The sequence below is a fragment of the Saccostrea echinata genome, unplaced genomic scaffold (genome assembly GCF_033153115.1).
Source record: "Saccostrea echinata isolate AGI-Se365-2 ecotype Australia unplaced genomic scaffold, CSIRO_AGI_Sech_v1 ptg000062l, whole genome shotgun sequence".
In the NCBI taxonomy this organism is placed as follows: Eukaryota; Metazoa; Mollusca; class Bivalvia; order Ostreida; family Ostreidae; genus Saccostrea; species Saccostrea echinata.
Genome location: NW_026889811.1, coordinates 7,426,219 through 7,570,397, shown reverse-complemented (window position 1 = coordinate 7,570,397; position 144,179 = coordinate 7,426,219). Strand labels below are relative to the sequence as shown.

Sequence of the window (144,179 nt, the reverse complement as noted above, 5' to 3'; positions counted from 1 at the left end):
TCGTCACTTCTATTCTGTGTTTTAGCTAAACAATTACAGAAACTTGAAATTAAATAAAAACAAAACTGATGACATACAGGACTGACAGACAGGAATATTATGTTTACGTCACTGTCAGATCAAGAGTGTGAATTTTAAATCTCTGAAGTCATATTCTCGACGTTCCGAATACGCCTACAAAACAAATCAGCTCAGTTCTCGGTAGCGCTGTGATAGGAAAAAGAAACGTACCTTAGACTCTTGCCTTATTAGCATCAAATTCATTTTTCTACATCCTACAGTGGCTGCAACATTATTGTTGACAAACCAATTGTGTAGAATCGTTTGTGTAACGTGCGTGATCATTCAAGTAACGTGAGAGATCGTGCGTGTATCAGGCTCAATCGTTGGCGGTTTTAATCGTGCGGATCGTGCGGTAAGGAACGTGAAAATTTCGTTTTGTAAGTTTTTATCGGAATGTAATTTGTTAAACAAGCATTTCGATTGTCTGTTTTAATTGAAATAAGAAAAAAATTGGAGCACAGTTTACAATATTGAATGAACTAACTATCGCTAGTAAGTAAGCAATATAGTAAGTTGCACAATATTGTATTCTCTTAAAATAGTGTAACTTAAATAATAAATTTAATGATTTTTTTTTTCTCTGATGTTAGTTATGTTTACTGGTAATTGTGGTCCAAGACATATTTTGTATCAATGCATTTAAAATGTATATCTTTACAAAAAAAATAATTAATAATTCCCAATGCTTAAATAAATATTAAGTCGGCGAATGTACACGACATGATTGTCGGGGTTACTTTAAACAGTGTTTATCCCTGATACTTTATTTCTATAATTTCTGCAATAAATGAATTGTAAAATAACTGCTTATTTTAGAGATTCACCAATGCAAAGAAGGATGTAGTTTTAATTCATATTATGCCATTTTTAAAAATCTTATCCACCCTAGCTTACTGCATATAAAAAATTCAATAGAATCAAAACTCACCATGCTCATGGCCCACCTTTATCACTTAATAGAATATGCAGCAATCGATCATAAATTACATCCGTACGTATCGAAAAGCTTAATAAAATCACTTCTCCTATGTCGGAGAATTACATAAATAATTATTTGTAAATAAATTAATGATTTAATCTTATTTAGTTTTAAAAATATCCATTCTAAATAGTTTTTTCCAGTTTTCCAAAGTCGATAAATTGCACCAATAATTATTCGTAATATAAAATAACAATACTAAGTCTTAATATTTCGTTTTGAAAATATCCACTCCTAAATATTTTTAACTATTTTGCGTGAGGAATCCTGCATTTGCGTTAGGAATCGTGAAAGATCGTGTATCGTGTAGAATCGTGTACCTAAAGGATCGTTCGTGTAACAGGTCTAATCACGCATTTATCGAGTGGAATCATTCATGTAACATGATCGTTTGTGTAAGTTGTTAACAATTACGTTGCAGCCACTGTATATTCTGTCCCGTCTTTGAACAAACCAGAGCAAATCAAGGATGTCGTCGGTCTGCTACTTTCGTTTTAGAGTGTCTGTCAAACATTATATTGTCAACACGTTCAAGGACGAATTCTTTAGAAGTCTACTTGTATTTAGGGTATTTGTTGACTTAAACATAAATATTCAAAGAGTTTTTATAAGCTTATTTTATTAAATGTTTTGACAATTAAAGTTGAACTTTATTGACCTTCATCTTGATTGCGATGAATTCATTTCCACATCGCGGCATAAAGTATTCCTACGCTGTACAGAAATAAAACATTGTATGGAGGCTTCAAAGAGAAATAATTTTAAAACTTCGTAATTGGAATTATAAGAAGTAAACATTCTTTTTTCCAGAATTTGTATTTTACATAAAAGTGCTTTGCACTTTTATTCCATTTGTGAGTACAAAGGCATGAGTTTACACATCAATAAATTCTGATAAAAGAATGTTTAATCCTAGTATATTAATCTTTTCTGACCTGTTCTGGTTCTTGATAAATAAAACGATCTGAAAGATCTTTCCTATATATTTTAATGTAAAACTATGATTCCCTATTGTGACTCACCCCAGCTTACCCCTGGGTTCCTTAAATTGAACAGTTTTGAATCAACACTCTCTCTGTAAGCTTCCAAACGAGTTTAATAAGCTTTTTGGGTAGAGTGGTTCTCGAGGAGAAGATTTTTAGAGATTTTTTCTAAAATATTTCAATGTTAAACTTTTATTCCCTACTGTGGTCCCACCATAACCCCAGGCCATGATTTGATTGATTGATTGTGTATTGTTTAACTTCTATTCGAAAATTTTTCACTCATATAGACACGTCACCATATACCGGTGAAGGGCTTCAAATTTAGACCAATGCTTGGCACTCAGGGCCATTGAGCATGAGGTTTATTTATCACGCCAACGCATGCCGTGAGACACGGGACCTACGTTTTTAAGGTCATATCCGAAAGACCCGTGACTTTCACTTCCAATGTTGGGTGCTTGGCAAAGGAACAGTCACTACCTATGTTTATGTCTTCGGTTTGATGTGGCGCGGCAAACGAGAATCGAACCCTGGCCTCCTGATCACAAAGCGAATGTCCTACCACTAGGCTACTGTGACTGGTGCCATGATTTGAACAATTTGGAATCTACACTTTCTCAGGAAGCTTCCATATAAGTTTCACCATTTTTCGCCCCCTGTTTCATGAGAAAAAAAATTATTAGACCCCACCCTACTTTTGTCTTTTCTCTCCTTGAAAGGGGCTTGGTTCTTCACTTTATTTAAACTTCCTTTACCCAAAGATGCTTTGTACTTGAACTTGCGTTAAAATTGGTCCAGTAGTTCTTGAAAATATGTTGAAAATGTGAAAAAGTTTACAGATGGATGGACAAACAGACAAAAGCTGATCAGAAAAGCCCACTTGAGCTTTCAGCTCAGGTGAGCTAAAAAGACTGATTACTTGCAATTTTCAAACAGTTGATGCATTGACATTTCAGCATCTTTTATTCTTTATTAATTAATTAATTACAATAAGACCCTTGCAATGTCTGTAGGGTTTTATATCATTCATAGTACATGTATAATACTACAATTGCAGGGCTTAACTGCATTACCATTTTTGGATGAGAATCTAAACATTTTTTACATTGGCTGTAAAAGTCTTTAAAAACATTACCTTGGGCAGAACAGGAGGAAAAGGGGCAGATGATATGCTGGGCTCAATGTTTTTGCATCTCTCATCTACTGAAAGAATTTTCGAAAAATGACTATCAATTCATCATATGGCCACACCAATAAAATTTCCTGTTCTTCGGACAACTGACCCCCAAAAATAGGGGCAAGCAAGCCATCTGATAATTATAATGTTAATATTTTTTATTAAGTCAACATAATGTCCTGGCAGTGAAGTAGAATAATTGCATACTGACTTTACTCCATATGTAAACATAGGTAATCAGAGATTACAGAGCTCACCTCAATGAATGTTGTCTTTAAGTAAGGCAAAGTCCTAAACTAATAATCAAGTAGTGTGCATCCCTAGATGTAACAGTTATGCAATTTTGGTCCGATAGGGCTTGCAGTTACTTGGGAATGGACTTACCTAAAAACTTTAAACTAGTCACTCATCCAGAAAATGTAAGTCATATCCAGCATCTGAAGCAAGTTTGAGAGTGTTCATCATGTGATGCATGACTTGTGCAAGTTTGGTTAATATAACCCTTAAAGTTTACTTTCACCTGGTCACTCATCTGGAAAATGTCAGTCAGATACAGCATCCGAAGCAGGCCTGGTAGTGTGCATCTTTAGATGTATCATTCATGCAAGTTTGGTCAACATAGGGCTTAAAGTTACTTGGAAATGAGACCTGCTCTAAAAACTTTAACCTGGTCACTCATGCGGATAATGTGGGTCAGATCCAGCATATGAAGCAAGTCCAGTAGTGTGCATCCTTAGATGTATCATCCATGCAAGTTTGGTCAACATAGGGCTTATACAGGTAGTTACTTGGAAATGAGACCTGCTCTGAAAACTTTAACCTGGTCACTCATCCGGAAAATGTAGGTCAGATCCAGCATCCGAAGCAAGCCTGGTAGTGTGCATCTTTCAATGTATCATCCAGGCAAGTTTGGTCAATATAGGGCTGATAGTTACCTGGAAATGAGACCTGCTCCAAAACTTTAACCTGCTCTAAGAAGTTTAACCTGCTCCAAAAACATTAACCTGATCATTCTTCAGCTGAAATTGCAGCATCTGAAACCTTGACTGGTACAATAAAACATATTAGAAGCATCCTCCATGCATCTCTGATTAATATAGGGCACAGATGTACTTGAAAAGAAAACTGCACAAAAAACTTTAACCTGGGATGCCGACACCAAGGGTATTACATAAGCTACCCCAACTTCATTGATGTGAGCTAATAAAAAACAATTAAAAAAAAATATATACAAATATATATATATATATTGATTCCTTTACATGTTTAAAATATTATAGTCTTGGTTTTTGCTGACGCTCAACATCTACTATTTAATTCTAAACCCAGACATGACCGACTTGTAAAACAAAACAAAAAGGGGGAGGAAATGGAACAGAAAATTCCAAAGTGGGAAATTTAAAATATTATTTTTTATATTTCTTTAAAATATGAGTGCACCAATTTTATTGGTGTGGCCTAACTGTAATATTTACAATAAATCATCGAGTTCTTATCTTTTATTGGCATCTGATTTTTTTTACCTCTTTCTGTCCTTTGCATTTCCCTAGAATCCTCAGGGGGAGGAGATGAACAGGAAGTCTGCTGCCAAACCAAACTCCTTTCAATTTTCTCAACAAAAACAACAGGGGGTCTCTCAATCTGTTAAAAATAGAAATACTATACTTTAGTTTTTATATTTTAAAAAACATTTGATCAGTCAATGAAATGACAACAATTACAAATGAACCTATTATGATCCATATCTGATATGAAAATTTACTTTAACAAAAAGCATATACAGTAAACTGATTATTATTCACAACTTTTATTCACAATCCATTAGTTTGAAATTCTTCAGACAATTTAAATTTGCGGCTATGGAAATTTTTGCATACATACAAAATTAATAATATTTTATAGCAAATAGTATGAGGAGTGATCATCGCCCATGTGGCGCAGTGGTTAGAGAGTTCGCTCTAGAGTCACGGAGTAAGGAGTTGATCCTTACGTTGTGGGTTCGAATCCCACAGGTCAAAATTTGTAGCCCTCCACCGGCAAGTGGTGGTGTCTCCATATGAGTGAAAAATTCTCAAAAGGGACGTTAAACAACAAACAAACAAACAAAAACAAGGAGTGATAATTATATAAAAATGTTAGTGAGCTATCTTTATATCTGAATAATCACAACTCCTATTAGAATGAAATTTGGCATACATGTTCTATAAATAGTATGTGCTACAAAATACCCTCCTCTGTGTTTGTGACGTCACAATGTGAAAATGACTTCACTGTGTTTTTGACTTTCGACAGAAAATTTAAGAAATGGGTGTCTCAGTCATACTTGACCAAGGCAAGGATTATGGAGTTTTATGCAGATCTTGGACAACCCTCTGCAGTATATGGTTTATGATGACAAAGGATTTTCAAAAGTTCAGTTAGTAATCATGGTAATTGGATTGATTGTTTTAGTTAAAGAAGGGAGATTATTAAAATCAATGTCTATTCTGGGTACCCACTGAAAGTAGGTAAAAAAGAGATGGCATTAGAGCCAGCATTTTTTTTTTATTTTTAGGTTTACAAACACCTATAGGAGGAGGAAATAAACAAATATATATATATTTTTTTTTTATAAAAATTATCAACTTTTGTACTTTCATATTTGTTTCTTTTTTTATTCTCTCCTTAAAACAGGGAATTATTTAATCTTAGACTAATTATAAATCCTGGATTTTCAGAAAATTCTGAAATCAGGTGTAGTGCCCGAAAACTAACTTAGTTTTGCTTGAAATTATCAGTTTTCACTGTAGTAGATACTGTCTAAATGGGTAAGTGTGTATATAAGAAGCTAACATAATTGAATTATTGTTTATTTTTATTCATTCATGATTTTTGTTGTGTTCCAATTTCATATTTTTATTGTTTATTTTCAGTCATAATTATTATTTCTAGGGTAAATGTCTTTCATGCAGTGTATCTGGTGTTCTACTGTTGTAGCTGTAGAAGAAAATGACGCATGCGCAGATGGGGGTTAGTCGATGCCTGGCATCAAAAAACGACTAACCCCCATTTGCGCATGCGTCATTATTTTCTCGCTAAATTCTGCAGTTTTCTGCAATCAAACGGCGATATTAAAATAATCCATCGAATTTCCGTCATTAAATTATGCTACGACTCCACTGTTATCGCAAAACGTTCCTTCCGAGTTGTAGATATCCGTTAAACATTGCCAACAACGCATGGCTTCATAGTCCCCATGAATGAAGACCCGACTGAAGAAATGACTCGCAGCAAACGAAAATACATACCGATGCGTATTCCGCACGACAACTGCAAACACTTACATATGTTTTCACAATCGTAACAACTTTTAAATCCAACGAAATGGTCAGAAAAACGCAGCGATGTAAACACTACCAAATTTACAGCAGCTTCCTTATGCAGACAACCACTCCTCGACGTCACAGTCGTAAAATACGACGTCACAGGTACACTCTTTTCCCGAACTTTTCTAAAGCAAAATGGCGATTAAGCATTGTACGTAATATAAGGTATACTGTCTTTGTTGTTCAGCACAAGTACTTTTAATTGTTTGCAAAAAGTTCTCCTTTAACCAGGTAATTGAATATCACAAGAGGAAAGGAAACTGGAATGTCTTCAGTACAGAAATCGGTCTTTGAAAATTGAAGATCCAAGATCCGCCCACTTGTTTCACCTCCAGCTAAGAGGTGCATATTTAGTGTGCAAATCGAGAGTTTTCAAGCCATTGTGACGTCACCCTCAATAATTTGTAACAGATCAGTGAAATCTTACAATAAAAAAAAAGTAATAAAGAGTTAAACTGTGGAAATCATTAGTTTTCAAGTCTTGTGTACTATAAACAAATTATTACTGATTAATCAGGTGTAAGGCACAACGATTCTCCACAAGGCAGCATTGATATAGTAGTACTTGATGTACATGTAATACAATGTGATAGTTAGTACTTGATGTACATGTAAATATACTGTAGATAATCCGTTTATTTGAGATACCCCACCTGCCCCCGAAATGAATTTGTATTGAACCCTTTTATCGATTGATTTGTGTATGATCAAGAGCTAACGAGAATGGGGTTGACTGGAACGGGGGGAGGGGGGGGTGATTGGAACAGGGGGGTCGACTTCTTATCGTTTATACAGGTGCCTTAGGAAATAGCAAATGGATTTCAGTTAAAATATCTATAAATCCCCAGCGATTTTATATGATATTGGATAAAGATCCCCTTTTTTATATTAAATATTAAAAAAAAACAATTCTAGATACCTACCCCCACCAGGAAAAATGCTCCCCTATACTCGGTGAAATTCGTAAGTTTCTCTATTAAAATATCGAAAGCCACACATGCTTTTGTTCACACTTTATTTATATTATAGAGTCTTATACAAACAAAATTAAGATGTATTATAAGAATTTTTGGTGTGTTTCTGTGTGTATTTGTGGGGGGGGGGGGGGGGGGGTAGGGGTGTTTGCGGACATCCTCCCCAACATCCCCTTTAAATCCTCCATTGAGCACAGGTGCAAGAGACATTTCTATATATATTTACCGTTGGTTCAGCCGAGATATATGGATATAAAACCGCTTTTTATAATTTTTAACTAGTCTTTATAGATTATAAGTTCGACTAAAATCTTAGCTATATTGTCACTTGCCGAAAAATCGAAGTATATGGAATGAGTAAGATATATGTTACTGTCGACGTATTTTAAATACTTGTATGATATCCCCCGAATATACTATTAGTCGCTCCATTCTTTCCCTATAATTTCTAGTAGATCTGTCATTAACGGGGGAAAATTCTTCAAATATACAGATTCGGTGTAATACATGTAGCACATTTCCATCAAAACTCTTTTGCTACAATTATCTATTTCATTATGAATAGCAATATAGAGATATAACATGCTCATCAGTTTTACTAGAGCTATTACTAGTATCCCTGCCAGGCCACCTGTGAAGGAAATGTCACTCAGAATTGCCGAGGAAAAGAAGGGCGAGGGGGGGGGGGGTACCAAACATGCTCAAGGAAGTGCTGCGCTTTTATTTCCGTTAAATGACTCATGACTTAGATGACTTCCATTGCTCAATTTCTATCGTCTAAGAGAGCAGTTCTTCTACATTAAAAAATAACATTAAAAACATTTTGAAGTTTAAATCTTTGTTTACGATTTTTGTTTCAGAAAAGCTTATATATATATTTTATCAAGTGAAAACTCGATCACTAAAAGATACTTTCATAAATTAAATCTATTAGTATGTCAAACGGTCTGTCTAGGTGCTGGCCGCGAGTGTTTTATTTTGTTCTTCGCAAGTTAGATTCCTTCAAGAGTCGTTTTAATATTTATCAAAAACACCATGAGAATATTTTGTCGACCTATACTGAATAACCCATTCAACAAAAAAAAAAAAAAAAAAAAGGGAAGGGGGGGGGGTACAGTACTTGTATTTCCAGAAGTTCCATGTTAAGTTATTTATTATTATTCTAATAACTGTCATCCTCATCGGAAAGTCTAAAACGAATTAAATAAAAGTAATTACATAACATGTCTTTGCCTCCTGAATTTTGTAAAGACAAAAAATTAAGAGATTACACACACATTTCGTCCTCCTTTGAGTCTGAGACTCGCGCATCAAACCTTGGCTTTCGGTTAAATGCAATATAGTGATACTGTGTTTTGTATATTTTTATATGATACTATTTTAATTTACTGAGTGTGTAAAATTATAGAGGTGAAAATCATGTTACAGAAATCTATGGTTACGTATTATGTATGCATCTCAATACATGTACCTGCAATTCCATCTGTATTTTTAAAAGAAATGAAGTGTCTGATGAGACTGCAGCTTTACTGTTTTGTACTTAAGGGCATTAGCAAGGTTCCTGGCTATTGTATAGAAGTCTCTTCAGCAGATTTAATGGCACTAAATTGGACCCCCCCCGAAATAAGTTTTGCAAGTTTTGGTATTTTTCTTTTATTTCTTTTCTTTTTTCGGGGAAGGTGGTATGCTTGTCAAAATTTTTCAGACGTCATCAATTATCCCCCCCCCCCATTTCTTGAAAAACGATGCTTCGTGCTTGGTTTATTCCTCATGATGCCAGTAAATCATCTGTGAATTCTTTTGAATGAATTTGTTTTCTTTGTGCAATCCAGATAAAAAGTTTTGAAGTCATGGATTTTGTGGCCACAAACATGAATTAATGCTTTACCCTTTGTTTGTAAGGATAAACATATACTCGGACGATCGTCCCTCTCCCCCTTTTTTTAAACACATGATCAATCCACTCTGTAAAGTATGCTTGATAATATTTTCACACAAAACGTCATATATCTAATATACTTTAATTTCATTTTTAAGTGATTATGCTAAATGCCCTTCATTTTCAAGCCCCATAAATAAATACACAAATAAAGCAGCTGAGGTTTTTTTTTTCTTTTTAAAGTAAAGATAATATTTGAATATCCTGTGAACTCCAGTTTAATGAATTACAAACACAAATATTAGCATTTGTTTATTATTTTAACTAGTGATTAGATACATGTACTTCATTTTGAGTTAGTCGTTAGAGTGTCACAGTGGTCAGAACGTCTGCTCTAGGGTTGCGGAGTATGTAGTTGATCCTTACGTCGCGGGTTCGAATCCACTACGGGACGTGGAGACCAGTCCTTCGAATAAGATTATATAAACCGAGGTCCCTTGTCGCAGTAGGTGCTGGCACGAAAAAGATCTTTTACTGCTCAATGGCCCTAAGTGCCTAGTATAGATCAAAATTTGCAGCTCTCCACCGGCAAGTGGTGGCGTCTCCATACGAGTGAAAAATTCTTGAGAGGGACGTGAAACAACATACAAACAAACATACAGACAGACATTTTGAGTTATGTATCCAAACTATTTAGATTTGAATGCATGCTTGTTAAATGAGATTGAATGTGCCAACAATCCTAACTATGAAACTCAGAAGAATTTGCTAGAGGAATATCCCCCCCCCCCCGACGAACTGACATGTAGATGGTGGCATAATGCTTTTGTACCGTCTGTCCTTCTATCTGTCTCTATCTGCAAAAACTTCAATTGAAATTTGAAATGCTTAGTTAAGCTCTCCGTTTTTCACATATTGATGCCGTTTTAAGTGCTGTTACCTTACCTCTCCTGGATTAGCCCAATGTTTGTGTTTACATTAAAGTACTGAATGTATGCATTTATTTATTAAAATAATTTGAAGTGTACTTTGCGTTCTCACCATCGGTAACGTTTGAGGAAAATACAGCGAAAATACAACACCATCAAAGTGCAAGTGTGTTCATTTTAGGCATTACCGTGAATTTTAGAATATCTTTTTCTTTGTGTATTATGAAAAACACTTAGTCTTCCTTTTGTTGATCCATTATCGCTTTTAAAATAGTAAGAACTATATAGATGGGTAGATTTTTGAAAGATGAATGGACGCTAAACAGAAAAAAAATTAATTAAAATGTTCTTGCTGCCATTTTGCCAATTACAGTTGGAGAAGGAAACAAAGAAAGAAATCGGCAGCAATCTTTCAACGTGTGATCATCATACTACCCTGGATCTATGTTAGGTGGTGATACCAATATTAATGATTACTACTGAAATGTGATGTATCAAAAATAAATTATCGTGGTTTAACAACAAATTTTACTACATATTTTCTCTATTATTTTTTTGGGATCGGTTCGCTAGCAACTACGTTACTCTTTTTTTTCTGGAATACGCATGCTCGACCTCACGGTAGGGCCTCCTGGGAATACAACTGTAGATAAACTGTACCATGACAATTTCGTTTCATTATCTGTAAAAGATTCGTGCTTTGTTGTTTAACTTGTACATACATGTAAATGTACGAAATGTAACAGTTACTTAGGTCTTATAATGCAAAGACTGAAGATATCAGTTAATTCTAAAATTATGATAAATATATAGCTTTTCTTAACTACTTTACGACACGCTCGAATAACAACCTCGGATATGCATGCTTGCCGGAAAGACCAGAGAAGATGCGATTGCTACAAAATAGTACCACACTGCATGGAATATTTTAAACTAGGTGCTCATTGGTTCTACTGATCTCTTATTTTTCACCTTAAAATTTAAAATACAGTAAACTATAATAGAATGCTTATAAAATGACTAATGAGTAATGCTATTGCCGATGTGAAGCCCACTCTAGATTCACCTTTCTGAATTGACACCCCCCTCCCCCCCCCCCCCCCCGTTCATTACTATGCCTTTTTTATTTACAATTAATGGATTCAGCAACTTAAACCAATGGTTCAGATATCTACTTGTGTGTTTTATGATGGCCACAGCGCTAGGTCAACTTTCTTTTTAAAGGATTTGCTTGTAGCTGATTCTATGTTACGGCAAATATAAACAATAACGCTTACATTATACGACGAACTACTTTATTTGATATTATGCACTGACAGCTTAATTATAAATCTATCATTAGCATTTACTGAGATTTTTTTCGGCAATTACTTTGAGATGCAATATTTATCATGTCTATGCAGTAAAAAAAGCTAAAGTCTCCAAACTCAAAATACCTATTTCGAAGGGGGGGGGGGGGGGGTGTTGTACATTAGTATATTTCTTTTTCAACTGCAGGAGTTTGCGAGTGCTCGATCTTAATGCTGCAACAAAACTGGGGAGACTACAGGAAGCATTTAAATAAAGATTTACAACAGTGAAAAACTATACTTACCCCCCCCCCCCAGGTATTCTACGGGGCTGTATTGTCAATAAAAAGAAATCTCTCTTTTTATGCATCAGCTGAAACGAGACATTTAAAAATAGCATATAAAGACAAAAGGTTTACATTATCGATAATATTTAATCTACATTAGTATCAACAAAATTAAGGAATTGTAAACCTCCATGTAAAGTGTTAACTGTTGTTCGAAGAAGAAATAATACTGTGCATATTATAAAAGCATCACTCCAGTCTAACAATTTTCCTAGCAAAAAAAGAACAATTATATGATTTTGCTTACATAATGTTACCTTCACTATCATTATTTATTTTATTTTTTCCAAAATATTTTATCAAAATGTGACGTGATCTGTTTCCTATACAATATTGCCACGCGATTTTTACCAAGTGTCCTAAGTGTCTGAGTTTTTTTAAACGGGGGGGGGGGGGTCATTTTGGTTTACTTTGCTATTTAAATTTTATATCTCAGAAAATATCCGAGGGTGGAGTTGGACACTCCAGATATCCCTCTAAATCTGCGCAATAATAGTTTGTCCGAAAAGAGTCCTTGTATGGACAATTTCATTCAAAGGCTTACAGCCCCTTTCCATTCCCATGTTGTTGAAATATGATATATAATAGTATGTTTATTCACCAATCAAGGGCCCTCAGAGGGCAAATACAATTATTACAATAAGATCACATTTAAATAAATAATATTAAAATATCGTAATATGGTAGAATATTAACCATGTTATATTTAACATGTAGGTATAAATGGAAGATTTACAATACCACAAATAAGATACTCGTGAAAATGCAAGATTTGTAACATACCCACAATTGTCTGAAACGGGGACAAAAATATTGAGAAGGTAGAAAACCACATGACGCTAAAGAAAATGATAATAATAATAGATTAGCAGCATACTATTATATAGTGATCGAGCTGCGCAATTTATTATCCATAAGCTAAGGCAGCATCCGACATCGATTCCAATGCAAATTACGTCACTTCCGTTTCGCACAGAATTATCTCACTCACCCACAAACAAACACGCAACTCCGTTGCGAGGGGATAAAACACACACAGAAAAGTCGAACAAGTGTAAAAGTCTATCATAAAGATGCACTTTTCTACATGGGAAGAAATTATGTGGATTTTCTCTGGTGTAGCTGCATGTAGACTGAATTCAATCAAAGCGCAATTAACGCTGGCTTACGCTTATCTTTATGTTATCCGAGACAAATGATGTCAACAGTGTTGAGGGAAGGATCCAAAACTTTTACAGATATAAGATTAAAGCTTTAAATTTTATTTTTAAAGAATAATATGACGCCTTTAATTTTTTTTTTTCGGGGGGGGGGGGGTGGCATAATTTCAATATTTTATGTGCTCAATAATAATAATAATACATTTAAAATGAAACATATAATTATAGAAAATAAAAGAGTAAACAATAAACAAAGTTAAATAAAAGGAAATTAAATTAAATGTTGGAATTTGTATGTAACCCTTAATTTGATTTTAGAAAGTATAAGTATGCCACAGGTTACTAATTTACCCCATTTCATTGACCACGCAAAGCGCAGGGTTTTTTCCCGTAAATATGTCTTAGGATTCGCACGGAGTGGGATGGACAGATTTTAGGGCATAGATAGGAAGGAGAGTGTCTGGGGAAAAGAATTAAAATTTCAAATATTGAGAAATGTTGCCTTTGAACGTATGAAGGGTGTAAATAGGCCATGTTTACCTTTTTCTCAATGGGTAAGTGAAATATGCAGGGTATTGGGGTAACTCACAGTGTCTTAGAAAGACTTGCACACTGTGGATTCTCCCTAGATTCAGAAATATTTTAAGGCTATAATAAAAAATTAAAAAAACACTAAATTCCAAGGTGCATTAGACATGCCACTGAAGAAAATATTTATTATTTTTCTTAGAACCACCTCTCCTAGATTCTGCCATAAATTCATTTTTTTGGAGGGGGGAGGGGGTGCTCTTTCTTTTGGAAATACTTCAGAATGCTCTATATATTTTTGCTTTATATATTTTTGAGGTCTATATGATGCTTTGCATCAATTTAACTTGTTCAATTCTTTTTTTTTTTTGAGCCAATACAAATATATATATATTTTGATAATGAAAATAATAAAAATTAAAATATTTGAACTGAGTACTCGATCCGTTTTTCGCCAAGGGGGGGGGGGGTATTCTGTCTAAAAAAAAAATACGTTTGTAAAGTACAAGAAAAGAGGACACGGGGTGGTTTAATCTGACTGGTGTATTCAAATACTATTATTATTATATTTATGACGCAGTATTTTTCTCTGTTCCCCGTCATTGCAAGTTTAGGAGTAATGTCACAAAGGCTTGGGAATTTGTTTATGGTACACAAGAATTCAAACTAACGTTTTCCACAGTTTAACTATATTATTATTATTATTTTTTATTGATTCATGTGTAAGATTTCACTGATCTGTTACAAATTATTGAGGGTGACGTCACAATGGCTTTAAAACTCTCGATTTCCACACTAAATATGCACCTCTTAGCTGGAGGTGAAACAAGTGGGCGGATCATGGATCTTCAAATTTCAAAGACCGATTTCTGTACTGAAGACATTCCAGTTTCCTTTCCTCTTGTGATATTCAATTACCTGGTTAAAGGAGAACTTTTTACAAACAATTAAAAATACGTGTGCTGAACAACAAAGACAGTATACCTTATATTACGTACAATGCTTAATCGCCATTTTGCATTAGAAAAGTTCGGGAAAAGAGTGTACCTGTGACGTCGTATTTTACGACTGTGACGTCGAGGAGTGGTTGTCTGCATAAGGAAGCTGCTGTAAATTTGGTAGTGTTTACATCGCTGCGGTTTTCTGACCATTTCGTTGGATTTAAAAGTTGTTACGGTTGTGAAAACATATGTAAGTGTTTGCAGTTGTCGTGCGGAATAAGCATCGGTATGTATTTTCGTTTGCTGCGAGTCATTTCTTCAGTCGGGTCTTCATTCATGGGGACTATGAAGCCGTGCGTTGTTGGCAATGTTTAACGGATATCTACAACTCGGAAGGAACGTTTTGCAATAACAGTGGAGTCGTAGCATAATTTAATGACGGAAATTCGATGGATTATTTTAATATCGCCGTTTGATTGCAGAAAACTGCAGAATTTAGCGAGAAAATAATGACGCATGCGCAAATGGGGGTTAGTCGTTTTTTGATGCCAGGCATCGACTAACCCCCATCTGCGCATGCTTCATTATTTTCTACATGTACAACAGTAGAACACCAGATACACTGCATAAAAGACATTTACCCTAGAAATAATAATTATGACTGAAAATAAACAATAAAAATATGAAATTGGAACACAACAAAATCATGAATGAATAAAAATAAACAATAATTCAATTATATTAGCTTCTTATATACACACTTACCCATTTAGACAGTATCTACTACAGTGAAAACTGATAATTTCAAGCAAAACTAAGTTAGTTTTCGGGCACTACACCTAATTTCAGAATTTTCTGAAAATCCAGGATTTATAATTAGTCTAAGATTAAATAATTCCCTGTTCCTAACAGATTCCTTGTCACTGGCCACACAATGGTTACAAATAGGACACAAGATAAAACCTTAAATTATTAATTTTTTCATTGTCTGCCAGCTTGGGGCAGTGATATAAATTTTGAGATGTTGGTTATAATACAGGATTTAAAATGAAACAAGAGGCCCCTGGGCCACAATGTTCACCTGAGTCACTTTGGCCCTTCTGTTCTGCATCAAAAAACTCCATCAGAAAACATTGATTCCCTAATGTGGCCCTACCCTACCCCAGGGGGCCATAATTTGAACAATTTAGAATCTACACTACTCAGAAAGCTACTCAGAAAGATTCAGCTTTCCTAGTCCAGTGGCTCTAGGAAAGAGATTTTTCAAGATTTTTCCCTATATTTTTATGTAAAACTACGATTCCCTATTGTGGCCCCACCCTTCCCTCAAGGGCCCTGATTTGAACAATTTATAATCTACACTACCTCAGGAAGCTTCCACATAAGTTTCAGCTTTTCTGGTCCAGTGGTTCTTCAAAAGAAGATTTTTCTAGATTTTTCCTATGTATTTCAATGAAAAACTTTTGACTTCCTATTGTGGCCCCATCCTACACAGAGGGGCCCAGATTTGAACAATTTAGAATCTACAATACATAAGGAAGCTTTCACATAAATTTTAGCTTTTCTGATCCAGTGGTTCTTCAAAAAAAGATTTTTTCAATGACTCTCACCCTATTTTTGCTTTTTCTTAATTATCTCCCCTTGGAAGGGGGCTTGGCCCTTCATTTTAATAATTTAAAATCTCCTTAATCCAAGGATACTTTACACTAAAAAAAAGCTACAATGCTGCTGGCAGATCTACCTTTATTTACCTCCCATGTTTATTATAAACCAGAAGTATGAGTTTGTAAATTCAAAATCTTGACCCCGATACAAATTCAACAAGAAAGAAAAAATTCCATTTTTCTCAATTTTATTTTTTTTCTTTCAAATTAAAAAACTGGAGCGGCAGGATTGTAAACCTAAACATAAAAAATGCTGGCCTAATTGAACAATTTGTAAAGACACCGAGTCACAGTTTAAAAAATAGATAAATAACTTATAATAAGATAATTCATAATCCTCTAAACTTTTAATTACTTTTTAGATTGTAAACATTACAGCACAAATTAAAAAGCACTGAAACCGCACATGGGCAGTACAATCTCAAGTGGTCTCGTAATTGATATTTAAGAAATAGAATCCCCTAAATTTTCAATTACTGTAGATTGTAAACATTATAGACATAAAAAAGAGAAAGCAATGATTAGGGATCAACACAACAATTTATTTAGTAGTCAATACTAATTCTTGAACTAGATTTATTTTACTTGCCTATGCTTGCCCCTATTTGTCATTATCACAATGCAGACTAAACAATATAATAATGTTTGTGCACTGTAAGTAGACCTATTTCATTCACTCTCACAATGGCCTCTCTTGATCTCAGAAAAATATTTAATACACAAGGGTAATATTTTTGGTCTCATTTTTAATCACCCATTATTTACAAGTATACCCAACCAGCAAAAAATATCAAAAACTCTTATATATAATTCTTTAACTCAATTGACTTTTCAATAACATTATTTACAGTGATTATCATAGGTGTATATTGTTCATAGCAAATGGAAATAAGTTCCCTGAGTCAGTATAATACAAATTAATAGACACCTGATTAGCACCAGAACACCGACTAGGAGGTCTGGAATTTTAAAAATCTGGTTAAAACACCCTTGCTTTTTGCAACGTTGTACTCTGATTGCCTCCTAGATGCCTAAGAGCAGAGAAGATTTTCAAAGAAATTAAACACAACCTAACACCAAATAACCTTACCCAGGAGTACGGATGGGTATCGCCAAAAATTTCGTATCGCGATATATCACGATTTTTTCAAAAAATATCACAATAATATCATGATATTTTTAGAAGCAATTTTTACGATGATTTCAAATGAATATTCATAATTTTTCCAAAATTATGCTGGAAAAACATAACTTCATTTTTTTCATTTTTTTTTTACATTATATGAAGCAATTGTGGATGCTAGAATGCCATTCTTTTTAAGGTTTTCAACATTTTTTACACTTCCTGTCATTGTAATTTGAAAGAATGAACAAATAAATGAATAATTTCTGTAATTTATAACAATGTACCTAAATACCGATATTTTACTCTCCGTATCACAATTATTACATATCACGCAATTAAAAATCACGATATACCGGTATACCGATAAAATCACACATCCCTACCCAGGAATCATGAAATTCACAATTTTGGAAGAGGTATACTATACACTTGCTCATAATATCTGTACACTTAGTTTATCTGTTAAATTCACAGGAGCAAAGAAAGAGATTTTTAAAGAAATAATGCATTTCACTTTTAAATAGACCCCCACCATAACCTTTGACCCTTGGGCCACATACTTTTCAATATTGAAAAGGGCACCCTTGCTTGTCATAATTGTGCACTTACTTTATCTGCTTAATACCCAGAGGAAAAAAATTAAAGAATTAATGCAATTTCACTATATAATCAATAGAGTAATGCCTAACACCTTAACCCCTGACCCAGGGGCCATGAAATTTAAAATTTGGGTAGAGGCAACCTTGCTCATCGTATTCATGCACTTAGTTTATGTGCTTAATACCCAGGAGCAGAGAAGAAAATTTTGAAAGAATTACTGCATTTTTACTATATAATCATAAGAGATTCACCCTTACACCAGAACCCTTGACCCTGGGGTTGTGAAATTCACAATTTTGAATGAAGCACCTTTTTTCATCATATCTATGAATTTATTTTGTTTGCTAAATACTTAAAAACAAATAAGAAAATTTTCAAAGAAATACTGTATTTTTTTACTATGTAAACAATAGATCTCCTCCCACCCCCTCTCCCACTACAATCTCTGACCCTAAGGCCACACTTATCACATAAAAGTCTATTCCATGATATATGTTTTCTTAAGATAAGCTTTATGAGTTCTAATTGACAACTATGACGTACCACACGACCACTATCTAATTAGTGGAGATTTTTACTCCAAAGACCCTACATTATGGGTGATATGTCAATTACAACTGTTTTTAAAATTATTCAATAATTAAACAATATAAATTTACATCTTTCATAGAATATAATAGTGTTTTATTTTAAAGAAATTAAGATAGTTGGACCCTCAAGCTCTGAAAATGTAGAGTTGAGTAATTGAAAATTCTCATAAAAATGTCTCTGAATTTCTCAAATAAATGTGTATTTACCCATGGTATTTCTTTAATATTCATCGTTATAGTTAATCATGTTATATAAGAAAACAAGATGTGTTTGTGAAACACTGATGCCCCATATGGTTTCTTAGGGTTTCTCAAATGCTTATTTAACTCTAATAGATCAAAAATGTTGCTTCCCAAAGAAATGACTTGTCTCAAAGAATATACCTGTGAAATATTAAAGCCCAAGCACCAAGTGTTCAAAAGTTATGGTCAAGGTTAGTGTTTTTCAAATATTGGTCCAACTCCAAGGTCAAGGTCAAAGGGTCAAAATCAATGAGACCCAGGGGAAGAACTTGTCATGAGACATGTGAAATATAAAAGTCCTCAGTAGTTGCTGAGAAAACTGCATCAAAAATTTATTACAGACAGACACAGAGACAGACAGACAGACAGCTAGACACACAAAGGTAAAACAGTATACCCCCTCTCCTTCGGAGAGTTATCATTCATGATGAAGGAGAGGGTTTCCTTAAAGATATTTCTTCCTGTTTGTAATGAATTATGTAAAGTTTGATCACCAATTATGAAGCCACACTAGCTCAATATTCATTGGGGGGGGGGGGGGGGGGGGCAAGCATCCAAACAACTTGGTACTGTTTGAAAATTATTTATTTAGTTTGGCCCTGCTTTTATAAAACTTTTAAATAAGAATTTATTTTCATTTCTTAGATATTAATTCTCATGCATCTGACTGCATGCACTATTTTAGCTCACCATGGCCTCTTAGGCAATGATTTGAATAAAACTAAATTTGACTCCATTGGAAAACTTGCATATAAATAAAATCTTACTTATATAATCCTGATCCTAATGATGGTCCTAATGATATTAAGAAGAAAAAGGCAAAGAATACAGGTGAATTTAAAGCTTTATAAAGAAAGACAGTTAAGTACCTGTTTCCTCCATGGAAGGTCTTTAACTCCATAATCATATCTAACTTCCTCTCCTACACCTATATTCCTTGAAGCAAAAAGAGCCAAGTTAGGCAATCCGTTGTTTGGTACACATCTCATAACTGCATTCTGAAGAACATCTCCTGGAGCTGCATCATTGGCATATCTTCCTTGTTGTTTTGAATTTGTAGCATCTAAACTGTGAAAATCAGAAAAATAAAATTACAAAAAAATCAAAACTTTTTGTTATTTTCAAGCAGTATTAATCAAAATTCAAGTTCAAGTTATTGCACTTGAACCAGAGTATCCCTTATAACTTTTACTCCTAACAACAAGAAGCCTGTTGCTTTTTGTAACCAGATTACACTTGCTGGTAGGGGATTGTATTGCATAAGCAATACTCTCAAAATGCTTGTACTTATATAGAATTGTTTGAGGGCAAATACTGCCCTTTAAATTACACTTTTTGACATCCTGAGACAGTCCAATATTTTAATAAAAGACAGAAGTGTTTGACTATTGAAGCAAGTTATTCAAGAATGCATATGTGATTGAAAACAACTTATTTCCTAATGAGGTATACAATTACAGGTATTTGAAATTATATAATTTTTGGAAATGGATTTTTTGTTTCAGTTGACGTACTCCAAGGACCCAAGATGCAACAAGTGACAAAGTTTGATGCTTCTAAGCCAATTAATACATACAATATTCAATTATAACCATAAAATTTCAAAAGTAGGTCACAGTGACCTACTTTTCAATTGACATACTTTGAGGACCAAAGATGCATCAACTGACATAGTTTGGTAATTCTAAGCCAATTAGTACCTGAAAAAATATTTAATCAGGTCACAGTGACCTACTTTTCACTCGATGTACTCCAAGCATCCAAGAAGCGTCAACCAACAAAGTTTGATGACTCTAAACAAATTAGAACAGAAAATATTTAAATAAAGACATTAAATTCCAAAAGTAGGTCAGAAGGACTTACATTTAAGTGGACATACTCCGAGAATCAAAGATGCATCAACTGACAAAATTTGATGATTCTAAGCCAATTAGTACATGATATATTTAAATAAAGCCATAAAATTTTCAACAAGAGGCCCATACGCCACATGGCTCACCTGAGCATATTGGCAAGGAAAAAGCACAAATCAGTTCAGTATTGAAAAGTTTAGGGGGGGGGGGGAGGGGACTTGAATTTTAATCTACCTGAGGATGCTTCCATATCAATGTAACAAATGGCTTTGCTGTTCTTTAGCAAAAGATTTTTTATAGATTTTTTTCCTTTATATTCCTTGGTAAAAATTTGATACCCCATTGTGGCCCCTCTCTACTCCCCCCCCCCCTCTCCAGGTCATCATTTGTACAAATTTGAATCTACATCACTTGAGGATGCTTCCATATCAATATGACTTAACATGGCTTTGCTGTTCTGAGAAAAAGATTTTTTTCTATATATTTACTTTGATCCCTCACTGTGGCCCCTCCCTACCCCTCAGGGTCGTCATTTGAACAAACTTGAATCTACAATATCTGAAAATGTTTCCATTTCAATATGACTACTCACTAAACATGGTTTTGTTGTTCTTGAGAAGAAAATTCTAAGATTTTTTTACTATATATATTCCTATGTAAAACTTTGATCATCTATTGTGGCCACACCTAACCCCACGGGTCATGATTTGAACTAACTTGAATCTACAATACTTGAGAATGCTTCCATATCAATATGACTAAACTTGGCTTTGATATCCTTGAGAGGAAGATTTTAAATTTTGTTCCTATATTCCTAGGTAAACTTTGATCCCTCATTGTGGCCCTATCCTAACCCCAGGGTCATGATTTGAAGAAACTTGAATCTACACTACCTAAGGATGTTTACATATCAATATAACTAAACAAGGCTTTGCTGATCTTGAGATGAAGATTTTTAATTTTTTTTCCTATATATTCCCAAGTAAAACTTTGATCCCCCATTGTGGCCCCACCCTAACCCTGGGGGTCATGATTTGAACAAACTTGAATCTACACTACCTGAGGATGCTTACATATCAATATGACAAAACAAGGCTTTGCTGTTCTTGAGAAGAAGATTTCTAAAAAAAATTTTCCTATATATTCCTATGTAAAACTTTGATCTCCCATTGCGGCCCCACCCTACCCCCAGGGGTCATGATTTGAATAAACATGGATCTACACTATGTAATCAAGGTTTCCTATAAGTTTCAACTTTTTTGGACTATTGTTATAGAAGAAGATTTTTAAAATATGCCACTATTCTGAATTATCTCCCCTTGAATGAAGGTGTAGCCCTTCATTTGAACAAACTTGAATCCCTTACACCCAAGGAAGCTTTTTGGCAAGTTTGGTTGAAACTGGCCAAGTGGTTCTGCAGAAGAAGTCGAAAATGTGAAAAGTTTACTGACAGATGGATGGATGGACAAAAAGATGGACTACAGAAAAATGTGATCAGAGGAGCTCACTTGAGCTCCTATTCAGTTGACTTACTCTGTGGACCCAAGATGCATCAACTGAAAAAGTTTGGTGGTTCTAAGCCAATCAGTACCTTAAATATTTAAATAAAGCAATAAAATTTCAAAAGTAGGTCACGGCAACCTACTTTTCTGTCAACTTACTATGAGGACCCAAGATGCATCAACTGACAAATTTTGATAATTCTAAGTCAAATAGTACATGAAAATATTAAAATACAGCCATAAAATTTCAAAAGTAGGTCATGTTGACCTATTTTTCCATTGTCGTACTCTGAGGACCCAAGATGCATCAACTGAACAAAATTTGATGATTCCAAGCCAAATAGTACCTGAAATATTTAATTAAAGCCATAAATTTTCAAAAGTAGGTCACAATGACCTATTTTTGAGTTGACTTACACTGAAGACCCAAGATGCATCAACTGACAAAGTTTGATGATTCTAATCCAATTAGTACCCGATTTATTTAATTATAGTCATATAAATTGAAAAGTAGGTCACCGTGACCTACTTTTCAGCCAACCAACTCTGAGGACACAAGATACATCAACTGACATAGTTTGATGATTCTAAGCCAAATAGTATCCAACATATTTAAATATAGCCATAAAATTTTATAAGTAAGTCATGGTGACCTACTTTACAACTGACCTTTTTTGAGGACCCAAGATGCATCAACTTACAAAGATTTATGATCATAGGCCTTAAAATGTCCAAAATATGCCTCTAAAACACTTTGCCTGCAAAGTTCAAAAAGTAGGTCACTGTGTCCTACTTTTTAGTAATATGTTTTATGGCACCAAGATGCATCATCTTCCAAGATTTAACAAGATCTGACAAAGTTTGATGATCATAGGCCTTAAATTGTTCAAAATATGCCTCTAAATAATTTTGAAAAAGAATGGCCACACAATTTAAAAAGTAGGTCACTGTGACCTACTTTTGAGTCAACATGATATGAGGTCCTTAGATGCATCAACTGACAAGATTTGATGATCCTACTCCTTATAGTAAGCAAAATATCAACATTTAAATAAAATGTAATTTTTGGTCAACTTTGAAATGACCTTGAGACCACGCCCAGGGCAATTCCCCATGCAAGTTTTAATCTACATCCTTTTGCTTAAGTTTGGTGATAATCTGCCCAGTGGTTCTTAAGAAGATTTTTTAGCAACCAGTGCTTTTCGTTTTATTTACCTAATTATCTCCCCTTGTTTAAGGGTCACAACCCTAGTTTTTGTATAAACGGGAGCCTTTGGGCTAAGGATAATCTGTGACAAATTTGACAATAATTGGCTAAGGGGTTCTTGAGTTATGGCCCATATTCTAAAAAGTTTACACACACCTCACACCGCACAAATGGCCATAGCATTAGCTCTTTGAGTCTTTGGCTCAGAAGAGCTAAAATCAAACATAGCTGTTTTCTAAATAATCATTTTTTAATTTCTTTTGTCAATGTTTGTTCAGTTCAATTTTGAAGACATCAATATAGGAGACCTTCTGATGTTTAACTTAATATCAGACTGCTCACTAATATCAGACAACAGGAGGTAAATTTTTATACCTCAAGAACAAAGGGAATAACATCACAACATTGTTTCATATATATACATGTACACTGAATTGATTAAATCCTAAGGTATCAAATCTATATGTATTATACAATGACAATCAATTGTATTATAAAAATTAAGACAATCAATCAGCAACTGCAGCAGCTCATCATTACTCAGGATAGGGAAGGTGCTACTGTTTTTCAACACCTATGAACAGTATCATTCTCTACATTTGTCAGAAATATACAGTTTACATACCAGTACTTCGTACTGTCCCAAGCAAAGAAGTAAATGTAGCTTCCTTTCTCAAGTGGATAGAATATCTCTCGCTCCAGTCCATCTTTCCTGAGTAAAAGATCTCCAGAATATTCCACTATAAATTCACCTTCGCGATATTCCTTTTCGGCATACAACCCTTTTCCTACAAATGTTATAAATACAGTACTTTAACATTAAGAGCAGCTGTACTGGCCCATAGGCTGCAAATTAGCCTGCAATGCTCACAAGAGATATTTCAGCCCTGTTTTTCATGTTTATTCTTAGAATATTTTTTCTAGATTTTCTCCTACACATCTTAATTTCCATGAAAAATCATGACCCAGGATGCCTACCCTATCCTTACTTTAAGGGGACTCTAAAGTCACACAATATGTCTCATTATGACGATGCTCCAATAGCAATACGATCAATATCATCACTTATCATGTTTATACAGGCTTTGCAATTTATATGAAGAAAAGTAATCATTTCTTGTACAAATGATTATTTTTAAATTTTGACAAATCAAACATCCAATCAAATTGCAGAAAGCTAATTACTGCACTTACGCTACTTTCATCAGCCCATCTTCTATTTAATATATAGTGTTGTGCTGGAGGTGAGTGAACTATGTGTTAAGCCCTGACTACTATTTAGGCATAGTGCATGCAAAGCACAACACTATTGTAATTATTATGCTCACTGTATTTTGTATTAAAACAACTGTGTTACAATATTTTCTCCATTTCCGATGTTTCATCACCTCTTTCAAACATGTTATTATGACGTCACCTTGTATAACATGTATGTCATTTTTTTTTAATATTTTTGAGTGTTTCATGCAATTAGGTATAATATACAGATAGTTTCAAAGAATTTCAGTAGAGTGAATGGAAAAAAGATTTTTTTTTTCTTAAACTATCAAATATTTGAAACTAAGTTTATACAGTGTTATAGGTAATGGCATCTTTAGCTCTGTAGCACTACAGACTGACAATGTCAGGGTGATGAGTTCGATCCCCGGAGTGGGTGATGGATTTTCCTGTGAACAGGGCATAAATTATGGACCCCTGGATATCCCAGAGGTGGGATCAGCTGCCTAAGTAAAGTAAGCACCCCTTGAAGCATTGTCGGATACCCACAAGTGATCTCGTTTTTTACCTATCACCCATGGGCAAACTTGCCTAAATATCGTCGTATGTAATTAATATGCATGGGTCATATGATGGGCTGCTGCACAGAGTCGCGATGGAAAATCAATGAATCACAGTTTATGTTACGTATGTATGTTCGGCAGTAACAAACTCTTTTCCCATAGTTACACACCGATTGCCAGCAAATTCACTTACTGGTGCATTTGGTAGTTTGAGAAAGCTACTCCATTAATTGTATTTGAAGCTGTGACCTGATCAACTTGTCGTTTATCATTTTAAAACAAAATTTGTTTTTACGGGTGTCATGATATTAGCATAAATAGCAAACTTATATACAACCAATCATTTTTTGTCCCTCATAATCATTTTATTTCTACATTAAGTAAATAAGTAAAAATCAAATTAAGTTAGACACTTCGTCCATGGATACAATTCTTAAAGTCAGCTGTTTACTAACCTCATGCTTTTAGGCACATTTTGTTTACACTAGTCGTCCATATTGCCTTTCATTCCATAACTTTACATCTTAAACTTTATCTGATAGGTTTAAAGTCTGTTATCTTGTCCAGTAATATGTGTTCTAACAGTTCACGGTTGGGTGACCTTTTCTTTTGTGTATTCACACTATATATTAAGGCCGTGTTTCGAGTATATCGGTGGATTGCTCTCCTAGCGTTCACTGCTCTGCAGCCTTACTACGGGTAAGATCCACTTCCCGTATTTTGAGCACTTTGTACCTTTTTTTTTTAATTTTTACAAACCATATACATCTTATAAAGCTTAGATCCTAAAAATTGAAAAAAGGCCAAATTAACATTTCACATTCGGCGCCATTGTGGTCTAATAAATATTTACATTTCGATCCCGATCTAAATTCATACACATTAAAGTACCAAGGATTTATAAATAAGTAAATAAAGTAACAATTTTGATTTATTAGATTATTTCATTCATCTCATTTTTCATACATATTTTTCATTGTTTTATAGCACTGGAAGTACCAGTCAATGTCATTCACTCATTGGTTTCATTTCACCATACCCATATCATTTAATACATTTTAAATAAATAAAACATCATTTTCAATCATTGTTAACTTTGTCTTCTTTTGTGGTCATCTGATATAGAAATCTCAGGTTGAGCCTCCCCCGAAACCGACTGTCACAAGAGCAGAATATAATATATTATCATTATTCCCCTCTTATAGTCTTGGGGTAGCAGTTCCTACATAGAGATAAGTATAGAAAACATGGCTACTATATACTTGTACCCTCTCAATAATAATGGGCCTAATATAAGTTCTGAGAAGAAATGAAATCATGAACAAATCGCATTTTATTGATAATTGTTAATAAGATATGGACTTGTTATATCAAAAAATACTGATTCCTATCTGCATGATTTATACCTGTGCCAAGCAGCCTAACATAGGCCTGTAGTAACATATATCTACAAATTGATGTAAGATTTTCCGTTTCCTTTCCGTTTTCCGTTCCGCGTTTTAGCAACAGCCCAACCAAGGGAATAATTTAATACAAGAATTTTTTCTGTCAAATGACAAAAATACAAACCAGAAAGCCCTCTAATGTCTGACATGGTCATGAACGCACACTACAAAGCTCTGAGAACATTCTAAAAATGGGTTCTCCCCCAATATTGCGGCCAAGGGACATAACTTTTGACAAGTGTGGATTCTTCGTCGTTTGGAAGTGGCCAACATTACACATAATTGATTGATAAACTCTGTCAAATTAACGATCGAACAAAATACATTTTGATTTTACTGGAATTTTTCATTCTAACTTTGCATAGCCCTCATATATCTGTTCTAAAACATTCTTCTCGCGCCAAGGTTGCCAAGGCTATCTATATATAGACCTTTGTTACAATCATGTATTTTATGACGTCACTTACCTCTGAGAAAATATGGGGGGATGAAGACCAAGGGAGTGATTATATTTTAAATACAAAAGAATTGTGCTTTGCCTGCATAGTGACAAAATTCTATTTTATGATAAACCATGTTTAAAGACGTACAACACACTGGGGGAGATAACTCTTGCGATTTCAATTTAACGTTTAACTTGACGTCAAATTTGACGTTTATAATAAAGCGTCAAAATGACGACCGAATCGATCCCGACGTAATTATAAGAAAATGGGATTAGGGGCTTGATGTAGTTTCTTTAGAAATACGAAATCGTATCCTTGATTATTTGCGCTTTTGATTTAAACCCGCCCCTCCCTCCCTCCATAAAAAGGAAAGAAAATAAAGATTATGTCTTAAATTTCTTTAATTTTATATGAAACTCGTATCCGTGATCAATATTATAGCACAACAAAATTCTTTATCTTTTTACATGTATGATACATTGCTTTCTGTTGTTACAGTTGGCTATGTAACATTCGCATTACCAGATCACGAGCCTATCTTCAAATTAAGAATTAGCCATATAAATACTGTTTTGTTCTCCTTTTAAGAAAAAAAAATGTTTTACAACCCGTTTCCATAAGTTAACTGATCAAAGAGGAACAACTCTAAAAATGTGGGAGATTTTGCCCCTCCCCAAGTTGAGTTATTTCCTCCTGTTTTTCGAACAGTTATGAAGACACAATGAATTCTGATGAACGCAGGAACTGAAAACTATAATATATACCAAGTAAGTACCGAAAATGTAACAGAATTATTTACTGAAATGGCCCGAATTCACGAATATCTTATATGCGACAAACTGGCCCTATCCGACCATCTAGATATACCACTGTCAACAATTTCAGTGCGCATTTCCTCGAATCAAAACAAAACGTTTTTATACATGAAAAATAAGATTAAAATTCAATGTAAGTTGAATTCATACGCAAGTATAAAATTAAATGCATGTCAGCCATGTGATTGGACTACATATTGGACACGTGGACATAAAATCCTTAGAGAATAAGTTTTACTTTTATTCTAGTAGAACTTTGATAGTTTAAACTCTTATTATAGTTGTCAGAATTTAAATCTGCATAAATGAATTAATGAATTGGTACTTCAGGGATTTAAAAGATTAAATATATATCTCGAGGGTAATTTATGTTTCATAAAGCTCTAGTGACTGCGTCCAAAAAAGGGGGGGCTTCGACAAAAATTGCCTATACATCTGCATTTCAATGAACTGAAAAGATTGAAGAACTCTGATATATTATGTAAATAATTTTTATTAAGCAAAAGATATTTTCTAGCTTGGAATTTTTCATGTGTATTTGTAGATCTAACAATGTTTTTGTCCCACGTCTGAAAGACGCTTGAGAAACGTTACTTAGAAGAAAGGGGAGGGGGGATTTTTCGCTATAAATTCAAAAAGGGCTCGTTTAAAAAAAGTTACGAAAAAATTATCAAGATTACTTTTGTAACCAGTTACATGAAAAAAGTATTTTTTCCCAAAATTTTTCGTAAAAAAATATTAAAATTTAAAAATACGCATTTTTCAAGGCTTAAAAGAACCATAGTTTTTTCAGTTTTAGTTCTTCAAAAAATATTTTGGCGATGTGTACCTCTACAAAAATACTTTATTTGTGTGGTTAATGGTTAAATGAATGAGTCGATGAAATTTGACAGCCAGACTAGCTGGACTTTTTTGAAAATCAAGGATTTTATAGCTAGCCGATTGAAAATTTATTCTCCGCGTGAACAACCAAAGGGAGGTAACTTTTGGAACTTCCTGTCCAAATACGACTCGAACGATTTTGTCCAAAATGTGCATACGCATTGTATATATGTATAAAATATACAAAAATAGCGAAAATTAAAAGACAGGGATTTTTTGGTGGTGGGTGTGTTGTACGCCCTTAACTATTCATGCTATATAAAGAAGTCTATAAAACATGATCGTTAGCAGGCCTATGTTCGGGGGAGGGGGGGGGGTTACAGGTCCTCCCACTAGGAAATTTCAGAGTTAAGTAAATGTAAAGTGGCAAAAAATATCTTTGACCCCATCCCCCATGTAGATATTTTAAAAAACTGTTGAAGTCCGTATAATAGAGAGAGAGTGTGTGGAATGCCTATTATGTCTTCTTGATTTGATCCTTTCCCTTTCTTCCACATGTATTATATAGGTTTAGGTTTTTTTTTCCTTAAATTTTTTGTTTGGATTTTTTTTTTTTTTTTTTTTGGAGAGAGAGAGAGGCTGGTTGATTTTGAAACTGTTTGACGCATTGCATAGAGGAGTCTAATTTTTTAATCGTGAAAAAAAATAGCAAATAAAAAAAAATCCACCATGTACCACCATGTATTAAAAAAAAAATGCATGCTGTTTTAGTCCCTAAGCTAGATTGTGTTCTTGAGGTTAAAAGTCCAAAGTATTTTTTTTTTCATTTTTTTTTTTTTGTTTTGTTTTGTTTTGTTTTGTTTTTTTTTTTTTTTTTTTTTGTTTTTTGTTTTGTTTTGTTTTTTTTGGGCAGAAAACTGAGACAATGACCAAAAAGTGAATCTAGATACGTGTCTTGAATTTTACTTCTGACCCTTGGTTCAAGGTTAAAGGTCATGTAAAAGTTAAAGGGTTTGCAGTTTCATGCATTTCACACGACCCAATCCATCAAAATGAAGCCATTATATATTATTTCAAAAGAATGTAATGCATTCACAATGAAATTCAAACGAACAGAAATACTGAATAGAAGGAGAAAGATCTTTTTACTATGACAATTCAATTAATCATTAGAAAAAAATGGTTACACGTATAAATTGATAAATCAATGGAATATTTTTCCGTTACTGCTGCGATCACATGAAATAAATTAGTAAGCCCGAAAATTTGCAACATCTAAATTTATCGTCATTATAGAACACGGAATTAAACATAATGTAAATTGTCAATATCATGCTCGGATCTAGAGTGGGTCGGGGAGGGGGCTCCGGACCCCTGGAATTTGTAGAGTTACTAAATGTACATACCAAAATAACTAAAAAATGGTCTTAGAATCTCCCTAAAAACCTGAAACGCTGAAAAGTTAGTAGGAAGAACCATACGTATGATAATTAAGAAGTAGAAAAATCCCCCCCCCCCTTCCTCAGGAAATAGGTTTTTCACGTTTTGGAGAGAAGTTTAGGTTTTGTCAGGGAATTTTTAAAGCTGGATTTTTTTAAAATTTGAAGGACACCCCTCCCCCTTTTTAAAAAAAAATCCTGGATCCGCGCCTAAACAATGCTATATAAAGTTACACACAACTTTGTTGCTATAAACCAAAGACTTTACTTAGTTCAAAGCCTCTACTTAGTTCTACAGACAACCACCAACACATGCAACACAAGCCCTAATCACTTTCAGGCATTTGTTTTGCTTTAAACATATTTTATTGACAAATAATCAGTAGGATCGGAAACACGTTCTAAACTTATGAGTTTCTCTCCTTTCATGTAACACATATATACATGCAGTTGTCGTGCAAAATAATTTCCTGAACATATACATGTACAAATAAACTTTTTTTTAAATACGCAGCTATTCAATAATAAGTCTGTAAACGGAGGCAATAATACCATTGTTCAGCTCTAGTGATAGGTTTTCAATTTTTCATTATTCCCAGAGTAGAATGTGTACATGCACCTGTATGATATTTAGATTAAATCTAAAAAGATATTCGAAAAGACTATTTCTAGCATTAAGATATTTTTTTGCAAACAAAAGCGAATGATGATTGTCAATGATATCACGTACGTTTGTACAAATCTTGATTGAGTTATGCAGTTATATATGCCTTAATTTTGTATGGATTCGTAGTTTCCCGAATGAAAAATAAGAGGACGTTTTGAAGCATAACTACTACTTTCACTCGCAGAGATTATTTTAAAGAGTTGTTTTGTTGTTGTTCTTTTTTTTTTTTTTTTTTTTTTGTTCTGCATTGAATTATCTGTCACACACCGTGGTTGGCCATTTCAGAGCTAAGTTCCCTTATTCTTACAACCTACACAGAATCATGTAAATTATATTATATTTTAATTTACTCAATGCATGTTCATTTTCATTCAAAGCTTCATTGATACTCATATTCGTCCGTTCGCGCATATTATAAAGCGCAACGTATTTCATACATTAGTCATCCGAGGTTGACACGGTACAAGTATAAAAAATGTAATTAATTTTTTTTTTTAAAAGCTGGATGCAAGGATAATAAGTCATAGTCACAGTACAGAGACAAATCACTAAAAAAAAATCTTTATATTGTAATTTTTTTTAATTTTTTTTTATTTATATATTTATTTTTGTTCGCAATACTACTCAGTGAAACTAATTAAAGCCAAGTACATTAATTTGATTGCAAATTTTAGACTAAGTGCACATTTATTAATTATTGAAAAGGGAAGATTTACGCTTTTTTGCTTGAGAGAATAGAAATGTAACTGGATTAAGTGAAATCTTGAAATTCCTACAGAAAGCAGAAGCACTTATAAAGATTCACATTTTGTAAATTCATTTTTGTTTTAATATTTTAGAATATACAAAACAATATTATGTAGGCAGGATCTTCTGAATATATACAGCTTTAGTTTGGAAATAATTGAACAAAAATTGGTTTACAGGCTACATATAAATGTTTTCTGTATATGTATATATAAATTCTTCAGTTTCAGCCTCGGTCAATATGAATGCTAACATGTATCTACTTAATCAAAATTTCAATACTTGACTGATCGAATGACATTAAACAGAGACGAATATATGTACTCTTATTAGGTCACATAAGAATAAACCGGAGTGGAAAAAAATTCAGACATGCTCGCATTCCTAACGTGATTTTAAATTTTATTCCCCGTGGATAGGCCTCTATTCGTCGCTGAAGTTGACAGGTTAGATTTAGGAGTGTAAAACTTGTGCTTGCTGCTTTTCGTTAGGATCGGGTTTCCAACCAAATGGTTGATTTTTCAGCTTGAAACCAAAGTGCTTGTCTTTTTTTTTCTCAAAGGCGGATCATGCGATGGCGCCCGTTTTTTCTCTTTTTTCTTTTCTTCACCTTTGTTACTTTGGGTAAAGTTTGTTTCAGTTAAATACGCGTATTCCAGTTAGTACTTCACTAAAAATTCCAAGCAAATTTTCAAAGCTTTTTTTAAAACAAATTCAAGATAATGAAATATACTTAAAGAAATTGCAGACCGATGCTTCAAAAGGAAAAAGAAAAATAGTAATTCTTAATAGATTCCATCTCCATGATGAAATAAAGTTTGTTGTGTGTTTTGAAGTATTCTTTGAATTTTTTTCATTCTAGCTATATATACATGTAGGCCTAAATAAATTGAATTTGATTAATTTGAAGTGAAATGAAAAAGGGAATAAAAACAAACTGATTTGATCGCATGAAACGTTTATACATTAAAAGAATTGCCTAAAAATAAAAAAAATCTGAAGGTGTTAACAATATACATGCACGCTCAAATTAGTCAGATCGCTGCACGGCACTACTTGATCACAATGACTTGCATGGAATAATCAAGAACCGAATTGCGAGTGCAGTCGTGTATATTTATTTAAAAATGCTAAATGCTTGTATAAATATATCAGTGTATCAGATCGTCTTATTTTGTCAGAATTCAGCGCTCATCCTCCGAAAACTTCTCCCCTGCTCCCCCTCCCCACCCTTTACCCCTCATTTGAAATATCTGGATCCGCCACTGCATCTCCTTCTTATAATAAAAGCATAGATACATGTTTACATTATTTATTATGGCAAATACGATTTGAATATTTGCATATCCAGACAATTTGTAGTATGTGAGAATTTTTCCGCATGAATTGTTATAGATTGAACATAACAACATAATTTAAGATTGTAACTTACTCATAATTACACGTACTATATAGACATTATTTTCAGGTCGTCATGCTGCTTAATTAAACAATATCAGAGTCTGAGAGATTGAGAGATGGATGCAGGTGGCAAGTCTAATGAAGTGTTGAATGAAATCACAATGTTTTAAAACAGTTCTAAGGATATCTGTAACTTTATTGTAAACTTTGAAAAACCTTATTTACTGCTACATTGTATACAAGAAATATTGTTCAAGATTGATTTTTTTTAAAAGTCCTGATCAGGCAAAACAAAGAGTTACACCTCGACCTCCATTATTAATAGACTAAGTTTTCAATTTTTCTGCGGAAAATTTTTTAATCAACAATTTCTACTTTTGATTTGGCCGGTAAGGAGCTACACATTTAAGGAACATTTAAAAAAAATCATCAAGCATAAACAAAAATTTGTAAGAAAAAGGCGACATTGTTGGATGCTGGTGTAATATTTGAGCAATAACTTCCTGCTTTTTATCATGTGAGAGAAATGAAATATACAAGCATGTATAGACTCATGAAATCATTCCTCGAATTTGAGTGTCACAATTTTAGCAACTTTTGGTCAAAAGTCAGCCAGCCACATTCCTATTACAACAAAAGTAGAAAAAAATAACTGAATTAAAGCAAAAGACCCCGCCGATCAAAGGGAAAAGAGACAATATACATCAACATGCAACAACAAACATCCTCTGATGAAAGACCTTAATTATAAGGAGAGAAAAAAAGACAAGGACTCCCACTTTAATTCTGCGAAGGCCAATAAGGCTTCTGAAAATCAGAACCTGCTGTAGAGGACTAGGGAATAATTTATATACTCGTAATTAAATTTTATTTCAAATGCAATCAGTTTAATTTAACTAACTCTCTCTCTCTCTCTCTCTCTCTCTCTCTGTGCGTGTGTGTGTGTGTGTACTCACCTATCAAATGATCCACTTGTTTAACTGAGCAACCCGGCTTATCTTTCCCAAGGGTAATGTACCTCAGGGCCTCCTCCTTAGCGACATCGAAGGGTATTGCCTGGAGTAAAACGTTGCACTTTGTTTCCTCATATTCTTTGAAGCAAAGTCAAAGTCATTTGATACATTCCATAGGTTACTCACTCTTTCATTCCTCCGACTGCTTCTAAGTTCTCTGGTTCCTGCCATCTAAAAAAGACAGGAGTTATGGATTTACAAGCGACATCACACGATAAATTCCATGAAGTACATGAAGAATTAAAAGTACTTTTAGATTCTGATAAACATTTCTATATTTTAATTTCCATTATTTCAAAACCATTCAGCAAATGAAGTTTGTACTTACTATTCTTAACAAAATTTTTGATATTTCTTATGCAAAATTAACAAAAACAAAGACAAACAGACAACAAATCTTTCCTCGACTGTTCCTCGGGAACTAATAGCTAACTTTGGAAAAAGAATATGTCATAAACATGGTATTGATATGCACAAAAAAGATTATTGCTACTAACACTGATATATCAGTCCATATTTTTTTGTTTTACCTTCAATTTGATTGTTTTCAGTGAAAGAAAAATTATTCATCATTTAAAAAAAAAACATGTTGTATATAGGATATCGCAACTCCAAAATTTAAGAATATCAGTATTTAGCGTTGTGGAAAGGGCATACAAAACGCATTAGAACATTATGTTCAGTCAGTATTTAACCATTAGCATTGTAAATACCCGATTATACTGAGTATATCTCTTGATCATACTACTACAAACGTTACAGAACTAAAAACAATGAGTTTTGATATATCGGGATTATTTAATACAACACATGTGAACACTGATATCAGAGAGAGAGAGAGAGAGAGAGAGATTACCTTCTTGACTCCGTTCCCGGATTGAATAATCACTGTAAAATCCAAAGAAAAAAAAAAAGAGCGCAAACACAAGATATATATAAAGGGTATAACTGTATAAAACGACAAAGCTAACAAAGTAAACACAATTTAAACAGAAAAGAAACAAAATATGAACTTATTAAATTCAAACTAAAAGTAAGAAAAATAAGAATATTCCAAATATCAAGATAACTCTCTGGTGAGCGTGGTCTCTTGTTGACTTCGCAAAGCGAAAAGAGAACGCATGTGCTTTTTTTTTCAGGGCGTTGGGAAATCCTGTGATAAGGTCACGAAAAAAAAAAGTGATCCAGTCGGCTCTCAAACGAGGGTTTCAAACAGCTAAAGATAAAATGATAATAAAATATATGATAATATCTACTTAAAACGTAGAGTAATATATATTTTTAATTAAACAAAAAAGAAAAATCGTCGATATTGGCTACATCTATAATCTGATGAAAATGTAATTGTGAAAAAGACGATTTTCCTCAAAGAACGTCACCGTTTTAATATACAACAGTTTTTTTGGTCTATATAGAGAAAAGAGTGTTAATCTTTATGAACTAGTTTTCGATCATTATTTATTTTGACTACAGACTGATAAGGTAAAGGTGTACTCCGGGGGGGGGGGGGGGTCACCTTTGAAATAGCGACAAAGTATCTTTACATTTTTCGGTCAAAAAGTAACCAAGTCTTTAACATGTAGGCTGTTTATGAAATGGCTTATTTTTCTTGTCAAAGACCTTCATCGCTAAGCTGGGAGTCATATATCCCCAACTGTGCCCCTCTCTAGCAACATCTAGAAAATGTTCGTTGTGAAATTGTTAAATACCCCCACCCCCACCCCCCGTTTTTGCTTTTCAAATATTTTTTTCCTTGGTGAAACACATTTACATGTATTTGATTGAACCTTCACCCTCCCCACAATCCCCCCTACCTACCCCCCCCCACCACCACATACACTGTTCACTTTGTCACGAAGCCAACCGAGCATCCGTAAGTCAGATTACAAGTACGAGAAAATGCATAGCACTATTTATTGCATCCAAAGTTATTAGTAAAACAGCAGCGAATGTAGAGATTGATGGAACATTCGCTTCTGACGTTGTAAAATTTTTCAGCATTATCAATTCATTCCAAAATTCCGAGTTATTATAAATATGAAATAGAGGGAGAAAAAAACTTCGTTTTTTCAACGCTTTCTTTACATCATTTCGGATTGGTAATTTATTAAAACACCCTTTTTTATTTAATATTAATAAAGTGGATTGTGGGGAAAATAGTATTGATAAGCGTATACTTATTCGGCCTCTTTTATAACGAAGTACCTTGCACATAATAATTCGCAATAAATGAACTTGAAAAGGACATGTATATGCTTCACAACCTCCAGACGAAAACAGTTGCACTTTTTAAAAAGATAATATGATATATAAACGTAGATAACACCTATGCAAAATATAGATAAGTTTTCAAGATAATCAAGCCATTACTCTGCTGAAAATGAATTCTTATAAAATAAACATTGTTTCTATGGTAGCATATTTCTGCCCCCTATTAGCAAGTTATTTTTTTATAGATTATGTCAACATGCAAGATAATGATGTCAACATGTAACATAAATATGTCAACATGCAATATAAATATGTCAACATGCAACATTAATATTATCAACTAAAAATTTGGAAAATTTCCGAAATGAAATATTCACATATCGACCACATGTGACTTCCAACATGCTAGATGCAACTTATTTATGTAAATATCAAATTTATGTTAATATGCGAAATAAATATGTTAACATGCAACATATATACTAGTATGTCAACATGCAACTCATTTATGTTGACATGCAATTTATCTACGCTGACATGCAAGATAATCATGTCGACATGCAACTTATTTTTGTTGAAATGCAAGATATATTGGCGTGGTATACATTTTTTATCCTAATAAAACTTTTGAGTAAAAGTAGAAATGATTTTGGTTCAAAATTTGCGGAAATGTCCATTAGCATACGTTCCGCAATTTAATCTTTCCGATAATTTCAACCCGGTTTATTAAATCATAGATGTGTTGAAAATACTCAAACAACAACATTTAAGTCCTAAAGAAATATTTTAGAGCACCATCATCATTACAAAAGAATAACAACTGAATTTGAACTTACGTGAAAAAAATATTTTAAAAGTATATGAAAAACGATGTTTTTAAGGACCGTTGGGTACAAAATTGGTTTTTGAACAAACATAGTTGTTCTTGCACAAAATTTATATCCGAGGCTGCTATATTAGTAACTTATATGCAAATATATACATATTGTACATTTTATGATGTAGGTCACGCCGGTTACACCAGCAGTAGACCGGTCACACCCGCTATGAGTATAGATAAGGTAGACGGAACTATCAGTAGTCAAATTCAGTATAAAAACAAACGTCTAGCAATTGGTTTGAAAAAAATTGAAACATGTCAGCCAAAATACGACCCAATTTTGATAGGTTTGCTAACAAGATCATTATAATGTTCATAGAATTTACGAAATGCCGACTTTAAACGTGATTGTTGAAACCCTGTAACATCAACTTATCAGTAAGTAGCATGCCTCGCTTTAAGATTTGATCGTACTCAGAACAAGCTTTGAGTGATGAGTAAGTTGGGAGACATAAACACCATAAGAAGGAGATAGTAGAATATTACTACATAAAATAAAGTTGACGATGGAAAAGCTGAAGTCATCTCTTTCGTCATAGAAATTAGTTGTTAACACATCTTAATATGAAACAGATGTGGCAGACTCTATGGTGTCTTTTTCTCACATAGGCGTCGGAAGCAAATTGAAAATGGGGGGGGGGGGTAATTGAAAGGGGGGCTAAACAAACAAAAAAAAAAGTTTGGAGACTAAGCCCCAATTTTCAATGCCTATACCATGTCTATCTTATGCCCCCCTTCCCCCGGTTCCGACGCCTATATTTCAAGTTTACTGGGATATATTGAATAGATACATGAATGAAAATAACTCTTGTCAATTGATAAAACATCGTCGGTATATCTGAATGCTAGTGGTCTACTGCGCTAGCAACTACCTTAGTCTTTTTTGGCAGGAATGCGCATGCTCGATTTCACGATTTCACGATTTCAGGATATTCTGGGAAAACATACATAATGTCAATTTCGAGTAAATCATCGACATCTGAAATCGAATTGAAGGCCACAGCAAACGTTTTCCTCTTCTCATATAGAATTTTTTAAATAAATTCTCCTTCATAGGTATATAAAAACAGGCTAACAGGTGTGTATTTCTATCGCTATTAGTATGAACGCTATCTACATGCAGAATCTACAATATATATGAAATAAACTGATCATTGCAATCTTAAACCTGAAAACTTTTTTAGTAAAAGGTCTGTCTTTTAAAACTGACGCAAGAATTCCATTGGATACCCAATAGGGCTAAACACCCTAGATCTGCCAAACAACATCACACTTATAGTACCAAGAATGTTATGCATATTGTCAGTTGTTATATTTCTTTATGGAACATGGCTATGAATTATATTAATTGGAGTGTTACTTTTTTCTGTTCAAAAAAATTTTTACTGTTACATGTAGCATTCATACGAAAACTACGTGTACAAAGGTTTGTTAAAATCTTTAAAGTCCCTGATTTTTCCCTAATAATAAAAGTGGATCATAATTTTCTCATATTCTGTCACAAATTTACATCTAAAAATTCCCTAATTGCTCTTCATGGACAAAATAAATCATTTTCAGGCAATTAGATTTTTAAGTTTGGCATCACTCAATCAATGTACATAGAAAATGCAATCACTTATTCCCTGTTTCAAACCAATTAGCTTGCGCTAATGTACACAAGGGAATCTGAGTGAAAAAAAAACTAAGTCCAATTTGATTGACCGTTCACGGTAGCTCAGTCGGTAGAGCGCTCGCTTCGTGATCGGGAGGTCGTGAGTTCGAATCTCGGCCGCGACTGACCTAAGTCGATCAAAAAATGGGTAGCAACTGTTCCTTCGCCATGCGCTCGGCACTTTGAAGTGAAAGTTGCGGGTCCTTCGGATGAGACCTTAAAAACCGAGGCCCCGTGTCACGGCAGGCGTTGGCATGATAAAGATCCCTCACTCTTCAATGGCCCTGAGTGCCGAGCAAAGGTCAAAATTTGAAGCCCTTCACCGGTATATGGTGACGTCTCTAAATGAGTGAAAAATTCTCGAATGGGACGTAAAACAACATACAATCAATCAATCAATCAATCCAATTTGATTGAACATTTTGAGATTTCTTAAGAATTTCAGAAGAATTTCATGAAATCTTTCATGCACCCTTACTTGACATTGGCAAAGTGATGAAGATGGCACTGAGCATTCAATAATCCCTGTACATTATCAAAATATATCATCCAACATCATATCCCATACCGAAATAAATTATAACTTAGTTATAACTTTTGTAACTAAAAAAAGGTACAAAAAAGTTATAACTAAGTTATCGGAGTTTGGAACCGCCTGTTTTAAGTGAGGTATAATTTAGTTATAACTTAGTTACAAAAAAGTTATAACTTTTGTATAAGTTTTCATTTTTTATTTCAACATAAATACAGCAAGTGCAAAAAGTTACAAAAAAGTTATAACTACAAAAAGTTATACTTATTAAAAGTTACACAAAAAGTTATAAAAAAGTTACAAAGTTATACTTTAGTTATACCCAAATAAACGGTGGAAAAAGTTACAAAAAAGTTGTACTCGGAAAAAGTTATTTAAAAAGTTATAAAAAAGTTATACTTTAATAAAAAGTTATGAAAAAGTTATAACTAAAAAAAGTTATACCCATGAAAAGTTATAACTTTAAAGATTATGAAAAAGTTACAGAAAAGTTATAACGATGAAAAAGTTATGAAAAAGTTACAGAAAAGTTATACCTAAAAAAAAGTTATAACTACAAAAAGTTATACCTAATAAAAGTTATACCTAATAAAAGTTACAATAAAATTATACACTTCATGTTAACCTGTGGTGGAATTACTCAATTATAGGCTTTAAAAAAGCTACTCATTAAAATTTTTACAAAAAGATTATTAAAATTTTTACAAAAAAGATTATTTAAAAAAAATTAAAAGCACTTACAATTTTATTTTATAAACATGATTAAGAGAGCTTGGTTCATTGTCAAATACAATTGAATGAATGCACATTCATGTTTTCAAGTCTACCTTATTTTTCATCAAGCCATCATAACAGATTGAAATTTCTCAGAATGGTTGTTTTCTTAAAATACATTTTTTTAGCATATAGTCATAAGAGTTTTTGTAAAATTACCTAGTAAACTGCATTCTACTCTTGTGAACTTTTATAAATAGGCATCACTGCCTAGATTTTAACTCTCTAGTTTTTCATGTTAGCGCCATGATCTAGCTGTACTTCAAAAAAAAAAAAAAGAAGGTTCTACGCAGTGATTTCGGTCACAGTTCTTAGCTGCATACCACCCAAGTCCTTGCACAGGTATCCTTGTGGTTGTACAGTTGTGATTTTTATCTGGATTATTTAAAGACGGGCTGCACCAGTAGTTGGCCAAGCTGGTCGAGGGACTTGGCCGTCCGGCCAGCGGTCTGCGCCCCTTGACAGGTTGTACTGGTAGTAGGCTGAAGTGGTCATGGGACTTGGCCGGCCAGCAGTATGTCCCCCTCAACAGGCTGCACTGGTATTTGGCCGAGCTGGTCGAGGGACTTGGCCGGCCGGCAGACGGTCTGCGCCCCTCAATGGCCTGCACTGGTAGTCGTCCGAGTCTTCATTTGAAATATGCTTGCAATTTCAACCTTCTCTTCATTTTTCTTCAATTCTGCAAAAATTAAAAAGGTTCAAACTTTAAATATTTTAATTTTTTCTTTTAAAAAAAAGTTGAAGTGTTTCCTGCACTCAAAGCATATCAGATTGGAACCACTCTTTAATATCAATTCATTCAAATTCAAGGCATATGCATCTATAACTTGGAAAACAAGAATTAGAGTTCTGTTGTGTAATTGAGAAAATTCAACCTCAAGGCTCATCACATAAACATGCATTAAAAAAATTTTAAACATAAAGAACAATATAGAACCTGACAGCTTTATAGGAATTAGCTTAAGATTTATCGAATTTGAAATAAAAATAAGATTTGATTATTTACTTACCTAAAACAGGTGATATTTTTGAAGGATTTCACTCCAGCTTGGCACAGACATGAGATGCTCATGGAAAGAAATAATGTACCAGTATACTGCTGAAATTAAATAAAAATTAGAAATTTTATTTTACTCATTTCAGTACACTATATCAAGTTATGATCATGTGGTGTTTAAAGGCTACAATATGTACAATATTGAAACAGTTCAGAGAATCTGTTAAACAATTACACAATATAGGTCATTTAAGAATTAAACTGATCTATAGGAATATTTAAAGAATTAAATATGACAAAGAATAACATTTTTTGTTCCTATACTAAATGCTGAAAAAATAGTATGTTTCAATTTCTTCACTTCAGTCTTTGTCATTGACATACCAATCAAAACAAACAAGAAATCTGAGATTCACATGCCTAGATTTTTGTTCATTCTACATATTTCTTCTTTTTTGAATGCCCATCTAGAGGTAATAAACATTTCCTACCAAAAACATCAAAATATTAACATAAATATTGCCTTACCGAATGATTTTGTCATCGTTTTTCTATCAACACTTTCAACACGCCAACATTCAAATCGTCCATGAAAAAATCCGCGCTCTTTTGTTGACCAATCAGAGACTTAGAATAAGTCACGTGATTGAAAATAAATAAATAAATAATTCATAATTAATTTATTTTAAATCCAAATAAACATAATTGTGTATTTTGAAACTTATCTTAAATATTAAAAAGCCAGTTGGTGTTAAAATTTTGAAACAGAGTTCCAACAAAACGGACAAAACGGACGTCGGGGCCGCCATATTTGTGTCGTTGCCGCCATTTTGAATTTAATATTTTATTTATTTATGAAAATAACTAGTAAAACTGGGTTATTTAATCAGGCAAATAATAAAATCCACATGTCCTAGTCTTCTGCTAAAATCTTAATATAACTGGCAGTCTTTATTCCCAACATCGTAATATCTGTTAATAAATGAACATACACACACTGTATGTTGTTGTTTATCTTTCTAGCCACCCTTATTACGATTGATTTACTTTAGATTTCAAACAACCCTTGTAAAATTGCACCATTGCGTAATACATAAGCAGAAATTTACGAAGTGTAGGCCAAAAAGGTCATCTAGTACAAACACCTGTGTCACGAGAAAACAATGGGGAAATCAACACTGTTTTGCACACGAAGAAAAATCTGTGCAAAATATTAAATGACTTCATGAGATTATAACATTTGACCACTGTTTATATCTCTTGAACATTTATATTTCTCCAGAATTAGGGAAATTATTCCACCTTAAGATGTACATGCATATAATTTACAAAACATGAAATCTATATAATACGTATTTTCTGAGAGAGATAGAGAGAGAGAGAGAGAGAAAGAGAGAGAGAGAGAGAGAGATTATTCCCAACTTTAGATGAAACTAGTACTTACAAGACAAATATTAATTAAACAACAATATTTATTAATGAGAGAGAGAGAGATTTAGAGAGAGATTTATTCCCAACTTCAGATGTAATTTACTACAAGTCTCAACTTCACATCTCTTCTGTTGAACTTAACAGTGGATTGGCTGTGGACTGCAATTGATGAGAAAAACATTGGTAGTAAAGATGTCTAAGAAGCCCCCTTTTTCTTTTAAAAAAAAAATCTCAACTCACAACAAAACAAAAAAATGTCTGCGTAAGTAATAGCAGTATATAATGCAATTCATTATATGAATAATTTTTAGATAAAGAAAATTCTGCATATAAACAGTGGTACCTTTATGTAGCCCTTAATCATCCCCACCTTTTTATTCATATCCTCTGTAGATATTACAGGTATGTAAAACTGTATTACTATACTAATATAATTATGCTTATTTATTATTTTATATGATTAAATTTCAACAGTTATATAAAAAAAAATTAATTTAGGTGTATGGTAAAAAAAAAAAAAAAAAAAAAAAAAAATATTCAGTTTAACTAAGTAGCCATTCTGCAAAATGACTAAGTCCAAATTAGGTACAAAAAAGTTACACAGAAAAATGACAAAGTCCTGAAAAGTTATGTTTTAGTTACATCTGAAAATGGCTAAGTCCAAAAAGGTACAAAAAAGTTATACAGTAAAATGACAAAGTCCAGAAAAGTTATCTTTTAGTTACACCAGAAAATGGCTAAGTTCAAAAAGGTACAAAAAAGTTATACAGTAAAATGACAAAGTCCAGAAAAGTTATATTTTAGTTACATCTAAAAATGGCTAAGTCCATTTTAGGTACAGAAAAGTTATAACTAAAATGTAACTTTTTCTTGAGGTACAAAAAAGTTACAGAAAAGTTATAACTTAGTTATAACTTATTTCGGTATGGGATATGTCACATTGCGATAACAAGTAAATAGCTGCCATTTCCCTTGTTAAGGCCTGTACACTTAGTGCATTTCAAATCATCCCCAAAATGCATGAAAATCTTATGGCTATGAAATGAATATGATGATTTTAAAGTCATAAAGTCCCTGATTTTTCCCTAATAATAAAAGTGGATCATCAATTTCTCATATTCTGTCACAAATTTACATCTAAAAATTCCCTTATTGCTCTTCATGGACAAAATAAATCATTTTCAGGCAATTGGATTTTTAAGTTTGGCAACACTCAATCAATGTACATAGAAAATGCAATCACTTATTCCCTGTTTCAAACCAATTAGCTTGTGCTCATGTACACAAGGGAATTTGAGTGAAAAAAACTAAGTCCAATTTGATTGAACATTTTCAGATTTCTTAAGAATTTCAGAAGAATTTCATGAAATCTTTCATGCACCCTTACTTGGCATTGGCAAAGTGATGAAGATGACACTAAACATTCAATAATCCCTGTACATTATCAAAATATATCATCCAACATCATATGTCACATTGCGATAACAAGTAAATAGCTGCCATTTCCCTTGTTAAGGCCTGTACACTTAGTGCATTTCAAATCATTCCCAAAATGCATGAAAATCTTATGGCTATGAAATGAATATGATGATTTTAAAGTCATAAAGTCCCTGATTTTTCCTCAATAATAAAAGTGGATCATCAATTTCTCATATTCTGTCACAAATTTACATCTAAAAATTCCCTAATTGCTCTTCATGGACAAAATAAATCATTTTCAGGCAATTGGATTTTTAAGTTTGGCATCACTCAATCAACGTTTATAGAAAATGCAATTACTTATTCCCTGTTTCAAACCAATTAGCTTGTGCTCATGTACACAAGGGAATTTGAGTGAAAAAAACTAAGTCCAATTTGATTGAACATTTTCAGATTTCTTAAGAATTTCAGAAGAATTTCATGAAATCTTTCATGCACCCTTACTTGGCATTGGCAAAGTGATGAAGATGACACTAAACATTCAATAATCCCTGTACATTATCAAAATATATCATCCAACATCATATGTCACATTGCAATAACAAGTAAATAGCTGCCATTTCCCTTGTTAAGGCCTGTACACTTAGTGCATTTCAAATCATTCCCAAAATGCATGAAAATCTTATGGCTATGAAAGGAATATGATGATTTTAAAGTCATAAAGTCCCTGATTTTTCCCTAATAATAAAAGTGGATCATCAATTTCTCATATTCTGTCACAAATTTACATCTAAAAATTCCCTTATTGCTCTTCATGGACAAAATAAATCATTTTCAGGCAATTGGATTTTTAAGTTTGGCAACACTCAATCAATGTACATAGAAAATGCAATCACTTATTCCCTGTTTCAAACCAATTAGCTTGTGCTCATTTACACAAGGGAATTTGAGTGAAAAAAACTAAGTCCAATTTGATTGAACATTTTCAGATTTCTTAAGAATTTCAGAAGAATTTCATGAAATCTTTCATGCACCCTTACTTGGCATTGGCAAAGTGATGAAGATGACACTAAACATTCAATAATCCCTGTACATTATCAAAATATATCATCCAACATCATATGTCACATTGCGATAACAAGTAAATAGCTGCCATTTCCCTTGTTAAGGCCTGTACACTTAGTGCATTTCAAATCATTCCCAAAATGCATGAAAATCTTATGGCTATGAAAGGAATATGATGATTTTCAAGTCATAAAGTCCTTGATTTTTCCCTAATAATAAAAGTGGATCATCAATTTCTCATATTCTGTCACAAATTTACATCTAAAAATTCCCTAATTGCTCTTCATGGACAAAATAAATCATTTTCAGGCAATTGGATTTTTAAGTTTGGCAACACTCAATCAATGTACATAGAAAATGCAATCACTTATTCCCTGTTTCAAACCAATTAGCTTGTGCTCATGTACACAAGGGAATTTGAGTGAAAAAAAACTAAGTCCAATTTGATTGAACATTTTCAGATTTCTTAAGAATTTCAGAAGAATTTCATGAAATCTTTCATGCACCCTTACTTGGCATTGGCAAAGTGATGAAGATGACACTAAACATTCAATAATCCCTGTACATTATCAAAATATATCATCCAACATCATATGTCACATTGCAATAACAAGTAAATAGCTGCCATTTCCCTTGTTAAGGCCTGTACACTTAGTGCATTTCAAATCATTCCCAAAATGCATGAAAATCTTATGGCTATGAAAGGAATATGATGATTTTAAAGTCATAAAGTCCCTGATTTTTCCTCAATAATAAAAGTGGATCATCAATTTCTCATATTCTGTCACAAATTTACATCTAAAAATTCCCTAATTGCTCTTCATGGACAAAATGAATCATTTTCAGGCAATTGGATTTTTAAGTTTGGCATCACTCAATCAATGTTTATAGAAAATGCAATCACTTATTCCCTGTTTCAAACCAATTAGCTTGTGCTCATGTACACAAGGGAATTTGAGTGAAAAAAACTAAGTCCAATTTGATTGAACATTTTCAGATTTCTTAAGAATTTCAGAAGAATTTCATGAAATCTTTCATGCACCCTTACTTGGCATTGGCAAAGTGATGAAGATGGCACTAAACATTCAATAATCACTGTACATTATCAAAATATATCATCCAACATCATATGTCACATTGCGATAACAAGTAAATAGCTGCCATTTCCCTTGTTAAGGCCTGTACACTTAGTGCATTTCAAATCATTCCCAAAATGCATGAAAATCTTATGGCTATGAAATGAATATGATGATTTTAAAGTCATAAAGTCCCTGATTTTTCCCTAATAATAAAAGTGGATCATCAATTTCTCATATTCTGTCACAAATTTACATCTAAAAATTCCCTTATTGCTCTTCATGGACAAAATAAATCATTTTCAGGCAATTGGATTTTTAAGTTTGGCAACACTCAATCAATGTACATAGAAAATGCAATCACTTATTCCCTGTTTCAAACCAATTAGCTTGTGCTCATTTACACAAGGGAATTTGAGTGAAAAAAACTAAGTCCAATTTGAACATTTTCAGATTTCTTAAGAATTTCAGAAGAATTTCATGAAATCTTTCATGCACCCTTACTTGGCATTGGCAAAGTGATGAAGATGACACTAAACATTCAATAATCCCTGTACATTATCAAAATATATCATCCAACATCATATGTCACATTGCGATAACAAGTAAATAGCTGCCATTTCCCTTGTTAAGGCCTGTACACTTAGTGCATTTCAAATCATTCCCAAAATGCATGAAAATCTTATGGCTATGAAAGGAATATGATGATTTTCAAGTCATAAAGTCCCTGATTTTTCCTCAATAATAAAAGTGGATCATCAATTTCTCATATTCTGTCACAAATTTACATCTAAAAATTCCCTAATTGCTCTTCATGGACAAAATAAATCATTTTCAGGCAATTGGATTTTTAAGTTTGGCAACACTCAATCAATGTACATAGAAAATGCAATCACTTATTCCCTGTTTCAAACCAATTAGCTTGTGCTCATGTACACAAGGGAATTTGAGTGAAAAAAATAAGTCCAATTTGATTGAACATTTTCAGATTTCTTAAGAATTTCAGAAGAATTTCATGAAATTTTTCATGCACCCTTACTTGGCATTGGCAAATTGATGAAGATGGCACTAAACATTCAATAATCACTGTACATTATCAAAATATATCATCCAACATCATATATGTCACATTGCGATAACAAGTAAATAGCTGCCATTTCCCTTGTTAAGGCCTGTACACTTAGTGCATTTCAAATCATTCCCAAAATGCATGAAAATCTTATGGCTATGAAAGGAATATGATGATTTTAAAGTCATAAAGTCCCTGATTTTTCCCTAATAATAAAAGTGGATCATCAATTTCTCATATTCTGTCACAAATTTACATCTAAAAATTCCCTTATTGCTCTTCATGGACAAAATAAATCATTTTCAGGCAATTGGATTTTTAAGTTTGGCAACACTCAATCAATGTACATAGAAAATGCAATCACTTATTCCCTGTTTCAAACCAATTAGCTTGTGCTCATGTACACAAGGGAATTTGAGTGAAAAAAACTAAGTCCAATTTGATTGAACATTTTCAGATTTCTTAAGAATTTCAGAAGAATTTCATGAAATCTTTCATGCACTCTTACTTGGCATTGGCAAATTGATGAAGATGGCACTAAACATTCAATAATCACTGTACATTATCAAAATATATCATCCAACATCATATGTCACATTGCGATAACAAGTAAATAGCTGCCATTTCCCTTGTTAAGGCCTGTACACTTAGTGCATTTCAAATCATTCCCAAAATGCATGAAAATCTTATGGCTATGAAAGGAATATGATGATTTTAAAGTCATAAAGTCCCTGATTTTTCCCTAATAATAAAAGTGGATCATCAATTTCTCATATTCTGTCACAAATTTACATCTAAAAATTCCCTTATTGCTCTTCATGGACAAAATAAATCATTTTCAGGCAATTGGATTTTTAAGTTTGGCAACACTCAATCAATGTACATAGAAAATGCAATCACTTATTCCCTGTTTCAAACCAATTAGCTTGTGCTCATTTACACAAGGGAATTTGAGTGAAAAAACTAAGTCCAATTTGATTGAACATTTTCAGATTTCTTAAGAATTTCAGAAGAATTTCATGAAATCTTTCATGCACCCTTACTTGGCATTGGCAAAGTGATGAAGATGACACTAAACATTCAATAATCCCTGTACATTATCAAAATATATCATCCAACATCATATGTCACATTGCGATAACAAGTAAATAGCTGCCATTTCCCTTGTTAAGGCCTGTACACTTAGTGCATTTCAAATCATTCCCAAAATGCATGAAAATCTTATGGCTATGAAAGGAATATGATGATTTTCAAGTCATAAAGTCCCTGATTTTTCCTCAATAATAAAAGTGGATCATCAATTTCTCATATTCTGTCACAAATTTACATCTAAAAATTCCCTAATTGCTCTTCATGGACAAAATAAATCATTTTCAGGCAATTGGATTTTAGTTTGGCAACACTCAATCAATGTACATAGAAAATGCAATCACTTATTCCCTGTTTCAAACCAATTAGCTTGTGCTCATGTACACAAGGGAATTTGAGTGAAAAAAATAAGTCCAATTTGATTGAACATTTTCAGATTTCTTAAGAATTTCAGAAGAATTTCATGAAATCTTTCATGCACCCTTACTTGGCATTGGCAAATTGATGAAGATGACACTAAACATTCAATAATCACTGTACATTATCAAAATATATCATCCAACATCATATGTCACATTGCGATAACAAGTAAATAGCTGCCATTTCCCTTGTTAAGGCCTGTACACTTAGTGCATTTCAAATCATTCCCAAAATGCATGAAAATCTTATGGCTATGAAATGAATATGATGATTTTAAAGTCATAAAGTCCCTGATTTTTCCCTAATAATAAAAGTGGATCATCAATTTCTCATATTCTGTCACAAATTTACATCTAAAAATTCCCTTATTGCTCTTCATGGACAAAATAAATCATTTTCAGGCAATTGGATTTTTAAGTTTGGCAACACTCAATCAATGTACATAGAAAATGCAATCACTTATTCCCTGTTTCAAACCAATTAGCTTGTGCTCATTTACACAAGGGAATTTGAGTGAAAAAAACTAAGTCCAATTTGATTGAACATTTTCAGATTTCTTAAGAATTTCAGAAGAATTTCATGAAATCTTTCATGCACCCTTACTTGGCATTGGCAAAGTGATGAAGATGACACTAAACATTCAATAATCCCTGTACATTATCAAAATATATCATCCAACATCATATGTCACATTGCGATAACAAGTAAATAGCTGCCATTTCCCTTGTTAAGGCCTGTACACTTAGTGCATTTCAAATCATTCCCAAAATGCATGAAAATCTTATGGCTATGAAAGGAATATGATGATTTTAAAGTCATAAAGTCCCTGATTTTTCCCTAATAATAAAAGTGGATCATCAATTTCTCATATTCTGTCACAAATTTACATCTAAAAATTCCCTTATTGCTCTTCATGGACAAAATAAATCATTTTCAGGCAATTGGATTTTTAAGTTTGGCAACACTCAATCAATGTACATAGAAAATGCAATCACTTATTCCCTGTTTCAAACCAATTAGCTTGTGCTCATTTACACAAGGGAATTTGAGTGAAAAAAACTAAGTCCAATTTGATTGAACATTTTCAGATTTCTTAAGAATTTCAGAAGAATTTCATGAAATCTTTCATGCACCCTTACTTGGCATTGGCAAAGTGATGAAGATGACACTAAACATTCAATAATCCCTGTACATTATCAAAATATATCATCCAACATCATATGTCACATTGCGATAACAAGTAAATAGCTGCCATTTCCCTTGTTAAGGCCTGTACACTTAGTGCATTTCAAATCATTCCCAAAATGCATGAAAATCTTATGGCTATGAAAGGAATATGATGATTTTCAAGTCATAAAGTCCCTGATTTTTCCTCAATAATAAAAGTGGATCATCAATTTCTCATATTCTGTCACAAATTTACATCTAAAAATTCCCTAATTGCTCTTCATGGACAAAATAAATCATTTTCAGGCAATTGGATTTTTAAGTTTGGCAACACTCAATCAATGTACATAGAAAATGCAATCACTTATTCCCTGTTTCAAACCAATTAGCTTGTGCTCATGTACACAAGGGAATTTGAGTGAAAAAAACTAAGTCCAATTTGATTGAACATTTTCAGATTTCTTAAGAATTTCAGAAGAATTTCATGAAATCTTTCATGCACCCTTACTTGGCATTGGCAAAGTGATGAAGATGGCACTAAACATTCAATAATCACTGTACATTATCAAATATATCATCCAACATCATATGTCACATTGCGATAACAAGTATATAGCTGCCATTTCCCTTGTTAAGGCCTGTACACTTAGTGCATTTCAAATCATTCCCAAAATGCATGAAAATCTTATGGCTATGAAATGAATATGATGATTTTAAAGTCATAAAGTCCCTGATTTTTCCCTAATAATAAAAGTGGATCATCAATTTCTCATATTCTGTCACAAATTTACATCTAAAAATTCCCTTATTGCTCTTCATGGACAAAATAAATCATTTTCAGGCAATTGGATTTTTAAGTTTGGCAACACTCAATCAATGTACATAGAAAATGCAATCACTTATTCCCTGTTTCAAACCAATTAGCTTGTGCTCATGTACACAAGGGAATTTGAGTGAAAAAAAATAAGTCCAATTTGATTGAACATTTTCAGATTTCTTAAGAATTTCAGAAGAATTTCATGAAATCTTTCATGCACCCTTACTTGGCATTGGCAAAGTGATGAAGATGACACTAAACATTCAATAATCCCTGTACATTATCAAAATATATCATCCAACATCATATGTCACATTGCGATAACAAGTAAATAGCTGCCATTTCCCTTGTTAAGGCCTGTACACTTAGTGCATTTCAAATCATTCCCAAAATGCATGAAAATCTTATGGCTATGAAAGGAATATGATGATTTTCAAGTCATAAAGTCCCTGATTTTTCCTCAATAATAAAAGTGGATCATCAATTTCTCATATTCTGTCACAAATTTACATCTAAAAATTCCCTTATTGCTCTTCATGGACAAAATAAATCATTTTCAGGCAATTGGATTTTTAAGTTTGGCAACACTCAATCAATGTACATAGAAAATGCAATCACTTATTCCCTGTTTCAAACCAATTAGCTTGTGCTCATTTACACAAGGGAATTTGAGTGAAAAAAAAATAAGTCCAATTTGATTGAACATTTTCAGATTTCTTAAGAATTTCAGAAGAATTTCATGAAATCTTTCATGCACCCTTACTTGGCATTGGCAAAGTGATGAAGATGACACTAAACATTCAATAATCCCTGTACATTATCAAAATATATCATCCAACATCATATGTCACATTGCGATAACAAGTAAATAGCTGCCATTTCCCTTGTTAAGGCCTGTACACTTAGTGCATTTCAAATCATTCCCAACATGCATGAAAATCTTATGGCTATGAAAGGAATATGATGATTTTCAAGTCATAAAGTCCCTGATTTTTCCTCAATAATAAAAGTGGATCATCAATTTCTCATATTCTGTCACAAATTTACATCTAAAAATTCCCTAATTGCTCTTCATGGACAAAATAAATCATTTTCAGGCAATTGGATTTTTAAGTTTGGCAACACTCAATCAATGTACATAGAAAATGCAATCACTTATTCCCTGTTTCAAACCAATTAGCTTGTGCTCATTTACACAAGGGAATTTGAGTGAAAAAAAAATAAGTCCAATTTGATTGAACATTTTCAGATTTCTTAAGAATTTCAGAAGAATTTCATGAAATCTTTCATGCACCCTTACTTGGCATTGGCAAAGTGATGAAGATGGCACTAAACATTCAATAATCCCTGTACATTATCAAAATATATCATCCAACATCATATGTCACATTGCGATAACAAGTAAATAGCTGCCATTTCCCTTGTTAAGGCCTGTACACTTAGTGCATTTCAAATCATTCCCAAAATGCATGAAAATCTTATGGCTATGAAAGGAATATGATGATTTTCAAGTCATAAAGTCCCTGATTTTTCCTCAATAATAAAAGTGGATCATCAATTTCTCATATTCTGTCACAAATTTACATCTAAAAATTCCCTAATTGCTCTTCATGGACAAAATAAATCATTTTCAGGCAATTGGATTTTTAAGTTTGGCAACACTCAATCAATGTACATAGAAAATGCAATCACTTATTCCCTGTTTCAAACCAATTAGCTTGTGCTCATGTACACAAGGGAATTTGAGTGAAAAAAACTAAGTCCAATTTGATTGAACATTTTCAGATTTCTTAAGAATTTCAGAAGAATTTCATGAAATCTTTCATGCACCCTTACTTGGCATTGGCAAAGTGATGAAGATGGCACTAAACATTCAATAATCACTGTACATTATCAAATATATCATCCAACATCATATGTCACATTGCGATAACAAGTAAATAGCTGCCATTTCCCTTGTTAAGGCCTGTACACTTAGTGCATTTCAAATCAATCCCAAAATGCATGAAAATCTTATGGCTATGAAATGAATATGATGATTTTAAAGTCATAAAGTCCCTGATTTTTCCCTAATAATAAAAGTGGATCATCAATTTCTCATATTCTGTCACAAATTTACATCTAAAAATTCCCTTATTGCTCTTCATGGACAAAATAAATCATTTTCAGGCAATTGGATTTTTAAGTTTGGCAACACTCAATCAATGTACATAGAAAATGCAATCACTTATTCCCTGTTTCAAACCAATTAGCTTGTGCTCATTTACACAAGGGAATTTGAGTGAAAAAAAATAAGTCCAATTTGATTGAACATTTTCAGATTTCTTAAGAATTTCAGAAGAATTTCATGAAATCTTTCATGCACCCTTACTTGGCATTGGCAAAGTGATGAAGATGACACTAAACATTCAATAATCCCTGTACATTATCAAAATATATCATCCAACATCATATGTCACATTGCGATAACAAGTAAATAGCTGCCATTTCCCTTGTTAAGGCCTGTACACTTAGTGCATTTCAAATCATTCCCAAAATGCATGAAAATCTTATGGCTATGAAAGGAATATGATGATTTTAAAGTCATAAAGTCCCTGATTTTTCCTCAATAATAAAAGTGGATCATCAATTTCTCATATTCTGTCACAAATTTACATCTAAAAATTCCCTTATTGCTCTTCATGGACAAAATAAATCATTTTCAGGCAATTGGATTTTTAAGTTTGGCAACACTCAATCAATGTACATAGAAAATGCAATCACTTATTCCCTGTTTCAAACCAATTAGCTTGTGCTCATTTACACAAGGGAATTTGAGTGAAAAAAAACTAAGTCCAATTTGATTGAACATTTTCAGATTTCTTAAGAATTTCAGAAGAATTTCATGAAATCTTTCATGCACCCTTACTTGGCATTGGCAAAGTGATGAAGATGACACTAAACATTCAATAATCCCTGTACATTATCAAAATATATCATCCAACATCATATGTCACATTGCGATAACAAGTAAATAGCTGCCATTTCCCTTGTTAAGGCCTGTACACTTAGTGCATTTCAAATCATTCCCAAAATGCATGAAAATCTTATGGCTATGAAAGGAATATGATGATTTTCAAGTCATAAAGTCCCTGATTTTTCCTCAATAATAAAAGTGGATCATCAATTTCTCATATTCTGTCACAAATTTACATCTAAAAATTCCCTAATTGCTCTTCATGGACAAAATAAATCATTTTCAGGCAATTGGATTTTTAAGTTTGGCATCACTCAATCAATGTTTATAGAAAATGCAATCACTTATTCCCTGTTTCAAACCAATTAGCTTGTGCTCATGTACACAAGGGAATTTGAGTGAAAAAAACTAAGTCCAATTTGATTGAACATTTTCAGATTTCTTAAGAATTTCAGAAGAATTTCATGAAATCTTTCATGCACCCTTACTTGGCATTGGCAAATTGATGAAGATGGCACTAAACATTCAATAATCACTGTACATTATCAAAATATATCATCCAACATCATATGTCACATTGCGATAACAAGTAAATAGCTGCCATTTCCCTTGTTAAGGCCTGTACACTTAGTGCATTTCAAATCATTCCCAAAATGCATGAAAATCTTATGGCTATGAAAGGAATATGATGATTTTCAAGTCATAAAGTCCCTGATTTTTCCTCAATAATAAAAGTGGATCATCAATTTCTCATATTCTGTCACAAATTTACATCTAAAAATTCCCTTATTGCTCTTCATGGACAAAATAAATCATTTTCAGGCAATTGGATTTTTAAGTTTGGCAACACTCAATCAATGTACATAGAAAATGCAATCACTTATTCCCTGTTTCAAACCAATTAGCTTGTGCTCATTTACACAAGGGAATTTGAGTGAAAAAAAACTAAGTCCAATTTGATTGAACATTTTCAGATTTCTTAAGAATTTCAGAAGAATTTCATGAAATCTTTCATGCACCCTTACTTGGCATTGGCAAATTGATGAAGATGGCACTAAACATTCAATAATCACTGTACATTATCAAAATATATCATCCAACATCATATGTCACATTGCGATAACAAGTAAATAGCTGCCATTTCCCTTGTTAAGGCCTGTACACTTAGTGCATTTCAAATCATTCCCAAAATGCATGAAAATCTTATGGCTATGAAATGAATATGATGATTTTCAAGTCACAAAGTCCCTGATTTTTCCTCAATAATAAAAGTGGATCATCAATTTCTCATATTCTGTCACAAATTTACATCTAAAAATTCCCTTATTGCTCTTCATGGACAAAATAAATCATTTTCAGGCAATTGGATTTTTAAGTTTGGCAACACTCAATCAATGTACATAGAAAATGCAATCACTTATTCCCTAGCTGTTTCAAACCAATTAGCTTGTGCTCATTTACACAAGGGAATTTGAGTGAAAAAAAACTAAGTCCAATTTGATTGAACATTTTCAGATTTCTTAAGAATTTCAGAAGAATTTCATGAAATCTTTCATGCACCCTTACTTGGCATTGGCAAATTGATGAAGATGGCACTAAACATTCAATAATCACTGTACATTATCAAAATATATCATCCAACATCATATGTCACATTGCGATAACAAGTAAATAGCTGCCATTTCCCTTGTTAAGGCCTGTACACTTAGTGCATTTCAAATCATTCCCAAAATGCATGAAAATCTTATGGCTATGAAAGGAATATGATGATTTTCAAGTCATAAAGTCCCTGATTTTTCCTCAATAATAAAAGTGGATCATCAATTTCTCATATTCTGTCACAAATTTACATCTAAAAATTCCCTTATTGCTCTTCATGGACAAAATAAATCATTTTCAGGCAATTGGATTTTTAAGTTTGGCATCACTCAATCAATGTTTATAGAAAATGCAATCACTTATTCCCTGTTTCAAACCAATTAGCTTGTGCTCATGTACACAAGGGAATTTGAGTGAAAAAAACTAAGTCCAATTTGATTGAACATTTTCAGATTTCTTAAGAATTTCAGAAGAATTTCATGAAATCTTTCATGCACCCTTACTTGGCATTGGCAAATTGATGAAGATGGCACTAAACATTCAATAATCACTGTACATTATCAAAATATATCATCCAACATCATATGTCACATTGCGATAACAAGTAAATAGCTGCCATTTCCCTTGTTAAGGCCTGTACACTTAGTGCATTTCAAATCATTCCCAAAATGCATGAAAATCTTATGGCTATGAAAGGAATATGATGATTTTCAAGTCATAAAGTCCCTGATTTTTCCTCAATAATAAAAGTGGATCATCAATTTCTCATATTCTGTCACAAATTTACATCTAAAAATTCCCTTATTGCTCTTCATGGACAAAATAAATCATTTTCAGGCAATTGGATTTTTAAGTTTGGCATCACTCAATCAATGTTTATAGAAAATGCAATCACTTATTCCCTGTTTCAAACCAATTAGCTTGTGCTCATGTATGTACACAAGGGAATTTGAAAAAACTAAGTCCAATTTGATTGAACATTTTCAGATTTCTTAAGAATTTCAGAAGAATTTCATGAAATCTTTCATGCACCCTTACTTGGCATTGGCAAAGTGATGAAGATGACACTAAACATTCAATAATCCCTGTACATTATCAAAATATATCATCCAACATCATATGTCACATTGCGATAACAAGTAAATAGCTGCCATTTCCCTTGTTAAGGCCTGTACACTTAGTGCATTTCAAATCATTCCCAAAATGCATGAAAATCTTATGGCTATGAAAGGAATATGATGATTTTAAAGTCATAAAGTCCCTGATTTTTCCCTAATAATAAAAGTGGATCATCAATTTCTCATATTCTGTCACAAATTTACATCTAAAAATTCCCTTATTGCTCTTCATGGACAAAATAAATCATTTTCAGGCAATTGGATTTTTAAGTTTGGCAACACTCAATCAATGTACATAGAAAATGCAATCACTTATTCCCTGTTTCAAACCAATTAGCTTGTGCTCATTTACACAAGGGAATTTGAGTGAAAAAAACTAAGTCCAATTTGATTGAACATTTTCAGATTTCTTAAGAATTTCAGAAGAATTTCATGAAATCTTTCATGCACCCTTACTTGGCATTGGCAAAGTGATGAAGATGACACTAAACATTCAATAATCCCTGTACATTATCAAAATATATCATCCAACATCATATGTCACATTGCGATAACAAGTAAATAGCTGCCATTTCCCTTGTTAAGGCCTGTACACTTAGTGCATTTCAAATCATTCCCAAAATGCATGAAAATCTTATGGCTATGAAAGGAATATGATGATTTTCAAGTCATAAAGTCCCTGATTTTTCCTCAATAATAAAAGTGGATCATCAATTTCTCATATTCTGTCACAAATTTACATCTAAAAATTCCCTAATTGCTCTTCATGGACAAAATAAATCATTTTCAGGCAATTGGATTTTTAAGTTTGGCAACACTCAATCAATGTACATAGAAAATGCAATCACTTATTCCCTGTTTCAAACCAATTAGCTTGTGCTCATGTACACAAGGGAATTTGAGTGAAAAAAACTAAGTCCAATTTGATTGAACATTTTCAGATTTCTTAAGAATTTCAGAAGAATTTCATGAAATCTTTCATGCACCCTTACTTGGCATTGGCAAAGTGATGAAGATGGCACTAAACATTCAATAATCACTGTACATTATCAAATATATCATCCAACATCATATGTCACATTGCGATAACAAGTAAATAGCTGCCATTTCCCTTGTTAAGGCCTGTACACTTAGTGCATTTCAAATCATTCCCAAAATGCATGAAAATCTTATGGCTATGAAATGAATATGATGATTTTAAAGTCATAAAGTCCCTGATTTTTCCCTAATAATAAAAGTGGATCATCAATTTCTCATATTCTGTCACAAATTTACATCTAAAAATTCCCTTATTGCTCTTCATGGACAAAATAAATCATTTTCAGGCAATTGGATTTTTAAGTTTGGCAACACTCAATCAATGTACATAGAAAATGCAATCACTTATTCCCTGTTTCAAACCAATTAGCTTGTGCTCATGTACACAAGGGAATTTGAGTGAAAAAAAATAAGTCCAATTTGATTGAACATTTTCAGATTTCTTAAGAATTTCAGAAGAATTTCATGAAATCTTTCATGCACCCTTACTTGGCATTGGCAAAGTGATGAAGATGACACTAAACATTCAATAATCCCTGTACATTATCAAAATATATCATCCAACATCATATGTCACATTGCGATAACAAGTAAATAGCTGCCATTTCCCTTGTTAAGGCCTGTACACTTAGTGCATTTCAAATCATTCCCAAAATGCATGAAAATCTTATGGCTATGAAAGGAATATGATGATTTTAAAGTCATAAAGTCCCTGATTTTTCCTCAATAATAAAAGTGGATCATCAATTTCTCATATTCTGTCACAAATTTACATCTAAAAATTCCCTTATTGCTCTTCATGGACAAAATAAATCATTTTCAGGCAATTGGATTTTTAAGTTTGGCAACACTCAATCAATGTACATAGAAAATGCAATCACTTATTCCCTGTTTCAAACCAATTAGCTTGTGCTCATTTACACAAGGGAATTTGAGTGAAAAAAAAATAAGTCCAATTTGATTGAACATTTTCAGATTTCTTAAGAATTTCAGAAGAATTTCATGAAATCTTTCATGCACCCTTACTTGGCATTGGCAAAGTGATGAAGATGACACTAAACATTCAATAATCCCTGTACATTATCAAAATATATCATCCAACATCATATGTCACATTGCGATAACAAGTAAATAGCTGCCATTTCCCTTGTTAAGGCCTGTACACTTAGTGCATTTCAAATCATTCCCAAAATGCATGAAAATCTTATGGCTATGAAAGGAATATGATGATTTTCAAGTCATAAAGTCCCTGATTTTTCCTCAATAATAAAAGTGGATCATCAATTTCTCATATTCTGTCACAAATTTACATCTAAAAATTCCCTTATTGCTCTTCATGGACAAAATAAATCATTTTCAGGCAATTGGATTTTTAAGTTTGGCAACACTCAATCAATGTACATAGAAAATGCAATCACTTATTCCCTGTTTCAAACCAATTAGCTTGTGCTCATTTACACAAGGGAATTTGAGTGAAAAAAAAATAAGTCCAATTTGATTGAACATTTTCAGATTTCTTAAGAATTTCAGAAGAATTTCATGAAATCTTTCATGCACCCTTACTTGGCATTGGCAAAGTGATGAAGATGGCACTAAACATTCAATAATCCCTGTACATTATCAAAATATATCATCCAACATCATATGTCACATTGCGATAACAAGTAAATAGCTGCCATTTCCCTTGTTAAGGCCTGTACACTTAGTGCATTTCAAATCATTCCCAAAATGCATGAAAATCTTATGGCTATGAAAGGAATATGATGATTTTAAAGTCATAAAGTCCCTGATTTTTCCTCAATAATAAAAGTGGATCATCAATTTCTCATATTCTGTCACAAATTTACATCTAAAAATTCCCTAATTGCTCTTCATGGACAAAATAAATCATTTTCAGGCAATTGGATTTTTAAGTTTGGCAACACTCAATCAATGTACATAGAAAATGCAATCACTTATTCCCTGTTTCAAACCAATTAGCTTGTGCTCATGTACACAAGGGAATTTGAGTGAAAAAAACTAAGTCCAATTTGATTGAACATTTTCAGATTTCTTAAGAATTTCAGAAGAATTTCATGAAATCTTTCATGCACCCTTACTTGGCATTGGCAAAGTGATGAAGATGGCACTAAACATTCAATAATCACTGTACATTATCAAATATATCATCCAACATCATATGTCACATTGCGATAACAAGTAAATAGCTGCCATTTCCCTTGTTAAGGCCTGTACACTTAGTGCATTTCAAATCAATCCCAAAATGCATGAAAATCTTATGGCTATGAAATGAATATGATGATTTTAAAGTCATAAAGTCCCTGATTTTTCCCTAATAATAAAAGTGGATCATCAATTTCTCATATTCTGTCACAAATTTACATCTAAAAATTCCCTTATTGCTCTTCATGGACAAAATAAATCATTTTCAGGCAATTGGATTTTTAAGTTTGGCAACACTCAATCAATGTACATAGAAAATGCAATCACTTATTCCCTGTTTCAAACCAATTAGCTTGTGCTCATTTACACAAGGGAATTTGAGTGAAAAAAAATAAGTCCAATTTGATTGAACATTTTCAGATTTCTTAAGAATTTCAGAAGAATTTCATGAAATCTTTCATGCACCCTTACTTGGCATTGGCAAAGTGATGAAGATGACACTAAACATTCAATAATCCCTGTACATTATCAAAATATATCATCCAACATCATATGTCACATTGCGATAACAAGTAAATAGCTGCCATTTCCCTTGTTAAGGCCTGTACACTTAGTGCATTTCAAATCATTCCCAAAATGCATGAAAATCTTATGGCTATGAAAGGAATATGATGATTTTCAAGTCATAAAGTCCCTGATTTTTCCTCAATAATAAAAGTGGATCATCAATTTCTCATATTCTGTCACAAATTTACATCTAAAAATTCCCTTATTGCTCTTCATGGACAAAATAAATCATTTTCAGGCAATTGGATTTTTAAGTTTGGCAACACTCAATCAATGTACATAGAAAATGCAATCACTTATTCCCTGTTTCAAACCAATTAGCTTGTGCTCATTTACACAAGGGAATTTGAGTGAAAAAAAACTAAGTCCAATTTGATTGAACATTTTCAGATTTCTTAAGAATTTCAGAAGAATTTCATGAAATCTTTCATGCACCCTTACTTGGCATTGGCAAAGTGATGAAGATGACACTAAACATTCAATAATCCCTGTACATTATCAAAATATATCATCCAACATCATATGTCACATTGCGATAACAAGTAAATAGCTGCCATTTCCCTTGTTAAGGCCTGTACACTTAGTGCATTTCAAATCATTCCCAAAATGCATGAAAATCTTATGGCTATGAAAGGAATATGATGATTTTCAAGTCATAAAGTCCCTGATTTTTCCTCAATAATAAAAGTGGATCATCAATTTCTCATATTCTGTCACAAATTTACATCTAAAAATTCCCTAATTGCTCTTCATGGACAAAATAAATCATTTTCAGGCAATTGGATTTTTAAGTTTGGCATCACTCAATCAATGTTTATAGAAAATGCAATCACTTATTCCCTGTTTCAAACCAATTAGCTTGTGCTCATGTACACAAGGGAATTTGAGTGAAAAAAACTAAGTCCAATTTGATTGAACATTTTCAGATTTCTTAAGAATTTCAGAAGAATTTCATGAAATCTTTCATGCACCCTTACTTGGCATTGGCAAATTGATGAAGATGGCACTAAACATTCAATAATCACTGTACATTATCAAAATATATCATCCAACATCATATGTCACATTGCGATAACAAGTAAATAGCTGCCATTTCCCTTGTTAAGGCCTGTACACTTAGTGCATTTCAAATCATTCCCAAAATGCATGAAAATCTTATGGCTATGAAAGGAATATGATGATTTTCAAGTCATAAAGTCCCTGATTTTTCCTCAATAATAAAAGTGGATCATCAATTTCTCATATTCTGTCACAAATTTACATCTAAAAATTCCCTTATTGCTCTTCATGGACAAAATAAATCATTTTCAGGCAATTGGATTTTTAAGTTTGGCAACACTCAATCAATGTACATAGAAAATGCAATCACTTATTCCCTGTTTCAAACCAATTAGCTTGTGCTCATTTACACAAGGGAATTTGAGTGAAAAAAAACTAAGTCCAATTTGATTGAACATTTTCAGATTTCTTAAGAATTTCAGAAGAATTTCATGAAATCTTTCATGCACCCTTACTTGGCATTGGCAAATTGATGAAGATGGCACTAAACATTCAATAATCACTGTACATTATCAAAATATATCATCCAACATCATATGTCACATTGCGATAACAAGTAAATAGCTGCCATTTCCCTTGTTAAGGCCTGTACACTTAGTGCATTTCAAATCATTCCCAAAATGCATGAAAATCTTATGGCTATGAAATGAATATGATGATTTTAAAGTCACAAAGTCCCTGATTTTTCCTCAATAATAAAAGTGGATCATCAATTTCTCATATTCTGTCACAAATTTACATCTAAAAATTCCCTTATTGCTCTTCATGGACAAAATAAATCATTTTCAGGCAATTGGATTTTTAAGTTTGGCAACACTCAATCAATGTACATAGAAAATGCAATCACTTATTCCCTAGCTGTTTCAAACCAATTAGCTTGTGCTCATTTACACAAGGGAATTTGAGTGAAAAAAAACTAAGTCCAATTTGATTGAACATTTTCAGATTTCTTAAGAATTTCAGAAGAATTTCATGAAATCTTTCATGCACCCTTACTTGGCATTGGCAAATTGATGAAGATGGCACTAAACATTCAATAATCACTGTACATTATCAAAATATATCATCCAACATCATATGTCACATTGCGATAACAAGTAAATAGCTGCCATTTCCCTTGTTAAGGCCTGTACACTTAGTGCATTTCAAATCATTCCCAAAATGCATGAAAATCTTATGGCTATGAAAGGAATATGATGATTTTCAAGTCATAAAGTCCCTGATTTTTCCTCAATAATAAAAGTGGATCATCAATTTCTCATATTCTGTCACAAATTTACATCTAAAAATTCCCTTATTGCTCTTCATGGACAAAATAAATCATTTTCAGGCAATTGGATTTTTAAGTTTGGCATCACTCAATCAATGTTTATAGAAAATGCAATCACTTATTCCCTGTTTCAAACCAATTAGCTTGTGCTCATGTACACAAGGGAATTTGAGTGAAAAAAACTAAGTCCAATTTGATTGAACATTTTCAGATTTCTTAAGAATTTCAGAAGAATTTCATGAAATCTTTCATGCACCCTTACTTGGCATTGGCAAATTGATGAAGATGGCACTAAACATTCAATAATCACTGTACATTATCAAAATATATCATCCAACATCATATGTCACATTGCGATAACAAGTAAATAGCTGCCATTTCCCTTGTTAAGGCCTGTACACTTAGTGCATTTCAAATCATTCCCAAAATGCATGAAAATCTTATGGCTATGAAATGAATATGATGATTTTCAAGTCATAAAGTCCCTGATTTTTCCTCAATAATAAAAGTGGATCATCAATTTCTCATATTCTGTCACAAATTTACATCTAAAAATTCCCTTATTGCTCTTCATGGACAAAATAAATCATTTTCAGGCAATTGGATTTTTAAGTTTGGCATCACTCAATCAATGTTTATAGAAAATGCAATCACTTATTCCCTGTTTCAAACCAATTAGCTTGTGCTCATGTATGTACACAAGGGAATTTGAAAAAACTAAGTCCAATTTGATTGAACATTTTCAGATTTCTTAAGAATTTCAGAAGAATTTCATGAAATCTTTCATGCACCCTTACTTGGCATTGGCAAAGTGATGAAGAAGACACTAAACATTCAATAATCACTGTACATCATCAAAATTATTCTGGGAATTACTTTTATAAATTTCCACACGAGCATAATTTAAATGCTCACAAACATGGAATAATACATCTGTGACTTATATATCTGCAAAAGTCAATATTAAAAACTAAATATCCTTTTCTGTTTCACATTTCTTATCTACTTTCCAATAATGTCCAATCCTAAAATTTGACAACTTCTGCTTGCAAAAGTGTCTGTGACATCATTTGATCTGGAGTTAGAGGATCTTTACATATATGCTTTTGTTTGCAAAATGTCTTTTATCCCTCACTGGTATACTTCACTTCACCTTTTTTTTTGTTGTGATTTGTTGTTGTTGTTTATATTGAAGATTACCCGTATTCAACGAAATGTTGAAATGTTTTAGAAAGTTATAAGCCTCAAACTGACCATGTCAGATTAGGCTCTCCTCAGCGCTAACGTGCCTCGGCGGACCGTCTAATATCTGACATAATGGACAGTTTTCGGCTCATGAACATTACATACTTCCCTCTTTAACCATGAACCATGTACCCTGACCATGCTGACAAAAGGAATCGACCGCTTCGTATTTCCATAATATTTAATATTCAGGAGCAGAACAGTTTAGTCCGAAAATAATTAAGAAAAAATACTATAAGGAATGAATAAGTTGTCAAACCTTTCAAATCGAGTACATGTAAGTCTCGTTATTAAAAATGCGTCTTTATGCATGTATACATGTACAATTTATTTTAGAGCACAGCTCGAAAAACGAACTTCACCTAGGCAACAAATGAAATATTTATACATTTCGTGATCTTCATAGCTGAAATGGTATTGTGAAAAATATGACGCCGCAGCGTTTATGTGTGCACGAAATTATAAGAGTACGCATTATATGCATATATTTACGTTTCCAACTGATTTTTCTGTGATAATTCTTTGAATGTTAAGCGCAGACCTGTAGTACGCGGGGAGGGGGAAGGACACTTTTTTTTTAGAATAATCTTTTGCTGTAGTTATAATAAGTAAGTTCTGATTTGGATGCCGTTTACGCCCCCCCCCCCCCCCCTTGTCAACGTTATTGGAGGTTGCCCTCTCCTTTTCAAAACCTTTGCTACGGGCCAGAAGTGTATTAATTTCTCTACATTTTCAGCTGGGTGTAAATTTCGCCAAATGAAAGCTCAAATTCTTTTATGCATGTTAATTTCTCCTACTGTCATTGTCTATGATATTAGTGGGCGGTTACTATGGAAATTAAAATTAAATTTTGTGTATTTTAATTCTATTTGATAGCATAGATACATTTCTATTTCACATATAATTGTAAATATAAGGAATCACATTATAGTTTGTTGGGTATATCAGGGACATCAACAATTGTTTGAAACATTGAGTAATTTATGCATAACGGGCTTCGCCAGTTATGCAAATTATCCCACGTTCCAACTATCTTTTAATGCCCAGGAATACCCAACAAACTAAACACAGATTCCTTAAATATACTTACATATTGTAAAAAAAAAGGGGGGGGTCCAATAAAAGGAGTGTATCATGTCATTTATTTTACATTTACTGAGTGGAGGTAAATACAAAATTTATTTTTTGAACTTTACATTATGATAAGTGTCTTCCGTACGAATTTAGTTGATTAAAATACACAGTATATAAAGGTAACAAAGACTTCGAACTGTGAACCCTCTCAATTCGTCAAAATAAGTCTCAGTTTAGATCTTCATCTAAATACTATTCATGACAAATCGATGACTAAACACTAACAGAAAAAATTGTCTTGCAGTAACACGCACATTACATTACCAAATGTGCATGTATATATATATTGTCTGTTTTCTTCGTTTAGAAACTTTAATAACTGACAGAAATTAAAAAAAAAATTAAGGTTTTATACACAAAATATAACCTTGGTCCTCTATTGTAAACTACATGTAAGGATGAGATCCTAATCTACACAGAGATAGCGACATCAGAACTCTAACTCTGACTGGAACCTCTTGCGTCTTTGTAATTTTGTAATTTTATTTTTACTCATCTGAGATTGCATATAGCGAAGTAACCAAGAGGACGAATACTTTGAACTTTTTAAAAAGAGAAATAGAGCATGTAATGTACATTTACGTTGAGAAAATTAGTTTGGATGCAACCTCTACATCTGCCGATATTAACTCCTTTTGTAATTTTTTCAAGAAAAACGGGAATTATATCCTTATTTATAAATGATAATCACATAGGTCTATCTATTAAAAAAGAGTTTTAAGATACATATAAATTTCTCGTGTTATCAATAACTTAATTTTAATGTAGTGTGTGTGTGTGTGTGGGGGGGGGGGGGTGTAATTTAAGTGCAATTGGACAAGCTGCATAAATGATAATTAAATTCTTACAGAAATTGGTCTTCATTTTTACTTGTCTAACATATAAGAACCATTATGCATTATCTTCTACAAAAGAGGCAACATGGCTTCTATTCTTAACCCCGGTTTCCATGTAAATTTAATGCAGGTTCCAGATACTGTCTACAAAATTATCTTCTGTAAAATGCATAGCTTTTCACAATGCATGTATATGTTCCCATTAATTCAAATTAGAAACTCATCACTTTGGGTCAAAGTACAACTTTTCAAGATACAGTCACTGCCCCGTTTTGGAGAGTATAACTTCAGTTTGTACATTCAAATGTTACAATCAGCCACATCCAAATCCTTCTTTCCGAAAAACGATATAAATAATGAGTACTACATGTACGTACTGAAAAAAAAAAACGTGTGAGACATTTTGTAAAATAGGTCCTATGGAAGCATAAATATTTTTATAAGTTTTTTTATCTTATACTTTTCTCTATCATCTTTTGTAGTTCCACACTTGCCCCTGGGCTTTTGATTTGAACAAACTTGAATGTACACTCCACAAAGAGATTGACAATTTGTAACTCCCGGCCCTTATATTTCGAAAATATATTGTTTTTAAAATTCCTTCTACCTTTCTTTATAGTTATTATATTTCTTTGTTAGGAAATTAAAAATGACAGAAAAAGATATACAAATCTTAACCGATATAAGACAATATTCTAGTGTCCTCTACCACATTTAGATTTTTTTCCTTCAAATTGAAAAAAAAAATGGTACAGGAGAAAAGTATGAAGTACATACTTTCTTGACACTCCTATCTATATTTTTACCTAGAAAACATTAACAAACTTGATACAATATTTCCATGTCTCTTAATAATGATGAGAAAAAAGACCAAGAATCAGACATAGTTAACAAATACCCCCAAATCGCTATTCTGTAGCAAGGAAGTGGTATATATCAAAATATAATGACGAAACATTCATTAAAAAATTTACGATAATCATTATAAACATAGTAAACCACATTCGCAATTCTGTATTAAGTTTTGATTTATTCCATCAATTAAAATGAAAGATAATACACTGTATCATTATAATAATCACATGTAGGGGAGCACCTGTTCTTGTATTTATAAGTAGCTATTATAATATTCTTAAGGCTGCGTACGAAATAATACACTATATATGCAGTGTAGAAATCGTATCCCCTTACATGCAGACTATTAGAAATCCCAATGTTCTCGATTTATTAACCGAACGATTGAAAAAAAAAAAGCATAGCCAGTATTTCTTCCATGTGCATGATTTGAACGCGTGTCAAAGAGGAAGTAACTTGGAAAAGGTCATTAGGTTCGTGCTCTGGAATGCAATGTAAACAAAACACTAGCAACTTGTTCAGTCAAAGAGAGGTAATCAGCTAATAGCGTTTGTAGGTCAAAGTTGCAAAACTGGAAAATTTTCTATCTCGATGGAATGCATCAATTTCTATGATCTTTATTAAATTTCAATTTGATACACTTGTCAAATCATGCCAATGTGCCTCTATAATTATTTGTTATAACTGACAACATAAAATTATTGAACAGAGATTGATTCTTCTGCAAGATGGTTAGCATGATTGTCTGTATATAGATAAAACATTTCATTACAATGCATGGACTAGAAATATTAAAAAAAAAAAATCTTATCGCATTCATGTATTAAGTATCTTTTACATGTTGAATTTGCTTTATAATTTCAGAAATTAATAGTTAAAAAAATATAATTTGACAAATCATATTAATCTCTGTATTTTTTAAAAAATAAATAAATAAATAAATAAAGAATGAAAATTAGACAGGAAATTATTTTTGAATTGAAAGAAATGCACTATATAATATGATGTTATGAACGATTAATTATTTTGTTGTAGTCAACTAAAATTTTCTAGAAATTTCTTAGAAGTGACATTTTTTTTTTGCTGCAATAATTTTATATACCCAGAACTTAATGTAAATAGATAGAGCAGGTGATATTTTCCCTAAATTTAGATCCAGACCAGGACTTGAACCTGGATATTCCATTAGTGATTAATGGTTGCTTTACCAATTAAGCTATCTGGACTTTTGTAAGAAATTACCCTGCTCATGAATAAATCCCTTAATCTCATCTTATTTATTTTTATTCAGTATATTCTTTAAAAAATACAGTTCTTATTCATAACAACATTATTACAATTATATTTATTTATTTAAAAAAAAATTAAAAAATAATTAAATAAGTATTTTTACATTAAACGTCATATTTCTACATTTACTCAACCATTTATTTCAATGTATGATTTTTAAAGACAATTCACTACATATAATATGTTAGATTTTTTTTTAAAAAGTTGAATTAAATATACTCCAACTTTATAAATAAAGTATTTTAGTCATTGCCATTACCTCAGTAAATTTATACATAAAATTGCATTAGAACATCTGTTGAACATGACAGATTTATTGCGGTGTTTTCTCGGACAAAATTAACTGAAGGAATTTATCTTAATTTCAATACTCTGATCACCAAAAAGTTGTTTTTTTTTTTTTTGTTTGTTGTCTTTTTGTTCTGATTTGTTTTGTTTGTTAGTTGCTTTTTATTTCTCTAGGTTTAAATGACCCATCGTATTTGCTGAAGATGTAACATCGCATTTTGCTTAACTTAAGTAAAAAATTCAAATATACAAAATCAATTGACAGATATCTTTTGATATTACCTAAATACAACATGCTTGACTGAGATAACTTTCCATTCTCCACATTTTGCAAACCTGTTTTTGTTAATGGCGTACACTATGAAAATAAACAGAGATCGGGCAAACAATCACTTTGTTGTTCACAAACTGAATATCAGTAAATTCCTCTTCATGTTTCTAATTTGAAAGAAAAACAAACTGAAGATTCGTCCAGTAGGAAAAGTACATGTATGAATTTCCTTGTGTTCCAGAAAGAGTGAATATTTCCAACCCACGGAAATCTCCCACGATAATGCTTATGAAATATCTGTACACATAATTGTACACAAAATACCAATGTCTTTCTTAGTACCTGGAGATTATAAGAAACGAAGCAGTACTAAGTATATTTTCAATCGCCATTACTTTTCCTCTAATGTAGGTCGGGCATGCGTACATCTCATATATACAAGCGACGAAGAAAATTGAGCACAAGGATTTATAAAAGCAACGATTTCTTTTGATTTCTAGATATATATAGTGCTGATAATTTTATTGCTGTGAGATATTGCGTTTTTACATAAACACTGAGAAGAACTCTCTCATATATATCAAATTTAAGAAAGAAAACGACGAAAAACGGCAGTTTGCCTCTATTGGCACATGCAGACGACATCGATATATACGACGGAAATGGGTACCCTCATAAACATCGTTCAAATAATATGTTATTATTAACATATAATATTTTAATGGTACTCAATGAAACGACAAAAGATTGTTCTTTCTTTTGGTATAAATATCAGGTTGCTTCGCGTTAGAATAAAGAGTTAGTTGAGATTTGAAAATCAAGCAGACCATTAGCGGCAAACGAAATTTTGCACCTATGTTCCGTTTGCCTCCATTGGCACACACAGACGATTTCGTTTGCCGCTATTGGTACAGATAGATTTATATATATATATATATATATATATATATATATATATATATATATATATATATATATATATATATATATATATATATATATATATATTGTAAATGAGGAACTGCAATAAAAAAATCATTCCTTTAAAGGAAAATGATCAGTGAGTACATGTATGTGGGTTTTTTTCAAGATGTAGAGTTAAAACCAAGTCCTTTTGAAGTTCAATTGCAATAATGAGCCTTACAAACAAATATTGTATTGTTGAAGCTTTGTCAGATGGAATCATAACATATTGTTTATGTAGTATTGTGCTTCTTTCATCAGTCCCAGTTTAATGAAGGTTAGATGGTACTTAAATTGCCTTTTAATTTTTAAGAAACTTTTTTCTAAAGCACTTAATTAGTTCTGTCAAAATGTCTCAGTTTTCTCTTTCATATTTAGTCTTTGAAGTGACATGATCATAGACTGAATTTATAACAGAAAAGAAGTTCTTTCATAAGATCGATCAGAGCCGTCTCTGAATCTCGGAACTTTTAAAATTATTTTCAGGTGATCATATTTAACTATATTTATACCAATATAATTATGTGCCTAGCTGGACTACAGTTGAAAGAGAAGAACAAGAGCACTTAATTAATTTTATTTTACATGGTCAATATCCAGGCAAACTGATGACCACGGTTAGTACTAGTTTGTCCTTTAAATCTGATTCCTAAATTCTGTTAGATAAGATTGTCTAATAGGCTTAGCTTTGGTATGAGAAAAAGAGATACCTGGATGTTTTAGACGCATAAGAATAATTTTACCTTTTGGAATCCTTTAGAGTGGAGCTTGGTGAAATTGGATTCTTTTGTGCAAATATATGCATCTTAACAGCTAATTATCTTGCTTTTCTTCTTGAAATTTTGAAAGGCATCCTAAGTGCAATTTATAGTGAAGTTCATGAAATTGATGAATGTTTAAAGGCTGATGACTTAATGATAGAATTCTACATTTTAGGTATCTCGAATTTTCTAGTCTGCATCAAAACAAGACAACTTTTCTAAAGCAAAATGGGCCGCAACTTTGATGTCGGAAGTTTTTGTTGCAATATTGTAATTAACTATTTCAATGACAGTAAAAAAGAACATTCATAAACTTCTGTTGTTCAAATTGGCAAAGAAGAACTATTTATAAGCTTTGATTAAAGTAAAATTGCAATATTGTCATCCTGTACAATATTGATTTATTATATAATATTATACATTTCATTGTACAGAAATCCTTCTTCTGAAACAATTTTATACTTTATTTTAGTCTAATTGATCATAAAGGTTTCAATTGCATACAGATTTATCATAGCAGCACATTTTAAGGATGTACAACACACCTACACCAAAAATTTCCTGTAGTTTAATTTTCGCTATTTTTGTGTATCTTATACATGACAATATCTACTATGTGTGTATGTATGTACATTTTGGTCAAAATCGTTCGAGCCGAATTTGGACAGGAAGTTCCTAAAGTTACCCCCCTTTGGCTGATCACGAGTACAAGAAAATTTCAACCAACTAACTTTAAAATGCCTTATTTTAAAATATTTAAGGTTAGCCTAGCTGTCAAAATTTGCTGAATCGTTCGTTTAACTATTAAACACACAAACAAAGTGAATTTGTAGAGGTACACTTCGAGAAAAACGATTTTGAAGAATTTAAACTGAAAAACTATCGTTTATTTTTGCATTGAAAATGCGTGATTTTCAAATGAAATATTTTTTAATGAAAAAATCTGTCGTTTAATTTTGAAAAAAATGATAACTTCTTGCTACTGATGATCAAAATATTCTTGGTAATTTTTTGAAATTTTTTTGAACGACGCGTTTTGAATTGATAGCGGAAAAGCTCCCCTCCCCCTCTCTCCGTAAGTTACGTTTCTCACAGCGTCTTTCAGACTTGGGACGAAAGCAATGCTATGATTCTACAAATACAAAAAAATTCCTGGCTGGAAAACATCTTTTACTTAAAAAATGTAATGTACACTATATTTATCACAAATATAGAACTTTACATCTGCATTCAAATGAAGATGAATAAGCAATTTCTGAAATTTTGAGACACCCCTCCCCATTCTTCTCTGCAATGCAGGACATTAGAGCTTGAAAAAAAACCCATCGGTTACGTAGACCTGCATAATATGTATAATTGGCATATTGAACTCCTAAAGTAATGTCCTTCATTCGTGTATACAGATGAAATATTGACTACTAATATTTTTTGTTATTCTAAATATTATTTTTTTTTTTATATTTATATTTAGTAAAACTATTTTTCTTAGGATTTTTTGACCACATGTCTGGTTTGGAGTTCATGCACACAGGTGCAGTTTCAAACCTTTATATGATGACTTCTACTTGCATTGAATGCTATTTTTTATGTGAACCAACAGTGGTGTATGTACAACTCTCTTGCAAAGAAAATGGAATATATGTACATATAGATTTTAAATTATTTCTGTTTCCAAACGAGAGCCCCCCCCCCCCCCCCCCCCCGGATATTGTATCCTTCTGTTGTTTCAATAAGTGAAAATGATGTATTTGTCCACATTAACTTCAATTGTACGAAATTGTAAATCATTTATCAATATTGAAATTATTCATGTGCCTGAATCATTTACAATGGTATCATCTACATTGGTATCGATCGTTTTGTTTTTATATTCGAGGAAATGCGAACTGAAACTCTTTTACAGTAAAAGATTTTTTCAATGGGGCGCAACCGTTGTATTAATTTCAGTAAATTAATTTTCACTGTCGATACTTACTTTAATTTGAATAAACTTTGGCTTTCAGTTCTTGTGTTCCTTGCAACACACTGTAAATGTATCTGTGTATTTGTGACGGAAAACAGGAGGAATAACTCAGCTGAGGGGAGGAAAGACATACACCTCTACATTTTCAGAGTTGTTTCTCTTTGATCGTGACCTTCTGAAAACGGTTACTCTTTTTCATATTTTTTTTCAAAGAAAAGAAAAGCAAGAAATGTTTATTTTCGTAATATGATGATATCTAGACATACCGGTAACAGTTATTCTCAATGTTATGAGGCCGACTGTAACGGGAAAAAGCTATGCAGAGTAGCATTAACATTTTTAGATTAAAACATTGCCTTTGTGTATATCATAAATACAATATTAAAGAATTTATTATTCAAATTTAAATTAAAGAAGTTAAAGGAACGGTTACCTATCTTTTTTTTTTATTATTTTTTTTATGGAGGGGGAAATTTATTGCAATTGCGCAAATGATCAAGGATAGGGTTTGGTATTCCTAAAGAAACCACAATAAAAACCTGTTTTCTCTCTCTCTCTTTTTTTTTTTTTTTTTTTTTTTTTTTTTTACTTAAAATTACATCGGGATCGTATCGCTCGTCATTTTGACGCTTCGTAATTAACGTCAAATTTAACGTTATGTTAAAAGTTTTATTGAAATCGCAAGAGTTATCTCCCCCAGTATGTTGTACGTCTTTAACAGCAAAATAAAATTCTCAAAAATGCAGCTCATATTGCTTTAATTAAACACAGCTCTTGCAATTTCAATATAAATCACACACTACAAAAATTTGGGAAAAAACTTATTTTATTGAATAACAAATTTTAAATGCGATGTAAAATTTGAAGATAACGAACGGCGATTATTTCATAAATTCTGTAACAGGGCAAAAACACTGACCCCTGGAAATACCAGAAGTTGGATCAGGTACGTAGGAGGAGTAAGCATCCCCCTGTCGACCGGTCACGCCCGCCGTGAACCCTATGTATTTATCAAGTATACGGAGTACTCCATAGTCAAATTAATTATCAAAGCATTGACCTAGCAAGTCAGACAAAATACGACCCAACGATTGGTTTTATTGACAAACAAGGTCATTATAACGACCGTAGAATTTGCAAAAAACTGAATTTAAACATGATTGTGGAAATCCTTGTAACATTAACTTACTATCATTCCAATAACAGCGTGCGACTTTTCGTGATCGTTATCGGCCGTAGTAAAATTTCACAAGTTGAATATCACATTATTCATCGATTGGATGTTGATTTCAATGAAATCAATTCTACAGCTAAACCATGATTAGTGGTATTTAATAGCTAGCATCCTCAGGAACTTCAAAATGATTCAATTTTGTTAAAATTATGGTCCCCGGGGGTAGGGGCTTACAATAAGGATCAAAGAATTTCAAAAGGATACATTGGAAAAATGCCTTTAAATTCTTCTCAAGAACAACAGGGCCATGGTTATTCATATTATTATGCAGGAATGATCAGGTTGGGCAGTTTTAATTTTGTTCAAATCATGGTCCCCTGGGTAGGGTAAGACCGCAACAGGGGATCAAAGTTTTACATAGAAATATATAAGGATTTTTTTCAAAGTTTGGAAGCGCCATTAGTCATACTACTATGCAGTCATCCTCAGGTAGTGCAGTTTGTTCAGACATGGGCACTGTGGATAGGATGTGGCCAAAAGAAGGCTTAAGTTTAAAGGGGCCTGGACACAGTTACATTGTTTACATTTTAAATTTCTATGCTTATTCAAAAAATAAAATCAGTTAAATGAATTGAACTTACATGAATATTCTTGGAATTCAATGACAATTACATTCTTTTCATCACGTCAAACATCTGTTTTTGTAAACAGGGCACGAGCTCTGTTTTTGTAAATGTTTACGTTTCCCCGGGTGTATTCAATTTGTTTAACTCTGCACATATCACTGGCCACGGACTGACAATACTGGTGAGTTGGTTTTGTTTTCTCACATTTCTGCTCTGAATTTTCTGGGATATAGTTTTAATATTTGTTACTAATATACAACAAATTTCTACTTTTCTTTAGTATTAAGGATAAAGTTTACTTTGTGAAAGTGCAAGGATGCGTCAATCAAACGCGTCACGAAATTCATAGTTTCAATAATTTCCAGATAAAAGAAGTTTCTGGACAAGCTTTCATTATATTTCCGTGTAAAATGATGTAGCAGCATATAAGTCATGATATTATGCAGTGAAATTTAACTGCGTTTAAGAAATATTAATATCTAATATGTGTCCAGGTCCCTTTAACATAGGAATCTTTCAAATTAAAAAAAAAACTTTCTAAAGTAGCAGGAACTCGCTAAATCATATTTTGTATATGCAAAATTCCAAAATGGTGTGGATTCAAGTTTCCATTAATTATTGACACTAGGGCTAAGTTTGATCTAAGAACAAATCACTATTTTATTACATATGCTGTGAAGGTTTTTCGTGTGAATGAAGAAAAATTTATGAGGAACAGCAGGGACAACTTTGCGCAAGTGAGCGTTGTGGCCCGTGGGCCTCTTATTCATTGCACTATCTGCAAACAAGGAGTGACTTTTCATTAGAAAAAAAAGTTTGCATTTCGTTCCGATTCATTGATTTTTGACAGAATTATGACATTTTCAATTTTTAACGGGAACCAGATTACACTTGCCGGTAGGGGACTAGTATTGCTAATGCAATACTCTCAGAATGCTTGTTTTTGATAAACAATTAAAAGTCATGATACTAATAGTAATTTAAATGTTTATCCAAACGCATCAAAATTATAAACTTGAAAATAAAACTTAAAAAAAAATCCCTCGAAACTTCTTCTTGCATTGATTTTCTTATCTGAAGAAAATAAAGTCATTTACTAGGAGTTTGTAATTTTTGTAATTATTTTTTCTTCATGCAATTGGGAGTTGCAAAAAAAAAAAATTTTGAACAAAGTCAACTTTGTTATTTTGCTTTCATTGTTGAAATTTGAGTTCTGCACTTTTGTAAAGAAAATTTGACCAAGGTTGTATGTTTTGCAAAAAAGTGCATTCAAACTGTCCATTGCAGTGTCATCAGGAATTTCGCTTTGCAGAAGAAGCGCAGTCAAATTGTTCATCAGAAATAGCTCTGAGAAATAAGTTCAGTCTGATATGTCATTGAAATGCCATCGGCAATTTTTTTTCTTTGCAGAATACTAGTAAGCACAGAAAAATTGTTTATTGCAATGCATCAGCAATTTGGCTATGCAGAATAAGCACAAATTGTCCATTGCAATGTCATCGGCAATATCTCCTTACAGAATTGGCGCAGTCAAACTGTACTTTGCGGTGCCATTGCCAATATAACTTTGCAAACTTATATTTATATCACTGAGGTAAAACTGTTCATTGCAATGACATTGGCAATTTGGCTTTTCAGAATAAGTGCAGTCAAATTACTCACTGCCCTGTCATTGGTCATTTTACTTTGCAGAATGAGTGGTCAAATTGTTCATTGCAATATCATTGCCAATTTAACTTTGCAGAATTGTATTATAGACAATTAACAGTTAAAATGTATACTTAATTAAAGCTAATCTAAACGAATTAAAATTGTGAACGTCGACAATAAAATGAAAAAAAAAAATAAACAAAAAAAACAAAAAAAAAACAAAACAAAACAAAACAAAACAAAACAAACAAACAAACAAACAAAAAAAACAAATCACAGCCCTCCAAAAAATGTTCTTTTTTCATATCTGAGGACTATAATGGCATTTGGTTTGGAAATTATGTAATGTTTTCCTCATCATGCACTTTAGTTGTTGGAACTTATGTTCTTCGCTTTCTTATATACATGTAAAATTTTACCTATTAAGTACGTCTTGCAGAATAAGCACAGACAAAATATGCATTGCGGTGTAAAAAGCAGTTTCACTGTGCAGAAGCGCAGTAAAAAGGCTCATTGCAATGTTATTACCAATTTAACGTTGCAGAATATACGCAGTCAAACTGTTCATTGCAATGCCATCGGTTGACTTTGCAGCATAAATGCAGTAAAATTGTAAACTGCAATGTCATCGGCAATTCGGCTTTGAAGAATAAGTTCATTCAAATTGTTCATTGCAATACTATCGACAATTTGGCTTCAGTCAAATTTTTAATTATAATGCTACTTGAATTTGGATTTGCAGAACAAGTTCAGTCAAATTGTTCGTTGCAATGCTATCGGCAATTTGGCCTTGCAGAAAAAGTTCTGTCAAATTATTCACTGCAATTACAATGCTACCGGCAATAGGGCTTTGCAGAATATACGTAGTCAAATTGTTCATATTACAATACCATTGCCAATTTTACTATTAAGAATAAGCGCAGTCGAGCTGTTCATTGAAATGCCATCGGCCATTTCCATTCACTTCATTACATATCAGCAATTTGACTTTTAGTTTCTTCAAAAGTTTAAGTATCTTGATATTCTTCATCCTTTTATACAATGTTTGATCCTACTAAAAAATTCAAAATAGTATATACAGTATTTATAAGTTTTGAAAGAGATGAAAATTATATATTAAAAATGAAAAGAAAAACAAAAAAAAAACAAAAAAAAAACAAAAAAAAAACAAACAAACAAGCAAAATAAAAAAAACAACAAAACAAAACAAACAAAAAAAAAAAAAAAAAAAAAAAAAAAAAAACAAACAAACAAAACAAAAACAAAAACAAAGATATTTAAGCTTATAATTCTAATTTATGCCCATGATTACTTGTTGTGTGTAAAAGAGAAACCGAATTAATTTGCACTTTTCTGAACGAGCATTATATGATATCAAATTATTGATAAAATATCTGAAGTTTTTTATACGTAAGAATATGATCATATATTGATTTGGTAACGAAAGCAGTAAGAGGGATTGTAATAAATAACATTGCACAGGGCCTTTTCTTAGTTTAAAAAAAAAGTGGCATTACCTTTCTATCACAGATATTCTTAATACAATAATTTTAGGCAAACAATACTTTATCAATATAACACAATACGATTATATAAAGTCATTAATGTAGCAGATCGATAGAGATGTTTGAATTTCACCCTAGAAACTTGGATGATATCACTGTAGGACAACACAAGCGGAACTTTGTATTCTGTTGTTTTCAGCAGAACTGCAGAACTTGGGCGCTTTCTGTTCGGCATTTTGTGTATACCTGATTAAACAAAACACTTAATCAAATTAGAATTCAACAATTCATTTGGATTAACTGAAAATCACACGAATTAGTCATTTTTCTACATTCATAAGTGTCCACACTAGTTAAAATTAACTTAAGGATGTACAACACACCTACCCCAAAAATTTCCTGTCGTTTATTTTTCGCTATTTTTGTATATCTTATACATGACAATATCTACTATGTGTATGTACATTTTGGTCAAAATCGTTCGAGCCGAATTTGGACAGCAGGTTCCTAAAGTTAACCCCCTTTGGCTGATCACGAGTACAAAAAAAATTCAAACAAGTAACTATAAAATCCCTTATTTTAAAATATTTAAGGTTAGCCTAGCTGTCAAAATTTGCTGAATCGTTCGTTTAACTATTAAACACACAAACAAAGTGATTTTGTAGAGGTACACTTCAAGAAAAAGGATTTTGAAGAATTTAAACTGAAAAACTATGGTTCATTTTTGCATTGAAAAATGCGTGATTTTCAAATGAAATATTTTTTAATGAAAAAATCTGTCGTTTAATTTTGAAAAAAAATAATTACTTCTTGTTACTGGTGATCAAAATGTTCTTATAATTTTTTGAAAATTTTTTAAACGACGCGTTTTGAATTTATAGCGGAAAATCTCCCCTCCCCCTCTTTCCGTAAGTTACGTTTCTCACAGCGTCTTTCAGACTTAGGACGAAAGCAATGCTATGATTCTACAAATACAAATAAAAATTCCTAGCTGGAAAATATCTTTTACTTAAAAAATGTAATGTACATTATATTTATCACAAATATAAAACTTTACATCTGCATTTAAATGAAGATGAATTCAAGCAATTTCTGAAATTTTAAGCCCCCCCCCCCCTCCATTCTTATCTGCAATGCAGGACATTAGAGCTTGAAAAAAAAAAAACATTGGTTACATCTGCATAATTTATATAATTGGCATATTGAACTCTTAAAGTAATATCCTTCATTCGTGTATACAGATTAAATATTGACTACTAATATTTTTTTGTTATTCTAAATGTTATTTTTTTTATATTTATATTTTGAAAATATTTTTCTAAGGATTTTATGACCCATGTCAGGTTTGGAGTTCATGCACACAGGTGCAGTTTCAAACCTTTAAATGACTTCTACTTTCATTGAATATTATTTTTAACCAAGAGTGGTGTATGTACAACTCTCTTGTGATGAAAATAGAATATATGTACATATATTTTTTATATTATTTCTGTTTTCAAACGAGAGGGGTGCCCCCCCCCCCACCCACCCCGGGATATTGTATCCTTCTGTTGTTTCAATAAATAAAATGGAAATGATGTAGTCGTCCATATTAACTTCAATTGTACCAAATTGTAAATTATTTACCAATATTAAAATTATTCACGTGCCTGAATCATCTACAATGGTATAATCTACATTGGTATAAATCGTTTTGTTTTTATTCGAGGAAATGCGAACTGAAACTGTTTACAGTAAAAGATTTTCTCAATGGGATGCAACCGTGGTATTAATTTCAGTAAATAATTTTTCACTATTGATACTTACTTTAATTTGTATAAACTTTGGCTATCAGTTCTTGTGTTCCTTGGAACACACTGTAAATGTGAGGAAAACCCCCCATAATTCTTCGGAAAACAGGAGGAATAACTCAACTAAGGGGAGGAAAGACAAACACCTTCTACATTTTTAGAGTTGTTTCTCTTTGATCGTGACCTTCTGAAAACGGTTACTCTTTTTCATATTTTTTTTCAAAGAAAAGCAAGAAAATGTTTTTTTTCGTAATATAATAAAATTTAGACATACTGGTAATATTTATTCTCAATGTTATGCGGTCGATTGTAACGAGAAAAAGCAATGTATGGTAGCATTAACACTTTTAGAATAAAGAAATGCATTTGTGTATATCATAAATACAATATTAAAGAATTAATTAATTAAATTAAAGAAGTTTAAGGAACCTAGCTGTCTTTTTTATGGAGGGGGGGGGGGGTTATTGCAATTGCACAAATGATCAAGGATAGGATTTGGTATTCCTAAAGAAACCACAATAAAAACCTCTATTCTATTTTTTTTTTTACATTAATTACATCGGAATCGTATCGCTCGTCATATTGACGCTTCGTAATTAACGTCAAATTTAACGTTATGTTAAACGTTTTATTGAATCGCAAGAATTATCTCCCCCAGTGTGTTGTACGTCTTTAAATATAGGTTTAAAAACAGTTTAGCATTAGGCCTATATCTACTGAATAAAAAGACATTAAAGAATTTAAAACGACAACAGATTCTATATCATTTTATAATTTTTATCCAAAATCATAAAAGATATGTCAATGCTGTTATTCAAAAGAACTGCACTTGTGGCCTTGTTGTATAGCTATTCGAACACGCTGACCAGGTTGTCATTGATGTTGTATTTCCTCACGGTGGTCTATGAGGCAGCATGCCACACTCTGTTGAAGGCTTTCTTGAAATCAATGATAAAGGTCTTGCTGGTATTGCAAGTATTTCCCGCGGATTATTCGTAGATTAAAAATCTGTTCGATGGTACTTCTTCCTGTTCTAAAGCATGCCTGTTCTTCAGCAATGATGGTTGTTTCTACTACAGGTTTCAGCCTATTTAATAGGATCCTCAGCATCACCTTACGTGGGTGGCTTATTAAACTGATGGTACGATAGTTATTACATAACTGTAGGTTTCCTTTCCTTGGTAAGGTGATGATCAATGATTGTGTCCAGGATTTGTGTTATAATTTACGTAATTAAAATCTTAGTAAATTATGAGTGTGTACATGAAAAGTAGCATGTTTGTCACTAAAATTAAATTATAATCACTGAATGTATAAATTATTTTGTTCATAGAGAAATAAATCTAAAAATTGAATCGCACACTTTTTTTTAATTCATTCTGAAAAATAGTTTGTAGTTCACTTCATATCACTTCACTGACTTCATAGATCGTCCAACATCTGGGGAAATTCATTATAGAAATGAAGTTCTGTCACCAATTGAAAGATCTGATCTCGCTGTATTTAAAATTTATATAAAATAAAATTGGCAATTTGATAGAATTCAAATTCTACTTAAGATATATCACCCAAGCACTATTAATCTTATTGTTTATCGTAAAAGAACAGACAAAGCATTTTCAAAATCCTTAATCTTCATTATTTATTTACAACACAATTAACAGACTAGAGACGATAAGACTTTATGTGCAGTCCACTAAGGCAAGCCCGCTTTGATGAAATAGAGATTGTAAGGTGGAAAGGACTAATGATTTTCTTATGCCAGCTATATTGTTCGTTGGAATAGTTTCATATTTAGGTAAGTAGACAAAGAAATTTTTTATAGATATATCTCCATTGAAAATCAGTTTTCAACTAGATGCTGTCATGAGACAGTAATACCCGCACTAAGGTGTTTGCCTCTAAATGCACACTCCTTCATATTGGGCTTACCAAGGAAAAAGTCCAAATAATTCTATAATTTACACAGTACATGTATTCGTCAAATCGAGCATAAAATGCTCAGGTGACCATGTGACCCATGAACATCTTATATACGCATTTCATATTCTTAATTCATTACCAGTCTGAAATAACAGAATTTAATTAATGATGTAAATTAGGTTTTGATAAAAGGGGGGATATAAATTTTTGGCCCATAATTAGAACTTTTTAAATTTATTTCCTCAACAACAAATAATATTATTTTAGTACAAAGCGTTTTTAATGAATTCATCAAAATGTGCAAACTTTTTTTAGTATTTGATTAGGCAAAAACCTCCTTGAAAAGCCATACCCAATCAATTTTGTCACCCCACCCCCAACACACACACACAATTTGCCTGTTTTTGGAAATAGGCCTAGATGGCAAAGTTATGTTAAAACATCGTTTGTTCTGATGATTAAAAATTTGTTCTTGTACTGTACATGTATGTGAACACCTTTTTGAAAATTTCTACATCACACTGGGCTTGCGTCACCCTACCAGTACTAGTACTAGTTTTACCATTATCATTTTTAGATTGCACATGGTGCAGTGTTACATGCATATATCAGTGGAAGTTAATTCATTTTGTGTTTTAATTGGATTATATTTCATGAAGTTGACAGGACCTATGACAGTCGGTAAGTACAAGTTTAAGTATAGATTGGGGTAAAATAAACCGAAATGCAAATGGTTAGGTTAAAGTTTAAAAAGGATCAAAGATCATCGGCAATCTCCTATGCAGAGTTGTTGTTCGTTTCTCTCTCAGACACTGAATGTATGAGCCGATGGTAGAGAGTGGATGCCACAATAGACGAATTTCACATTCTGAAGAGTTATCTCCTGTTGTCGACATTACATTCAGTTACAGGCACAGATCCAGGAATTTTGTTCGGGGGGGGGGGGTGTTCCACACCTCAGTCAAAAAAAGTCCAGCCCAGAATTTCCTGAGGAGCAAAAAACAAACAAACAAAATAGAAACAATGGTGGTGGGGTCCATGTTTTCAAAGGGGGAGGGCATTCAAAGTCATTTTGTATTTGCTTCTGTAAATCAGTATATAGTCCTATTTAAATAACTCTGCAAATTCCAGGGGGGAGGGGGGGGGGTTCCAATCTCCCTAGCCTCTCCCTGTCCCTGAAATGACAAATGATCATGTGACTCCTAAATAGTAGAAAACTTTTCCATTTGACTATACATAATTTTGTTTCTTGTGTTATTATGTTATGTACATCTAAGGTTTAAGGTTATGAACCCCTGGAGGTCATCCCCACTCTCTTAATGAACTGGAAATGTTCACAATATGACTACATCAAATTAAATAAAAGTGCATCAATGATAAGATTACTTGACATTTCATTCATGAATTTGGGTCAACCCATGTACCCTCCTAGAATTAGGAATGAAAATCATTCAAAGAGATGGACCATTAAACTATTTGTATATATTCACATTTTTTTATGTCAAAACAAAGTATTAGTTTGCATACATGAACAAACAGGGGTCTGGGAAGGGGTAGGGACAAGGAGAAGGAGTTATCTCTTTATGTCTTAATTGCTGAAAACTCCTAAAATGAATGTTAACCTCAAATCCGACTTGTACGTCTTCATTATTTTTAAGTGTTGGGTCTCCATATGAGTGAAAATTCCCGAGAGGGACATTTAACAACAAACAAACATTAATGACTTAAAAAACACAATATACATGTAGATGTTTATTAGTCAACGGATATACTTCTGGGCCAATATCTCTAGTTCTCCCTTCAATCAGAAATGATGATATAAATATTTTAAGAATGATTAAGAGTTGAAAAGGTTGTGCATTTTATAATTGACTAAGCTCTGTGGTTGAATGAGCTATACCAGTTTAGCTTATTTTGCTACTCAAAGCACCTTGATTAACTATTTTTAATCATACTGTTTTCTGAAATGTGAAGTTTTTTCAACGTGGATACAAGTTAAACCTTTTCAGCTTCTGAAAACAATGCATGAAAAAAAACCCCTGCTTTTCAAATACTGTAACTCTTTCCAAGTACTTGTGATCATAAGTTTTTAGCTCACTTGAGTTTTTCTGGTTTTCTGATCACATTTTGTTTGTCATCCATCTCTCCGCCTGTAAACTTTTCACATTTTTGTCTTCTTCACTAGAACCAACCCTGCCACAAAGCATCTTCGGGTAAAGAGGATTCAAGTTTGTTCAAGTGAAGGGTCACACCCTCTTTCAAGGGGGGATAATCAAGAATTAGTGAAAATTTGGTGGTATCATTTAAAAAAAGTCTTATCAAGAACCACTGACTGGGCCCAAAAAGTTGAAACTTTCTTTCCATAGACTTAGTGTAGATTCAAATTTGTTCAAATTATGACCCACTGGGGTAGGTTGGGGCCACATATGGGGATCCAATGATTTACATAGAAAAATGCAGGGGATTTTTTCCATCATAAATCTTCTTCTCATGAACAGCAAGGGTATTATTGCCATCCATTTTCACGAAAGGGACCTAGGGGACATTAAATCTCAATTGTCTGTCAGTCTGTCCGTTTGTCAGTCCGTTTGTCTGTCACAATAAATTTAACCTTGGTCATAACTTTTGAATAATAAGAGATAGGGCTTTCATATTTCACATGTACATTACCTACAAGAACTTTCTAAACATACTATGATTTTTGAACCCATGACCTTGACCTTGAAGTTTGACCTACTTTTAAAAAAATTAAACATTATTTTAAATTGATCATTTTGAAAGAGAAAAGATAGGGCATTCATATTATACATATATATTACCTGTGATAAGACCTTTCTAAATATATCATGACTTTTGACTCTGTGACATTGACCTTGAAGTTTAACCTACTTTTCAAAAATGTTATATTTGGAGACGCCACCACGTACTTGCCGGTGGAGGGCTGCAAATTTTTACCTATACTCGGCACTCAGGGCCATTGGGCAGTGAGGGATCTTTTTCGAGCAAACACCTACTGCGACACGGGACCTTGGCTTATACGATCTCATCCGATTGACCAATCCACGTCCCGCAGTGGATTCGAACCCGTGACGTAAGGATCAGCTCCTTACTCCGCGACTGTAGAGCAGACGCTCTAACCCCTGCGCCAAGCAGTCGACTCCGGTACAAGTAGTGAGTCACGGATCACGTTGACACGATAAAGATTCCTCACTGCAGTCCATTAAGCGACATACATATGTCAAAATTCATAAATAAACGAATATTACTTTTAAGATGAAGTTAGATTGTAGTTCAACCAAATCAACTTAATGCTGAGGAATCACATGATATGTGACGTAGGCAATCACGTGATTCAGTCTTGGTGAAACCAACAATCATTCCATTTCTCTCAGAAAGAAATTTCCAATGGGAGGGTGTGGTGGGCATGTGATCTCCCTGTAAACATGTATCATCTATATAAATGACTCTATTGAAGTCAAATTGATGTAATTTGGAGAAAACTGGCTTTAGTAACTTGGCTAAAACTCTAGGCGAACTTGTAAGCACCATTGGTAAATATCAGAAATGATAACAGATCCCATTCTATAAGAATCTCAAAAAAAAAAAAAAAAAAAAAAAAAAAAAAAAATCAATGATTCAAGTAGGGATGACTATGTGATTTTTTTGTTCATAAGACGAAACAGTCTTTGGTTTGTCTTTGAGTTAAGTGCTCAATTTTGTGGACATCTCCATTTCCTTCAATTTGGTCTCCAGACTGTCTCCCAACAAGTTTTTTGTAACTTCATTTGAATCGTTACATAACTGTTTATAGCAAGGCATCAAGTCTTGATTGATTAAATATCTTCTTCTATGGGAAAATGTCAGTGAATGCTACCTGCATTAATTGAAATGTGATTTTTGCTAAGTTTAAGCAATGCAGAGTACATGTACATAAATATATGTGTGTCAAACCTTTTTTAGATGTAGATGCAACGAAACGTTTTCAAACAGACGTAAAGTTGAAAACATGGCCTTCAGTTGAAAATTCTGAACTCTCTGAAGTTTGGCGTCCTTTTTTTTCAAGGAATGCCATACACTTGTTGTGTGTTTTTTTTTTAACATCAATGTTCACAATTGCAAGGCGATCATAGATTTTTGGTAACACTTTTGCTTTTTCGTCATTAACTCGTGCATTGAAATTCTCTATCATATGTTTCGCTTGATCATCATTTATCTTCGGCCCGCTCTTCTCACAACCTTCAAACAGTGTCAATATCACTGTTGTCATCGTTATCTCCTTAATATTCTTGCGATAGTTTATTTATGAGCGAGTCCAATAACGATTTGTCTGTCGTCAGTTTTGTGAAAGTGGAATCATTAACTGGAATCTGGGAGACATCTTTACGTTTCTTGGGCACATACATTTCGTTCTCAGACCCAGCCGATCTTTTCCTATCAAGAAAAGATTCAATGATTTTATTTTGTTGCTCCATAAGCAACGGATTTTGTCGTAACATATCTTGTTGACTGCCCGCCATAGCCGGTGTAACGACGAAAATTGACCCTCGTAGAATATTGACTGGGGATAATTTTTCTATGTAGAAATTTGACCCCCCCTGGTCAATATTCTACGTAGAAAAATGACCCACGTTTTCGTAGAAATTTTGGCCTTTGGGTCATTTTTCTCCGTGTTTTCTCCGTGTTAACAATTATAATGAATGTAAGTTTCTTTTGATTATAAATTAAATTTTCCAGGCCAGAAAAAATATCCAAAGAGGAAATAATATCATGAAGCTTTTTGTATTTCTAGTTGGTTGCAACGTAAAAAAGATCAATATTATTTGAGCTATACCATAGACCTAAAGCAAATTTGCTTTAGGTCTAAGGCTATACCTTTGCTTTCATTCTGGACAAGCAATTTTTATCATTCTTATGCCTCATTTTAAAGAGGAAATACCTGCTTAAATTCTTTGCTCAGTCTATATAAATAGGGGGAGTTTAGATAAAGGTATGGACACTTGTACTCAAAGATGATTAATTGAATATGAATATAAATATTATATCTGTCTAACAGGCGACAGTCGTCATATGTATACATCGGATATGACGTGGATACGACGTCATCCTACAAACTTACAACTCTATCTGCACAGGCTCAACAATACGAAAATTTCTACGCCAAAAATATCAATAATGCAAATTGGCATTGTGTTTATCAATATTTGAGCTGCTTGTTTGTAGGGACCTGTGACTCATACTACTTTTATCTTTGCAGCAATATCCCAAATCTAGGTGTGTTCGAATTCTCAACGTGATTTCTTTAAAGTTTTGACATAGATTTAAATGAATATTATTTTATTTGAGTTTAACTTCACTGTGTTTCTTACCATCAAGTAATGATGTTTTTTTATCGTTAACAAATTATGTGAAGCGGAGGAATACGAATACCCCTTAAATTGACAATCAATAAGATTCCGAATAAAAGAATGTGACATTACGTACATGTACCAGTAATTAATGATAAATGGACAAAAATTTTATTACATGATCTTTCACATATTACATTAATCACGTTTTACTGGTCTTATCATTACCATCAATACTCTTGATTATAATTGAAATTTTCAACCATAAATCCGTTTTTGTTACCATCTTCTTCTAAAAATTAGACATTTCATTTTTTTCTATGGATAGTATTTTATTTTGTTGTTAATAAAATTGTTTTATTTCCAAGAAAAGATAAATTTAGGGTTTTTATTATCTTCCAATTCAGTATCAAGTAATTCACTCATGCAGGAAAAAAAAAAAAATTAAGGGATTACACCTCAGAACCGAGCACTACATATATGAATAAATTTATAAAATCTTTTCTAAGTAGAAGCAAATCAATATATAGCTTTCAATGCTAGTCTGATTTAAATGACCCTATTTCTACTTCCTGAAAGGATTAAAAAAATCCCACAATTGTTTAAATGCTGTAGGCGACTGATGTGTACATCAAATCTTTTTTTTAAAGTTTCTTCAGCTGTATGCACTGTATTTTATAAAAACTAAGTTTATCTAGTCTATAATGTGTAAAAAAAAAAATATCAAAAGGAAAAAAAACTGAGTATCATTATAACGTATTCATTTATTTTGGTACAATCCTTTTCATTTTATTTATTCAGGTAAAGTGAGCTTTTCTTAATATAGATTTACAAGCGTTCTTTTGCCTCCTTCGGCAATGCAATGTATTTTGTTTGAAGGAAACAAATTAATGCAATTAACCTCAGAATTTTTATGACAAAGAACTTAAGGGTCAACATTTTCTTTGCGTTTTTTTCCAAGTCAACACCCCAACTTCCACTACGGAATCACAATCAACGTCTACAATGACTTCAACATCCATGAAGTCCACTTCAACTCAATCCACTGCCACCATTACAGAGGCAGCTTCTTCAACCTCAACAGCAAAAGAATCAACATCAACTCTATCAACTGCCACTATGACACATTCAACTTCTTCACACTCACCACAAAACTGTACGTGTCCGAATGGTTGTATCATTAGATATACATCCACTATAAACTCTACTGAAGAGCTGGACGCAATAATTGCAGAAATCAAAAATAGGATGAGAGTGAAGAAATCCACCTTGTCGTCTACTATCCGGAAGAGAATATCAGCAGACGGTCCAAGACCATCCGCCAAAACCTTTGGTTATATTGGAGTTATTATCATTGTCTTAGTCCTGGGAGGAATTGTCGCTTTGGATTCCCCATTGCTGTTGGCTGAGTTGAAAAGAATAGGAGTTAATGTACTAAACCTGATTAAGGAATGAATTGTGATTGCCCTCTACAATTTCATGAGTTTTCCAGAGGTCGTTCATATCAAACTAAGAAACGACGCAAATATTTTTAGAATCGGTCATTTGTCAATACCTTTCAGTGTGTCAGAAACTTCACTCACCATAACCTTAAACTTATTTATTGAGCATGTTGATTCTCAATGAATCAACAATTTACTGAACACACTGAGAACTGTGAGGTTTTTACTCCAACTTATTGTTAATTTCAAAAATCAAAACTAGATACGTGTACCTTTAATTAGAAAACAGAAAAAAATCTCTAATTTTTGTATAGAAAATAAAAGCTTCATATGTTGTTTCAATAGGCGATGTAAACACTGCTACATGTACGTATCTAATGAAATCAAGAAAAGTTATGAAAATGTTCAACTGAAGAAGTGTCAATTATCTGCTTTTAAATTAACGTTGGCAAAAGCCTATCAATATTAATTATCTCACTTTAAAGTAGATTGTTTTATCCTATGTGAAACTACTTAGGTTATATAAATAAATCGTGTTAAATATTAATGAGATTCTTTTTAACTTTGATTGAATGCTTACAAGTCTCTTGCGTACTCTTCCCGACAGAAGACCAAAGAACTTGGGAAAAAATATAAAGGATAATTATCATAAAAAAGTATCTACATCATAATCTTGAATATCAAAGGGGAAAATCATTAAAAGAGAAGAAAGGAATATATTATTTTCAAGTTTCCGAATCCATTGGAAAATCAATCCAAATTTAATCTCTAAATATATTAAATCTTTTGTAAAAGTGATTTTCTTTTTTACGATGTCGGAATAAGACTTCATGTAGACTCTGTTTATATAACCAAGTAGCAAAATAATAGATGCTTCTCATTACCAAATACATGAGTTTGGTTATCTTTTTCTTTTTATACAGAACAGCAATACGACCATTTGGTAAGCCATACTTGTCAATGAAGATTAAAAACCCCAGCTCTTATTATAGTAATCTTTTAATTGACACAGTGATAATCTATACATACAGGAAACAGATACCATCACCACTCCAGAATATCTATTGCCCCTAGATCCACAATTGTCTTTCTCATCTACTGAACTGATTGTCAACGAATCAGCTGTTGGATCTAATTACTTATACATAATGTTAGTTGTGTGTGTAAATTCAATTGTCTCCGTTTGCCCGATCGTGAAAAGAACACACGGCGGTGTGACCGGTCGACAGGGGATGTTTATTCCTCCATAGCACCTGATCCCACTCCTGTTTTCAGAGGTCTGTGTTGGCTTTACACATAATTCGTGTTATTTAAATGGACTTTTTAGAATGATCATTGTTCGTTATTTCACATTTCATTCCTAATGTATTGGTGGTAGTTCTTGTATTTGAAAACATATAAATCTTACGATTCGAGGTACATTTGAAGTTTCCAATGGGGTAGATCAAGTGTTTACAGTGTAATGATAACCATATATGTCAATACGCCAACGATATCAACAGTGCAGTTTCATCGAGTTTTTAGGTTAAAAAGGAAACAGAGTACTAAACCGTTCTGAAAGAAATGAATATTCCCCTGATAATAATCACTTGTTTCCATTTCGAATAAATACATCTTTATTTATACCTATACATTTGTGTACCATGCTCGTAGGTTTTAACAAATTATCCATCTTTATCAACATTAAAATACAATGTTGTTATTGACAGCATAGTAAAGATTGTACCCAAGCTCCTGCAGTAAATCTTGATTGGGAAGCATTGAGGAATGTTTCATTATGACTTGACATATATTTGAACTATGTTCTGGAAATAAAGAAATGTATGCCTAAAAATTAATTTTCAGACTATGCCTAATAATCTAATAAATGAAGATGAATTGATTAATGCAATTTTCACTATATTAATATTTCATTGATGCCTAATGCCGGATGAAATGAGTATTTTTATTTTTAGTTGAGGATTACTCAAGTCTATAGTATTCTTTAATTAATTTATGAAAATTATGAAAAATCATGCTACATTTAGTTGAGTCTCTCTAATTTTGTATTCATGTAAAATATGTTTTATCACTGACTGCTCAAAAGACAAAAGTGGTGAGTACATGTCTAAATTCGCAGCCTTCCATCGGTGTAAAGTGAGAGCTTTCACTGCCGTGTTAATAATTGCTTCAAACTAAAACAGACTAGACTGGTACTAACTGTGAGCATTTAGCTAGCAAAATGATATCCTCCGTTCCAATATGAGTACAATGACAAAGTCCATTTTTTGCTTTGGGAAACCCCAAATATATATGCGATCAGAACATAAAATGGAAGATGCACGATGGCACTATGTGACAGAGTTCTTTGAAAGTCTCATTAAATTTTATTCAGTGGTATTTGAGATGTGCGGATAAGAGATGGGTATTCCCAGTCTTATAGAAAGAACTGCAATGTACATGCTTTGCTATGGAAAATTAACCTCAAATATTTCTTCGATCGAAACATTAAATAAAAGGGGACAGTGGCACTAGGTAATTAAGATTCTGCAAAAGTCTTATTAAATTTCACAGGAAGAGTCGCGGTTGAGAGATGGATACCTCTATTGTTATAGAAAGAATGGCAGTGTCCAAATTTTGCTACGGGAAACTATATATACCTGCTTGATCGAAAAATGATTGATTGATTGCCTGTTTGTTTGTTGTTTAACGTCCCTCCCGAGAATTTTTCACTCATATGGAGACGCCACCACTTGCCGGTGGAGGGCTAGTGGTGTACTAGTCTCCACTATCGGTCCCCACGTCCCGCAGTGGGATTCAAACCCACGACGTGTGATCAACTCCTTACTCCGCGACTGTAGAGCAGACGCTCTAACCACTGCACCACGCGAGCGACTCGGAAAAATGAAACAAAATTAGGTGAACAGTAATAAAGATTCTCTGAAAGTTTGATTATTTTTATTAAGCAGTATAGGAGGCCTTGCAGATAAAAGATTGGTGCCCCCCCCCCCCCAAGGTTATGAATGTTCGGCAGTGCAGACAGACACGCTTGTAAAACGGGGTTTTTCAAAATTTTATTCTTTCATTCTTTCAACACATCAAAGTACATAATTCGAGTAGCCCAAAGTGTTCTGTAAGTGCGAATAATTATTGGAAGTAACTACGATACTGAGAATCTTGTACACGATAATTGTAAGATAAAAGATTCTATGCTTGAAAAAGAATAAAGTGACAGAAAATTGACAAATGCACCACTTTGAACATAAGTGATGAGTTATGTAATGAGTCCATGTTACACAAAATTCTTTTTTAAATAAGTATAATTACAAAACATTTAAATTTGCTTTGGAAGATTTGTATTTTGACTAAATTCCTTTCTACTCCCAAAGCTAAAGATAAAGGATCACTTCTCCATTCTTTAGAGATGATGGAGAACAGACTACCGATTAACATCACAGGTACGGTGGATATATAAATTATTCATATTTTCATTATATTTTCTTATATTTTCTGTGTCAATAAAACACAAATCGTGATGTAATGCGAGATCACAAGTAAAATTTTGAAAAACATGTCAGAAAAACATCTTTTGAAATGATAACTGGAAGTAAATTATACATATCACTTTAAAATGATTATTAATAGCAAGATGCAAGTTTTAATAACTCTTCTTTGTGATTTATGGCAAAGAGAAATGAAATAATGCTTAAAGTAAATTATGCATTTCCGACACAGTTTTAATTCAACGAACAAAGTTGCGTTTAAAGATTTTTTTCGAAGAATTAAACGTTGGATTTTAGTCTATGTGCAAAGTTGAAGTAAAATACTGCATTTCCTTTGACCAAGATTGCAATTTTTTGTTTAATATACTAGTATTGCTTCAAGACATAATGAGTCTTGTCTAAAAATATAATTTCAAACTTTTCTTCAGTTTAACAAACTAGCAAAATTATCGCACTTGCCCTTAATTATTTGATAGTCGGATATAAACACTTAACGCATTAAACTTAAAAACTTATTGGTTGCTTTTTGCTTGTGGACTTTTCAATTAATATTAGAGATATTAAAGTTAAAATTCGAAGTTGTTGACTTTAACTCAGATCTCATTTAGCCAATGAGATAGCTTAGTAAGACATCCATTATGGATTCAACATTTGTTTTTATTGCAAGTCAGTTCAAAAGACTTGGACTGATACGTTTAACATTAGCTAAAAGCATCTTTAACAGAGACAAGAATGACATCTATTGAAAATCCTATGAGTTGTATTCTAATATAATGTACAAAATATTTATTGAAATGGACGGAGTGGCATTAATTATCTAAAGATACGGGAAAATGCTTTCTTATTATTTTTAGAAACTTATTTTATCTGCCAAGGATATCAAGGAAACGACCGATTTCAATATTTATTATTCATACACACTGGTATTCAGTAATGATAAACACCCAAAACAAAACAAAGAAACTTGAATATAGATGTTACATTTTATTGATTGTTAGCAACTGAACAATCGCTTCTTTCAAAAAATAACTTTCAATGCATTTATGGAGAAAAATTGTTAGGATAAAAATCAAATAACTAATGTTAATTAGAATTGCCACTGAAATCTTACAAATTAAACCTGTATCTGTTAACAACGCATTTTGTTTACTAACCTCTTCTCTAAAAGTTGCTCAGAAAGAATAACCAGTCAGTCACCTTGCACATTTAAGCTTGCAACTGCCGAACATTGTTATGAAAAAAATGTTTTGAATTTAAATATTCAAAGTATCCAAACTTATATGAAAAATTCTAATCTGTTATAATTGTATTATGATGTTTAAAAATAAGGTTTTATGTTCTATTTCTCCTTTCAACTTTAGTTCTGCTGGGTACTGCATTATTGGTGATGTGAATATAGTTCACGATGAGACCTAAACTCACACATTCAAGGGATCTACAATTTATTGAACCCCGATCTTTCAACCGGCGACAAAATTACATGAATACTATGAATGCTGTCAAAGATGAAGAGGATACATTGAAACTTTTTCAAAATGGATAAAAAGTGTAAGATGGATAGTGAAATTTCGTATTAAAAGGTTGAGCGACAAAATGCGAAGCATCTATCCTTCGGCCTTCCGTAGTCTACAATGATTCAGAAGTAATGAAATATGGAGATAACGAACATTATTCAAGCTCAAAGTCCATTAAAACAATTCGGGAGCAGAGCAAACACGGACCTCCAAACATCAGAGGTGGGATCAGGTGCCATGGAGAAGTGAGCATCCTCTGTCGCCGTGTGCTCATTGTCATGATCGGTAAATAACGGAAAAATCCGTCGGCAATTCAATGTGTTAATTAACAATACTCAACGGAGGCAGGTTACTTACAAGTACATTGAGGTTACAAATGTATCAATAATTTCGTCCAAAGTCAACATTTCGCAAATTCTATGCTCGATACAATGATCTTGTTTGCCTTGTTTGAAATTCAGTAGTTAGATTGAATGTTGACTGATGTATTTAATACGCATTGTTAGGCTTTTTTTTTTTTATCAAAATGAATTTTCTCTACCCGATCAAGACAAGGGGTTCACGATGGGTTTGACAGGAGATGCTTACTCCTCCATGGCACAGTATCTAACCTCTAGTATTTTCAGAGATCCCTGAACAATAATTGGACTTTTGATCATTATTACTTTTCATCGTCTTTACGTTTCATTTTACAACTTTTCAAGATGACTGATGTCTTTCAATATCTATCTATCACGTGTGTTGGAAGATGATTCAGACTCAATCCGTCGGTTCCTTAAACTTAAATTTGCCAACAAAGGAATAGATGCTGTGTAACATTCTTAATCATAAAAAGTTCAGTCTTGCATTCCACTATTTTTCAAGTTGAAGTCTACACCCTGCACTTCCCGCAGATATTCTCAAATTGTTGCTTCTAAGTTTTTCATTTATAACGTATTTTTTCGTTATATTTCCTGATCATGACAAGGAGCATACGGCGGGTGTGACCGGTCTGCAGGGGATGCTCACTCCTCCATGGCACCTGATCCCACCTCTGATGTTTCGGAGATCGAGTTTGCTGTGCTCCAAAATTTGTATTGTTTAATGGACTTCTGAGCTTGAATACTGTTTGCTATCTTCATACATTTCATAAACAAATCTTACAGTGTCTAGATAATGAACAGCTAAAACAAAATCCTTTTAAATGCTCTTGCTCTTTTTCTTCTTTCAACTATAGCCCCTCTGGACCCGTCATCACCGGTGATGTTAATACAGTTGAAATGAAGACTTAAAAGCAATCATTTTAAAAGGTCCAAAATACAGAGAGATCCGATCTTTCAATTCGCAACAGAACTTCATTTCTATTATGATTTCTGTCGAAGATTATGCCAGATTATTGGGCTAAATATGAAGGGAGGAGCTGAACATTTTGTCAAAATGGATGAAGTGTTTTAGAAATATATTAGAGAACCTTATTAGAAAGTTAAAAGACAACGTGCGAACCATCCATCCTGCCATTTTCACTAAATTGGAGGTGATAAAAAATCTGAAATACTGATGGAAAAGCCATTAAAAGCCATTTCAAAAGGTACATATTCGATTTATACCAAGTGGAATCAGTTTTACATGTTTACGTGTTTTTTATGTTGTTTACATGCATTTTTAATTAGAATAAAAAAAAAAGATTTGATACTATAAACTTAATATAGTTTATAACATAAAAAGATTAGAGATATATAGTTGAATTTAAATTTATTGGGTCAAGTTAAATACCATTTTATAATAATTTCTTTTTATACAAGTCAATAGTCACGACATGGTAAGAATTTTGTAGCGATGTGCTTACCTATATGAAAAAAGCGCATGTTCTGATGAAGACGATCTAATTAAAATCTGATCCTTTGATCCGCTCGCATAGATCGCTTCTCTTGAGTTGCGATCTATCTGAGTGGATGAAAGGATCTGATTTTTATCAAATTGGTAAAAAGATGCAGTCCTAGTAATTTCAAAATAGCTTTAAAGTATGTATATTTATAAAAAAAAAATTACGCTTATATGGACAGAGTTAGAAATACCTGTATAACTTATAGAACATCTTAAATTCCATTCTTTCATTTATTTATAATAGTCGGCCGAGTGACGCAGTGGTAGAGCGTTTGTTCTAGAGTAAGGAATTGATCTTGCGTCGCGGGTTCGAATACCACTGCGGGACGTGGAGAACGGTCCTTCGGAAGAGTACGTATAAACCGAGATCCCGTGTCGAAGTTGGTGCTGCACGAAAAAGATCCCTCTCTGCTCAAAGGCGATAAGTGCCGAGTACAGGTCTAAATTTGCAGCCCTCCACCGGCAAGTGGTGGCGTCTAAATAAGAGTGCTTTTAACTGGAGTATTTTGACGAAAATGCCCATTCTAATTTCCAGTTAAAGCATCCATTCTTCAAGATAAATTCAATGATGTCATCCAAACAGAAAATTCCATTTGGATGAACATTTTAATTCATTCCAGTTCTTGTCCTGATTGAGGTCTTTCACAGAAAACAAAGCGTCTTCCGTATGAGGTACCATGAAATACATATGTACTTGATAAATTGACATTCATATTATATTATATAACTGAATCACCGCCTGGGTGCCCATCATAGAAGACTAGAATTTTATCATTTTAGCCGATTGAAACCTACAAGGATTTTTAGCCGATTGAAAACTACATGGATTTTTAGCCGATTGAAAAGTACATGGATTTTTAGCCGATTGTTTGTTTGTTTGTGTGTAGTTTAACGTCCCTCTCGAGAATTTTTCACTCATATGGAGAAGCCACGAGTTGCAGGTGGAGAGCTGCAAATTTTGACCTATACTCGGCACTCGGGGCCATTGAGCAGTAAGGGATCTTTTTTGTAAATGTGCTAAAAATCCATGTAGCTTTCAATCGGCTAAATATGGATGCAGTTTTCAAACTACAAAACTACATGTATTTTTAGCCGATGGAAAGCTACATGGATTTTTAGCCGATTGAAAGGTACATGAATTTTTAGCCGATTGAAAGCTTCAAATTATCCTGAAAACTGCAAAATTAAAAAAAAAAAAACAGATTCATCACGAGAAAAAATTTTAAAAATAGGAAATTCAGAGAATTTTGGACCCCGTTTTCGCGTTCTTATTGATTTGGGTGCGGTGTGATCTTTTTGAGTCCTTAAATATTTTATTTAATTTCATATACAAATGCAAAACCGAGTTCGTTATTCTTGGAGGCTGTTAATCTTCTGTAATGACAATATCAAATCTTATCCATATTATATACAGACGCAAAACCGAATTCGTTATTCTTAGAAGCTGTTAATCTTCTCTAATGACATTATCAAATCTTAGCTGTCGATCCTTTTATATCAATAACTATGAACCATGAAGAAAATAAAATCTGGAAGCATTCCTCGTAGTAAGTTAAAAACTAGTAGATGAAAGATATGAACTATAATAAACACATAGGAGAACGTCTCAATTTGAATTGTCATATTTAGTTGTTTTCGATATCATCAGCTATATATAGATAAGAAAATTGGCGAATTGTTTTTCGAGAAAAAAAATCATATTCTTCTCAGAGCACTTCCTCTTTATTGATTATGTGTCAGCAATATTTATCATAAAGGAATCATCGACTTCATCCTACAATTTTACTTCTCATCGATCATTCAAAGAGAAGTCACCTGACAAAGTCAATTACCGAGCAGTAAATATTGGACAATTCACTTTCACACATCGGATAAAGAAAAATGACAAATGCACAATTTTTGCATGCTTTCTTTCATATTGGATTTGTGTTATACAGTGGTAGGTATTTGAAAAAAAAAAGGTTCATAGAATTAAGTGTTTCATATATTTTAAATATCGTTTGTTTGCTTTTTTTAATTCACGAAGTTGACAACGATATCATATACGTTCTCATCAAAGATACTAGTACGCCATAATAAAGGTGCCGTAATTAGGAAAAAATTTTCAGGTGCATTGACCCTCTGATAAGAGGTATAACTCTCATTGGGATAAATTACTATTATTTCTTTATAAAATTGTCAAGTTAATTCATGTAGGCCATTCTTAAAAAAATTGCCCGGCAAAGTATGTTGAAATTATGTGCATTTTAGTTATAAATGATATTTCTTTTGGAAAATCATGATTGGTAAGGAAAAAAAAAACATGAGTGAGCAGAAGGGTGATGAACCTTAAATGAATAGCAATTATACTTTCCTAGTTTCTCTTTTTTTATTTTTATTTAAAACTTACAGGCGAATCTGGGTAGTTGTTAGTAAAACAATCTCTGATTTCCGAATAATAAATGAAATAATGTTCAAGCTTATATTTTATTAATTGAAATTGCCAAAAGGAATAACTCTTTATGAACCAACATATCTGCCTCTGATTACCGAATTATAAATGAAATAATGTTCATGTTTATCAATCGAAATTGCAGAAGGAATAACTCTTTATGAACCAACATTTACCAGTGAATGGATCACCGTAGAAGCTCAAGATGACAATAAGTGTGAATTCTACGTCCCTTTTCTGGATGGTTTTAAAACAACAACCAGACCTGTCAAAGTAATAGTTGAAGTAAAAGTCGAAGATGATGGAGAATCGTTCATCTTTAACGCTTTCGGTTCCTCACCACGAGATGATGACAAAAATGAGGAATATGGCGGGGTTGTTTATTTCTACAATGCAAGTGGTGTGCTTATTTTCTTGCCAAACAGGTATCGTGGAGATGATGATGGGAAAGCTGTATATCTAGGTTTGTAAACTTGTTTTTTTTTTTCTTTACTTTTATTTTGTTTCTTTGTATTTTGAAATTAAACATAATATATAATTTGGTCGTAATATAAAGACCATTCCAGACCTGTGCATTAAAAATAACAGAACAATCAAGGTTTAGTTTTCAGTGAATATCAATATAAATTCAAAATTTTTTCGCAAATGTCATGAATCACAATTTTTGCAAATATTTCATAAGATAAGGAAAAAGACAAGTGAGTGAAAAAATGTTGTCAATCTAATCCAAAGCAAATACATGATGTAAATATATGCAAAGACTGGTCTCTTCACTCCTTTATGTTTTTAAATATGTAAAAATCTGCAATTAAGCATCTTAACTTTTTTAGAGCTATATATGGTGTACAGAAAAAAAGTTTAGTATCTCCTAGTTATTTTGAAATTAGAAATAGTAAATTTGTTGTTGGTAACTGACCATAAGACTTAAAAAAGAGGCCCATGGGCCTTGATGGTAACCTTAGTATATTATGAGTACCTCTGGTTTCACCACTTTAGCCAAACCTGGAAATGGAACTCTGGCCCCATGTGACAACATTTTTTTTTACTGTTCTGAGGACTGTATAATCATTGTTATATCCATACAGTTTGTCCCATACAAGTTCTGAAGGTAAGTTAATAAATTTCCCATATACCGGTACATCCAACTGAGCCACACGCTGTAGCCTGACCCATAGACATCGGAGACATAAATTATTTTATAATTTTATTACAGGCCTACAGATAATTATAACAATGCAAACAATTTGTCTTGTAGATATCTATGATATTTAAAAAGATATTCAATGATGTAATGCAATGCAATAAATGACCAACCTAGCCCAACCCTAGGGTCTGAACCATTGATCAGGGGGCCATGAATTTTAAAATTTTGGTAGAGGGTGAGTGTTAATTATAATCATGTAAACAGCCGTTTCTCTGTCACCCGTATAGTGTATTTTCAGTGTCTGATCAACTTAGACTCACCGTGCGGTCTTAAGCTATATGAAAGGGACAACAACTTTATAATTTAGAAATAGGGTTAAGTACTCCTTAAATTATATAATTAGTTATCTACGGAAGCCCAATAGTGCAAACCAAAAATAAATAAACAAAAACGAAATTATTAAATAAAGAAAACGAAATTTTTAAATAAAGAAAACGAAATTATTAAATAAAAAGCAAACGAAATTATTGAATAAAGAAAACGAAATTATTAAATAAAGAAAACGAAATTATTAAATAAAAAAACTGAAACTAAAATACGGAATTTATAGATGTGGATGGTAAGGGCCTGAACCCATGAATCATTCCATAAAGCACACGTCTTCTATGACCTGATTTTGTTTCGACATTAAAACAAGTGTGATATTTGCATTTACACTCAGCTATTCCCGTATCGATAACATAACCAGTTGGAGTAGACAATCATAATAGATGAATAGGGGAGAATTTTACCTTTGGTTATCCAATATGCTTAGATCTATGTTTTTATCTTACATTAACATGATTAATGTGAACTTTGACCAGTTTGATGAATTGGCCAGTGATGAGAAGTTTACGTTAACATTAGCTTTCTTAAACCCTCAACTCAGAAGGTCTAATTATTAGCAAACAAAGAGTTTGGACATGAAACATCAAAGAGATCATGCTAATAAATTGCACAAATATTAAGATATACATGTCCCTTAAGAATCCGTTGTTTACAACTGCTGAATCTTATAACATTTAGGAAATTCCCATGGCTATACATCATTTTTCAATTATAGCACAGTACAAAAAAATGCTGTAAAATGATACGTTACCGATCGGAACCCATTGTAAAAAAATGTTTAATGAGAGCAAGTGCAAAAATTAAACAAGACAAAGTTGTTACAATGAGTAGATTTTAATGACTGCTTACTTTATTAAAAATTAAGCAAAACACTTCTAATTTCTTGGTCATTTTATCAAAGCATAATTAGAAGTGATGCACTAACTATTTGTTCTCACATCTTCTAAATGACAGATTCTCAATCTGCATTTATAAGTCAGTGATAGTTGTGAACAAACAATGCACACACTTGCATAACAAATCCAACAAAGTATTCAAATCATTCTTTTTATTTTTTCAACAACATAAGATTTATGGGGGTACACAGAGAGGGCGCTAGATTTAGTTCGGGGGGAATTCAGCAATACAGAACAGAACAGATCATTTATTTTCTAATTTAGAGCCCATAACAGACAAGTATGAAATTATTACAATAATAAAGAAAAGATATGCCAATGGATAGTACAACAATTTGTAAATGACACTGCTCATTTCAACAATGATATTGTATTATTTCAGTTAAAGGGAATACTATATATAAAACTGTATGGCTACTACAACATGTTATCATTTATGAATTTGCCCATAGAATTAAGAGTTTCTTTGTCTTCAGTACTGAGTAACCAAAAAAGTTTTTGTTCATCATCTAATGCCGAGAAATTTGGAAATTTACTTTTTATTGATTGAAAAATTTCTTTTCTTTGATGATCATATTTTTTACATGTTATGAGAAAATGAGTTTCATCATCTACACTGTTAGAGTTACATCTATTGCATAATCGATCTTCTCGAGGGATGTTGGTAAATCTTCCCACTTCAATTTGCAATCTGTGACAAGAAATTCTTAATTTACATAGAGATTTTCTGTGATGAAAATTTTTAACTACTGATAAATAATTCTCACAACCCCAATTTTGTTTGAGTTTTACATATGTGCTTAATTTACCATCAGTATAACTTTGTTGACTTGTATACCAATTTTTTACATAATAATCTAATATGGTTTTATGACAGAGTGACTTAAATTTATGCTTCCCATAACAAATTACTTCATCTTTGATATTCAGTATATTTCTTAATTTCTGTACAAATGCGAACCATGGGTTCTTTCCATGTACAAAAAGATTTTTACTACATTTATATGCATCTTTAAGTAAAGGAAATATTCTGTGGACAAATTTTCAAATCTATACCAACTTTTGATTAACAATTTGACAATATCATAATGCAGGGGGAACCTTCCCAATTCAGACAATACTGCAAAATTTGTACTTTTCTTATGAACACCAAGAATATATTTACAGAATTTAAGGTGTATTCTTTCACAAAGTAGATTTCTGAAACAGTCTTCAACTTCTAACTTTTGGCATTTTAGGAATCATTTAGTATTGAGATTACTTGCACCCCACACCTCTGCATTATACAAAAGAATTGGTTTAATAGTAGAGTCAAATACATGTATACTCGTTTTAATCCCAGGATTCAAATTAATAAAATCATTTCTCAATTTATAATATGCTTTTAACGCCTTTTTATAAAGCTCTGATCTTGCTACATGAAAACTTCCAGATGCAGTTAAGTGAACTCCAAGATATTTGTACCTAGATACACAGTCTATCCTATTATTTTGAAACATTAATTTTTGCGTGAAATTACGACCAGCTTTATTAAAGATCACGACTTTAGTTTTTTGAATGTTTACCTTTAAACACCAATCAGAGCAATACTTTTCAAGTTTAGAAAGTCTTGCTTGTATACCTTGAGCTGATGATGATAAAATAACAATGTCATCTGCATACATTAAACAGTTAACAGTTTTTGTCTGAAGTGATACTTCATCAATACATGAATCTAAATATGATGGAAAATCATTTATAAATATTTTAAATAAAGAAGGGCTCAAGTTATCCCCTTGACGGACACCTATAGCTATTGGAAATGGATCCGAGAAGAACCTTCCAATTTTCACACATGCCTGACTATTCTTATGTATATTACTTATAATATTATAAAATTTAGATCCAACATTCATGTGAAGTAATATGAGCTTCAATCCTGTGTGGATAACGCTGTCAAAAGCTTTATGAAAGTCAATAAAACAAGCAAATAGTCTTCCTTCTTTTAAGCTACAGTATTTATCAATTAAACACCTTAGCACAAATAGATGATCAGATGTTCTTGCATCTTTGGTAAAACCCATTTGAGATTGGTGAATTAGATTATGTTCTTTAAGAAATTTATCTAATCTAGAGTTCAGAATGCTGTTGAATAATTTGCCAAGTGTGCTGGTAATTGTAATACCCCTATAAGGACAAGGTATGGTAATGGCCGAATATAGCCCCTTATTTGATGTAAAAATCAGAACACAGTTAAAATTGTGTCTAGTTTGTAGTTAAGAACTTAAAATGATGCTTGTGTTAAAACCAGCACTAATTCTGATTCAAAGCTTACACAGAGGCCACAAGAGGGTGCAGAAGTAGGACATTTTCCCGAATTTCCACAATTCTGGTGGAATTTCGTCAAAGTTGAGATACGTTTTGCTTCGGGAAACATAGAGCACAAGCTTGCCTATCTGAGATTTTTATACATAAGATGCATATGATACTAGTGTATGAAATATATAAATTTGGTAGATAGGCAAGCTTGTGCTCTATGTTTTCTGAAACAAAATGTGCTGTAAAATTGACGAAAATATGCATAAAAATGAGAAAATTCGGAAATTGATACATTTTCTGACCTTCCTGTGACCTCCGTGTATCCCATAACTTAGAACCAATACTCATTTTGTGGCAGGGGTGACAAAAGGTTTTTATTAATAAACTGTTGCATCATTCTAAATAACACCCCAAACCAGGGGCCAAAAAGGGGTCTTAGCCTATCTTGTCCTTTGCAGGGTTGTTTGGATCCTCAGACTTAAAAATTGGACTTATGTACCCTTTACTCCAAGTTTGAGGATAAATACCGTATGTGAAACAACTATTAAAGAGCTCATGTATACAGGAGAGTAAATAGGACTGACTATGTTTTAACATTTCATTAGAAATCAAATCAAGCCCCTTGGCTTTTCCATATTTTAAATTTGCTATCGCATCTACAATTTCCTTATGTGAAATCTTGAAATCCAGTTCATTAAAGGATGGATTTTTCTCCATGTCAGCCAAAATTAAACCTAGCTCTTGTATCCTTGATTTAAAAGAGTTATCACAAACAGAATGAAGGTTACAAAAATGATTTACCCACGTTTCAGAATCTATATTTGCGGCAGAATTGTCTTTATTATCATCTTTTAGGTCATTAATTAATTTCCAATGTTGTTTTGGTTGTTTATTTTGAAATGCATCAATACGATACGCAAGGTCTTGACCTTTCAGCGATTCATGAGCTCTTTTGGAATGTCATTAATTTTATGTAAGCAGAAACAGCCATCCTCGCTACGTCCAGGCTTACAGGCTCAAACTTTGACATTGTGGGAATGCAACACAGCATCAAATTCCCGTAAATAAAATTGAACAGTTATGAATCATTTACTTTACAATACGAATTATAGGCTGTGGGCACATAATGTTTTTCTACGTTTGTCAATTTGACATTTATCTAAGTTTGTTTTTTTTTATTTTTCATTTCCCCCACACTTGTTTCAATGTCGAAACAAAATCAGGTCTATAGAATTACTAAGTGATGCTTTATAACACGTGCGCTTTATGGAATGATTCATTGGTTCAGGCCCTTACCATGCACATCTATAAAATTCCGTATTTCAGTTTCAGTTTTTTATTTAGTAATTTCGTTTTTTTATTTAATAATTTCGTTTTCTTTATCTAATAATTTCGTTTTCTTTATTTAATAATTTCGTTTTCTTTATTTAATAATTTCGTTTGTTTTTTATTTAATAATTTCGTTTGTCTTTTATTTAATTATTTCGTTTGTCTTTTATTTAATGATTTCGTTTGTCTTTTATTTAATAATTTCGTTTTCTTTATTTAATAATTTCGTTTTCTTTATTTAATAATTCCGTTTGTTTTTTATTTAGTAATTTCGTTTTCTTTATTTAATAATTTCGTTTTTTATTTAATAATTCAGTTTTTTATTTAATAATTTCGTTTTCTCTATATAATAATTTCGTTTTTCTGTTTCTTATTTTTTTGGTTTGCACTATTGGGGTTCCGTAGTTTTCCAACTAGATGTCTTTTTAAAAGAAGACAATTTTCAAAAACGTAATGTATTTGTAAATTACTAGCATGTCCGATTTAGCCCCATCCTGGGGCCTGAATGCAGGAACAAAAAGCCATGAATAATACAACTTTGGTAGAGTTAAATACACAATATAATAATGCAGTTTTTTCCTTCTCATTGTCCATGAGTGAAGCACACATTTTTAGACTGCTATCAACAGGAGTAAAAAGAAGATTTTTGAAGATCACATAAATTTTATAGTTTTTACCACATCCCTCAGTCCCCAAGGGAGGAAGAGACCATTAAATTCACAAATTTCTTCATACATGTACCAGACCTGGTTAGAATTGTTTCAGCCATCCCAGAGAAAAAGCTGAAACATGCACAAAAGTTTACAACAGACGAATAACTCACCACGACGGACGAACACAGATACATGTAACAATAGATGACTCAGGTGACCTTAGAGGCCTCTTGCTCGCAACTAGAATATTCCTTTTCAGTAGGAAAACAAAATTACCGTACCCTAATTTAATATTTCACAATGATTCTATCTTCTATTTGAAACGTCCTTTGTATATATAATTAGTTTCATATAAAATGTATTGATCTCCAGATTTCACATATCGATAAGCAATGGTTATATCTCAGTTTAGTCTCTTATTGAAATTCATTATTCAAATCTTTAGGACGAATCTTTGGTAGATTTGGTAGTGTTTTCACTGCTTGATAATTTGATTTATGAAGACATATATATATATATATATATATATATATATATATATATATATATATATATATATATATATATATATATATATATATATATATATATATATATTGTATGATTGAAATGTTCTGACATACTAGTATCAGGCATAATTTTTTAGAGCAGGCCCGTAGTACGCAGGGTGGGGGACAGAGGAGGCGCCCTCCACTTATTCTTTATTCTGAGAAATTTTTTGATGTAGTTTTAATATGTAAATATGTAAATTTTCATTTGGAAGCTGCCCGCCTCAACCTTTTTGTTGCTTTACGGCCGAATAGTGGTAAATTCCAGCATTTTAAAAATGTACCGTCAAGTTGGAGAAAGGCCCAACTAATGATAGAACTATCTCGAGATAATACGAGCTGTTTTTAAATATTAAATAAATCATGTATTTTTTGTGATTATGTTTACTATTTGTACATTACTACAACACTACTATGTATTGATGTACATAAAAATAAAACAAACTTAATTTTTTTTTTACTTTTCATATATAATGCATTAACAATAGATATATTTTAATAACAACTTCTAATATATTTAGATTTAGTATTTGACTTTTATGAAGAAAAATATTTGTTACGGGACTTGTACATTTGTTAACACTATTTCTATGTTGCAATCTGGAAAATGGTTCGTAATGTTAAAATTTATTTTAAAAGGAATAAAGGACGTTTGGTACCAACCAACCTCTCATTCAAACGAGGAAATTAAAAATGAATTTGTTGATGCGGAAGTTCGAGTAAAGATGTGGCGATATGACGATTTGCCCCCACAGTACGATTCTGGTTTCATATACACAATAGAATCAGGACATCAAGGTAAAATAGGAATGTGAACTGTTTAGGAACCCTCTATACATTGCACACTAAAGAGGTCTAATTCCATGGTACATGTATTTTTCTGCAGTTAGAGTGATCTGCTCTTATATCTAAAATGAAATAAATTGACATCTAAAGTCAATTTGTAATCAATTCAAGCAATTCAATTAGTTTTATTTGGGGGGGGTGGGGGTCAATGACAGGCACTCTATACTAAAAATTAAATAGATAAAATTTTATATGTTATAATTTTCTTAGAGTCCAAAAAACAGTTGTCGTGGTGTATAGAGGGTCCTTAAAAGGGATATAATGTAGATCACAAAATTTTTGTGACACTTATTTTCGTAAAACAGACATTTGGTATTATAATAGCGAAACATAATTAATTTTCACGAAATTTTGCTTATTGTTCTAAATAAACTTTAGTGACATAAGTATACGCGGGATTAAAATTTTCGCGAGTACGCGGTCTAGCGTTAATAAAGTTCTCGGGAATAAAAAAGTGATTTACAGTCGTCATATTAATGAATTCAGTTAATTAAACGAAATTTTTATTTCTAAAAAAAAAATAACCATGTAGTATATACTTTCTCTTGTTCCGGAGAGTGGGAATTATCCCTGTGATACTGTACATTCCTTTTACGCGAGGAATTAATTATCGCGTAATTTCGCGAGAAACATCAGTGTCTTTTACTCGCTTTTATTTTCATAGTACTCATTTAATTACATGTTTCATCAGTCTGTATTGTTGTACTGGGCTTATGTTCCCAATTAATCCTTGAATAACTTGTATATCTTGGGGTCCTACGTGTTCCAAAATTAAAAAGCATTTTCGGGAGATTGATTAAGAAAAATTGTCGCAAGTTTGGATATGTTTGTTAATATTTTCAAAGCATACATCAAAGATTATTATTTTTTCTAATTAGGTCGACAATTATTAAATATTTTAGCCCAAACAGTAACAATCATGTCTTTTTTTAAGACGATTGGTTTCATCATTTGGAGCTTCAAAATTTCATTTTTCAGATTTATGTTTAGGTTTCAGTATTATTTCAAACATTGACAGACATGTAGACTTCCTTACAGTATGCCTACAAAAGTCTACAGTCGCCCGCGTGGCACAGTGGTTAGAGCGTCTGCTCTAGAGTCGCGGAGTAAGGAGTTGATCCTTACGTCGCGGGTTCGAATCCCACTGTGGGACGTGGAGACCGGTCCTTCGGATGAGATCGTATAAACAGAGGTCCCGTGTCGCAGTAGGTGCTGGCACGAAAAAGATCCCTCACTGCTCATTGGCCGTAAGTGCCGAGTATAGGACAAAATTTGCAGCTCTCCACCGGCAAGTGGTGGCGTCTCCACATGAGTGAAAAATTCTCGAGAGGGACGTTAAACAACATACAAACAAAAAACAAAAGTCTACACCCAATTCTATTTCCTAATACCAACGTAAAAAAATTCCTACTGTATCATGAGGGTAGGATGATTCTTATGAAGATAAATCAGATTTTATTTATTTTCTCGATTATTCTAATATATTAACATGCTCACTGAATGTTCAAATATGAATTATCGGCAAACTTAACACCACTAGGAAGAACCTTTTAAACAATTTATTCAAGTCCCTGTTGCAAATCAAATAAAAATTTAAATGGATCTAAAGTTGAATAAAAACAAAACGAATATATTTACTTCTCAGCTTTTTTTTAGCAAACAAAAAGAATATAAAATTTATCTTTTGTTTGGCATCGAGTATATAATGCAAATAAAAAATTATACAATTCGAATGGTTTATTTTTTTTTTTTTTTTTTTTTGCTATACAAATAGAAAATATAGAATAGAAATAAAAAATTGTAGAATTTCAAATAGAAAATTATAGAATACAAATGGCAAATTATAGAATACAAATAAAAATTTTACAATACAAATGAAAAATTATTGAATACATATAAAAATTATACAATACAGATGGAAAATATCGAATATTGCAACGTTTGACATGCCATTCTTTTGTAGATAAAACTCACTTAGAGGTGCCCATCAATTTGACTTCAAATCCAGATATGATTGTAGTCCAAGCTGAACCAATAACAATTTTGGACGAAATGCCGGGACTAATTGCGGAAGGAGGCGGTAGTTTTGTAGCAATTGTTCACTTTAATTTTCAAACAAAACTTTAATAAAATTGAATTATTTTCTGCAAGCAAGAATTGAAGAAAGTAGTCACTATTTCGTTTTTATAAATCTCTATTTTTATTAATTAATCTGACATAGGCGTTCCGGGATGTCTTGGTTGTGGTGAACAAGCTGGTGGACTGTCATTTGCATACAACGCTTCTCATGTTCGGCTATGGGTTAAATTGAACTGTAAGAAAACATTATTTTTTTCTAGCTTTCGATTATATGTATATCAAAATGATAATAACATATATCAAACAAATCTAAGGAAATATTCCAACAATTGCTAGATCCGATAACTAGTGCAGCAGACGGATGGGGAGACGAAGACTATCCAACTGAATACCGTTTAATGTCCTCGGAAGTGAAAGTCAGGATTCTCGCCTGGACTTTTGACAATGCAGTGAACACATGTCAATGGAAAGAAACATTGACAACAGACATTGCAGAATCTGTACAAACAACTCCGAAGATGATATTCACGCGTGAAGTGGTAACCGAAGCTTCTCTTGTGATGGTGAAGGTACGTCATTCATTTAGTGCCCTGTTAATTCGAATTAAACGTAAGTTACTGCGAATTAAATTTGATCCGAGTTCAAAAATTTAATGCGAATTAGTTTAATTCGAAATAGTTTACTGCGCATTAATTAACTGCGAATTAAACTCTCCGTGTGAACAGGGCATTAGTTTACTGCCGTGTGAACGCAATTTAATTCGAATAATTAAGGTCTTCCGTCTCCAACGGAAGACCTTATTGTTTTCGTTCGGTTTCTTTTTCCCTATTATTAAGGTCTTCCGTCTCCAACGGAAGACCTTATTGTTTTCGTTCGGTTTCTTTTTCCCTATTATTATTATTATTATTCTTTTTTTTTCTTACCGATTTTGTGCACGCGAGTTCTCGGAAACGACTCGGTCGATTTTCATGAAACTTTCAGATCTGATAGATATTGATCTGAACCTTATTGGAAATTTTTTATATTGATGACGTCACTTCCGGTCGTGAGATATAGACAATTATCTGATTTTCAGAGGGTCGGCTTGTCCTGGTAATCACTCCAAAACGAATAAAGATATTGAGTTGAGATTCTCAGTGAAGGTAGAGGAGGGATTGTAGATGTGCTTTTTTGCGTCCATATCTTTCCAGCGCAAAAGGCGCCAAAGCTCGCCTGGGCTCGAAAAATAGGCTCACAAGCATCTCGCAAATTTTGACAAGTTTTCTATCATATCTTTATACCTGTAAATATTTTGTTAAAACATATATAACAAAAGTTGTGCAAAATGATAAGTGCTTTCATATGATATCAAGAAAAAGGGGCTGACTTCTCAAGTTAGGGGCTCAGAGGGGCCAAAAGTCTTTCATCTATAACTCTTTAACGATCAATATTTTGTTATACATTACTGAAGCAAAAATGTTTATCTTAACAATTTACAACAATATATGATAAGATTCTGATCATACGTTACGTAATAAGGGGTCACAAGGGGCCAGAATGCTAAATCTTTGACGCTTTATATCTCGAAAAGGGCGAATATTTTGATAAGCAATACTGAACAAAAGATGGTCAGAATAATGCTCTAAACAATATGCACCCTTTCAATTTTTGTCAAACGGCCCCATTAAGGACTTGGAGTGGTGGCCCCTAAATATTTCCATTCAGCATATCTCCACAACGAAAAGAAATCTCTGAATAGTTGTTGAACAAAAAGTCTTCAAAATCACAAGACCTTTTATTTGATATCAAGAAGAGGGGGCTGACCATTCAAATTAGGGGCTCAGAGGGGCCAATACTCTTTCATCTATAACTCTTTAACGATCAATAATCTGTAACACATTACTGAAGCAAAGATGTTTATCTTAACGATTTACAACAATATATGATAAGATTCTGATCATACGTTACGTAATAAGGGGTCACAAGGGGCCAGAATGCTAAATCTTTGACGCTTTATATCTCGAAAAGGGCGAATATTTTGATAAGCAATACTGAACAAAAGATGGTCAGAATAATGCTCTAAACAATATGCACCCTTTCAATTTTTGTCAAACGGCCCCATTAAGGACTTGGAGTGGTGGCCCCTAAATATTTCCATTCAGCATATCTCCACAACGAAAAGAAATCTCTGAATAGTTGTTGAACAAAAAGTCTTCAAAATCACAAGACCTTTTATTTGATATCAAGAAGAGGGGGCTGACCATTCAAATTAGGGGCTCAGAGGGGCCAATACTCTTTCATCTATAACTCTTTAACGATCAATAATCTGTAACACATTACTGAAGCAAAGATGTTTATCTTAACGATTTACAACAATATATGATAAGATTCTGATCATACGTTACGTAATAAGGGGTCACAAGGGGCCAGGATGCTAAATCTTTGACGCTTTATATCTCGAAAAGAGAGAATATTTCGATATGCAATGCTGAACAAAAGATGGTCAGAATAATGTTCTAAACAATATGCACCCTTTCAGTTTTTGTCAAACGGCCCCATTAAGGACTTGGAGGGGTGGCCCCTAAATATTTCCATTCAGCATATCTCCACAACGAAAGGAAATTTCTGAATATTTCTTGAACAAAACGTTTTCAAAATCACAAGACCTTTCAATTGATATCAAGATAAAGGGGCTGACCCCTCAAACTAGGGGCTCAGAGGGGCCAAAAGCATATCATCTATAGCTCTTTGATAATGTTATATAAATCAAAAGAATGAAATCTAATTAGGAAAGTCTATATATTATTATCTTTTAACAAAGATCATAGTTAAAATCATAACTCATCTTATCGAAAAATGGGACGGAAGACCTACTCGTTGCTCGCAACGAGATCTCATCTAGTTATTATTATTATTATTATTATTATTCTTTTTTTTTCTTACCGATTTTGTGCACGCGAGTTCTCGGAAACGACTCGGTCGATTTTCATGAAACTTTCAGATCTGATAGATATTGATCTGAACCTTATTGGAAATTTTTTATATTGATGACGTCACTTCCGGTCGTGAGATATAGACAATTATCTGATTTTCAGAGGGTCGGCTTGTCCTGGTAATCACTCCAAAACGAATAAAGATATTGAGTTGAGATTTTCAGTGAAGGTAGAGGAGGGATTGTAGATATGCTTTTTTGCGTCCATATCTTTCCAGCGCAAAAGGCGCCAAAGCTCGCCTGGGCTCGAAAAATAGGCTCACAAGCATCTCGCAAAATTTGACAAGTTTTCTATCATATCTTTATACCTGTAAATATTTTGTTAAAACATATATAACAAAAGTTGTGCAAAATGATAAGTGCTTTCATTTGATATCAAGAAAAAGGGGCTGACCCCTCAAGTAAGGGGCTCAGAGGGGCCAAAAGTCTTTCATCTATAACTTTTTAACGATCAATATTTTGTTATACATTACTGAAGCAAAAATGTTTATCTTAACAATTTACAACAATATATGATAAGATTCTGATCATATGTTACGTAATAAGGGGTCACAAGGGGCCAGAATGCTAAATCTTTGACGCTTTATATCTCGAAAAGGGGGAATATTTTGATAAGCAATACTGAACAAAAGATGGTCAGAATAATGTTCTAAACAATATGCACCCTTTCAATTTTTGTCAATCGGCCCCATTAAGGACTTGGAGGGGTGGCCCCTAAATATTTCCATTCAGCATATCTCCACAACGAAAAGAAATCTCTGTATAGTTGTTGAACAAAAAGTCTTCAAATTCTCGAGACCTTTCATTTGATATCAAGAACAGGGGGCTGACCCTTCAAATTAGGGGCTCAGAGGGGCCAAAAGCAATTCATCGATAGCTCTTTGATAATGTATATAAAATCAAAGGATTGAAATCTAATTAGGGAAGTCTATATATATTATTATCTTTTAACAAAGATCATGGTCAAAATCATATCTCATCTTATCGAAAAATGGGACGGAAGACCTACTCGTTGCTCGCAACGAGATCTCATCTAGTTCGCTTTATTTTTACTTCGCTTTATTTCACTGCGTATTATATATTTTATGTGCATTCTTGTTGACAGAACAAAACACTGAGATAGAACTTGACAAATTTCCAAAAATTAATAGTTCGTACATATCTCTGAAGCCTATGTACATGTACATGTAACGATAATTTGTTTACAGATTCGACCCGTGGATGGTCCAAACGTAGGTTTCTCATTTTATGGCGCTGGTTCAGTAGTGACATCCGGGAGCTATGACGCAAGTAAAAGATACACGGGTCTGGTGTTTGGCTACAACAATTTTGGGGTGTACGTCTGGAGGGTCAAGCCTACCTCAAGATCTTTTGTTTTTGATATCAGTAGTCCGTGGGGAGGCGGAAAATATAGCCAACAAACTAATGACGTGGAGATTGACATTATCGCTCTTGGAATGATGTCAAGAGGTTAAGTTCTTAAATCACGTGACGCGATATATTTTCGGAAATAGGCCTTTTTTTTTTGTTAGTACGCTGAAATTTCCTTATACATCTTAGATTTTCAACTGCTATTTTCATAAGTAAATATTCTTAACATATATTTAAGTTTTATGTAAGATAAGTACGAAACTTAAAATTGTTAAGTACTATTTTAAATTTCAGTAATATATAAAGAAACAGCATTTTAAACTCACAATCACTCTAAATGTACGGAAGCCCGTTGAGGCCAGTTTATAGAAAAAAAAAATTATTGTGTTTAAACGCAAAATTATTGCGTTTAATCGCAATAATCATTGCGCAAAACACATTGCGTTTAATTGCGAAAGAGTGCGATTAAACGCAATCTCTTGTGTTTAAACGGAACGATTAATAGCTTTTCAAAAAGCTTGCCTGACTAATCAAGCAATATCTATGGAACGTATACATGTAAGCAAGAGAGGTGCTAAACGTTTCCGTCATCAAGGAGCGACATAGTTGCGATACTTCATTACACAAGATGTACAATTGACTTTCTCAAATCTCATAACCAAATACTGCAGATTAACGAATATCTAAGACATGCCACTATTCAATCATTTATTAGTTAGCCCACGGACTGACAAGTTACGTCGGGATGAAACTCTAAGTGCGATAGCGTAGATATAATTTTGGGGAAAATAATTAGATGATTCTAAAGAAATTCATATTACATGTACTCTCTTACTAGAGGGTGCGCTTCTCTGGTCAGTGATAGATTGATGAGACGGCCTCTTTTTATAGACTGGTCTGTTTTCCGTCGTTCTCGACGTTGAAGTAAATTATGAACAGTTTTAACTGCCTTTTCTTGAAGTGATTGAGATAAAAATGCAGCTCTAGAACTCAAAGTAAATGGACTGCACACTTTATAGCTGGAGCAAAACAAGATACTAATAACACACAACCCCGGACGAAACTCACGCGCTGATGGTCTTACCATATACATGTACATGTATTATAAATGAGTTTAAAAATACATCTTTATGTGCAGTTTTAAAATTGTTAAGTTTTTCTTTTCAATCGATTTCAGGACTTTTCTCATAATTATAATAACGTGCTTTTATATGAAATGAAAACTAGTACAGATCAGTCTTCTTCATTTTGCCGATTCTTTGCTTAGAACCTTACGGGAGTTAAGTCCATTCCCCTATGGGTACTGACCTACTATTTCTAAGCTTTTTCTAAAAACCTAACCTTGTAACGTACATTATTAATAAATGTAATATTGAAAGAAAAGGTGAGAAACAGACTGAATCAAGAAGGGATGTCCCATTATTAGGTCGAGTGAGTTGTTTATGATTGGACTAGTTCACTTATGGGATAAATAGTAAGAATAATCAGCAAATCCATTGCTTTAGTGTTACCTGCCCATATACAATGTGTTCTTTTAAAAATGAGATAAAATTTACTGTTAATAAAAAATCTGAAGCTTAAGAATCAGGATAAAAGAATAAACGTTATTTATTTCCATAGAAGTTATCACACCCATTCAATAGAACAATCCAAGAAAAAGGCGCGAAGGTAATTTACATGTGACCTTTGGCGCGAAATGATTGTCACCCCTTTCGTAGAAGACAAATGGACTGATCCAGTAGTTTAGAAACGCAGAAAAAATGTTACACGGACATGCCCTTACAAAGAATCGCAAAGAATAAATATGTGCATGCCAAAAAACTGAAGGAATTAAACACATCATTATTTTGCATCAGTAATACGATTATTTCTTCTGCAAACTGTATTTGTTTAAATGCAGGTAACAAATTCCAGTGTAAATCAGCTTCCAGAAAATCTAGTTCATAAGAATGATCGCTTAGTTTCGGATCTTGAAAAAAATAATCCTTATACTACCTGACGCACGTAGCGTCAGGCAATAATTTTGCGATTAAACGCAATACTTTTGCGATTGAACGCAATACTTTTTGCGATTAAACGCAATAATTTTGCGTTTAAATCAATAATTTTGCGTTTAAACGCAATAATCTTTGTGTTTAAAGGCAATCATTTGTATCAAACAATGGACCCAACAATACTATCTTTTATTTCTTTCTCTTTTTCACTTATAAGAAATTGTGCTTTGTCTAGCTTTATAGAATCAGATTGCTTCGAGCAAATGCTCTCTGAAAGGATAAATTGCTGATATGAATTTATAGAAGAGAAATGTCGGGTTATAAAAACAAAGGCATACGTAGAACAAGAAATGTCTTTAACTTATTAGATCTCTATATTTTTAATGAAGATTTGGTCAATTGCTTACAATCACAAATCACATTTTCTATTTTGTTATTTGTCTACTTTTTAACAATTTCTGTAAACAATTAGAATGGATCTTCTTAATAGAAGTCTAAAGAATTAAGAAAAAATGGTTCAAAAAATATCCCCCACGTTTAATCCCTGCATGTATAAAGAGGTTCAGGAAACGACGGATGAAATGTTGGAATTGAGTACAACAGAAGTGTTTAGACTTAATTAAATGAAATATTTAAACTTAAATGTATATTTACAACCTTTCCTATGGTTGCATACAGTAAACACGAGAACATAGGCGATGGAATCATATGAGATTAAATTCAAATAAAAACAGATTGATCGATATGTACTACCAAATTGACAGGGGCTATTAATACCACTGAAACGTTCTTAATTAGTTGTTATACGTAAGCAATTGATCAAAGGCTTCATCAAGAATGCTGGGTTATAATACGTTTAAGACACTCTGGTTGTTAAGATGCCATTGTTTTACTACAATTTTTAAAAACTGGAAAATTTTTCAAAAAGTCACAGAATCAAATAGTTCTCTTTGAAGTGTCGGATCCTAGTAATTGTAAGCTTTCGCTAATTAATGTTTGATTTTGAAACAACAGTATTATTGTGTTTAATGCAAAACAAACCCTTAAAAGGAAGGATTATAGCGTGTAAACGCAAAGATTATTGCGTTTAAACTCAAAGATTTATTGCGTTTAATCGAAAATGTATTGCGTTTAATAGCAAAATAATAATTGCGTTTAAACGCAAAAATTATTGCATTTATACGCAAAAATATTATTGCCTTTTAAAAGCAAAAACTATTGCGTTTAATCGCAAAAATTATTGCGTTTACGCAATCTGTTGTGTTTAAACGCAATGTTTATTGCAATTAAACGCAATATTTTGCATTTAAATGCAATAATTATTGCTTTTAAACGCAATAAAAATGTTTCTTTCCCTGAACTGGCCTCAACGGACTTCCGTATAAATGTAAGAGAGACGTGCCGGTATATTGAATGATACTATATATATAAAAAAAGAATTCGCAAGTGTCACATCTTTAAGCGCATATTTTAGGTATATGCAACAAAACAGATTTAACATTAGCGAAAGCTACAATCAAAAGAAACATAGTACCGCCGTGTACGGAGGAGAAAGTGACATGTGATTATGGGTACCATTTTGTTAATAGCAGTTTCCAGACGGTACATTGTCAACTAAACGCAATTTGGAAGAAAAGTGCACCAGAATGTATTGGTAAGATGCTCTCAATATTTCTTGAATTATGACTCACATGTGTATTGAGGGAATATATATATATATATATATATATATATATATATATATATATATATATATATATATATATATATATATATATATATATATATATATATATATATATATATATATGTATGTATATGTATGTATGTATGTATGTATATATATATTAGGGATGTCAACGAGTACCCGGTTAATCGGGTACTCGATCATACGAGTATCGAATACTAAAAATGGCACTCGGTTACTCGGATGTGTATATTTTTCTTATTTCAAAGTACATATTTTTATCAAAATCTTATCAAAAAATAACTTAAATATGCATAAAGGTAATTAGCCTGTCGTTATCTACACATGTAAACACCCGTTATCGCCTATGGCTGTGTATATACAGTAATTAGTGACCAATCACCTGGTACACAGCCGTTCTCACCTATTGTGGTCCTTAATTTTTTTGATGGCTTCAATGATTGTTTTTCAGTGAACATCGTTTAATATGGTCTTTTATCTTCAAATAATTTTTACATTATTAAGTTAATATACGACATGCATAGAAAAAACCGCTACCAACTTCAAAATAAGTAGATTCAAAAAGTTTCCACAGTGAAGACTAGCGATCCAAACAACTTCCGTTCCAGTCTAATCATCACAAACCTGCGTAACAGATTCTCCCCCTTTTGCATTGATGAAATAGATCCTAAACAAGAACCGTAAACCATTTGTAATTTTTGATGTATTAATTGCGTCATTTGTGTTTATTTAATAAATAAATTTCCGTTGGACTCCATGTTTATATACATTCATAAAACGTGATTTAAACAGCTTTGGGTATTTATAAATTAATAATTAAAATTTAAATAACTTGTATAAATTTACATTTTTACCGAGTACGATCGGAAAAACGTCCGAGTAACCGATTATCAAAAATTGACCGATTTGACATCCCTCATATATATATATATATATATATATATATATATATATATATATATATATATATATATATATATATATATATATATATATATATACACACCCTCATATTGATGAGGATTGGTCTCAAATTTATAAATTACATGTATAATGCTTTTTTTTAATGAAGTCTATGAAAATGTATCTATGCCCCTATTTTAACCTCACCCTAGCCCCATTGACATGATTTAAACAATTTAAGTTCTCAATAAGGATGCTTGAGTACTTTTTACCAATACAAATGTTTTTTTATTGAGTCCTCCGCTAATGTTTCCTTCCTAAGAATCACACTTATATTAAATCAAAATAATTTTGATTAGTTACAAAATGGCACTTGCAGAAAACCGACTGAAATCTGTAATATAAACTTTATCTTAGGTCCCATCTGGATAATGATTGTCAAACAAAGCAATGACAAAGAATCAACCACAATTAAATCAATCATTCCAACCTAACTCTATAAATTAACTTATTTCTGATGCTGCAGACTGCATGAGTGGTTTAACAAAGAATTCTGTTGTTTCCTGACACAGCCTGCAATAGCTGCAGAACTGTAGCGTCATGGTTTTATCTTTAAGACACTATAGCTAGTCATCAAGACACTGTATTACTTTTGGATACAGACACAAGATAAAGTCACCGAGACACTATAGCACAAAGACACTAGGGAACTAGGTCCCTGAGCTGAGTGGTCTAACAATCAATTCTGTTGTTTCCCGACACAGTCAAAACACCAAGCTCAAGACACCTAATTACACCAAAAGTAAACGAAACCTAAATGGACCCCTGTTTTTATACTATTATGCATATGCTCCATTAATACGGATTGGTTAATAATTCTAAACTTTTGGTTGGCTGAGATGTCAATGCTGATTAGCTTCATATACATGATTCGGCTGGATGATTCAAGATCTATTTCAATCCATAATGCTAATTCTATTTCATTACACTTGTATATTTATTTGACCTATAATATTACCCTGCTGTTCTTGAGAATTTTTCTTAAAATATTGGATCTCTTCAACGCCCCCGTAAAGAAATGCTTGCAATTATATTTTTGACAAAATATATTTCACAAAATATGGTCCTGCTTTTAGAAAAGACATTTGATGATGACTTAAAGAAATTGAAGCTACACAAAATTGAAAATGAAAATGCTTTGAAATTGATTTGAAAAATTTTTTCCCTTTTGTTCTTTGGAAGATTTTCTATGTATCTCTGTATAATTTTCTATTTAAAATTTCTACTATCCCTTGCCTTTGAACCATAAATTGAACATAGTTGACTCTTTCCTTTTGGGGTTGCTTGCATGTTAATTTAACTCATCGTGCCTTCTCGAGAGGAAATTTTTCAATACTTTCTCGGTCGCTCGGTCGTGACTGACCTAAGTCGATAAAAAAAAAAATAGGTAGCGACTGTTCCTCTACCAATCACTCGGCACTTTGAAGTGAAAGTTGCGGGCCCTTCGGATGAGACCTTAAAACCCGAGGCCTGTTCTCACTGTAGGCGTTGGCACGAAAAAGACTGCTTAATGGCCCTGAGTGCCGAGTAAAGGTCTAAATTGAAGCTCTTCATCGGTATATGGTGACGCCTCTATATGAGTGAAAAATTCCAGAACGGGAGGTAAAACAACATACAATCAATCAGTCAATACTTCCTTATGTATTTCTTTTTAAACATTGACCCCCAGTTGAGCCCTAAACTAGCCCCATTGGTCATGTGTTGGATACCAAATGGATCCTTCCTATAACCTATACCAAATGGATCCTTCCTATAACCTCTTTTTTAAAAACATTTTTGAAAAAGAAATTATATTCTTCTCTCATCCGTATAAATTGAATTCCTTGAGATCCCTATACAGCTGTACCTCAAGCTTTCTAATATATAAACATTATTAAAAGTTTGCTTGAAATTGGACCAGTTGTTCCGTAAAAAAATATAAAATTTTTCATCCAATCATCATAAAGCACATGTAATCTCGCAGTTGTAAATTCGCATAATACTATAGGAAAACTCACTAGAAAACCCCCTAAAAGACAGATGATACAAACTCTTATCAAAAACCATGAAAACAAAAGCTTAAGTCATATTTATTTAAGTAAAATGAATAAGTTTAACCGCATAGATTTTTTTTTCAAAAGAGACAAAAAGGTTGCATAGATTAATAAGGATGGTTGCAGAAAGACATCCTACATGTAGAAAGTTTACAATTTCTTCATTTCTTAGAAATTTAATATTTGCACTATTGACAACAAAAAAAATATACCCATCCAGGCATTCATTTATTGTTTGTATCATCTGTCCTTAAACAAAAGTTCACATCATTTTATTTTCACATTTTCTGAGCTCAAGGATAAGTCATTATTTTCCATTTTAAAAAAAGTTTCATGAGCCAATAAACCAATTTCAAAATCGTTGCAATTACTTATTTGGAAGTTTTTTCACTAAAACAAATGAAGTTACAGTTAGGCACCATTGTTTTCATTTATACAGAAACGTTTTGTCCAGATGTTGATGCTCCTGAAAATAGCACAGTTGTATCTGTAAACAGGACGGTGGATGGAGAATTGGTATATTCTTGTGACACTGGATTTTATCTAAGCAGATTTTGTTTACCAAACGGCACATGGAGTGGGGATCCACCCGTATGTTCAGGTGATCGTAAACAATTACATCAGTAGCTACTTGGAAGTGTAATGTAAAAAATTTTATGAAACAATTTTCATGCATTACATTTAAGCCTTTTTAATTACATCTACATCTTCTCGAAAAAGTAGAAAGACTATCTTCGTTTTTTATTCAGTCAACTTTGTAGTAGTTGAAAGTCAAATTGAGGCAGAAGATTTGCCTGGTCGAATGCTTTTCAATTAAAGATGTCTTCGTCCTGAGATTAAGTTTATCTGGATTACATGTAAATGAAATATCAAGGGCAATAATTATGATAAAGATTCTACACCATCATAGATGGTATACTTATGAATATATACGCACTGGAATATTTGTAAAGAATTGCCCAGAGATCAAATGGAGAATGTACCTAACTGTATCATTTGTGTCACAGAGATTCTATGTCCTGCGTTAACGGATCCGACAGATGGTACTGTTGTTTTAAGTTCCGGTAGATCTGTCAATGACGAGGCTGTTTACAGTTGTAATCCAGGCTTTGTAATAACGGGGGGTAATCTCACTCGAACCTGTTTAGACATTGGAAATTGGAGTGGTAGTGCTGCAGCATGCTCAGGTGATGCATTCTAAAAGCAAAATATAACTATGCTAACCTTGTTTTAAGAAATTTTAATCATTTTTTAACTTTGAATTTTCTTCGGTAGTTTAAGGTCCATTATTTTTTTTTTCACTTTTCAGAGGTATATTGTCCTATTCTTGATAATCCAAAAAATGGCACTGTAACTATAACGCATCCTCACCTCACACAAGTCGCTGTGATGCCGCATTTGCCCGTAAATGCATCAGCCGCCTTTTCCTGCGCACCAGGATTCAACTTATCTGATGTTGCGATACTCACGTGTCTTATCACCGGAAGTTGGAATGGAGCTCCTCCTACCTGTTCCCGTGCGTAATATGTTTGGTATTGTCTAGTTTTTACTTGTTTGAGCTGAATGTTTATGTGAGCCTTTACGGTCAAAGTTCATCCGTCGTCTGTCTGTTGTTTGTTTTTTTTTTATGTATATCTTTTGACTTCTCCTAAAGAGCCATTGGACCAATTTCAACCAAATTTGCACAAAGAATGGGTGTAATGGACTCAAGTTTAAAAGATTAAAGACCGCATGCCTTTCAGGGGGAAATGATAAAGAATTTTGTGAAAAATCTCTAAAATAAAAAACAAACAAATCCCATGACCACAGGGACTCCACCAAGTTATTTTAACATACAAACATCCCAAATAACTTTCCAAAATTCATGTTTATTAAATACCGCCCCTGGGGCCAGGTAGGGGTTGCAATTAGGTTCAACATTGAATACATAGAAAAAAATCAAATATTTTGTCGAAAACAGAAGAGCAACCCTTAGTCATACCCGTATAAGTATGGAAATCTCCTAATTCAAGTTTAAAGTTTGTTCAAATCATTGCTCCTGGAGCAATTTGGTCCACACTAGGTTAACAAAGTTTTACATTTTAATGTACAAAAAGGTCTATGAACATATCTTTTTCCAAAATGAAAGGAAACACTCAGTCATATTAATATATAGATTCCAGTCGGTTCAATTATAGCCCATCGAGGTTTGAGTGGAGTCTCTTGAGGATCAGAAGTTTTTTTATCGGATTATATAGGTTTATTTTTAAATTCTCAAAAACAAAATTACTTTGATCAGCTTATTATTAAATAAACATCAACTCGTAATTATATATATAGATGTAGATCTCTTCATGGTTTTAGGATCAAAGTTTTCCATTGGAATACATGCATTTAATCGAGTTAGAGAACAAATCGTCGTCCCAAATCATGGAGTCACAGTAAAAGTTCAGTTTTTAAACCTCTGCAAAAACAAAGGAGCTATAGTTTGTATTTTGACTTCAAGTCCCAATATATTATGACTAAAATTTGCTGAAACCTAGGCATAATAATTTGATTTATCTGCATATTTTTTTTTCTGAGAAAGGTTGAGTCTTGTGACAAAGGTTAATAAATTCATCGACGTCTTATTCGACCTTGTTTTGGTATTTCAAATAAATTTGAAAATCATAAACTGAGAGAACTTAATGCAAAGGCTACCAAAGGTTTAAAAAAAAAAAGAAAATTTAGAATTCCTTACATATGTAAAATTAACATGACTAATTTAGCTAATTAGCTAATTCCACCTTATCATATTGTGTGCATCTCAACATGTTCATTCCACAGAAATACTGTGTCCAGATACTTTTACTCCTTTAAATGCTATTGTGGTGGAAGTAAACAATGGAGTAAATGGAACCATACAATACAGCTGTTTATCTGGCTTCCATAATTCCGCGGGAAACCTGAGCAGAACTTGCATGTTGGATGGTGTTTGGAGCGGGGATCCCCCAGTATGTTCAGGTACTACAATGGAACTGAAATAGATACAATAAATTTGTGTTGATAATACATGTATTAACTCTATAAATAACCATCTGTTGATTTTTAGTAGTTTGGTATATTAGCAAGGGCTTTGGTAAAGATCAATTAAGCGCGCGTACAGCATTCCTTTAACACAACCCAGTCATAGGAAGAAACTTGACGATAATGGCAAACTAACAAATAATAAACTGTATGACAAACGAGATCACTTCAGCTTTTCTATCGTCAACTTTCCTTATTCATGTAGTAATTTTCCGCTATCATTTGGTGTTTATGTCTCCCAACTTGATACTCAAGAGCATGCTCTGAATACAATCAATTTTTGAAACTGGGACAGGCTACTGAGAGATAAGTTGATGTTACAGGAATTTCAACAACCTCGTCTTAGGTCAACATTTTATAAATTGTTGTTATAATGATCTTGTCAGCAAATAAAACCTCTCATTGGGTAGTATTCATATCGATTGTTAGGCCCTTGTCTTTATACTAAATTTGACTTAGGAATATTCCGTCTACCAATGCATGGGGCTTGCGGCGCCTATGGACTTGAACAACCTGCTATGTTGCCATCCAAACTTTGCTACTCGTCGTCCAAAGAAATATTAACTGCAGGCACATGACGTCCTTTATCCAATGACAGAGCAAAATTCTAGTACGAGACAAAACTTTCTGTTGACAGTCATTAACAAACCTATGAAGTAATAGTACCAATAGTATTGATACTAATAGTAATAGTATCAGATTACAAAAGTGCTGACTGTCACTAAACTTGCATAGTAGTGCTAGTTGCGGCATCAAATTAAGACTTGTTTTCCTACAGAAATTTACTGTCCATCACTGATTCCTCCTCAACATGGAGGTCTCATACAGAACACCTCTGTAGGTGGAACAGCTTACTTCTACTGCAATCCCGGGTTTCAGTTATCTGGTGGAGATTCAAATCTCACATGTCTGGACAATGGAACTTGGGTTGGAGATCCTGTAATTTGTTCTGGTAAATACTTTCATTCTAAATGTAAACAAAATATTTTTTCTTTCTAAAATATTTTTTCTTTCCATCTATTCCAATGTCTATAGAGAGATAGATCGAGCCAAAGAAAGAGCGGGCTTTTACAATGAATACTCATGAGTCAATAGCTATTTAAAAAGAATTTCCTTTTTTTAATTGATAAATTATATGCACATATTTTATTTACCTTGGTCTTATTACCTAAACTTTACTCGTGTTTACAGAAATATTATGTCCAGTAATAGAAAATCCAGAAAATGGCATCGTTACATTGTCGAACAACAACTCCATGACGAATATTGGGATGTCTGGTGTTCCCTTTAACACTAGCGCTACGTTCACCTGTAACCCCGGGTACTATATAGCGGCGTCTGTATCTATCTTCAAACGCACCTGTCTCGTAAATGGAAGTTGGGATGGGGCACCATTCAGCTGCTCAGGTGAGCATGTACAACTGTATTTACGAGAAACAAAAGCTTTTTGTTATCGAAGGAAAAATAACAAGAATCATTACTAAGAAATGTTATTGTTTCACTGATTTTGAAGCTAAAATTGAACTTCATTTCAAAAATGTCAGATTAAAAAAAGGTCATGAAAATAACCAAGCAAAGATTTTTTTTAAACTTTGATCGTTTAGCCCATGTCTGGTAATAGACAATGAGTGTCTAGAAATATTCAATGTATCTCACCAGGGTTGGGGTTATAGAAATAAGTAATTGTAATTTACTGTATTTAAATACATTTTTTCAAAGTAATTGAAAGTATTTGTAATTGAGTTTGTTTTCAATTACAAGTAATTGAATGTATTTAAATACATTCCAAAAATGTCATGTATTTTGTATATATGTAATTACATTTCAATTACAGTTCAAATACTTTATTTTTCAAGTACATATTTAAAAAGTTGTTTTATCATGATGCATACCAGTACTTGTTGTCATGGGTTTGCGTTTATTCAATAACTAAATGCCTTATAATGTTTGTACAACATAAAAGCACTGCCCAGGGCAATAAGAAAGGTCAAATTTAATAAAATTGCAGCTTCAAAATATTCATGTATATGTTCTTCAAATTTTTGGAAATAAAACTAAAGTAATTGATATGCATTTGATTACGTTTGTTAAAATCAATGTAATTGTAATTGCAAGTAATTCACAAAATTATCAAAGTATTTTAAAGTACATATTTAATTACATCTCAAAGTAATTGACCCTAATCCTGTATTTCATTATTGATTAATCTGGAATCCTGTTAGACAGGAATAAAAGGATAATTTGTGCTTGGGTAAATGTAAAGATAAAATAATGCCATTCCAAGTTTTTTTTCACAGTTTATTGTCCACCTATAATTCAAAAACCTACACACACAGAAACACACACACTAACTCTCTGACATAAACAGACACAAGCCGAAAAATAAAACACAAACTTCATTATCATCAAAATCGATTAAATTTCATAATTCTATTTTTCTCTACTATTATTCAGTTATGAATAACCGTAAAATCAATTTGAGAGCTTCCGATTATTTGTGCGTTTCTTTTTTTTTTTTTTTTTTTTTTTTTTTTTTTTTTGATATGGAGTGTCTAAAACCATGCCGCATGAGGGCGCTTATCATAGAAAAAAATTGGAATTGTCTATGAAAATATATATCTATGAAAAGCTGGGATTTTAAAACAATTGTATTTTCTACCAAAGAAATCCTGTGTCCAGAGCTTGATGAGGCACCAAATAGCACAATTACACACATAAACCGATCTATAAATGGAACAGTGCGTTATAAATGCAACAAAGGGTATATTCTAGCAAACGGCAGTCTTCAGCGAAAATGTACTTCTTATGGAGAATGGGATGGAAGACCTCCAAATTGCACAGGTATTTAGAAGTTTTCTAGAAAAAAAAAAAAGAAAAATCGCACCAAAGTAAATGAATTTTACTCACAAGCGTAATTAATTTTATAATACATGTGTAAGATATGTCAATTTATGGCATGGGAATTCAAAAGTCACCAGTATGTTTAGTTACGTCCACCTAAAATATCGTTAAAAATATAGATCTCTCATAATTGCTTCTTTTGTGACAGCTTTAGGACAGTGCATGTGTCCCTGTAATATGGTGCATGAGCCAAAGTATACAAACACTAGTGATGAAGCACTGATCAGAGAGATCGAGAAGATGCGAGAAGAACTTCTTGTTCTAGAAACTTCGGCTGCTCTGAGAAAAAAGATATCTGTGAAAGATTTTCGTCCTTCTACCAATGCTTCTGGGAGTGTTTGGGTGATACTTCTGTTAATTATGGCTGCTTTAATAATTGTTCCTGATGTATTATCAGCTCTTAGATATGTAAAAATTGTGTATACAAGACGTCTTATTTCTAGAGAAATAAAATAACAATTACTTTGTTTTTAAATTATCGGCGGGTGCTAACAGTTACATGTACCTTTTTACTTCCTTTATAAACAAACCATCTACTCAGTATTTTGCTTGCTTGTTAAATGAGGAGATTAAAATGAGTCTTTTATTTATTTCAAATATTCTAAAGTTATTCCTTTATTTCTTTTTTCTGACAATCAAACCCCATTGATTTATATATCTAATGTATTCTTTAAGAAACATAGACGCAGTGTAATGTATAATGAAATATTAGTGGTTGAAAGAATATTGAAAATGAAAATTAGTGGTTGAAAGAATATTGAAAATGAAATGTGAAGTTGAACAGTGATAATTCTCAAAAGTAGTATTTAAACAATACAAAGAGCAGAGCCAACATGGACTTCTGCAAACAGAAATGGGATCAGATGCCATGGAGGAGTAAGCATCCCCTGCCAATCACACACGCTGCGTGCCATAATGTGAATCGGGTAAGCGGAAAAATTCGTAGTAAATTCAGTGTGAAAATAATGGTCTAATAATCAGTCAATATTCGACACAACGACAGATTGTATTTGCAAAAAAAAAATTCAATGTATCGACCATGGAAACTTTGAACGTCATTGTTGAAACATGTATCTTTGAATCATTAACTTATTTGTCAATAGACTGTCTTGTAATTAAAGTTTTTTTTCTTAGGCCTTGATGTCCTCTTATTTCATAAATATACGATGACTGTTCGCAGACAGTGTCAGTTTTGTTATATTATTTTTTTTAAGAATTCAGCACATTATCATATGTAAATATTTTTTAAAGGTTTTGCCAAAGGTCAACATGTCCGAGAATTTATTTTTACAATAGCTCCAAAACTTTGTGGTTTATAAAGTTAAAACTTTTTACAGTTTATAAATATATCATTGATTAACAGATAGAAAGTATCACTTGATAACAAATACTTAATAAAAAAATATTTATCGAGAAAAAGTCTTTTTTAAAAAATGCATATACTTTTAAAAAATACACCTAATTAATTCCGTACTTTTAGTGAAAGCCATCATTGCAGAAACAATATATGTTTATCAATGAAGGGCAAGTTGGACTTCGATAGCCTCTGGAAAGTTGTTTTCCCTGTTTATTTTGTCCAAATGTTAAGATTTGAAACCGAAAGTACATTGCAAATGGCGGATTGTATAGGAGTCTTTTCTTTATACATGTCATGCTTTCAATAACAGCCTTTCAGAGACCATTCACGTCCAACTTGCCCTTCATTGATAAACATACATGTACATTATTTCTGCAATGATGGTTTTTATTAAAAGTACAGAATTAAGCAGGTGCATTTTTGTTAAAAATATGCAAATTTTTTTGAAATTTTTTTTCTTAAAAAATATATTTTTTTAAATATTTGTTTTCAAGTGATACTTTCTATCTGTTAATCAATGATATATTTATAAACTGTAAAAGTTTTAACTTTATACCTCACGTAGTTTTGGAGCTATTGTAAAAATAAATTTTTGGACATCTTGACCTTTGGCAAAACCTTAATGTTTGGAGTTTCATTTCTTGTGAATCAATGGAAATCATGTTTCCTAAAATTCTAAAATCTCAATGTTTTGTCTCCACGGAGCACTCTTGACAATATTGTAACATCAAAATCATAACGGGATAAGTGTCTCAAAAATACTCTCCCGATACATTTCATACTCGGTCTGGCGCCATATCCTCTCATTAGAATTTCTGTACTACAAAACATTTAGTTTTTACAAGATCCGCAACAATGAAAATCCTATCTCAGTCTTTGAGGTTACTAACTGTTTTGACTAGTGAACAAAAACGTGTGTACATTTTGGAAAATGGAATATCGATTTAGAAATCCAATTGATTAATTTGATATTAAAAAATGGAGAAATGGTCATGCTTACACATGCTTGCTTTCTTAGCATTTTATCCGATCAAAGTACTGTCTGCAATATTAAAGCACCCTGCAAATTCTCCTTGTTCTCTATTTCTAAATGCAAACTCTGTTTCCTTGGCCTGAAGCATATACTGAATATGAACGTAAGTTAGTGCACTCAAAATTAAGCGCTATCTTCCTCATCAACTGGTTAGCGTATTGATAAAGTAGCGCATTTTGAACTTAACTTTTAAAAGTATTTGATTAAATCTATATTATCATGTACTTAGAAGCATCGCAAAAACGCTTAAATATTATTACCGCTAAAAAAAAGTTACAGCATAATTAAATCATGTCATGTTATAATTAGATAATTCATGATGAAGCAAGGGGGTACATTTTACACGAAGGAAATATAATTCCAACTTGGACGCAATAATTAGAGGGGAAGGGAACAGCTACCATACATGTGATATGTGCTGGCTCTACACGAAATATTATTATATCTGTGCACGTTCTAGCTTTATCAGAGATTATAAAATATACAAAGCATTAATTGGTTTGATATGAATTTAATAGAAGAGGGGACAATGTTTGCAACGAAATGACAGAATTTACAATAATGTGGTTGCTTCTTACAGAAATAAATTTGAGTATCTAATGTTTGGGGGGAAATTGACTATAGGGGATGCTTACTCCTCATGGGCACCTGATCAACGTCTGGAATTTACAGGGGTCCATGTTTTATGTCCTGTTCACAGATTTTTATTGTTTATAGATCGTTATTTTCACATTTTTCACTTTACTGAAGTACTTATATTCGGTAATGTTAATGACCAGCTACCCCTGACAGAAATCTAACCTAGAGAATAGTTCAGTGCAAGCCTTAATACCTGTATAATGTTTAAAGTATAGAAGTTTAATGGGTTTTTTTTCACAGTTTAGATAGGGTACGGTTTACTTACAGAAACACAAAGATTTGAATATTAATATATACCTTTAGTCCGATCAAAGACTCTGCATTATGAAAAGAAATGCATTTATCATTACCTATAATACGAAAAAAATAAACTACCAAATAACAATATTTTTCTTAGGCTTTGGGAAGAATCGTCAGAAACTCACAACATAAGACAGTTTAAAATCTAGAGAGAGAGAGAGAGAGAATTTTACTATCAATTCAATTTATGGATATCACCAAGTTGGTACACAATCAAGATACCAAGTCAAATGACAACCAACAGATGACTAAATAATATCATATTGGCCAAACACTCAAGACAAAGTCACTCGATCCTTCAAAGTCCATTTTTTATATATATATCTAAACAGTTACATAAGCGTTTTGTAATATTATATTAACATGGGTTAACAATTTCTTTAATAAGATCAATATCACAGAAAACGAACAGTGATTGATCCAAGAAAACCTACAAACAATACAAATCTGTGAACAGGGCATATAACACGTACTCCTGGAAATTCCAGAGATGGGATCAGGTGCCTATGAGAAGTAAACATCCCATGTTGACCGGTCACACCTATGTATTGATCAAGGTACAAGGAATATTCTGTAGTCAAATTTAGTATTAAAACAAAGGCCTACAGTTGGTGAGTATAAGTAGGAGTTCCAAATGTAGAATTAATTTTTTTCCCCTAAAATACAGTTATAATATAATGAGCCTTACAAACAAAGACGATATTGTTACAAGCCTTGTCTGCTGGAACCATAACTAACATGTATTGTTCATCTAGTCTTTCTGATTCTTTTATCACCTCCGATTTACGAAAAACAGAAGGAAAAATGGTTCGCATGTTGCCTTTTAACTTTCTACATGATTCTTTAATATATTTTTAAAACAATTAATTCATTCTGACAACGTGGTCAGGTCTTCCCTTTATAATTAGCCCAACGTCTAGCATAATCTTCTCCCTGTTTTAGGACCTTTTAAAATGATTGCTTTTAGGTCGTCAATTTCAACTATATTAACATTACCAGTAATGACATGTCCAGTGGAACTATAGTTGAAAGAAGAGGAAGAGCAAGAACACTTAAGAGGATTTTGTTTAATTGTTCAATGTCTAGGCACTGGAAGGTGTGTTTATAATTGAAAAGTTTAAAAGCATTTTGTAGAAAATTAATACAGGGTGTAGACTTCAACTTGAAATACGATGGAATGCAAGACTGGACTTTATGAATAAAAATACTAGTAATGTTCATAAAGTTAGAAAAATTAAGTTTAAGGAGCCGACAGGTTGAGTCGGAATTATATTCCGACACGCCTACTGGCCAACATTTATAATCACAAACACGAGCTTGTATTCTGCAGTTGAAGACTCAAACTATGGACTTGCTTTATCTTCTTTAAATAGTCCATTCAAAAATTTCAAGCGAACCAAGCAGAGTTTAGTGCGAATGTGATGAAGGCCTAATTGTTTATTGGCGTAAGGCAAAAGTGAATCAAAAGAATCATGTATATTTGGTTTATTGTATGATCGATGTACAAGCCTAAGCCTAGGTGTATTGTAAAAAGTCCCATCACATTCACATTCGCAGACTGTGGGCGTGAGAGATTTCATACATAATTTAATTAGTCGTTTCAACCATAAGCCTTGCCTAGCTTCCTGATCCAGTATTCTTCTCGATGTCTACGGACTGGAGTATCCAAAGTAGGACTATTGGTCGGATAATATACCTTTTCCAAAATTCTAACCCTCATTGAAAGAATACAGTGATCAGGCGAATTGATATGTTCATGAAGATGTTGAAGGTTCCAATTATTCATTAATACGTTGATTCGATATAATCCGATACAACCCACAGAAATCGAAATATAAAACCTTGACATGACTGCTTCAACTATGGATATTTTACCAGAGAAAGACATCGACGGCACACTACCAACTAAACTTTATGATAAACGTGATGAATTTAACTTTTTAATGCCAGTTCCCCCTCTTTATGAACCTATAATTTATCATTAAAAATATCTTAATATTCAAATTAACAGTAAAATACAGAATATTTTGTTTAAACAAATACTTTACAAGCATGGCATTTTTCACAGAGGAATAATTTCGTTAGCTGTGATCGTTCGCACTTTTTTTTTTTAGAAGAAACGTAAAATAATCTTTGAACATTCATTACAATGTAGCATTTTGCAACAGAAATTACTAAATGTACCCGAATTAGATGATGAGATGTTGCTCAATTATTATTGTTGCTAATAGATAAATACATGATACTCATTGAATTCTATATTGTTATTATAAAAAAAAAATAAATAAAGTAAAACTTTGAAAAAACTTTCAAATACCACGTAAAATATATCAACTTAGCGCTACTTCTAATCTTATTGATTATTGTAAAAGAACAGACAATTAATTTGAAAAAATTAAATCTTTATTATTTTTTTTTACATCACAATTAGCTGACTGGAGGCAATCAAACTGTATGTGCAGTCCACTAAGGTAAACGTACTTTGATGCAATAGGGATTGTAAGATGCAAAGGACTAATGGTTTTCTTTTGCTAGCTTTATTGCTGTTTGGAATAGTTTTTTATTTAGGTAAGTAGGCAAAGGAGAGATTATACAAATATTTCAATCGATTAAAAGGGAAAGGTCAAAGAAGGATTCATATTAATTTCAATAATAAAATCTTTGACATAAAATATACTACTTCAAAAATCATTTTATTTATTCATGAAATATATGGAGATAACGAACAGTATTCAAGCTCAAAAGTGCATTAAACAATACAAAATAGGAGCAGAGCAAACACGGACCTCCAAAACATCAGAGGTGCCATAGAGGAGTGAGCATCCCCTGCCGACTGGTCACACCCGCCGTGTGCTCCTTGTCATGATCGGGAAATAACGGAAAAATCCGTCGACAATTCAGTGTGTAAATAATGGCCTAACAATTAGTATGAAAAAAGTCAGTCAGCATTTGACTCAATGATAAATTGTATTCGCTGACAAGGTCATTGTATCGACCATAGAACTTACGAAATTATGACTTTAAACGAGAATATTCTTGTTTCATCAACTTGTTTGTCAATAATTTACCTCGTTTTAGAAATTGTACATACGTAGAGCATGCTCTTGCGTATCGAATCAGCTGAGAGATATAAATCCCGTATGCAGGTGATGAAGGTATATTGCTGCATAAATAAGGGAAGTTGACGATTGAAAAGTTAAAGTCATCACGTTTATCATAAAGCTTGGTTGTTAGATTACCATTAACGTCTTTTTCAAGTAAAATATCCAAATATGAAACAGATCGATTAGTCAGACTCTGTGGTATCTTTTATCCTATCAAAACATCTGGAATAAACACACATACACGCAAATTGAAATTAATCTTTAATACTTTAAATAAAAAAGATAAATTTCTAGATGCACTCTCTAATCGATATTTATTCCCCCCGAATCTTCATTTTTGCTACATCGGCCGATGCCTATTCTTTTCCCAACGAGGTCCATGAAGCAAATGATATCAGTATAGAGATAAATTTGCATTACAACTATGGATTAAAAATTGTTTAATCGAACAACAAACGGATGATAGATGATTCAAATAAAATAAATACTAGTAAATCTTTTTTTTTTAAATCTCTCTGGTATAACGGAAGGAAAGGGCATATAAGAATTTTCTTCTGTGTCTTTAATTCATTAGTTTTTATTTTAAAAAAAAAAAATTAATTTCAGGCTAAGAATTGTCAAAGATTCGAATTTCCATGCTTAGTCAATGAGACCATGTGTTTTGACTTTCGAATACTTTACCCCTAAATATAATTATCTTAAGATGATGAGGTAGGTGTACATGTATTACCTTCGCTGGATGAAGACTTAAATCTACCTGCTGCGAAAACTTAGTGGTAGGGTTCTGGCTATTTGATCAAGTGTCGGTTCGATTCGCGTTCCCGGTGCCGCGTCAATCCTAAGATGTAAATACCATAGGTAGTGACTATTCCTTAGCCAAGCACTCGGCACAAGTAGTGAAAGTCGCGGATCACGATCACAAGATCTCTCACTGCTAATCGTACAATAAGCACCATGCATAGATCAAAATTTGTAGCACTTCACCAATATGAGGGAACAATTTTCGAATGGGATTTTAACATACAAACAAAAACAAATCTACTTGCAAAATATGAAAATTCTAGAACAACCATCAAATAATTTCAAAAATACGATCAGTTACTGGTCTACCTTTCATTGGAATTGAATAGCACCAGAATACAAAATGTTCCTAGAATGAGATCGATAGTAATACATTATTTCAACAATCGTAAGTCAGGGTATGTTTAATACCTATAAGAATGGTTGTTTTTCTTTTTATTCATTCATATATTATGGAATTCCATATACGACAGCCAACTGTTTATTACCAACTGCTCACTGCTTATTACTTACTGCCTCTTCTTATAGATGATATTGCCTATTTTTCGTTATTTTAATATCTTTATGCTTGAATACATCCTATAATTTCTATGATAGCAAGAGAACGATAGTATTGTACTGCCAACTTCCTCCAAGTCAACTTTTAAAAGTTAACATATTTGAATCATTTTTCATATTTAAATAGATATTTACATATGTATGTGAATTTTTATAAAACATAACTTATTTGGAAAACAAAGAGAGATAAGTCTTTAATTTGGTAAAACTTTTCACCATGGAAATCAACGGAAAACGAAAATTTATTTTTCAAACATGCCCCCTCAGGAATAAGAATTTCACCAATTTATAAGAAATGTTTTTTGTTTCACGGGGGTGGGGGTGGGGGTGGGGGGTATGATTACAGGCTAAAAACAGGAAAATAGTTATTTTTCACCAAAATCAAATGAGATAACAAATGAAAAAGGACTTTATCAGTCTGATATGTTGAATTTTACATAAGTTGAATACGGAGAGATTTCAGAGTGTGTTATCCATTTTCATGAGTGTTTGAAAATCTGGTGATGTTTTATAAAGCCTGATTTCAAATAATAAAATTTACCTCCTTAAGAAAGGAGCTATATAAATAGGAGTAATTACCTTTTTGACCATGGTTTTTAAGATTAATAATTTATAACTAATGAACTTTCTTCGCATTTAAATGGCCAGATTACCCTACATATTGATTTAAGTGAATATAAAATGTAGGCAGGAATCGAGTTAGCGTGCTTAGTTCTTAGAATAATAATGAGACCGTATAAACCGAGATCCCGTGTCGCAGTAGGTGCTGGCACGAAAAAGATCCCTCACTGCTCAATGGCCGTAAGTGGTGAGTATAGGTCAGAATTTGTAGCCCACCACCGGTAAGTGGTGGCATCTCCATATGAGTAAAAAAATTCTCGAGAGGGACGTTAAACAACAATGAAATATATGGAGATAACGAACAGTATTCAAGCTCAAAAGTGCATTAATCAATACAAAATAGGAGCAGAGCAAACACGGGCCTCCAAACATCAGAGGTGGGATCAGGTGCCATAGAGGAGTGAGCATCCCCTGCCGACTGGTCACACCCGCCGTGTGCTCCTTGTCATGATCGGGAGATAACGGAAAAATCCGTCGACAATTCAGTGTGTAAATAATGGCCTAACAATTAGTGTGAAAAACGTCAGTCAGCATTTGACTCAATGATAAATTGTATTCGCTGACAAGGTCATTGTATCGACCATAGAACTTACGAAATGATGACTTTAAACGAGACAGCTGATATTCTTGTTTCATCAACTTATTTGTCAATAATTTACCTCGTTTTAGAAGTTGTACATACGTAGAGCATGCTCTTGTGTATCGAATCAACTGAGAGATATATACCCCGTATGCAGGTGATGAAGGTATATTGCTGCATAAGTAAGGGAAGTTGACGATTGAAAAGTTAAAGTCATCACGTTTATCATAAAGCTTGGTTGTTAGATTACCATTAACGTCTTTTTCAAGTAAAATATCCAAATATGAAACAGATGTGTCAGACTCTGTGGTATCTTTTATCTCAAGTTCACAAGGATATATCGTATCGACATAAGAATGGAAATAGCCATTGTTAATTGACAATACGTCGTCGATATATCTAAATGTCGAGTTGAAGGTCACAGCAAGTGTTTTCTTCTTTCATCACTGGGTCGTATTTTGGCTGACTTGTTTCAAACCAATTGTTAGGCCTTTGTTTTGTTATCAATTTGACTGCGGAATGTTCTGTCTACTTGATCAAGATATAGTGCTCACGGCGGGTGAGACCGGTCAACAGGGAATGCTTACTCATCCTAGGCACCTGAACCCTCTTCTGGAATTTCCGAGTTCGTGTTTATTACATGTTCTCATATTTGCATTGTTTGCAGTTTTTTTTAATAAAATCGATCACTGTTCGTTATCTTCACCCTTCTTCTTATTTGGATGTAATTACTACGCATGACTCAAAATAGTATCAGAAAATATTCGGGATTCAAATTGTTTTTTGTATATGCTTTTCATACCTTTGATTCTTGTTTTCTTGAGTTTTGTTGCAGCAGGCTAGAAACTAAAAAAAGTCAATACTAAATTGCCCGTTCTGCATTCTTTGATATTTGTAATTTTCTGAGATTGTACGTCTTCAATCTGATGTTTACATTCAAAATTAAAGAAAAATCACAAACGCAAACAAAAAACAAAAACAAACAGAAAAGCACATTGTATATCCGTTTAAAGATTAGTTTGAAAATAATAAAGGATTTATTATATTTCAAACACTTTTAAAAAATCTTTATCCGTTATAACTACATTAACGTCAATAAATTGTAATAACGGAGACCAGCATCTTCTTTACAAGCATTTTAATTTACCTAATCATTCTATTTTGTTATGCAAGTTAGAATTCTACAAAAGATTTATCATCATACTAATAATCCATCACTGAGTACAGCTTTCCGTGGACAACGAGAAGAATGCTGGATTAGAAAACTGGGTATGGCCTTCCCATATGGTAGCAATGATAATGTCGATAGTGTTGGGAATCTTTCAAGTCCACAGTGTAGCAATGTGAATGTGATGGGACTTTTTAACAGTACAAAGAAACGTAAGCGTTGTCATGGACATCGGTCTTACAATAAACCTATTACACACGATGTCTCCTTTGATTCACTACTACCTCAATATGTAAATAAACAATTAGGCATTCATCACATTCGCACAAAAACTGTACTCTGTCCCTTTGAAAGTTTTGAATAATCTATTTGTCAAAGACAAGGAAAGTCCATATTTGGATTCTTCGACACCAGAATACAGACTCGGATCTATGGTTATGGGTATTGCAAATCATAGGCTTTTTAAACCGCCACGTCTTACGGAAGAAAATACAGCTAAATCTATCCGTTTTTTCCTTAAACTTCATATAAGTAATATTCTTCATCACAGAAGGGCCCAGTCTTGTATTCAACAATATTTCCAATTGAAGACTAGACCCTGTATTTCCTATAATATGAATTGACATATACTTCCAAACTTTTTAATTACAAGAAAACTTTACCAAACCTGGATATTGAGCATCTGATACATAATCCTACATCGTGTTAATGTTCTTTCTCACCCTACAACTATAGACCTGCTGGACACCTTATTACTGGTGACGTAAATATAGTTAATAATGAGGACCTTAAATGACTTATTTTAAAAGGGCCAAAATATATAGGGAACCCCGATCTTTCAACTGGATTTATAATTTCATAAATATTATGAATTCTTGGAAGATTACACCATGCGATGGGCCAGACATGAAAAAGAGACCTTGACACTTTGTCAGAATGGATTAAATGTATCAAATGTATGTTAAAATCTCGCATTAAGCGATTGAGGGGCAATATGAAAACCATCTACCCTTCTGTGTTCAACAATTCAGAAGTGAAAAGAGAATTAGATCGACTACACAATCATATGTACTGGTGCCAGCTGACAAAGCAGGTAACAACATTGTCTTTGTTTGTAAGGCTCATTATTTTAGTTGTATTTTAGAAGAACTGGGATTTAATTCTACAAGTGGCAATCCGACTTACATCCATAGCTCCTTTTCTAAGGAGGAAATTCTGCAAAATCATATGCCAGTTTTGAATATTTAAATATTCCCAACAACCAAAATAAATTTAAATTACCATAATAAATTGGATTTCGAAACTTCCTAAAAATCCTTACAAACAAAAATACATAGCGGGTTCCAATAAATGTTCTACCAAGCCTCTTTCTTCACTCCTCACTAAAATATTAACAGCAGTGACGGAGACGCAGCTATGTTAAGGCTTCCCTAAGCTTTAAAATGCGCCCAAAACATAATATGTCATTGCGAGGTCGGTTTTGGTTTTAATTTATAAGTATTGAACTTTAGTACTTCCAATTTATATAAACGGTTCCCTCTGCTATATATTAACATATTTGTTATGATATCACATGACTTTGTTGATCACGTGACGGTCATTTACAATTTTTTGAAGTGTTTCATATAAATCGCTTCGGCGCAGCTGATTAACACAATAATTATTAACATTTTGTTATATAAATAAACTCACCGTATCCTTGTGTATCCGAAATGTGCTTGGGAAAAGTCATAGTATTACTTGGGTACAAAATATTTCATGAGAAATTCAACTTACTTACAAATTTGAGGGTATTTTCCACACAATATCTGTATTAAAACAAAGCCAACACACATTTTTCCCAAGCAAGATTCAGTTAGAGAACAACCTCTTCTTACAGATTTCCACAAAAATTCTCAGATAATCCTCATTAATCACCTGCGCCAGACTCTTTTATACACACAAAATAAATTCTACCTCCAACCACGGGTATAAAACAGAGTACATTTCAAAAGTATATTTTTCATAAGCATTTTGAACATGATGAATTTCAATCAATGGTAGGTAAGCGGTGTATTTTTAAAATATTTGGACATATAAGACTTAAAAAACCTTTAACGACCCGTGAATTTTGCAATAGCTATCTAGCATTTTACATGCAGTTTGAAATAAAGTGTAAAGTTTATGACACTCTCCCCGTCATAACACCTCAAGTTTGCAGTGACTTGACGTCATTTTCCATTATGACGTCATATTTTGGTAGTTCAGAGATGTGAAGGCACAGAGTGCACTGTCATATTCTACGGGAAGCCTTAACCTACCTGCGGAAACTTCAGTAGTACTGTACAACAGTATATTCGAGAAGTGGTGTAAATCAGATGTGGATACTTAAAAATTCCAGGGAACTTCTGGAAAATTTGAAATCACAAAATTTTACTTAAATCAATAACATAAAAACTTACGACTTTTCAACTCTGTATACAATAATGCAGCAATATACCCTTATCACCTGCATATGAGGTGAATATCTCTCAGTTGATTCGATACGCAAGAGCATGCTCTACGTATGAACAATTTCTAAAACGAGGTAATTTATTGACAAACAAGTTGATGAAACAGGAATATCAACGGTCTCGTTTAAAGTCATCATTTCGTAAGTTCTATTGTCGATACAATGTCAGCAAATACAATCTTTCATTAAGTCATATGCTGACTGACGTTTTTCATACTAATTATCAGGCCATTATTTAAACACTTAATTGTCTACGGATCATTCCGTTATTTACCGATCATGACAAGGAGCACACTGTGGGTGTGACCGGTCGGTAGGGGATGCTCACTCCTCCATGGCACCTGATCCCACCTTTACTTTCGGAGGTCTGTGTTTGCTCTGCTCCCAATTTGTATGGTTTTAATGTACTTTGAGTTTGAATACTGGTCGTTATCTCCATATTTCATTTATAGTAATGGCGTACTTAGAAGTGCCAGTCAATATTAAATCACACCCGGATATGGTAGTGGTACAAGCTGAACCGATTTTTCATTTTTCTCAGATGCCTGGGTTGATTTCAGAAGGAAACGGTACTATTTATGGCGATGACAAATTATTTTTACATTAAGCTAAAGTGGATATTTATCAATAATTATTTCAAAATGTCATACAGTACAAAGATTTTTTTTTAAAATTTGAATGTCCATTTTTTTATTCGATGTCCACCTGTCTATTCCTAGGAATGCCTGCATGCCTTAGGTGTGGTTTAGATACTGGTAGTCTGACGTTTGCCTACAACGCTTCTCATGTTCGGCTGTGGGTTAAGTCCATATGTAAGAATTAGTATATTGCCTTCTTTTTCCGGAAATTTCAATAGGTATATCAACATAACAAAAATCTAATACTTGCAATATTTAGATCCAACAATAAGCGCAGTAGATGGATGGGGAGGAAAGAACGATAATCGTATTATAGCATACGAGGCTAGAGTCAGGATTCTTGCCTGGACATTTGACAATGCAATGAACTCGAGTACATGGATTGAAAAAATGACAAGGATTGACTTCTACACAACAACAACTCCAAAGCTGGTCTTCCCACTTGAAGTTACAACGGAAGATTTTCTTGTGTTGGTCTTGGTATGTTTTATTTGTAGATTTTTCATATCTCAGTGCATTTGTTGGATCAGCAAAGACAGAATAAGAGTTTTGCTGAGAAAGTTTTTCTCCGGTTGTACAGGTAGAAGAGCTTAAATACTGACATATCAGTCCTTAGCTGTAGAAATGTAACGTTATGGTTTTATATTTTGGTCTATTGTCAAAGACTTAAATATAAAACATATTGCTACAGTTCTGCAGCTACCCAGTCCTTTATCAACTCCAAATTTTTATAATTTTACACCTCATCAATATATTTTTTTTCTTTTTTAATGAAAGTGTGGGGTAAATGTAGACATCGTTATGACATATTTTCTTCGTACTACAGCTACATGCATACTAAAAGCAGAATGTATATGTGTTATTCTTTTTTAAATATGCATCACCTTCAATTGTTTTGATTTGATTTGGATTCAGGCATAGATAAAAACTTCAGGTTACTTACAAATACATAAGGATTTTTTTCATTTTGAGAAACAATACGGTGACATTTAAATAGAAATATGTAAAAATTGTCATATCACTGAAAAATTCTTTTCAAAGAAAAATGAAAATAAAAAAAAGCTTAAGATAAACGACCTACATGTCCCATATTAAGTTCAAACCAGTACAGTTCTCTCTTTCAGATTCGTCCTTTGAAAGGTCCAAATGGTGGCTTCTCATTTTATGAAGCTGGTTCAGTGGTGACTTCCGGTGAATATGATACTTTTCACAGATATTTTGGACTCGTGTACAGCTACAACAACTTTGATGTTTACGTCTAGAGAGTGAAACCTAGCAATATGTTATTTGTATTTGATGTTGATTATCCATGGGGAAAAGGATTCCAAAGACAACAAACAAATGACGTGGAAATTGACATTCATGTAATTGGATTGATATTTTGAGGTTTGCAGATTAAGTGTAATATACATATTTGTAACAAAATCTAATTCAAGTTATAGTTGTGTACACAACTAATTATATTAATGTGGCGCATAATCGTATGCAACGCCTCAATTGTCTAAGATGTGGATGACATTCGGTTTGTAATTATACTTTTCGTTATATAGTAATACTTTATATGCTTATACATTTTCAGTGCATGCTGATCCTTATCTGCTGAAGTCTCTTTATTTTATGCTGATACTTGAAATAACATTTTTATGCTGATTCTTTTTGGTGATTGAATGATGGTACTTTAACATATTCTAAAACTTTGACACTTATTGCTTTTGCTTTTTCAATTTCTACTATGATGTTCTATGTGATTATTATGAAAATGTTGTCATTTTTTGGAGAAATTCTGATATTTGGTGAAATGTATGAAAACGAAACTTCCAGGAAAAATGCCTGTATTTGGGGAAAACATTCACCATGGTTTGTTTGGGAATCCTTTTTTATTTGAAATAGAACTGAGATGATAAATTTTATAATGGAGTGTTTCTCCAAACATTTTTATCACACAGATTTAATATTAAGGACAGATGATTCAGGACAAATGATGCAAGCAAAAATTTGAATGCATAGATTGGTATTTATTTTTGACTTATTTTGATGGTAAATGATGCATATGTCAAATACACTTTAAAAATGTAAACTTTCTTTGATATTCAGATTTCTTTCTTTCTGTCATCCTTGTAAATCTATACAATTTTTTTAATCACTTATAGGACATGATTGAGAATCTGGATGAAAAATGAAATTCTATGCTGCTAAAATTATTCATTTTACCAATATCAACATAGATTTAATTGTTTTTTTTCGTGATATTTGACAAGAGATTGTTTGCATCATCTGTCCATAAATCCCCATCACTTTTCTCAAGATCGTTAGTCCGAAATATCTCACGATTTGCATGCGTTTTTCACGATTTTGATGTTTTATATGCCAGGAAAAAACATCAAACGTGGCACGTAAAATATCAAAATCGTGAAAACACCTAGAAAACGTCAGATATTTCGGACTACAGGATCGTCTGCATTCATTTCACTTTTACTGAATTCAAAAGGGCCTCACACTTCCATGATCCATTCTCTTTGACAACTGTAAGAGCTAAGCAATGTCAGCGATCTGGAAGTCGTTTTCAATCAAATTTTCTATGTCGGTTTTGGATTGTCAAATTAAGGCGGTTATACATTACCCTGCAATCGGTTGGTTGAGATCCACCTTACTTAACATATTCGATTCTAAGGTTCATCTATATTTAAAATACCACCAGCCTATAATTCTAGAAGAAAAAGCTTGCATTAAAAGTATCCGCATATAAAGACATTTTTTTTTTGTATTAGACGAAGAATCTGCACGTAATGAACATGTAACAGCATAGAAAGACATTCAGATATTTCTCAAAAACTCAAACTTGCTCAATTTAATGAGAGTCATTCTGGGATGGATATTTTACTGTTAAACCCGTCAGAGTTAAGAAATGCAGCGGTGCACATGTAAGCAATATGAAAGTGATTGGTCATGACCAAAATTACGTCTACACAATTCTACACACAAGTACTCTGAAGTTATTAAATGATTGCTGGAGTTCAACATTGACAATATTAATGTAATTTTGGAGACCAAGTCTTCTAACTAACTGTTGGAAATTTGATGGGCACTAATTGAGCTCCTTTATTAGCCGACATATATTTATATTCCTATGAAGCAGAATTTATTCAAAAACTTCTATATTCTATATGAGAAGAAGAAAACACTTGCCATAGCCTTCAACTCGACATTCAGATATTTCGACGACGTTTTATCAATTAATAATAGTTATTTCCAATTATATGTCGACTAGATATATCCCAGTAAACTTGAAGTAAAAGACAGAGTCTGTCACACCTGTTTCATATTTGGTTTTGTTTTCCTGACTATAGACGACAAAGGCCAACTACATGTAACAACAAAACTGTATGACAAGCGAAATGACTTCAGCTTTTGCATCGTCAACTTTCCTTATTTATATAGTAATATTCAGCTATCACCTGCACCTATGGTGTTTTAAAATCTCCGAGCTTATCAGCTACTCAAGATCATGCTCTGGATACGATCAATTTTTAAACCACGGCAGGCTACTCACACATAAGTTGATGTTGCAGAGAATTTAACAACTTCGTTTAAAGTCAGTATTTCGTTCATTTAATGGTCATTATAATGACCCTATGAGCAAATATAACCTATCCCGAGGTCGTATTTTGGCTGAGTTGTTTCATACCAATTGTGAGTCCTTTGTTTTTGCACTAAATTTAACTACGGTATGTTCCGTTTCCTTGATCAATACATAGGGCTCACAGCGGGTGTTTTCTCCTTTTCAAGTGTTCATTTAAGCATGTTACCGTCCTCATTTCTCCAATACATGCAACAATGTTTTCCATTTATGTTGAAATTAGCCGATGTGTTGCTCTCCTGGAGTCTGCGTAAACATTTCATCAAAATATTACAGATTTTATAAGAAAATGACAAAGAATGATCCGATTTTAGAGAATCATTAATTAAGAAGGAGCAACATATGTCAAAGTATCAACATACAGACAAATAAGTATCAGTATTTAATTATAGTATTAGTATATATAATAAAGAAGTAGTAGCATTTTAGAAGAAGTATATAGCAATTTAAATCTTTACATCTTTTATCAGATATTCACTGTCCCCAACCTAAGAATCCAGCAGATGGCATAGTCGTGTTAACTTCCGGTAGACTCGTCAATGATGTTGCCGTTTACAACTGTAACCCGGGCTTTGTATCTGAGGGTAGTCTTACTCGAACCTGTTTGAAAAACGGAACCTGGAGTGGGAAACCCACAGTATGTTTAGGTAATGAATTCTCCATACAAAAATAAAGAGACGTTTTAACAGAAACATAAATAATAGAGATTTGCAAGTCCGCCATTTTCTTGTACTAAAATATGTGATGGTCCCTCAGATTACTTTGTTGGTTGTGTATCTCGATCTAAAGTTAAAGTAGTATTAATTCTATTTTTACATTATATGAGTGTATGATTTATGAATTTTTAAAATTATACATTGATTCTTTAAAAAAAAAAGCAAACGAGGCAAATAAAAACGGCCAGTGATCAGAAGTGGCGAGATCTCGGAGTTACCTGTTGGTTTTTCTGATTTCTCCTTTTATAAAATAAAGAAACGAAAATATAACCTTCTGAAAAGTTTGTTGATATGAATAAAAAGGTTCTACGTCATCACTGATAATTTGAAAAGTTGTTTTTTTTTTTTGTTTTGCTTTTTTTTTTTTTGTTTTTTGTTTTTTTTGTTTTGTTTTTTTTTGAAGTGGTGCGAGATTTGAAAAAGTAAACAATAGAGTACGAGGAAATGCAAAAGATTTTAAAACTTACGAATCTCTGTTATTTATGTCTCTGCTTTACGGGTGATTCATTTTTGCATTTTCTTAGGTTCCTTGCATTTATAGATCGATGTAAATGGTCTTTATGTTACCGATGTTTCAAACCGATACATGCACCATTTCATGATTCCTTAATTATTCGTACTTATTTTAATCACGATTAATTTTTGATTGCACAGACACACTGACCAATAAGCTAACTCGTCAATTGACAACTGGTCTTATGAAGAGAAATGTATGTTTTAAAGATTTAAATTTTAATCAAATTACACTTGGTGATTCAAGGTAAAATTAAAACGATGAAACACATAGGAATTGACCGGATGAAGTTATCTTTATCATGATATTCTCTAGTTTGTTGTGTGAAATGGTATAACCAGAAGTCTCTGACGAGACTGTAGTTCTACTGCTTAGTACTTATATCAAGGTAAGGAAAAAGAAACGCTTGGACATGAAACTATGACAACAAAAATAAATAGGATAATTAACATTTGGTTTAGTCTCTTTGTGTGGCATTTTTTTTTATTGCAATCTGACTAAATCTGCCTTTTGAAAGAATTTTACGGAAATGTTTAGTAACCATGGCAATATCATTCATCAAAATCAAAATAATTATGTATCTCAGGGGAGTCAATTGTGTAAAAAGCTTTACTGAATTCAGACACTACCTGTAGGAAGAGTAGCGTTATGAAAGAATTTCACAAAAATTCTGTTTTTAGTAACCATGGCAAAACCGTTCAACGAAATCAAAAAAAAAGATTATATATCTCAGCCTAGTCTACTTGGGTACTTAGTTATATTAACATCGGACTAAAACTGTAGAAGAAGAAGCATTTTCGAAATTGTTTACAGACGAACAGACAAACAGAGAGTGTGACAGACACTCTACTTTCGCATAATCTCTTCTGGTCTCGGACCTGTTTCAAATTTGTCAAGGTTGGAAAAGAGTTTGATGTGATGGAATCCTATTTGGACTGGGATTATGAATGTCATGCTTATATTCTTTTTCAGAAAAGGTAATAATGTACTTGTTTTTCATATGAAATATTTCCTACTTTATTATCCTAGTGAATGGTTTCTTTAAAAATTATTAATGTTAGTAATTGTTGACAATATATGACACTTGCATAAAAAAGAAAAAGAATCATGCATGTAATTACACTAAATGACCTTTTTAGATAGCATATAACAACTTTCAGTAGTTCTGAACCAATCTTGAAAAATTCTGAAAGTTAATGCACATTTTTTTCTTGAATGAAACAAAAATCAAATCAATGAAAACCATCGTCAAAAAAATTTTCATTAACTTTTTTAGCAACTGATTTTGTTTTCAAATGAATGTTTCCATTTTTTTAAAAAGAATTTAATCTCAGTAATAAGATTTTTTTAAATTAGGCTTCTGAAACACATTTGCCTCCTGTCAACACAAAGATTTAAAAAAATACTCATGATACCCAAATAGATTTTTTTAAAAATTTTTCTTATAAAAAGAAGACCTAGAAATGAATACCATGCTAATTTACTTTTTTCCAGAAACTATAATGATGTACTTTGTATATGAAATATTTCCTACATTATTGTCCTAGTGAAAGGTTTACTTAAAAATTACTTATTTTAGTAATTGTTGACAATGTGACACTTGCTTTAAAAGAAAAAAAGAATAATGTATGTAATTACATTGAATGGCCTTTTTAGAGGATAAGTAACACTTTCAGTGGACTATAATTCCGAACAATCTTGGAAAATTCCTAAAGTTAATGCACGTTTTTTTTTTCTTGATTGAAACAAAATCAAATCAATGAAAGCCATCATCAAAAAAAATTTTCATTTACTTTTTTAGCAACTGATTTTGTTTTCAAATGAATTTTTCCTTTTTTTTAAGTATTCAATCTCAATAATCAGAATTTTTAATTAGATTTGATTTAAGATTTAAAAAAATACACCTGATACCAAATAGAGATTTTGAAAGCTTTTCTTATAGAAAGAAGACCTAGAAAAAGAATAGGTGCATGCATATTTGTTGTTACCTGTCAAAATCTACATGCAGAATGTTTGAAATTAAAAAAGATTAAACATCTTTTTGAAAAATATACCAGAATAAATGAAAGTAAGATCGCTGTTAAGGCAACATTAAATAAGTAATCTCACAGTGAAATCAGACCCGTCTTTATATTTTCCATTGCTCTTAAAAACTG

At 32.7% G+C, this 144,179-nt stretch overlaps 2 protein-coding genes and 1 long non-coding RNA gene across 3 annotated transcripts; 2 read left to right on the top strand and 1 right to left on the bottom strand.

Moving 5' to 3' along the window:
* Nucleotides 1–39,799: 39,799 nt before the first annotated feature.
* LOC133175457 (uncharacterized) lies at nt 39,800–41,577 on the bottom strand. Its single transcript, XR_009719289.1, has 3 exons — nt 41,555–41,577; nt 41,040–41,128; nt 39,800–40,708 (listed from the first exon to the last, which is right to left on the bottom strand). It is a non-coding gene; the product is annotated as an uncharacterized LOC133175457 (long non-coding RNA).
* A 1,696-nt stretch (nt 41,578–43,273) lies between these two features.
* LOC133175349 (uncharacterized) lies at nt 43,274–87,423 on the top strand. Its single transcript, XM_061310443.1, has 2 exons — nt 43,274–43,292; nt 86,930–87,423. The coding sequence occupies exons 1-2, from the start codon at nt 43,274–43,276 to the stop codon at nt 87,421–87,423; spliced, it is 513 nt and encodes a 170-aa protein (XP_061166427.1).
* A 5,547-nt stretch (nt 87,424–92,970) lies between these two features.
* On the top strand, nt 92,971–124,322 carry LOC133175348 (uncharacterized). The gene is made up of 12 exons (XM_061310441.1): nt 92,971–93,022; nt 96,846–97,163; nt 104,595–104,753; nt 106,765–106,881; nt 107,023–107,115; nt 107,217–107,449; nt 111,060–111,321; nt 118,928–119,107; nt 121,744–121,917; nt 122,157–122,372; nt 123,630–123,806; nt 124,015–124,322. Exons 1-12 carry the CDS (start codon nt 92,971–92,973, stop codon nt 124,320–124,322), a joined length of 2,289 nt encoding a protein of 762 aa, XP_061166425.1.
* The last annotated feature ends 19,857 nt before the right edge of the window (nt 124,323–144,179 follow it).

What these genes read in the sequence shown, in the direction of transcription:
- LOC133175348 (XM_061310441.1), top strand. Translation starts at nt 92,971, where the DNA reads ATGGGTTTGACAGGAGATGCTTACTCCTCCATGGCACAGTATCTAACC. An exon ending in TGGGAAAGCTGTATATCTAG is followed by an intron (nt 97,164 to 104,594) that starts GTTTGTAAACTT and finishes TTATTTTAAAAG; the next exon opens with GAATAAAGGACGTTTGGTAC. An exon ending in CTTCTCTTGTGATGGTGAAG is followed by an intron (nt 107,450 to 111,059) that starts GTACGTCATTCA and finishes ATTTGTTTACAG; the next exon opens with ATTCGACCCGTGGATGGTCC.